Genomic DNA, 144,179 nt, shown 5'->3' with positions numbered 1-144,179 from the left:
CGTACAACGTGCAGCAGCGACGTCAGACTCAGTCTGAAACTGCATTCAGCTAGCAGCTTCTTTGAACAGCAGCACAGAGTGATGGAGGACGAATCCCGATGAAGAACTTAAAAAACCTCGCAGCAGCAGGAGGAAGCGGACCTCGGCTGGTGGGGGTTGGGGTCCCCCACCAGCAAAGGTACCCACGGCGGCGGGGGTGGGGGGGTGGGGGGGGGGGTCGGAAATGGTGGCGGCGGCGGCGGCTGGGGGGGGCTATAATGTGCCCCCTCACTCTGGCTTCGGCCCCCGCTACCGCCGACTTTCAGATATGCCCCTGGCGAGCAGTAAGCCCGTGTTGGGCTTACTGCCACTCCGTAAAAGGGTCTTTTAACCCTCAAGGGACAGAAATGTACTTATTATACCTGAATGTACACTGCTTTATTAGCTTTATTTATTTATGGTTCATTTGTATCCCACATTTTCCCACATGTGCAGGCACAATGTGGCTTACAGAAAAATTAGGAAAAATTACAAATTGAGAAAATACAGTTAAAGTTGACAAAGGATAGACAAGGGAAGCAGTAGCTAACAATAGGGAACTAAGCAGGATGGGGGAGTGCGGTGGGAATATTAATCAGCAGAGGAACTAGGGGAGTACGTTTTAACAAAGAAGTAAGTTTTCAGCCATTTTTTTTTGAAGAGGATGTGGTCCATTTGCGTTTTGAGGTGCTGCGGAACAGCGTTCCAGTATTTAGGGCTCCAGTAGCGGAATGAAGAGGTGAAAATCAGCTTGTATTTGACGCCCTTGCAGTTTGGGAAGTGTAGCTGGAGATATGACCGTGCTGCAGGCGTGGCATTCCTTGGTGGAAGATCAATCAAGTTGAGCATATGGTCTGGAGCAAGGCCATAGATGATTTTGTGGGTTAAGGAGCAGATTTTAAAAATAATATGTTCTTTTACAGGTAGCCAAGTGGTATATAAGAAATGAAAATACAATACTAATGATCCATGTGACCTTGGGCAGATAACTTTGTCTTAGGTACAAATTTAAGGGCCCTTTTACTAAGCTATGTTAGGCGGTAATGCACTCCTAACACAGCAAGAACAACAACAAAAAAAAATGCCTAATGTGGGACAGTCTAATGTGCTCTGCATTAATTTTGGGATGTGTATGCACTAACTGCACACACATTTTTTGTATTTTTTTGAGGGGGGTTTGCTGGGTGGAGAGTGGGCATTCATGCTCAAACTAGTTAGAACAGCTACATTATTGCATGCTAGCTGGTTAGCACATTTTGAAAAATGGCCACATGCTACAAACTCAGTATTGGATATCACCAGCAGATGGGTTTTCATATATGCAACTGCGACACTACATTTGGACTTTACCTTCTGAAACACGCACTGAGGACATGACTGAATGATTGGAGGAAACTTCCTTAATGAGCGGGCGATATTACACGATGAGGGTCTTTTTATTATAAGGTGTTGAGAGTAGATTTGCCAAAGTTGAATTTTCAGAAATGGGCCGCTGCTTGGGAAGCTGAGTTGGCTGTGGACCTTGAGGCAGATTTTCTGCAAAAATTGGTCTGCAAGCCATTGGTCAAGTTAACTTCTATGGTACATCTTGAGCAGCATTACAAATTTTTACTTAGGGCGTACATTTCACCCAAGCGCGCCTATCCTATAGGTATTGCACAACATAGTCAATGCCTCAAGTGCTTGGATTAAGAGGCTGCCATTGGACATATGATTTGGTCATGTCACACAGTTATGCAGTTTTGGTGAACAGTACAATTACCAAGTACAATGTATTTTTAAGTTCTGCTTGCTGCTACGGCCACAAGTTTTCTTATTTGATGACTATACAGGGCTACCTTCAAGCCAAATAAGATAAAGCAAACTCTGCTATTTGTTTTGTTTTTCTTGGCTTGCCGTGCAATTCTCTTACAATGGTTGAAAGACATTCTGCCAAATGTGACACAATGGTTGAACTTAGTATATGCCTTCATGATCTTGGAGCGTCATAATCAGGATGGGATCATCCTGGACATTGGAAACGATTTCAACAAGTTTGGGAACAATTTTGGACTGCCATGCCGCATAGAATGCATAGCTGGATATTGAACTGCTGATTGTTTCGTACAAACACCCATTGTCTATTTTAGTCTGGGCCTGGATAAGAGTACACCGCGTTTAGATGCATTATGTTGGGGGAGTTTGAGGAGAGGGGGTTTGGGGACGGGATACAGAAGGTTAGATACCATTTTCTGTTTCTGCAAGTTTTTATCTGTTGTAATTTTAATAAAGGTGATAAATATAAAAAAAAATGACCCCCATGCTAAATGGCAACATTGGCGCATAGCCATTAATAAAATGAAATAAAAAATTGGGGATTTTACGTATGCGGTAAAAATGGCCTTGGTGTATGGGAATGACCTGGTGTGCTAAGACCATTTTGTTACTGCAGCTTAGTAAAAGGACCCCTTAGGTTGTAAGCTTTCTGGGGGCAGGAGAATATCAACAATATTTTAATGTAACTTGCCTTGAGCTGTTACTGAAAAGGCATGAGTTCAATCTAAATAAATAAATAAAAACCAGGGTCATTGCTTTAAGTTTCACTCTTTGAACAACAGACAGCTAATGGAGCTCTACAAGAATTGATAAATGATCCGAAAATGGTAACCTGGCTGCCGTGTTCTGTATGAATTCAGCTGACTACTTTTCAGAGGCAGCCCTAAATATAACAAATTACAATAATCTAAGCATCATGATATAACAGTGTAAAGAGTCTGGGGGAAAATCCTTCTATGGAAAATATCCACAAAGCCTCTGTAACTGGCAAAGGTAATTGAAACATGATTTGATTATTGCTGAGATCTGCAAGTTCACTGTAAGGGCAAAATCAAATTTAGCTCCTAAACTACGCGTATGATCTGGGCCAGAGTTTCCAACTTAATCCATATGATGAATGGCATTGATACTCATAATTCTGCTTCAGATGTTGCCATGTGGCTTTGTACTATTACGGTAAGACAAAAAACTGTAAAATGCAGATCATTCCGACTCCTTTCTCTATCCCCTGCCAGCTTGAGTTGACAGCAACTCACTGGTTTTCTATGGCACAAGAGGAGGAAAAGGTTGCCAGATAGCTCTGGGTTATCAGCTACAAACTGAACAGTGCATTAACGGATTCTGCTGCCAATTGCTCTGAAGAAAATAGAACTTACAACTTCAGAGATACAACTGGGTAAAATTAGGCCTGGTCTCATGTCCTGTTGACGTGAGGTGAGCCATCTGGAACAAAACACAAAATGGTTTAAGGATAAATCTGTTCTTCTCATTGCATTAATGTGAGTGAACATTTAAGCCCTGGACTTTTTTTTTTTTGGGGGGGGGGGGGGGGGGGCTATAAACAAACTCCCTTTATTCAGGACAGCAAAACAGAATGCCTGTTCTACTTTGCAGGCAAAGGCAATAGCTGAATAACAAAATCTTCTTTACATAAAGGTAGTGGAGGTGTAGTCTGGAGGGCTGCTTCTTCTTCCTGTTCTGAGCCTCCCTGATTTTCCCCATCTCTTGGCTGCGTTCCCCAGTCACTAACTCTGTTAAGGTGTTTCAGTGAAGGACTGGGGTTGTCTTATACTGTAACATATTGAAACACTTCCCGGCTAATTAAACGGTCTCAACAACTTGTTTTATTTTCACACCACAGCAACAACAGGAAGTGAGGTATTCTACCAGGTACACCCTGCAGTTCCTTAAGAGATCATAGAGATGTATACAACTGCTAGCATGACCCATTACACCTCCCTTTCTTTAACTAACAATTTTCTATATATTTGGCTGGTCTTCATATGACTCAGTCAAAACAGGTTCTTGTGCTACTGTGATCTGTGGCAGTTCCACGGTTGGCTGTGGACCAGGTATTGGAGAATTCAAAGCTCCTGGATGTCTTATGTTTCTGGTTGGAATATTTTTTTTTAGCGTGTCAGGGTTATGTGATACTTGTTCAGTAGTAACAAAAGGTGCCCCCACCGCAGTAACACAATCCAGATCTTTCACTGCAACTGGAGACTCTCAACTCAGACAAATATGTCTGGACATTTGTCTTTGCTCTGAAAGCACATGTCCCATAAATTCCACAGACACGCAGTTGAGGTATAACTTTTCCTGATTTAAATAAATACATTTTTGTCTGCATCTGACTAAGATGGCTTCAAGGTTATGATCATGATTCACTTGGGCCTGCTTGATAGTATCTCCACAGCCATAGATTAATAGATCATGCATGATACATGTTACCCCTCTCAGGCTGGACAGTGCATTGTGAAGTCACCTCTGAAATTCTTCCAGTGCCACAGTTGTTCCAAAGGGAAGTCTGTGCTACCTATATTTCCCAAACAGATTCTTGAATGTAGTCAACTTGCTGTACTGCTCATCTAGGACCACATGCCAGAACCCACTCCTAGCATCCAGGCAGGAAAAAACCTTAGCATTGTGTAAATTTGGGAGAATATCCTCCAGGTGTAATGGTTTTGAAGGAAAGTCTGGTTGATCTTTCCATTAGGTTTTGTTACCACCAGCTATGCTGATATCCACTTCAATAGCTCCAGAATCCCATGATCCTCTAACTCTTGTAACTCTGCTTTGACTTTCTCCTTGAAAGTGACTGGCAAATGCCACAAAGGTATCTGTTCAGCACTGGTTGGATAGCAGGGTCTACTTCAACTGCTGGCTGAACATCGGGTGGTTAATGTTTGTTTCAGCAGCGCTGAGTGCGAATACCTGGTCGGTATTTAGGGAGAGCAGCTGCAATTGCTGACAAGTCTCAGCACCCAACAGGGCTGTCGGTGTCATCTCATGATATATAATTCTAATTTGTAGCTCTGATTGCCTTTAGGATTTATTAAGTTGGTTATAATCATCCCTGTCATTTGTAGCTCCGCGTTGTCATACATGTAGATATTAGTCATGGGATATTGTTGAGCATTTCCTGATCTGAGAGATTCTCTGGCTATCTCTTCTGGAAAGAGGTTTATCATGGCCCCTGTATCCAACTGGGACTTTGCCAACTTGCTTCCAACCTGTAAGTACATGTATCACTTCTTCAGTTTTTGTTTTTACCTCTTCTTAAGGCTAAAAGACTTTCTCTATCATCATTGTGATCAGTCAGTGAGTATATGTTAAGCTAGTTTTTGCAAGCACTGGCAGAGCTTACAGAGTTTCGTCCTCCTTTGCCTCATGACTACAGTAGTAGGAAGGAAGGAATACAGTCAGAATGTCCAAGTGAAGGGGGGGGGGGGGCAGGGCAGGGCAGGGCAGCAATGGCAGCCCTGGCGGTTAGAGCACCAGTTTTGCAATCCAGAGGTGGCTGGTTCAAATCCCACTGCTGCTCCTTCTGATCTTGGGCAAGTCACCTAACCCTCCATTGCCTCAGGTACAAACTTAGATTGTGAGCCCTCCTGGGACAGAGAAATATGCAGTGTACCTGAATGTAACTCACCTTGAGCTACTACTGAAAAAGGTGTGAGCAAAATCTAAATAAATCAATAGTACAAAAAATACATGTGGGAAAAATCCAGGTAAAGGCACACTAAGGCCACTTTTTACCGCAGCTTAGTAAAAGACCCCTTAGAAACTTACAGTTGTTGCAGAATACAGCAGCAAAGTTGATTTTTATTTTGCAGTTGATTGCAAACTCAGGCACAAATTTACAGCACTTTAAAACAGCCTGCATGATCTTGAAGATACTGCAAGGTACTGCTCCAGAGCATGTGACACAATTAGTTCAGGTCCCTATGTCTAAGAGATCTTCCCGTTTTAGAGATCTGCAGTGTTTGTGCTTCCCTCTGTTAAACTAAAAAAACAAAACAATAGAGGTCCAAAACTTCCACAAACAAACAGGATAAAGAAAACACAAAGGTGGAAGATGCCAAGAAACCAAAAATTACCACTTCTGAAACCACGGTAGTAGAAGCACCAAATGAACATTTATTGGGACCCTACATGGTGTCTATGTCCAAGGAACGCCCTGTAATCAGGCCAAGCAGACTGAATGAGGGAGGGGAAGCAACAGGAAGCTCCCTGACCCCAGCTAACTGCTGGAGGTACCTCCTGCATGTTGCTTCCTGTTGCTACCCCTCCTAGGGTTACCATACGTCCGGATTTACCCGGACATGTCCTCTTTTTGAGGACATGTCCGGGCGTCCGGACGGGTTTTGGCTGATGTGCGTGCGTGCGGCGGATCTCCCCTCCCCTTACGATCTTCCCTGGTGGTCTAGTAACTTCGGGGCAGGAAAGAGCCCCCCTCTTTCCTGCCCGGCGCGCTGCTCTGCATCCTGTATGCTGCCTGTGACGGTCTCGGCGAGATTCAAAATGGCCGCTGAGAATTGAAGTATTGCAAGGCCGCTTCAATTCTTGGTAGTCATTTTGAATCTCGCCGAGACGGTCACAGGCAGCATACAGGATGCAGAGCAGCGTGCCGGGCAGAAAAGAGGGGGCTCTTTCCTGCCCCGAAGTCACTAGACCACCAGGGAAGCTCGTGAGTAAGGGAAGAGGTGGTGACAGGGCTGGGGGGAGGGGAGGTGAGGTGAGGGGGTGACCAGGGGGAAGGGAAAATGCGACAGGGGGGGCGGGGCGAGGTGCGACAAGGGGTGGGGCAAGCTGCGGAAAGGGGTGAGGTGTGGAAAGGGGCGTGGAGAGGGCGTGAATGGGGCGGGGCATGAGCGGGGCAAGTGTCCTCTTTTTTTAAGGACAAAAAATGGTAACCCTAACCCTTCCCCCATGCAGTCTGCTTTGCCTGATTACAGGGAGTTCCTTGGACATAGACAAAGAATCAACAGAGAGTATCAAGCTGAAAATCCATCTGATAAAATACTCATATAGTAAATTTCAGTGGGAGATCAGAGTGAGAATGGGGCACAAAATTATCCAGACCCCCGATGAAGGCTGTTTAGCCAAAGCACGGTCCGTGTAGGGTCCCAATAAACTTTCATTTGGTGCTTCTACTACCGTGGTTTCAGAAGTGGTCATTTTTGATTTCTTGGCATCTTCCACCTTTGTGTTTTCTTTAACCTCTGTTAAACTATTCAGAATGAATGGGTTCTGGAGAGCTCATTCTTAGTTCAGGCATCTTACATTTGGAACAGTTTACCATTTTCCTATATGTCTTTTTGTTGACAATTAAAAACTTTTTTAATTTGGAAAATATTTGATTACCCAATATGAGAATTAAATGATGTAATTATGTTAACTAGGTATTATAAACACTGATAAGAATGATTTTAATTATTGTACCACTTCCTGGTTTGCTGCTGGTTCCTTTGTTTTGTGATCCACTGTGGATCCAAAAGGAAGTGAGCAGATTACAAGTATGAAGATGAATTAGATTAGAGAAATTTACCAGCATGTGACTCTTCAAGAAGAGGCCTGTGACTTCTCATAAGCTCCTGTTCCATGACATCTTTATTTGCTGGTCCTTCAAACGGCATCGTAACCTACAAAGACACCATATTATGCTTTCCAGATGCTAAAGAAGCTAAGCATATAGTTGCATTATGTTGTCACTGAAGACATATGATTGCTATAATCATGGACTGCCCTGACAAAAAGAGTAGAAGTTTTCATGGTCATAAATATCATCCTATATAATAATAATCCTATATAATTTGCACCTCCGTCTGGCTGCCTGGATTCTTAACATCTTTAACATCTGATGATGTCAGCCAGCCTCCAGGGTTAAAGGGGAGGGGAAGTAGATTTCGGTTTCTGAAGTTGAACAAGCAAAGGGGAGGGGAAGATAATAGGTTTAACAGAGCTGTTCTGATAATAGAGATGCTGAGAGCAAAGCTTTGATGGTGTCAGCATGGTCCGTTCCTGCTCTCAGCCATAGGCGCCAACTCTGTGGGTGTTGTGGGTGCTTGAGCACCCCCAATATTTCACCCACCAGAAGTTTGTTCCCTCCCTCCCTCTGAGTTCCAGGGTCGTCCCCCCCTCCGAGTTCCAGGGTCGTCATCCCTCCGAGTTCCAGGGTCGTCGTTTCTCCCTTCCTCCATCCCTCCCTTCAAGTTCCAGGCCCCCTCTCTCCGAATTTTAAAAGTCAACTTGACTTACCTCGTCGGGGTTACGGTGGCCGGCAAAAGCGTGCAGGCTTGGCGCTTACTTTAGTTTTCCCTTCTCTCTCAGCTCTGGTCCCGCCCTCATTTCCTGTTTCTGCAAGGGCGGGACCAGAGCTGAGAGAGAGAGAGAAGGGAAAACTAAAGTAAGTGCCGAGCCTGCACGCTTTTGCCGGCCTCCGTAACCCCGACGAGGTAAGTCAAGATGCTCTCAGCTACTGTATGAAGCTTCAAACCTTTGCTGCAAACTCTCTCTCTCTCTCTCTATCTCTCTGTCACTCTCTCTCTTTCTCTCTCTGTCTGTCTCTTTGTCTCTCTCTCTCTGTCTCTCTCTCTCTGTCACTCTCTCATTCTCTCTCCTAACGGTTCCCTTAAAAACATCATCACCATTACATGATAAACTTGCTAGCACCCGTTTCATTTGTTTGAGAAACGGGTCTTTTTTTTACTAGTTAGTTCAATAAAAGGTATCATCTGGACTTTGTTTGCTGAACTATGTCTGTGCAACTTGGCTGACTTTGACATGCCAGATAAGGTCAGCAGATGGCGACATTGCTCCATCTAATCTGTTTGAGAGTCCATCACAGGGCAATTTAGTCTGTTTTCATTCTGCATTAACATATCTCCTGATAAACTGTGCTGTGTGCACCTGCCAAGAGCTGAAAGTCTACAGTAGTTCTATAGAAATTCTGTGGCACCAACCTCAAGGACCTTCCCCTGCTATCTCCTCCATCACCTTTCTCCTATGCTCCTTGACTGATTTTTTTTCTTTTTCCACCCTTAGCAGCTGAAATAGTCTATGGGTGATTTTGATTTCCTGAAGTAATACAAGGTGAAATGAATGAGGGCAGGTCATCTTCATGCTTATAAGACTGCTGGGAATTTATTGTCTCTGATGTAATGGCAACAATCACTTTCAGATGTTAATAGGGTGAAAACAGTAATATTTAAGGTAGCTGGCTTTCATCGAATGCTTAAACAGTTTCCTTGTTTTTCTTCTGTGAAGCAAGCTCAGTTGAACTATTTTTTTTCTTGAAGTCTGTGGCAAGAGAGAGGTCTGGCTGGCTATGTTTGCTCATTCATTCTGGGTTTAGAATTTAACCCTTGTTTCTTCATTCTCCATTGTCCCTTAAAGCTTGGTTAGTGGACTAAAACAGCCCCTGGGACGTTGAGAATAGAAGCAAATGCATGTGGAGGGTAATTTTATAATGGACAACCTAGGCATCTATGTGTCTTTATTAAATACCACCACAAAAGCAGCAGAAATCATGGTTAAACTGTGGTTGTGTACATTTTTACCAGCTGAGGAGCTAGTGAATATCTTTCTGGCTGAAATAGATGCGTAGACTTAGGAGTAATGTTAGCAAATTCTTTTTCACAGAGGGTGGTCGATGCCTGGAATGCTTTCCCAAAGGAAGGTGGTAGAGGCAAAAACGGTGACAGAATTCAAAATAGCATGGGATGAACACAGAGGGTCTCTAATTAGAAAATGGATGGTATATAAAAACCTAAACTTAAATGGCTGCATGTGCGTGGATGTGTCAAGTGATGCTTAGATGGCGACTCCAGCTGTGCTGAACTAGGGCCGATGCTGGTCTGTGTCCTGTATATGACAATTTGGTTTAGGATGGGCTGGAGAGGGCTTCAACAGAAACTACAGTTCTGGGCAGACTTTTACAGTCTGTATCCCACAAATGACAAGACAGATAGGCTGGAGGGGGCTTTGACAGCAACTCCAGTTGTTGGAATGCAAGACCTTTGAAGTAAGAATGATTGAATATTTTGACACTCAACAGACAGGACTTAATAAAGATCTGGGTTTTCTAGCCCATTATAAACCATAAAGTTGTATTTCTCTGTTTATTTCTCTGTTTGTCACCCTCCTCTCACCTACCAACACCCATCCTGTTAGAATATCAATGAAATGCTTTGATGTCCCCATGCATACCCCCACCCTCCCACTCTGTCAAAGTAATGCTCTGATGTTTCTCTTATATATACTATCTGCTAACACATTTGCTTATTTCCGAACTAACGAAGAAGGGCAATCTTCGAAAGCTAATCAAGAAATGTATTAAGTTATGTCCAATAAAAAAGGTATCATCTTATTTTCTTTTCCATGTTTTATTTTGTTTGATTTCTATTGATAACCTTTAAGAGTGGACTAACACGGCTACCACACCTCTCTACTTAAGATGTTTTCATCAAAACATCTACAATTGGATTTGGACGTCACCTGGCCGGTTAAATGGCACTTAACTGGCTATCTGGCGATATCCAGCGGGGGGAGGGGGGCGGATAGATGGTTATCCCCTGCTGAATATTCCAGGAGATAGCCGACTGTATTGCATGATATAGCTGGTCATCTCCAAATAGCCAGTTTAGATCTGGTTATTATAAGCGGCAATATCGGGCTGCTTAAATAGGTAGTCTATCTTTGGCCGGTTTAAAGTTAACTGGCTATCTTCTAATTTAGACTGAGCCAGTTAATCTTATACCAGCTAAATGCCAGTCACCGGAAATAGCCTTGCATTGAATATCTGGGCTGACTGCTGACTGTGAGAGTTAGCTGGGCTCCATCCCGTGGTCTGAATATCATCCCCATGATCTTTATCTGCCACTGTTTTATGTAGACCCAATTCTGCAGATAAAGTACTGTTTCCCCCTTGAAATGACTTTGAAAATTAACCTCAAAGTATAAAACTCACCATTTTCACAAAGATATTTTACATTTCTTATGTTCATTCATCAAAGTCATTTCTTCTAGAATCACCATTTCATGAGAATTTGTCACTTTTTGCTTTTTCATATTAAAGATTTTTTTTTTTTAGAAAAAAGGAAAATGTAACATAATTACTCATGAACTGAAGATGATACCTTTTGTACAATGCTATGCTTTTGTTCTGTTTCTGCCATAAAACTGCCCCATAGTGGGTAAGTTCTGCCCCACAAGCCATGTTTCAGACACATCCCTGTAAATGAGTCTCCTTCTGTCCCCAGCCAGGGACCAAGTTGTAATGAGCAGTGTTTCTCAAGCTGATTCTAGAACACCACCTAGTCAGCTTGGTTTTAAACATATCCTTAGTGAATATACATGGGAGCAAGGTAAGCAGAACACTTTTTTTGGTTGAAGACGCTAAATAAGCCAATCTCCAGCCCCACCTTCAAGCTGATGCTGTGTTGTGCAAAATATCAGTGAGGCCATGGCCCCAGTGGTCCATCCCATTCTTCTGCCCATGCATGGGATAGATTTGCATACAAACCTACATATATTTATTGTGGATATCCTGAAAACTTGCACACCCAGCCAGTCAAGGTTTCAGGATATTCACAACAAATATGCCTGAGGTAGAGTTGCATGCACTGCCTCCTTGGTATGTAAATCTATCTCATGCATATTCAGTGTGGATATACTGAAAACCCAACTAGTCAGGTATGCCCCAAAGACTAGACTGAGAACCACTGTTCTAGGGTAGTTCGATGCCAAAATGATTATAATTTACATGTTTTGTTTGGTTTTCTTAAGGCATGGATTCAGTAGGCCTTGTGTGGGTCTGAATTACGATTATCACACGTTAGACAATCACCTCACGCACTTACCCCAACTAATTATAGCTGGAGCGCTCACGTCCCCGGATTTCTGACACTAATCAAACAAATAATACTTACTTCTCAGAAGAAAAATAAAAGAAAAGTTTATTCTGGAGACAGGTCAAATAAAATTAGTGGCTCAAGCAGGGGCTTATTATTGCAAGTCTGAAATACAGAAAAAGACCCTTTTTCTCAAGCCAGTTCACTGCCTTAGAAACAAAGAAGCTCCCCCTACATAGATTTCTCTCATTTTTATACAATTTGATTTAGTACATATTATATAATCAGGAAATTAATTACCATCTTAGCATATCCCACTAGCCAATCATCTTATGCCAACCACATTTGACTTCTATCCTATCAGTTGTCAGTTCAGAGAATAAATCAGCCTCTGAGGAAGTGGTAGTAAACATGCTGAGTAATTGCTCTTACTTTGGATGGTTTTGTTTTATTGTGTATTTGTATTTATCGAATATTGTCTTGCTTGGTATTTTAATTATGTATGTCTTATTGTGCCTCGCCTTGGGTAAACGAAACCTATAAGCCTGTTCTTGTGTGTGAGCCCTGCTCGACTAGCTGCTTGCTGGCTCCACTCCTGAGATCTGATCCTTGGTGAATCTTTTGTAAGGATTTTATTTGCACTCTGACTTGAACTTTACTAATTGGATTATGAGAGACAGAGAGGTGTTTGTAGGACTTGCTGATTTACATTTTCTGATTACTTTGATATCAGTCCATTGTCTAGCTCTTCACTCTGGGCATCCTGGGTTGTTTATCTGAATTCTCAATATATATTTTCCTGAATGGCTCTTACTCTTTTAATAATGGCTGATCCCTCAAAAAATTGATTAATTTTCAAAATTCTTTCATTTTTACAACAAAGAGTTATTTGTAGGGATGGGCAGGCTAATGTACTGCATGGAGTGGGGAGAGAGGGAAAAGGAGTTGGAAAATGATTGCAGGCTCTGTAGGGACCCCTGCAATCTCACTTTTGCAGTATTCAAAATGGAGGTGGCTTCACTTCCAGCCATTTATCAGTAGGGGCTTTGAAATATCTGGTATAAATGTCCAGAGGAGGTAGGAAAGAGAGGAAAAGATACTAGGATATTTACAAAATGATTCTCTGACAGACACTGGGTAAGAGCTAGTCAGGAAATGAATAAATGAGGAGGGGGGAGGAAGAATTTTGGGTAGGAGTATACTGCTGAAAGTCAGGAGGCATCATTTTGCAAAATGGTGCCACTGAGGCAGGAGTGAATGAGAATTTCTCATACCCCATGAAGAATCACCACTTTGGGAGTAAGCTAGGGGTTAGTGGGCCCAAGGATGTTTTATGACAGGAGACGGCATGAGCCTATCTGGTCCATTATCTGGGCTGAAGGCAGTGGGCAGAGCTTGCTGCCATATTGAGTGACCCCCAAATATTCGCAGATGCTACTGAAAACAATAGCAAACTTGTGATGTCTATATTCTTTTAGAAAACCTCCTTGGTTTTTGCATTCTTTCTGTTAGGAGGGGATGGGGGAGAGGGGTTGGGGGGTTTTCAAATGGTCTGTGAAGGGGGAGGGTTATATTCAAAGTGTTTTTTGTCAGTGCTCCAGAGCTTACTTTGTTATTTGCAGTGCTGTAGCGAGGGCTAATGACACCCAGGGCAGGTCGCCACTGCGCACCCCCCCCGGGTGTAGCACGGCGCGAACCCCCCGCTCTGCGGCGCACCCCCCCTCCGGAGCGAACCCCCCCAGACTGCATTCTTACCTGCGGGAGGGCCGATCCGCCCCGAGTGCACGTCACTTGGAGCTGCGTCGGCCCCGCTGGTTCCCTGCTCTCTCTGCCCTGGAACAGGAAGTAACCTGTTCCGGGGCAGAGGGAGCAGGGAACCAGCGGGGCGGGCACCCCCCGAGTGCGTGCACCCGGGGCGGACCGCCCCTCCCGCCCCCCTTCCTAAGCCATTGGTTATTTGCAGTGCTGTACTGTGAATTTCAGTGCCTTTATTTTTGCTTCTTATACATTAAAGATATTTCTATATGAAATCAATAGCAAATGCTTATGACTGCCTATGTGTGTTTTTTTATTTGACAGCTTTTTTAAAAATTTATTTGAAAGCTTACCATACATACATATTATGAAATAAAATTTAAAATCACTAAAATAGCATAAAAATTATTGTTGGTGATTCAGCTATAAAACGATTGTCCAGGAGAGACAAGCTTTGAATCGGATGACGTGCCACGCACTGAACTGGAGGTGAGAAGAAACAGGTAGGAAAGTGCTTAGGTGGCAGTACATGAAGGCAGTGTCTTGTCTAAAAAGTTAAAGATGTTTTCTTTTTCTTTTTAACCTATTCTTCATATTTGTGGAGGCAGGTATTTGGATTTTTCTTCTCAGTAACTGTTAGCCGATAGTTTGTTTAAAGTACACCAATATGGTGGCAAACGGGGGAGATGGCTTCAGCTTTTTGATATCATGCTGTCTCCTGTCATGAAACCTCCTTGGGTTGGCCTGTCTGGGTACCAGCACTGATGGTGCCTGAAAGCTATCTGGGTACAGCCAATATTTATTGTTGTACTTGCAGACTGATGCTCAGAACTCCTGCGGTAGAGCCAACAGCGCTGAAACTATACCTTTAGAACAGTGCAGAAAATTAGCATGCCAATGCTTAATGGAAATAGTATGTAAATTATATGCACACTATTAAAGCGAAAGCAAGGGGAGGGGGGAATGAGCTTGGTGCATGCACAGAAGCATTTTGTGGTAAGCCCAGGTCCTGTGTGCATGCACGAGGCAAAACCAGAACGTGAACCACATTTTGCCATCTGCTTTCTGTGCCTTTAAAAATAAGTTTTTCATTTTTTTTTTATGTGGAAAGCTTATATTTAAACATAGGAAATAAGTGCCAATGTGTGCTTTCATTTTCAGGTTTGCTCGGGCTTCCTTCAGCATCCAAACTGTATAAACCCGGCAGATTTTAGAGAATGAATCTTGAGAAATCCTCTCTTCAAACCCCGTAATGCCTGCTCTGAGCTGGTATTGTTTTACAGCGGTAAGGTGGCTTTGTTTTATGCGCTGTTCTCTGAGCGTTGAGAGGAATAGGAAATGACCTCATTAGCATCCACTTGACTACATTAGCATGCTATTTGCACTAATCTCCAGTGCGCTTGTTGTTTTCTGCACTAGAGCCTCTGTGCATTCTGCGCTCACTAATGAGGGTGCTGGTCTGACGCTAATGGCCTGTATTACCCACGTTTGCTTCTAAGCATCAGGGACCCTGATGGTTCGACATGCCTGGTTAACTACGTGGGTACTGGGACTGAATATTGCCAGTACCCACATAGGACTAGATTCTATATAACAAGCTTATAAAATTGTCACCAAAACAAAATAAACTTAGGTGTATTCTATAAAGTACTCTTAAATTTAGGTGTACTTTATAGGATAAGCCTAAATTTCTGCATGATTTATAGAATACACTGAGTGCCCGTTGGTGCAACTAAATTTAATCACAGGCACGTATGCCAAGTAAAACTTGGTGTAAATCCTGACGCTTAAATTAGGCGCAGACCAGCTGTATTCTATAACAATGTGCATAGATTTGAGAAACGCCCACAACTTGCCCATTCCACACGTGTGGCCACACCCCTTTTTGACTATGAAACTTAGAATTTATGCACATCATGTTATAGAATGTATTTAGAGAGTTGAGTGCATAAATTCTAATTAATGCCAATTAGTGTCAATAATTGCTTGTTAATTGGCAATTATCAGCACTGATTGGCTTGTTAACTAAGTTGTGTGTGCAAATCCAGAATATGACTGGTTTTACGTGTGCAACTTAAGTAGTGCTATATAGAATCTGGGGATAATCCCTGGCTCTGTAGGCATCTTTCCCTGGATCTCACCTTTGTTGGGCCTGAGACCTGGTTACAACATGAACCATCTTTTCTGAACCAATATGAATTCTGCAGCCTGAGGCCTGAACCATCTTTTCTGCATGAAAAACAACATGGATTCTGCATGTCTTTCCTAGCAAAGCTGTGCTAGTGACTTCATCCAAGGACAGGTTGTTTACTCACTTTAACAAGGAGAGAGCTTAACAGAGACAGAGTCTATGGTATCATCTATGAACCATGGAGGAAGATTTGGCACTGTGAGACTACTACTGATAAGGTGTTCTTGTTGGAAGCCCAAGGCCTGTCATTGTGATGACCATATGTAACCTGCTGGACAGGGGTTTATGGTTCTTGATAGGTCTTTTATAGTCACCTGGGGCCCAGAGGGTAAGGCTACTCCTGGATGACAGAGAGAGAGAGAGAGAGAGAGAGAGAGAGAGAGAGAGAGAGAGAGAGAGAGAGAAACAAAAGAGAAGAGAAGAAGATCTCATGGTGCATGCACCTCTCTCAGAGGAGGGAGAGTGAATTGCTGAAACACCTGTGAACTGTATCTGTGCTGAGTGCAGCACAAGACCAAACTCAGAAGCTGATTGCAGGCTTCCATTAGACTGAGTAACCCAGAACTGTAGACTAAAACCTGACAAAGGATGGGCTCACAGGGGAATTCTGTTATAGCCTTATGAACATTGATGCCTATCCAAAGGTGTAAGCCAAATCCTCCTGTTACCAATTGCTTGCCTACTCAAAAGTGTAGGCCAAATCCACCAACAATCTGTCTGCAGTCCACAATCCAGCCAAATAAGGTTAGTCTGGGGGGGGGGGGGGGCGAGAGAAATTTAGCTCTCTTTAATTGTGCTCCTCTGATGTCATGTCTTGTTTAGGTCCCACTCTTGCCTCAGGATGAGTTCCTGACCTTCAGAGCTTCCACCCCTCCTGGGGTCCTATACCATTCAGGGGACAGCAATATTCCTCCCAGGGCTCCCTTTTGGCTACCAGGGTCCTGTCCCACACCTTGGGGCCCAAAGTCCCTTGGTTGTCCACTTTTGCAAATGGTATGTAAATGAGCACAATACTTTCAGTTCTGGATGCTCTTTTATGCTCAGGAAACAGTAAAAACAACACTGGGATGGGTTAGTCTACTACTACTACTACTATTTGACATTTCTAAAGCGCTACTAGGGTTACGCAGCGCTGTACAATTTAACATAGAAGGACAGTCCCTGCTCAAGGAGCTTACAATCTAAAGGACAAATGTACAGTCAGTCAAATTGGGGCAGTCTAGATTTCCTGAACGGTATAAAGGTTAGGTGCCGAAAGCAACAACTATAGAGTACTAGGTCAATCTTTTCACTATTAGGGCTCCTGGAGTATGTTTAGGAATAAGCACTCTTAAAACTTCAAGCAACGCCAGCATTTTTGAAGTGTGGATATCTTGAAGCCTCTTTGGGGCATATGGTTTGGACATGCCCATTAAATCAAACATTTTGGGGCATGTATATTTCACTTTGTTGGCCAGATCTGTTTTGCGACTTTGGCTATGTTCCTGAGCCTTGAAAGTGGGGGCAAGAGCCTTACTGAAATGGGCAATTTTGATGAAACTGAAGGTTTTGTAGCTTTGGATTTCTCCAGACTTGCCCTCAGAACAATTACGGCAAAGATAATTCCTTTGCTTTTCATGGAGAGATATGGGAGCCTTTCTGGAATACTTTATCAAGGGCTCAAAGTCAGATTTTTGTGTTGAGGTACTGGCAGTTGGGTAGGGAGAAGGGTGGGGGGAGTTTGGGGATACTGTAAGGTTTAGTGAGTAAAGTGTCCTGTTCCTTGCAGTTGCCTGCTTGAAAAGGTGCTGTATTGGATATGATACGTTGGTTAGTATGCTATCCTTGTTTTGTACATGCTCAATTAAAAATTACTTCAAAATAAAAGTTGTCAGTTAAAATCATTACCCTACTTCAGCATAGAGAAGGTTTAAAGTTTTCAAACTTTCCCCCTATTTAGTCACTCTCACCGCTGCTGCCCTGGCCGACAAGCTGCCTGTGGAGGTAATGTAAGGTCATACAGAGTGCCATCCAGAGAAGAGCTTTAAAAGTAGGTGTAAAAAAGTGCACAATTTGAAAAACTACATAAATATACAAAATAAAATAGATCCAAGGATGAGAAAGCAGCTGCAGCAGCTCATGTTGGAGTCTAGCTAGTCCCACTGAAAGTTTTGCTCAATAAGCAAAGTGAACAAAAAAGGAAAGATTACAATCTCTCCACCTTTACCCACTAGCTAAAATGGGCCCCAAACTGCTATACAAACATTTCACTTTTCTGGTATTTATCCCAAATCCCCTACATAAGTCATGATATAAGAATGTACACAAAATGTTCCACTTCAGGACTCTGAAAATGGACACCTCATCGACCTTTGTACTGAACTGGTATCTCCTCAGTGCCAGCACCTCACAAAGCTGCTTCCTGGGTTTTGTTCATTAAAGATGTTGAAGTAATGTGTCCAAAGGTCAGCCTTGGGAAAAGGCACATTTAAACAGTTTTTACACCCATCAACATTTTCTATAAGAATAGAAGTTTACAGCACCGATTCCAGGGCGGGGAAAGGGAGGGGTGGGGGGGTTCACTGGACCCTGTGTCAGAATTTTACAAGTCCTTGTTTTTTTGCTCATGTCTTCTCTCCAGAAGATGTTGGCCATCAGCTGACAGAGCCGTCTGTCTCACTATCCTTTTCAAACTTCCTTTCCCCCTTCCTAGTAGCTTTCCTGGTCAGACTACAGCTGCCCAAGCAGGGTTCCCGATGGTCACCTTAAGCTTGTTAGTAGTGACTATACCCAAGTTGTCTGCCTGTAAGAGCTATCTGGAATACTATGAATGCTGACCTAGAAGTTAATTGGGCAATAGCCGATATTCAGACCAGTACGCGATTAACTCGGCACATAAAGTTAAGACAACTGTTTTGCTCTCCTAACTTTATGTGGTTACGTAGAGGGTTAGCAGACTGAAAATTGCCGCTAACTGCCTCAGTTTCCACTCATCTTTAATTCCATGGTATTTTAAGACTGTTATTACTTTTTTTTTCTGGTAGAATATTAAGATCTGACTTTACTAAACAAGTTACGTGGCCATGCGGTGAGAGTTTTCTTACCATGTGTGCCTGGGGTCTTTTTGCCCACTGCGATAAGAAGGACCCTGGCACGTGGGAAAATGGCCCCCACCACTAACACAGGGCCCTTTTTCCCTCAGCTTGGTAAAAAGATCCCTCATTGTATTTATGCTTGTATTTGGTCATTTTACTATTGTTATGCTGTTAACAAACTTGTAAGTTTTATGCTAAACTGTACCTGCTGTATACCACCTTGGGTGAATCTCTTCATAAAGGTGGTTAATAAATCCCAATAAATAAATAAATAAGTTTTGGATTTAGATATCAACATGCATTATGCTGTGACAAGAGCTTCAGCATTTTCAATTGTGGGGCCACTAGTGCCGTAGCGAGGGCAGCTGACACCCGGGGCTGGTCGCCGCTGCGCACCCCCCCGGGTGCAGCACGGCGCCCCCCCTCGGCGCGCCCCCCCCCCTCCGGCACGCACCCTCCCCTGGAGCGCGATCTTAGTTTAGAAGTGAGGGGCAGGCGGGAGGGCTGATCCGCCCCCGTGTCCACATCGCTGGGAGCTGTGTCAGCTCCATTGGTTCCTTGCTCTATCTGGAATTAACCTGCTCCGGGGCAGAGGGAGCAAGGAACCAACGGAGATGACACCCCCCCCCCCCAGCGGTGTGCACCCGGGGCGGACCGCCCCACCGCCCCCTTCCTACGCCACTGGGGGCCACTTATGTGGAATGCGTTACCCGGTCAGCTGTGCTTGAGTATTTTACAATTTAAGAAAATGTTAAAAACACAGCTTTTTGATCAGGCTTTTTTTTTGGCTTGAGAAGAATTGTATTCATGGAGAGAGTATATGGCAATATTACGATGGAAAATGTATATGACAGTATTTTCTGTCTGATGTTTGCGTATTTGGTTTTAATATATATACCTAATAAATGCCTTCCTTCTACTCTTTACTTCTTCCCTTAACTAATCTCTATACAACAATAATTGTACCTGACATCCAAGAATAATTGTGTTAACAAAACTATGTAAGCCACGTTGAGCCTGCAAATAGGTAGGAAAAAGGTGGGATACAAATGCAATAAATAAAATAAAATAAATAAATATGTATATTTTTATGGCAACCGCTTAGACTGTAAGTGGGTTAGAAATTTTAAAAATAAAGAAAGAAAACTCCATCCCTGGACCTCCCTCAAACTAGCTGGTTTCAGCATAGGTGGTTAAAGGCGATATTCAGCAGCAGAATTTGGTTAAGTACCGCTGAATGTCCCTGGATAGCCCCACATAAACTATTTAAATAACCAGGAGTGTGCAAAGCAGGGGCGTATCTGGACTCGGGCGGTAGAGGGGGCCAGAGCCAGTGGGAGGGGGCACATTTTAGCCCCTCCCCCGCCATTGCCAGCTAAACTACACAGTACGAAGGAATGGATCCTAAAGGCATCTTCTAGGATCCCTGTCCAGTAGTATAATCGCTATCATGCAGTACTATAATGGCCGACAAAAAGCAGAGATCTCACCTGCGCTGAGAATCAGAATCGCTAAAACGTGGAAGCAGAGTTAGAAGCAAATACTACATTCAGACATTTTACTTTCTTGTTATTTTTATCTTTTAACGGCGCTCTTTCTAAAATAAATGCAAATGAATATCACCGAGCTCCAAAACCCTAGTAACGTGATGAGCCCCGTGTCGGATGCAGCAGGGTCTGTAATGAAGTGGCTTAGCCCCAGTCCAAGTACCTCCAAGGATAAGCTCAAGCGGCAGACCGTATTTTGCAGAAAGAATATTTCCGTTGGTTACACTAGTGAATGGAACGTTCCCGCTCCCAGAGTTCAGCCGCATGGTAAAAGTGAAAGCAATTCCCGCGAGCTACAGAGAAGGGGATTGGGGGAAGGGGGTGGATTACCTCTCTCATCATTGTCAGAGTGAGACTGAACTAAATAAATCAAACTACTGGCAATTCCACGTTTCAAAGAAATATCATTGGAGCCAGGCCTTTGCTGGCGGGGGACCCAAACCCCCCCCCCCCCCCCCGCCAGCCGAGGTCCTCTCTTCCATTGCAGGCTGCAAGTTGCAAAGCTTCCTGTTCTTCTGAGTCTGACATCCTGCACGTACAACGCGCAGGACGTCAGACTCAGAAGAACAGGAAGCTTTGCAACTTGCAGGCAGCCTGCAATGGAAGAGAGGAGCTTGGCTGGCGGGGGGTTGGGGTCCCCCGCCAGCAAAGATCAGCGACAGGTTGGCGGCGGTAGGGGGGTCCAGGCCAAAATCTGCGGGGGCCCAGGCCCCTGTGGCCCCACGCAGATACGCCCCTGGTGCAAAGGCTGTCCTAAATTAAAGTGGTTTTTTTTTTATATGGATAGTGGTTGAATCACACTACCGTGTTTCCCTGAAAATAGGACATCCTCCGAAAATAAGACCTAGTAGAGGTCTTGCTGCAATTTGAAAATATAAGGCCCCCCGAAAATAAGACCTAGTAGGGGAGGCCTTATTTTTGGGGGAAACATCGGGGTCACCCCCCCACCTGAGATCGCCGGCTCCCCCCCTCGATCGGCGGCTCCCCCCGCCCTCAGTCGCTCCCGGAACTAACCTCTTAAACGCTTCCTTTCACCTTCGCACTCGCCGCAAGCAGCAGGGCAGGCCACTCCTTCCTTCCGTGTCCCGCCCTCGCCTGACGTTACGTTACGTCAGGCAAGGGCGGGACACAGAAGGAAGGAGTGGCCTGCCCTGCTGCGAGTGCGAAGATGAATGGTGAAAGGAAGCGTTTAAGAGGTTAGTTCCGGGAGCGACTGAGGGCGGGGGGAGCCGGCGATCAAGGGTGGGGGGCGACCTCAGGTGGGGGGGGGGCGACCCGATGTTTCCCCGAAAAATAAGGCCTCCCCTGAAAATAAGACCTAGTGGGTCTTGGGGAGCAAAAATTAATATGACAGTGTCTTATTTTCGGGAAAACACAGTATCTATCCATATAGCAGTTGTAGTTGTCAAATTATATGTTTGTTCAGTGCTGCTATTTAAAAAGAAATGCTGACCGTCAGGTTTAAATATTGATCTGTATATATCTCTAATGAGAGCAATTTCCAAAAACTACTTCAGTAAATGAGCTATTTGAAATTGCCCACTCTTCCTGTAGGTAAAACTATGCACTGATGGTTCTTTGCTTGGGTGTCCAAATCTATTGTTTTGTTTTGACTGTAGCTGTTCTTTATCACTCCCAGAAGGTTAAGAACATAAGACAGCAGTGTACTGAGGGAGGGGCAGTGGGGGCTGTCTACCCCGGGTGCACACTGCAGGGTGGGGGGTGCAGGGAACAGCCACGTGGCTGTCGGCTTCACTGTTTCCCTACTCCCTCTGATATTACTTCCTGTTTCAGGGCAGATGGGACAGAGAACTGGCGGAGTTGACAGCCGTGCAGTTGCTCCCAGCACCCCAGGAGGTAAGATCAATGCACCCGGGGAGGTGAGGGTGTTTGGAGGTGATGTGCCAGGGGGGAGGATGATGCTGCACCCGGGGGGAGGATGATGCTGCACCCAAGGGGGGTTGATGCTGCATCTGGGGGGGGGGGGGGGGGAAGGGGATGCACAGCGGTGATCCGTCCCGGGTGGCAGCCGATCAAGGAACACCACTGTAATAAGTTTTGCCATACTAGGACACACTGAAGGTCCATCAAGCCCAGTATCCTGTTTTCAACAGTGGCTAATCCAGTTCACAAGTACCTGGCAAGATCCCAGAACAGTAAAACAGATTTTATTCTGCTTATCCTAGAAATAAGGAGTAGATTTTCCCAAGTCCATCTTAATAATGGCTTATGGACTTTTAGGAAGTTAGGTTCCTCCCTAGGTGATCAGCCAGCTTGCCTAATGGTAAAGCCAGTTCTGCCGTCAGCACGGAGTGTGCAAGGACTTTTGTGAGAAAGACTTAAGGTCAGTGGACCAATCATCCCTGTACAGTGAAGTTTGCAAGTTTATTGAGATTTGATATTCCGCACCATTAGCAATCTTTCCGAGTGGTCAACAATACTATGAGAGGAGCTTGTCATATGCATCTTGAGATTTCCACTGATGAGATTAGCATAAACCAGTTTTTCAGTGTCTTAAAACAAGTAACATAATAGCTAAGCTCTGGTATGAGGGCAGTAAAATTCCCTCAAGTGTGAAAATGGTGTGACCTTGTTCAGAGAAAGTATTAGAGCTGGCTGCAAGCATACTGTGAATTGTTTTGCCATTAGCAGGGAACCCTCCCTGCTGGTTCTGAGGCATATAATAAGCCCATGATAAGGACTAATGGGGATGGTCTGCTGCCTAAAGCAGAGGGGGCAAGGTAGAGGCGTAAAATGATTAGACCTCAATTACTAAGCTTTTATCCCATGGACACAGGATCCAGCCCATTGTTTGATGCAAGTGGTTTTGAATAGATATGGGCCAGATTCTATGTTTCAACATTTTTATTGATGGAACCATAGAATTCACAAACAATAATTCCAGGTAGAACTATAACAATCGATACACGCTACATAGTTACTGATCATAGATGTGCCACCAAAAGTTTTACATTTTCCGCCCTCCACCCCTCCCCTCAACCCCACCCCCAACTAAGATAAAATGCACATCTTGATATAACCTCTTGTCTATTAAATGCAACAAGGTGCGATTCCCCATCTGTCCTACACCCCATTGGTAACATAACTTCATTGCACACAATTCAAACCAACAGAATCCAATACTCTCCAAGATGAACATAACAAATTCAAAAGCAAATCGCTTATCTCTATTCACACATGTCTAAACCACCCAATCCCACCCACCCACCCCCGTACCTTCTCCCCCCCCTCCCTGGTATGGAGTCAGATTCTATATAAGGCGCCTAAAAAAATCTACACGGTAAACATTTCTGCCTAAGCGTATTCTATAAGTGGTGCCTAGATTTAGGCGCAATATATAGAATATGCTAAAAACTATGTGCTTCCATTTACACCAATAAAAATGTATTGTAAATCCCTGCGTGTAGATTTACGTGCACTGTGCCATATTTTATTTATTTATTTGTTACATTTGTATCCCACATTTTCCCACCTACTTGCAGGTTCAATGTGGCTTACATGGTACCGTAAAGGCGATCGCCAATTCTGGTATGAACAAATACAAAGTGATGTAGTGGTAGAATAAAGTTCATGTGTAACAGACACATTAGGGAATCGCAGAAGGGAAGAGCTAATTTATGTCCAGTATGAGCTTTGTTTTCATTGTGTTGCAGTGATTCCGGCATTTAGGTTGGATCGGTAGGGTATGCCTTTTTGAACAGGTTAGTTTTTAGTGATTTCCGGAAGTTTAGGTGGCCATACGTTGTTGACAGGCTGTTAAAAAATACAAAGCTTCATTTTGAGAAATGGAGTCACTTACCTATATCTTTGATGGGCAGGATAAATTTATTTAAAATGATTATTTTTCCGCGGTGGCTCTATGCTCTCCAAGTTTTACCATTGCGCCTCTTGCGGAAGGACTTGCAATTGTTAAATAGATTGTGTAGGAAATTTTTATGGGAGGGAAGGAAATTGAAAATTCTATTACTACATGCATAAATTTGGGAATACCCATGGAATGCCCATTTCCCTGTCCATAGCCACGCCCCATTTGAACTAAGCACATTAGAATTTAGCTGCAGTTCATCAGAGAATACGCTTAGCGAGTTGTGCGTGTAAATTTGAATTATTGCCACTTACTGCTCATTATTGCTTGTTAAGTGCTGTTATCAATGTGTCAGGCTTCTCACGGAAACACTGGGTTTGTGAGCTCTTGGACCACTGCTGAGGAGCGGCAGTGGCAGGCAAAACCACCCCACACCAGAGACAAGGCAGAACAGGACTGGAACCCCAGACTGGAGTTGCAGCTGAGGCAAACAAGCTGGAAAAGGCAGAGCAGGAACAGCTAGACTTCACCTGCGCTTGACCGCCGTTCCCCAGGAGTTGAGCCCCTGGGTGCAGGCAGCTGGCAGGACTTATAGGACAGGGCAGGAACTGGAAACCAAGAGGATACACACAGGGTCTAGAATACACAAGGGAGGGTAGGCAGAATACTAGACTAGGACTCTCAGACAAACAATACCACACTAAGTAGAAAGCAGACAGGCTCCAGAACAAGGACTGAAACCTGCCAAGCAGCTACTAAGAAAGAAACACAGACAGGAAAGAGTCAGGACTGAAAGCTGCCATGCAGCCACTAAGAAAGAAACACAGACAACGAAGAACTAGGCAAGGAATACAGACCAGAAACAAGACTAGGAACTAAACAATAAAACCAAAGCTAAACTACACACAAACTAACTAGAACCAGACAAGGAACTCAGACTAGAAACTGGACTAGGCAGAAGTGCACAGAGCACACCAACATACCAGGGACCTTAGACGATGCAAAGGCAAAGACAGAACGTTTCCAGGTGGTTAATAAGCCCATCAGCAGCTGAAGCTCAGCTGCAGGAATCACAAGGCAACTATGGGTGCTGTTCAGGCACAAACAAGAAAAGCAAGTCTGGCAGCCCGGAAGATCCGGACTGGACTGGGCTAAAGTCTGGAACGGGTGACAGTCCATAGCAACCACTGGTTCTGGCCACCAGAGGGCGAGGTGAGCACAGACAAGGAAACAGTCACCATCGTGACACAATGCTTGTTAAGCCAATTAAGTTAAGTGCGTTGTTATAGAATATGCCTGGATTTCAGCATGGATCTCTTGGCGTGCTACATAGAATCCAGCAGATTATGGGTCTGGTTCACTAAGTAACTATTCTATAAGGGGCCCTTTCACTAAGACGCACCGAAAAGTGGCCTAAGCTGGTGTAGGTGCATGTTTTGCACACATGCAGGTCATTTTTTCAGCGCGCCTGGAAAAAAGGCATTTTTTTTGTAGCCAAAAAATGGACCTGCGGCAAAATTAAAATCAGTGAGTGCCTGTTTTTGGCCTGAGACCTTACCACCACCCATTGACTTAGCGGTAAGTTTTCACACACTAACCGGGCGATGCACATGCAAACTGCTGATTACCGCCGGGTGAGCGCCATGCAGTAGAATATAGAAAATATTTTCTACTGTGTCTTTTGGATGTGCGTGCAAAATAGAATTACCGCCCGGGGTACATGGTAGCCAGGCGGTAGTTCCAATTTGGCGCGCATTGGATGCGCATAGGTGCCTACGTGCCTTAGTAAAACTGCCCCTACAAGCACTATTCTATAAACCACTCTTAAAGTTAGGCATGGTTTATGAATAGCACTTATGCCCGGGAATCGCGGCAAACTTTAGACGCAGCCATGAGCATCCGCTGAAACATGGTACAAATGTATGCGCCTAAATAAGGCATGTATCCCCCTCATTCTATAATAATGCATGTAAAAGTTAGGAATGTCGCCATTCTGTCCGTGACCCTCCCATTTCTGCACCCCCTTTCTGAACTTGCGCTTAAAATTCAGGCACAGACCCCCGCATCTAAATTTACACACGTATATTTCAATTAAATCTAATGAGTGCTGATAATTGGGTGTTACAAGCCAATTATTGGTGCTAATTAGCTAGTTATTCAATTAAATTGCATGTGCAATTGGGCATGCATCCAAATTTGTTCACACAATTTTTGAGCAACTTTAATAGAATTCGGGACCTATGTCTATTAGGAAAAAAGGTTTAGTAAATCAGGCCATAGTTTGTTGGCTTTTTTTTTTTCTGTTGCTATTAACTACACCATTTACCTCAAAATAATCTTCATTCACCTTGGAAACAGCAGCAGCAGTTTGTGAGCAGGGAGATTATTCTTAGAGTTAATGATACTGCATTTGTTGCGAGGAGATACGATACAGACATTTAAATACATGAAAGATATTACTATACAAATCGATCTTTTTCAGAGACGCAAAAGTAGTTGAACTAGAAGAAAGAAGAGTGAAGACTGAAGGATATGCAGCTGACATCCCTTCTCCCCATCCCCTCTCAACATTCCTACTTCCTGTGTCCCCTTACTCTCTTCTGTCCTGTTTTCGTCCCCATATATATGGTTCTGCCGATAGTTGGTATATCAAGTTAGAAATAAACCTGAAAATAAACTTAGGACACAAACTGAGGTTGCAGAATGGTATACTTAGGAGTAACATCAGGATATACGTTTTCATGGAGAGGTTTGTAGATGCCTGGAATGCCCTCTCGGTGGAGGTGGTAGAGGCAAAAGCAGTGACAGAATTGCATAAGGGATAAACACAGAAAAGCCTACATATGAAGAGAATGGAATCAAAGCAAGTCTTAAATGACCATCACAATTTAAAGAGGATATAGAGGAGTGTAACCTGCATGGAGAGGCAGGTACAACTCAGACTAGATGGACTATACGTGTCTTCATCTTCTGTCATTTACTATGTGACTATGTTTTGAGGCCCATTTTCAAAAAATATAGACTTACAAAATTACATAGATTATTATGCAACTTTTTTTAAAGTCTAAGTGCTTTGAAAATAAGCACCTTTGTTATCCACCAAGGATGCTTTGTATTGAAAGACTATAAAATATTTTAAATAAATGAAATGATGTTGGACGGTACGTCTCCATCAGGAGGTTAATTTTTGTAGTTTTGAAGCCTTGAAATAGTAGGCCTTAGACCCTCCTGAAGAAACTTTAAGGGGTCAAGAACTTTTGTGCACGACAGAGAAGTGGGATTTGGGTATGATCATACAGTATGTGATGATCTTAAGGTGGCCAAACAGGTGGAAAAAGCAAGGGTGAAGATTGGAAGGATGCTTGGGTGCATAGGGAGAAGAATGGCCAGTAGGAAAAAGGAGGTGATGATGCCCCTGTATAAGTCTCTGGTGAGACCTCATTTAGAATATTGTATATAATTCTGGAGACTGCGCCTTCGAAAAGATATATCCAGGATGGAGCCAGTCTAGAGGGTGGCTACTAAAATGGTCAGTGGTCTTTGTCATAAAGCGTATGGGGATAGGCTTAAAGATCCCAGTTTGGAAGAAAGGCAGGAGAAGGGAAATATGATAGAGACATTATGCAGCATAAATGCATAAGAGGCAACTCTCTTTCAATTGAAAAGAAGCTCTGCAACGAGGGGGCATAGGATGAAGGTGAAAGGGGATAGACTAAGATGTAACCTGAGGAAATACTTCTTCACAGAAAAGGTGCTGAATTTGTGGAATGGCCTCCTGATGTAAGTGGTGGAGACAAAAACAGTATCTGAATTTAAGAGAGCTTGGAACAAGTACATAGGACCTCTAAGGGAGTGATAGGGAGAGTAGATGCCATGGATGGGCAGACTGGATATGCCACCTGGTCTTTATCTGCCTACATTTTCCTATGTTTCTATATCTGAGTGTGGAGGGTATTTGTTTGTGAGTTCTGTGGGAGGTAATGGGCCGGCTGAGTCAGGCACTGACTGATGTTGATTGGCTATACAAGGAATTTGTACTAGGCTGGAGGGAAACCAGTCTTAGAAAGCCACAACTCAAGATAATTGTTGCCCTTCAGGATTCCACAGAATATAGCAATGTAAACAAATTTACCGTACTGACCAAGGCAAATAAAGATGAGTCACTTGTTGGTAGAGTCCAAAGTGGCCAAGTAGTTACTATCAGAATTCAGTTACTCATGACAACTGTCAAACCACAGCAAGAGACACAACAGGTTTCAAGTGAGCATGAAATCTCTGCTTTTCTTCTTTCTCATCAAGGATTTCACCAGACAGCAAGACAGGACTCGTTTTCTCTGTTTAGTTTCATCCCAGCCATTTTGTGGAAAGCTCTCAGCAAATGAAGGAGTGGAGTATCGGGTTAGCCCAGACTTTAAGAAACAGAAAAGCAAAATAACCACCCATATACTAATCCCTAAGACAGGAGCCCAGTCCACATGGAGGAGAAATTTAGTGTTAAGAACATTGGCCTGAGAAGCAGCTCAAGTCTCACTGTGGTTCCTTGTGATCTTGGGCAAATTGCTTACCTCCACTGCATCAGGTATAAACTTAGAGGTCGATATTCAGAGCGATTTAAACAGCCAGGAGAGGCTCCTGGCCATTTAAATGGCTTGTCCAGGGCTAATCGGGTATATCAACGGCACTTAACCAGATAGTGCCGCTAAATATACCGGTTAGCACCGAAACTGTCTATTTTGTGGGCAGTCTGGGGGCGGAGTTGGCACCAGTGCCGATATCCAGTTAACCAGATAATAGGACCAAATGAAAACATCCTGTATTCACCTGTTTAACTTATCTGGTTGAGTGCTGTCCAGCTATGCATAACTGGATATTCAATGCCGATGCCCGGATATGGCCTGGCATTTAATATCCTGCGATACTGTAGATAGTGGTCAATAAGACGCTGACTGCTGCTGGCTGAATACTTGACCTCTTAGATCAGTGGTTCCCAAACCTGGTCCTGGAGGCACCCCAGCCAATCAGGTTTTCAGGATACCCACAATGAATATTCATGAGAGAGATCTGCAGGTAGTGGAGGCAGTGCATGCAAATCTCTCTCATGAGTATTCATCGTGGGTATCCTGAGAACCTGACTGGCTGGGGTTCCTCCAGGACCAGGTTTGGGAACCACTGCCTCAGATCATAAGCCCTCCAGGGACAAGGAAATACCTAGTATACCTGAATGTAACTCACCTTGAGTTACTAGTGAAAAAAGCGTGAGCAAAATCCCTTTCCCTTCAGCAGCAATTCAAAAATCCAGCCTACATTCAGGCAACCAAAACTACTTAGATTTGATGCAAAGTCTTTGTGGACTTTGCACATGTACCTTCCCTTTGAAAGTTGGTATAAGGTCCACAGATAAAATGCATCAATAGACATGTCCACTTACTTTTTGTTTGGGTACAATTTTGCTTTATAGTATGCTTATAATTTGAAAATACAATCTAAACACCAACCCTGATTGTATAAAGTTGTGCGCACCATTTTATTACTAAATGCACAAAATTGCACATGCAATTTATAGAATAAAGTCAGTTGCATGGGTAATGTAATAGATTAATTAGATGCTCATTGACCTTAACCAATGAAGTAGTGTTCATTAGCAGCTATGCACATAACTACCCTTAGTTGATATTTTATATGTTGCGTGCTGAAATTCCAAAGCGAGCAACTCCAACGGAGGCAGGGATCTGGGTCAGGGTTATGCCAGTCAGTTACGCATGCGGGTTATTGAATACTAGTATTTATACACCTAACTGCTTACAGTTAGGTGTGAGCATTTACACTAGCCATTGGCTGCTGTAAGTACTCATGCTTAAAGTTAGGCACATAAATGATGACTTTTGCTAGTATTCTATAACAACAATTTGTGCACAACTGCCATTATGGAATCCATGCTTAGCGCTCACCATCTTGGTGCCTAACTTTAGGCAGTCTATTGAGAATTACCCCCCTCCCCAGTGGCGTAGCCAGAGCTTACATTTTTGTGGGGCCTGAGGTTAACATATGTGGGCATTAGGCGGTGCAGATGTTGACACTGTCTCCATGTCTTCTCTTATTGGCCTCTGTTGCTGACTGGATTGGCCTGATTCTGAAGTGTGTGGGTGTGTTGGTGGGTGGGATGGCCTTCCCATGTCTGCTTGTAGCTTGGCCTGCTCCAAAGTGTGGGTGTGGGTGGGGGGGGGGGGGGGTGAATGGGTATGATCATTCCATGATGGGTGTGTTGGTGGGTGGGATGGCCTTCCCATGCCTGCTTGTAGCTTGGCCTGCTCCAAAGTGTGTGTATGTGGGGGGGGGGGGGGGGTGGTGGAAGGGTATGATCTTTCCATGATGGGTGTGTTGGTGGGTGGGTTGGCCTTCCCATGTCTGCTTGTAGCTTGGCCTGCTCCAAAGTGTGTGTGTGTGTGGGGGGGGGGGGGGGGGAAGGGTATGATCTTTCCATGATGGGTGTGTTGGTGGGTGGGTTGGCCTTCCCATGCCTGCTTGTAGCTTGGCCTGCTCCAAGGTGTGTGTGTGTGTGTGTGGGGGGGGGGGGGGGGGGTGGAAGGGTATGATCTTTCCATGATGGGTGTGTTGGTGGGTGGGTTGACCTTCCCATGCCTGCTTGTAGCTTGGCCTGTTCCAAAGTGTGTGTATAGGGGGTGGAAGGGTATGATCTTTCCATGCCTGCTCATATCTTGGCCTGCTCCTAGGTCTGTAGGTGTGTTGAGGTGGGGTGGGGGTAAAGGTATGGCCTTCCCATACCTGCTTGTAGCTTGACCTGCTCCAAAGTGTGTGTGTGTGTGTGTGTGTGGAGGGGGGGGGGGGGGTATGGTCTTCCCATGCCTGCTTGTAGCTTGGCCTGCTCCAAAGTGTGTGGATATGTTGGGGCCGGGGGGTGGGAGGTATGGCTTTCCCATGCCTGCTCATAGCTTGGCCTGCTCCAAAGTATGTGGATATGTTGGGGGAGGGGGTGGGAGGTATGGCCTTCCCAACCATGCCTGCTCATAGTTTGGCCTGCTCCTGTCTGTAGGTATGTTTTGGAGTGGGGGGGGGGGGGGGGGGGTTGAGGTATGGCCTTCCCATACCTGCTCGTAGCTTGGCCTGCTCCTAAGTGTATGGGTATGTTGGGGGGAGGAGGCAGGGCCTTCCTATGCCTGCTCATAGCTATGTCCTGCTACACATGCACTTTTCTGATTCTGCCCATAACACATCCCTGGAATGCCTCCGTGCATAGATTTGGCAGCATTTAGGGTTGACGGTTTTCAGACAGTTAATTTAATCAGGTAAACCAGTATTTACTTATATAAATGGTTTTAAAAATTGGCCTTAACTCAAAAGTTTTGTTTTGTGGGTACACTGCTCATCTAGATAGATACCAGGGGGTGGAGTTGAGTGTACAGGGAAGGGGATATAGACCAACATTTTGCTCCTGTGTAAAAAACTGTCCTAGTTTTGTCCCTACCATTTTCCCCACGGAAGATACTGGAAGACTTGTGTAAGCACATCTGGAGTAGTTTTTGTGCTGGAGCAAAATTATGACAAATGTTAGACAGAGACGTGGTCTTTCTGCTTTTGACCTTCTCACTCTAGTTTTATTTCAGTTTTGTTAGTAATATAAACTCACTTTGACTTGTCAGCTAGCCTGACTCTTTATCATTTTTACTGTCTTTTAAGGCTTCTCATTTTCTATTTATTAGCACATTTTTCTTTTTATTGATTGATATCCCAGAAGTTTTGGAAGAATTTGCTTTTAATGGTTGTTCTCGCTGTGCCATGTGTGTTAGGCAACCATGCATAGCTCTTTGTTGGCAGATCTGATCCTCTTTTCCCCACCCAGTCTGACCAGAGATGCCGGGTTCCCGGTTCCAGGCTGGGGATTTTGGGACGGTACTGGATTTCTGACTACCCCAGCTTGGTGTATTATAGGACTTGTAGCACTGATGTCAATGGGCAGGATCAGACACAATAAATCCCACCTTGCTTTATTTATGTATTTATTTGTTGCATTTATACGGTAGCAGGCTCAGTGCGGCTTACATAGTATGGAATTGCATAGTATCACAGAAAGAACACAGCTGTAGCAATAGGTATTATGTGGTTGTTAGGAAATAGGTTGAGATAGGTGAAATGGGCAGGGGATGTAGGGGTAGGAGAGGTAGGAATGGTGTAGAGTGGGTTCATAGTTAAGTCTGGTCATTTGGGTAGGCTTGTTTGAAGAGGTAAGTTTTTAGCAATGGAAGGGTAGATGGTCGCTAACTGTTCGAATGGGTCTTGGTAAGGCATTCCAGAGTTGGCTGCCTATAACGGAGAAGTTGGATGCATAATACGTTTTGTACTTGAGACCTTTGCAGTTGGGAAGGTGTAGATTGAGATATGTTCGAGAAGATTTTGACCCGTTTCCAGCTGGGAGTTCATAAATAGAAATTGAAGAAAAACTAAAATAAGATGGTACCTCTTTATTGGACTAACTTAATACATTTTGACTAGCTTCTGAAGACAATTCCTTCTTCTGTGAGTCACAAATGAGCAAAAGATAACAAATGTCAGAATATAGGTGATCAGAAGGTGACAAAGCAGTATAATTTTATGGTTTATTATGTGATCTTTTTAAGTCCTGTCTGGTAGGTGTAAAAAAATATCATCATTTTAACTTCAAAGGTCTTATATTCCTGGATTGTTTTAAAATGTCCTTTTAGTATTCTCATCACAAAGTCATTGATGCAGTGCTCTGGTCTTGCACAGAAGTGTCACCCTGGTTAGCATTGTGGTGTTTCATGTGATGCCTTTGTAAGCAGATGCTTGTCTTTAGCATCTGGCCTGTCTCTCCAGCAAAACATCTTTCTTCCCATTTTTTTGCTTTGAATATTATACACTACATTTGAAAACAAGCATGTGTACGATCCCCTTATGCCAGGGGCGTAGCCAGCCTTCCGTGGGAGAGGGGTCCGAGCCCGGGGGGAGGGGGCACATTTTAGCCCTCCCACCGGCGCCGCCCCCCCTCCCGCCGCGAACCCGCCGCCGCTGCAGCCTACCTTTACTTTTGCTGGCGGGGGATCCCACTCCCCGCCAGCCGAGAGCCGACGTCTTCTTCTTAGTCGCTTCCCGCTCTTCAATTTGTTTGCTGACGTCCTCCTGCACGTTGTACGTGCTGGACGTCAGACTCAGAGAACAGAACTGTTCTCTGAGTCTGATACGTGCAGGACGTCAGCAAACAAATTGAAGTGCAGGAAGGACTGAGAAGACGTCGGCTGGCGGGGAATGGGATCCCCCGCCAGCAAAAGTAAAGGTAGGCGGCGGCGGGGGCGGGTTCGCCGGGAGGGGGGGGTCCTGGGGTGAATCTGCGGGGGCCCCGGCCCCCTCAGGCCCCACGTAGCTACGCCACTGCCTTATGCTAAATGTTTTTTTTTTCCCCCATGATCCTGTGATATGTGCTAGCACAGATTGCAGCTTGGTATATTGCAGGGATGTGATCACCCTTCCATCTCTTCCTCATTTCTACCTTTTCCCATCAGATTGTCACTTGGATGCCTTTATGTTTCACTTAGGTATATATTGTAATATTTATTTATTTGGATTTTGCTCACACCTATTTCAGCAGTAGCTCAAGGTGAGTTACATTCAGGTACAGTGGGTATTCCCTTGTTGAGCTCACAAGCTAAAGGGTCCTTTTACTAAGCCGTGGTAAAATAAAAATGGCCTGCGGTAGTGTGGGCACGTGTTTTTGGCACATGCTGGGCCAGTTTTTACCGCATCTAGAAAAAAGGGCTTTTTTCAGTGGGCACTGCTGGATGTGAAGACTAGTGCTTTAACTACTAGGCCACTCCTCCACTCCACTCCACTATTTGTCATCTTTTGCTCATTTCTGACCTGAAGATGAAGGTATTGTCTTTGAAAACTAATCAAAAATGTATTAAGTTACTCCAATAAAAAAGGAATCATCTTATTTTCTTTCTATTTATTACCTTAAAAGTGAACTAACATGCTTCCACACCATTTTATCTAGGATATAAGTTCAAAACGGACTAGCCAAAAAGTGGAACTAGGTGACTTGCATCTCTGCTCTGACCATCAGACGTAACACCACATTCTATCTGGCCCAAGCATCTTGGCTTTCATCACTGCTTTAGCCATCATCACTTCTGCTGTTAGGAGATTACAAATGTATCCCAGTGCCTGATATCAATTTATTAATACTCAATATGAAAACTTGACTGTCCCATTTACAACTTCACAAAACCACTAACCAACTACAGTATGAAGCATCGGTGGTGATTCTTTTCACATTGGCTAACAACCTATGATTCACCTGATCTCATCATCAGTTCATAATGTTGGTACATAAATCGAGATCCCCTTCTGCCCCTCTCTTTCTTAACAGATATCTTATTCCCTATTCTCCTTTATGTTGCCTTAGACCTGCAGATAATAATCTACTTTCCTTACCACTGTCCTCTTCTCTTAACAGGACTCAAGATTATTCTTCTAGCTATTTATCAGGGACGTAGCCAGACATCCAACTTTGAGTGGGCCTGGACCCAAGATGGGTGGGCAGAAGAACCCCTCCCTGTCCCACAGGTGATTTGATCTCTCCTTGTCTCACCTGCATACCATCTGCTATTTACAAGGTATGCAGGAGGGACAGTTGTTGGGAGTTTTCAGCTGGTGGGGCTTGGGAATCCCTGCTAGCCACATCATAGGTGTGCTGCTACTGGTTGGGCCTGGGCCCACCCTTGGCTACCTCACTGATTTAGGTCCTAAACTCTGGAATGAGCTTCCATGTTAGATTCAGGACCAGCCCATCATTACATCTTTCAAACTGGCACTAAAAACTCACCTTTTCAGAATTGCATTTAACCCTCCTTCATAACCCTTCCCTTTTGTCCAATTTTTCTGATTTCCTCCCTCTTTTCTCTGTCTCCTCCCCTTGCTCCTTCTCACTCCACAGTGTTCCCCCCCACCCATTCCTTCTCCATTTTTCTTCTTTTTTTTGGTCTCTTCCATTTCTCTCTTTCTTCTATGCCCTAGTTTTGAATTTGTTTTTGTAAATCACATTGAAGCCTTGGCTAGGCCTCAATGCGTGCCCAAAACATGCGTCCACACTTCTGCAGGCCATTTTTTACCGCAGCTTAGAAAAAGGACCCCTAAACTAAGTGTGCCTTGAGCTTTTATACTTCCTGGCTCCACCCCTCTCATGTCATTTCCCCTTTGGGTGGAACTGTGAGTTTTAAGGTGGTTTTGACACTATGTGAGAGTATCTTTAAAGGGAAGTGGCAGCATCCTATAGATTCCTTCACAGTAGGATAATGGTGATGTTTGACTGAAGGTGATTTTTTATAATCTGCATAGATTTTTAGATATGTGGACTATAATTATTTTAAATAATAAATCTCTGCTTCCTCCTCTCCCCCTTACCCCCAAGCCCCTTTGTGCATTCTAATTCTTCCACTCTCACGGGGCCATAATTTGACTTTATATTTGGAGTGGCTTAATAAGACCTCCACCTGCTCTACTACCTACACACTCTTAGCCTATGCTCCTCACTTCTCCTTGATCCAGGCTTCTGTTTCATTCAGCTCCCCAGTAGGTTATATCTCACTTCTCCCTAGCCATCTTTTCTTCTTATGCAGGCTTGCTTCATCCATTCCTTTAGTTCTCTCCTTCTCCAGCAGGTAAGACTTCCCTTCATTGGTAGGCTCTGCTCCCCTCTCAATCTGTGATTTCCCTTCCCACACAGGCTTGAATCAGTTCTGTAAGCTACCCTCCTTGACTTTAGGCACATTCCTGTTTACTGGGACTGCTACCTCCCAAATCCTGGAGCCAGAGGCGTAGCTAAGTGGGTCGCTAGGGCAGCCGCTGCTTCACCAAAATGGACTTCCAATGGCGCCAGCATCTATTTTTCATGTGTTCTGTCATGTTTAAAATATGCGCCGGCACCGTCGACGGGCGGATCTCCACTCCCCCCGCACCCTCAACCTGGCTACATTACTGCCTGGAGCACTTCTCCCTGTACTTACAGATTCCAGGCCAGTAGCAGTCCCATGCCTGCAAAGTCCACAAAAGATACTCTGATCCCTGCTTGCCCTGAACCCTGTCAGTTATAAGGATGGGCTGTCATTTGCAACCACATTTTATTTATTTATTAATGTATTTATTAGGATTTATTTACCGCCTTTTTGAAAGAATTCACTCAAGGAGGTATACAGTAAATAGAAAATGTCAACGACAAATTCCATGTCGTTGCATGTCGTTAACAAATGGAAATAAGCAGAAAAATGCATTTTGTATTTATTCATTTTCTGATAATAGTGTGCACTCCGTAAACAGTTCACAGTATTTGTAAAGGGAGTGCACTCTGCAATAGTGTAGGCATTTATGAACCATGTAAAAACTACACTGGCTCCCAATCAAAGAACGCATAGCTTTCAAAATCTGCACTCTGGTTCACAAAATTATCTACGGTGAAGCCCCGGGATACATGACAGACTTGATCGACCTACCAACTAGAAATACATCCAAATCAACACGAACGTACCTAAATCTGCACTACCCAAGCTGCAAAGGACTCAAATACAAATCAACTTATGCATCCAGTTTCTCCTACATAAGCACACAACTGTGGAATGCATTACCAAAAGCCGTGCAAACTACATACGACCACCTAAACTTCCAGAAAAAACTAAAAACTAACCTGTTTAAACAGGCATACCCTACCAATCCAACATAAATGCCTGATCTCTGCAACACAACAAAACTAAAGTACGTAATGGACATAACACAACTCTTCCGTTGTACAATGCCCTAATGTGGCTGTGCCACATGAACTTTATCTTACCACAATATCACAAATGCCTCTCCGGTACTATGTAAGCCACATTGAGCCTACAAATAGGTGGGAAAATGTGGGATACAAATGTAACAAATAAAATAAATAAATAAATAAAACCATCATATATGCACAAATAGTGCATGCATGCACACACTATCGGGAAATGTATGCACAAATAGTGCATGCATGCACACACTATCGGGAAAGAGTGTGCACCTTTTGTAAACAGTGTACACTCATTTGAAAGAGCATGCGTTTTCAACAACATTGTTCCTGTGAAGGCATAAGGGGAAAACAAAAATGAACAAAACAAACATTCCTGAAAACAACATGGGAAGTTACACAAAATGAAAAATTTCCAGATGCCCATCTTTGTTCACCAAGGATCACAACTACATGTGGTGCATCCTTTGTCTCCACAGCTTGTTACTTTTTCACTTTTTTTTATCTTGGCAAATAAATATACTAGCAGTAAGGTACAGCTTTTTAAAATGAAATGCTTTTTTAAAACTGCTAAATATATTGGTGGGTACCGCTGAATCTAAACATAGCCGTCATGGTAACCAGCTCATCTCTTCAATACAGATCTTGCACATCCACCTGAAAATGCATCTTTCCATCTAAAGCTGATGAACCCCTATGTCTCTCCACAGGAGACCGAAACAAAGGAGTTCTGACTGTTTTAAACCAACTGAAGCAGTCCAGACACAGAAGCAACAAGGCAACATATTCACAGAAGAACACAGGAGCAATGCAGGTAGGAGGAAAAACAGAATCTTTATTTAAAACACACAGAAATTCATACAAAGAGACCAGAACAAGAATAGGGGTCGAGCAGCCCTGAAGGTGCTTTGTGTTCTTGATCCATGATAAATGAACTGATTCACTAAGGGGCCCTTTTACTAAGCCGCCGTAGGCTGTACGCACGTGCAGCGCACACCCAAATGAGACTACCACCAGGCCAATGCGCCCCCTGGCAATAACTTCAGATTTGGCGCGCACCCATAACACCGGGATGAATTATTTATTTATTTCCTCTCACACGCACCGCTAGATCAATGGGTGGTGTTAAGGGCTCAGGACAGTTTTGGGCGCGTGCTGGTTTCAGTTTTACTGCAGGCCCTTGTCCCAGCCCATTAAAAAAAAAAGCCCTTTTTTGCAGATGCGGTAAAACCTGGCCCAGTCCGCGCCCAATACATGCGCCTACACTACCGCAGCCCACTTTTTACCGTGACTTAGTAAAAAGAGACCCTAAGGGACATCTTTCCTAAAATATGGTAAACGTGTGTAATTACTGTGTGTTAATTGCCAAAATGAACATGTGATAACTGGAAAACCTCTGTGTTAACTGTTGGGGGTGTTCCTTGCATCTTCTCATTCAGTTATCACAAAAGAAACGTTTCGGTTGTGGGTTAATGGCACTGCAGATAATGGAATGCAGTTAGTTACACCTATTTGGAAAGACTTAACTGCACAGTTTTATCTACCACTTTAATAGGTAATTCATGGTAACTAAGGCCCTGATGCTCAGAAGCAAATACGGCAGCAAGAGGCCATTAGCACCAGATTAGCGCCCTCATTTGGTAGTACGGAATGTTCAGAGGGCTCCAGCGCAGGGAACAGGGTGCGCGCCAAAAGGATGGTGCAAACTGCATGCTAATAGCATTTAAATTAGGCCATTTCCTATTCCCTCCAATGCTTGAAAAGCGCCTGAACAAGGGTGTCCTTTACTGCTGGGAACCTATCGCCAGCTCCAAGCTGGCATTAGGCATCTGAAGAGGCTGAGAAGTGGAGGGACGAACAGGAAAAAGCGTGGAGCTACTTTCCCATTCCATCTTCTCTTTTTACCTGTGCCTATTTCTTTATTGTTCTATCTTGATCTCTGGTTCCAAGCTCTTAATCTCCTCTTATTCTCTTTCCCTCTCTCTTCTTGCCCATCTCCTCTCTGGTAAATAAGGGGAACCTGGAGACCTTTCAGAAGTTTCAAACCCTACAGAACAGTTAGTCGTGAAGAGTGGAAGCTGTCCTGATGCCTTTAGAGCTCTTGGCTCACCTTTTCTCTCTTGATGCAGGTGGAGGCAACTGGCAGCTCTTCCTCCTCCTGCCTTCCTCCCCCCTCTGATATTCTGGGCATGCGCTCAAGAGTACAACTCTGGAGCGTATGCGCCGGGCACCATCCTCCCCTTAACTTCCGAACAACTTCCTAATGCTCAGTGCTAAGAGCGTTCCTATATTTGCATCTCATTAGCATTGAGCATTAGGGAGTTGTTCTGATGCGCTGTTCTGGCACTATTTGTCTCGTGGCGTAGCCAGACCCAGTATTTTGGATGGGCCCAGATGGGCCCTTCCGTACCATGCCACCCCCCCGAGACCTAAAAGAGCCATAGGATTTTTTCACCTACCTCATCAACATCTCTCCTCCTCCGTGATGTCTCGGCATCTGCCTGCTTGTTGCTGAACCCAGTCCTTCCCCAATGTACCCTACAGGCGTCCCCAGTGCCTGCAGTGATCCAATATTGCTGCCTATGCTGGCCCCGCAGGCTTCCATTGACTGGATCCCGCAAGACAGGAAGCAGAAAGTGACATAAACGAGGGCGGGACCCAGCCAATGGATGCCTGTGGGGCTGGCGCAGGCAGCAATAATGGATCACTGCAGGCGCTGGGGACACCTATAAGGTATACTGGGGAGGGACGGGGTTCAATGATGGTAAGGCAGATCCTGGGGTGCTGCGGAGAAGATGTTGATGTGGGGTTCTGCCACTGGGTGGGCCTGAGCCAAGAATGGGTGGGCCTGTGCCCACCCAGGCCCACCGATAGCTATGCCTTTTGTCTAAATGTTCAGTACACTGCTGGAGGTTTGATCATTGGGCTTTAAATGTTATGGTGCAGTCCTCATCCATGCTTTACCCCATTCCACCTTAGCATGCAAGTTGCACATGCTCAGTTTCACTAAACCAAGCATGCACATGATGTGAGAGGAAGCAGGGCAGGCAATGCGCAGAGAACAGCGCTGGAGAAAGGCTTCAGCTGGCAGGGGTTGGAGATCCTCACCAGCCAAACCAGGGTCCTCAGATCCAATTTGGGGGGCCCAGGCCCCCAAGGCCCCCCATAGCTGGGATGGAAGACTGTGTGGAAGGGGGAAGGAAAGAAAGGGAGATATGTAGCACCCACCATGGGTGGGCAGGGGAGAAGAGAGAGGTTTCGAGCTCAGGGCTGAATTTACCAATGGGCAGCTGGGCCCCTTTATGCAGGGGCCCGGGGCAACTGCCCCTTTTGCCCATCGGTCAAAGCGGCCCTGAACCCAATACTAAATAAGGTGGATTCAGCCCCAGAAATCCCTGGCAGACTTGCAAGCTAGTCCTAGTGAACACAAATAAGAGTTGTTCATGTCCCACACAAAAAAAAATAAAAAACTCTAAGATGCACAGAAAAAGGTCACTTCACTTCTGTAACTAACTGACTTGAAATTAGAGAGGAGGTCTCATATAATGCAAACTCTATAAGTGCTTATTGTTTATTTTAAGCCTTGTTGGTGTTTTTCTTTTGCTTTTTACATTTTATTTACATTCAAGTTTCATTCAGTCAAGTCTTAACAGGACAAACCTGAGCTTTTAGACACTTTGAGGTGTTTTGGTACATTTCTGCTGTCTCATTTTAGAAAGAAAAAAAAAAAAATCAAACAGCGCATATCGTATCAAAGTATACTTAACTCTAAAATGTGCATTGGAGATTATAAGAGCCTGACTTATCAAAGCTTCTGTTTTCATGCAAGGTTTTCACCCAGTCCCAGAAAAAATGGGAGTGTGTTGTTGGATCAAGGGGTGTGAGAATAATCCCCTACCCTGAGAGGGCCCTTGCTTTCCACAAGGAGGGAGGGCTAGGAGGGAGTTGTGGGTTCCTGAATGTCCACAATTGTTTTAAAGGGGAAGGAACGAGGGCCCCAGAGAGCCTGTGGGAACTAACTAACATTTAACACCCTACCCCTGTTAGGTGATTGCAGCATCCTCAAGGTGGTACTAAATTAAATTTAGTGATTATGGCAGATCCTCAAGGACCACAAACCAGTCTGGTTTTCAAGATTTCCCTCTGAATATGCACAAAGTATATCTACATACAGTGAAGACAGTACATGCAAAATAAAGTATATGAATATATTCATCGAGGAAGTCCTGAAAACCAGACTGGTCTGCAGCACCGGAGAACCAGATTTGGGAACCCTTGAACGAGGTCAGCAGATAGCTTTTGAATTCATTATGACTCTATTTACATAATTTACATGTGCATTCCTGATTTAGCATGGGTTTTCTCCTATGGTAAATTGCTGGTACTAGCCTATTATTTACTGTATGTACTAAACCCAAAATTTTGCATGCGGTTATAGAATAGAGGTAGTTACTCGTACAATATGATTAACTAATTGCCATTAAATTAGTGGTAAATGCCAATAATTGGCATTAACAAGTACTAATTAGTACAAATTTGCCGACGCATGTGTAACAGACTTATGCCCCTATTCTATAAACAGTGCACCTAACTTCTCTCACGTGCAAATGTAAAGAGCACGCGAGCATGGGTGTGTCGGGGGCATTCTGATTATTCTTGTGGACTGTTGCATTTAGGTACCATCATTTATGCCAGCCACAGACACTGGATAAGTGGTCATGTCTAAATTTGGTGCGTAATGTGGACTTACGCTGGCATTCTATAACAGATTTAGTGCGCAACTCTGACCAGTTTTTTGGCATCTAACTTTTAGCGACCTATATAGAATTTACCCCTAATTGATGACAGGTAGAAATTCAGTCCCTTATTCTCTTTGGGAACACCCTTTGGTAAATGGACTCCTACTGCAAAGACTAATGGAGGAAATAGAAATGTTACAAAAATGAATTAGTCTAGTTCACTGCTGAGAATAAAGTAGTTTGCAAATCTGAGATATCTTGTGGTAGTGTACAGCTCTACACCACTACTGATGACAGTTTCTTTTTGAAACAGATTTGTAATACGTTAGAAGAAAAAAACAACTCAAATTCTACAGGGAAATAACATCACCAATACCATTCAGCTGTTACCAGGATCCCATAACATGCAGAAGCTGTTAACTAAAATGCAGGCGATACAAACAAGTCCAAAACATTAGAAAAAATAATATGGAGGAAATGAGTAACGGTCCATTGCAGAGACCAGATTGGGCATGCAACGTAGGGAAAAATCAAGAGACCTCCCCTTTATTTGCTTCCTAAGTTCACATCCCCAGGTGTGTTGCCTTTATTCAAGTTAGGTTGTGGTGGGGTCTTGGGTGTTACTTTGGCTGATGGGTTTGGAGACCTCTTGCCCTCTCTTGACTTTTGCAATCCAGGGGTGGCTTGTTTCTCAGTCTCTAGACCCCCTTCTAAAGGTTTTGGTGCTTCCTTGGTGACTGCAGGCTTCACAGCTTTATCATCTGAGCTCTTCTCTTTCTTGCTTGGTGTCCCTGCTTGGCTTTTCCCTTCCGTAACATTAACTGGGGGAACTAGTAATTCTTGCACAGTTAGGTCCACTTTTGCTGGATCTGTAGGTTGCGTTGTATCTTTCCATCTTCTGGCTCCAGATTTTGAATTATATTCATACGTTTTGCCAGTGACTAGGGAAAAAAGTGTAGATAAAGGCTTATGAGTTAATTTCATGCACAGTTTTCCCCAAATTCTGTAAATAGTGCCCAAAGTTAGATACACAGTTGGGGGTCAGCTACGTGCATAACATACGGGCCCTTTGACTAAGCTATGGTAAAAAGGGCCCTGCGCTAGTGGCAGTGGCCTTTTATGCGTTGAGGCTTATTTTACCGCAGCAGGTAAAAAGGCCAAAAAAAGACATGACCATGTGGAGGGGAGAACTTACCGTAGCAATGAAAGGTCCAAAAGTTTCCACAGAAATTCAACACAAGAGAGAAGCAAGTGGAAACACAGTTTCAAGAGATCAAGCCAGGATCAGGGTTGAGATGCTCCAAAAAAAACTTTATTGAGGACCCAACACGGTCCGTGTTTCGGTTTTTTTAAAAAACCTTCATCAGGGGTCTAAAAGATAACAATCAATCATATATATTGTTAAATAAAAACAAATTAAATCAAATACATTACAACAAATATAGAAATGTAAAAATACACCACATATAACAAACATAATGTATAAATAAAAAGAATTTTAAAAAATTTTTCTATTATGAATCAAATTCATTGATCGAAAGTGTCGACTGAATCCATATATATATTGTTACTATCAAATGGATGTCATAGGGAACAAATGGTAAATCAATTATAAGTAATTAATTTATGAGACAATTAGTAAATTGATTATATGTAATTAAACCAACATTATAAAACCGTTTCCAAAAATATTATGTATTAAAATAATTTGATTAAGTATAAATATGACCCATAATATAGTGTATAAATTATGTATGATATATAACAGAACTGGTGTCTATGAATGGAAGAACAAAAAATATATATAAATGTCATGAATTTAACAGAAGGCATTAATGTCATGTATTAAAGAAAAGGCAATGATATGCTGAATAAGAAAAGGCAATGATATGCTAAATGAGAGATGAATAACAGGTAAATAACAAAAAGTTTACAGCAGATATTATCTTAATGAGAAAAAGCAATGATATGCTGAATGAAAAATAAATAACAGGTAAGTAACAGAAGATTTATCTGCTGTAAATCTTCTGTTACTTACCTGTTATTTATTTTTCATTCAGCATATCATTGCTTTTTCTCATTAAGATAATATCTGCTGTAAACTTTTTGTTATTTACCTGTTATTCATCTCTCATTTAGCATATCATTGCCTTTTCTTATTCAGCATATCATTGCCTTTTCTTTAATACATGACATTAATGCCTTCTGTTAAATTCATGACATTTATATATATTTTTTGTTCTTCCATTCATAGACACCAGTTCTGTTATATATCATACATAATTTATACACTATATTATGGGTCATATTTATACTTAATCAAATTATTTTAATACATAATATTTTTGGAAACGGTTTTATAATGTTGGTTTAATTACATATAATCAATTTACTAATTGTCTCATAAATTAATTACTTATAATTGATTTACCATTTGTTCCCTATGACATCCATTTGATAGTAACAATATATATATGGATTCAGTCGACACTTTCGATCAATGAATTTGATTCATAATAGAAAAATTTTTTAAAATTCTTTTTATTTATACATTATGTTTGTTATATGTGGTGTATTTTTACATTTCTATATTTGTTGTAATGTATTTGATTTAATTTGTTTTTATTTAACAATATATATGATTGATTGTTATCTTTTAGACCCCTGATGAAGGTTTTTTAAAAAAACCGAAACACGGACCGTGGGGAGAACTTACCGCCACCCATTAAGGTAAGGGCTCCTGTGCTAACCTGGTGGTAACTGATTATCGCCGGGTAACTGCTGTGGTAAAAAATAGGGACCTATTTTCCCTAGCACAGGAAATGACATGTGCCAGGGGCGGAACTACCACCAGTGCCTGCGTTGGGCCAGTGGTAGTTCTGGATTTCCGTGCGGTAAGGCCTCGGTGGGCTTACCGCTGCTTATAAAAGGGCCCCATCATGAATTAATTAGCACTAAATTGGCAAAGTATTGGTGAGAAATCCCCGTCATTGGTGTTAAGCACTAATTGTTTGCAGTTGCAGACATAACAGACTATTCTATAAACAGTGCACCTAACTTCTCGTTGGTGAGGCCCCACTTGGAGTATTATGTTCAGTTTTGGAGGACTTATCTTACTAAGGATGTAAAAAGTGATGGAAATGGTAGGGGGTTTAGGCTGCAAGATATACACGGAGAGACTTACTGACCTGAATATGTATACCCTGTGTTGAAGTTTATAAACTTTACTCCATATATGGTTTAACAGGTGCCGTACCTCTATTGTCACTATAGATGCTATAGGAATGTCGAGGGGTACTTGATCAATTTAAAACCAGAAATCATTGTTATACTTACATTCCCAGCAGAGGAAAGGAGAAACGGGGTGATATGATATAGACGTTCAAATATTTGAATGGTATTAATCTGCAAACAAACCTTTTCCAGAGACGGGAAGGCGCTAGAACTAGAGGACATGAATTGAGGTTTCGGGGGGGGGGGGGGGGGGGGGGGGTGTCTCCAGTTGGTTTTTATTGTCCTTTTCACAGTGATAGATATTCATTTGCTCCATCATCAATCGATATATAGTTGAGCATTCATCGATTGACCCCTGAGGAAGGCTTTCTAAAGCCGAAACACAGACCATGTAGGGTCCAAATAAAGTTTTGTATGGAGCATCTTATCCTGGTGTTTGGACTGATTTCTTGGACCTGGTTCTTTTCCACCCCGTTTTTGCTGTGTTCTGTTTTTGTGGAGAGTGTGAACCCCATTTGTTTTTGCGGGTGTATTTACGCAGCATCATTTATGCCAGCCATAGAGATGGCATAAGTGGTCACGCCTAAAGTTTGGTGTATAACTGCGGCCTTATGCTAGTATTTGGCACACAACTCTGCCATTCTAAAATACTAGCTTAGTGCCCAGTGGTTTTTTTGTGCCTAACTTTTAGCAACTTGTATAGAATTTACCCCTTTATGTTTCCTCAATATTTTTCATTGAGTGAGCCTTATATACGATAGCTAGGATGTGCTGTGAGATTGTTTTTAGAGGGAGGCATTTGGCCAGTCCATTCTGTGGTGCCTATAGTTCTGACGACTAGGTCTTGGAATGGGAGTTTGCTAAGTTAAAAAGTACAAGATATAATAAGTTGTATGTTTTGGTCTAGACCTGTTTTATTAATGAATAAGCCACAAAAAGATGCCCTAAATGACCAGATGACAACTGGAGAGAATCAGGGATGACCTCCCCCAGTGGTCACTAACCCCCTCCCCCCTAAAAATATGATTAAAAACATTACTTAGTAGACTCTATGCCAGCCTCAGATGTTCTACTCAGGTCCATTAGAGTAGCATGAAGGTCCCTGGAGTAATCTATTGGTGGGTGCAGTGCACTGCAGACAGGTGGACCCAGGCCCATACCTCCCCATACCTGTTACACTTGTGGTAGAAACTGTGAGCCCTCCAAAACTCACCAGAAACCCACTATACCCAAATATAGATGTTCCCTTCACCCATAAGGGCTATCGTAGTGCTGTACAGTTGGGGGTAGTGGATTTTGGGGGGGCTCAGCAGACAAGATAAGGGAGCAATGGTGAGATGTGTACCTCTAAGTATTTATTTGACATCCACTGCAGTGCCCCCCTAGGGTGCCCTGTTGGTCTCCTGGGATATCTGTGTTGCCAGTCTACTAAGAATGCTGACTCCTCCTACACCCCAATGGCTTAATTTTGTGCATTTTTCACTTGGACTTTTTTTTTTCAAAAATGAACCAAATAGATAAACCGCAATCTAGCAAATAGCCTTTTTCGAAAAAAAAAGATAGACTTTTTCTGTTTTGAAAATGGCTATATTCCCTACTTGAATTTTGTACGTATTTAGCAAAACAACCAAAGATGAACTTAGACGTCATATAAAAAATGCCCCTCATGGCACTTCTTTGTTTTTGAAATATACGGACTTTTTCTGGGACACAAAATCTGGATTTTTTTCTGGTTTAGTTACACAGCATGTTTCCCTTTCTCACAGCATGTGGAGTTGGCTGGGGGGGGGGGGGGGGGGGGGAAGGGAGGTCCAATAGTAGAAGCTATCAAGCAATTGTAATACTGCACTGATTTGAACCAAAAGTACTGTTCTGTGACTTTTTATCTTTTCCTTTCTATAAATGGTGGAAGAAAGCGTTTGAAGAATGTGGTACTTTTGATCACAATAAATTCTCCAGTTTCTCCATTTAATGTCAGACTGGAGCTCTCAGACAGCAATTCAGGAAGTTGATTTGCATAATAAACAACAGTTGAGTCAATCTCTACAAAACAAGCCTCTGGTTAAGAAAAAGGTTTTGAATATTTCCTTCTCCAACCAGGGCTGAAGCAATGGTATTAGGTATCCTAATACCTACCCCCCCCCCCCCCCAGCATAAATGCCTTTGAAAACTGTCCCAGTTTCTTTGAGAAACTCATTTTGCTGTATGAATAAATTTAGAATTCTGATTTATGGGTTTTATTTATCGTTAATCCAAGAAGTAGGGAAGGGACATTAAGTAACCAATCCAAACAGGACTCCAGAAGTTAATGAAGAAAGAACTACTGCTACTACTAATCATTTCTATAGCGCTACTGGACGTACGAAGCACTGTACACTTGAACATGAAGAGACAGTCCCTTGTACACTTGAACATGAAGAGACAGTCCCTGCTCGACAGAGCTTAAATTCTAATTAGGACAGACAAACAGGGCAAACAAGAGATAAGGGAATATTAAAGTGAGGATGATAAAATAAGGGTCCTGAACAAGTGAATAAGGGTTAGGAGTTAAAAGCAGCATCAAAAAGTGGGCTTTTAGCTTAGATTTGAAGATGGCCAGAGATGGAGCTTGACGTACCGGCTCAGGAAGTCTATTCCAGGCATATGGTGCAGCAAGATAAAAGGAAGGGAGTCTGGAGTTAGCAGTGGAGGAGAAGGGTGCAGATAAGAGAGATTTACCCAGTGAACGGAGTTCCCGGGGAGGAGATGAGAGTGAAGAGGTACTGAGGAGCTGCAGAGTGAATGCACTTATAGGTCAATAAGAGGAGTTTGAATTGTATGCAGAAATGGATAGGAAGCCAGTGAAGTGACTTGAGGAGAGGGCTAATATGAGCATAACGACACTGGCGGAATATTAGTTGTGCAGCAGAATTTTGAACAGATTGAAGAGGAGAGAGATGGCTATGTGGGAGACCTGTGAGAAGCAAGTTGCAATAGTCTAAGCGAGAGGTGATAAGAGTGTGGATGAGAGTTCTGGTAGTGTGCTAAGAAAGGAAAGGGCAAATTTTGCTGATATTATAGAGAAAGAAACGACAGGTTTTAGCAGTCTGCTGAATATATGCAGAGAAGGAGAGGGAGGTCGAAGATGACCCCAAGGTTACGAGCTGATGAGACAGGAAGGATGAGAGTGTTATCCACAGAAATAGAGAATGGGGGAGGAGGAGAGGTTAGTTTAGGGAGAAAGGTAAGAAGCTCAGTCTTGGTCATGTTTAGTTTCAGATGGCGCTGAGACATCCAGGCAGCAATGTCAGACAGGCAGGCAGATACTTTGGCCTGCATTTTGGCTGAGATTTCTGGTGTGGAGAGGTAGATCTGGGTGTCATCAGCGTAAATATGATACTGAAAACCATGGGATGAGATCAGAGTACCAAGGGAAGAAGTATAGATGGAGAAAAGAAGAGGTCCCATGACAGATCCCTGAGGTACACTAACTGACAGTGGGATAGAAGCAGAGGAGGATCCACTAGAGTATACACTAAAGGTACGCTGGGAGAGATAAGAAGAAAACCAGGAAAGAACAGAGCTCTGAAATCCAAGTGAGGACAGCGTATCAAGGAGTAGGCTGTGATCAACAGTGTCAAAAGCAGCAGATAGATTGAGAAGGATGAGGATAGAATAGAGACCTTTGGATCTGGCCAGGAACAGATCATTGGAGACTTTAGCAAGCGCTGTTTTAGTTGAATGAAGGGGGCAAAAGCCAGATTGAAGTGGATCAAGAATAGCTTGAGATGAAAGAAAGTCAAGGCAATGGCGGTGAACAGCACGTTCAAGTACCTTGGATAGGAAAGGGAGGAGGGAGATGGGGTGATAGTTGGAAGGACAGGTAGGGTCCAATGAAGCTTTTTTAAGGAGTGGTGTGACTATGGCATGTTTGAAGGCATCAGGAACAGTCACAGTGGACAGTGAAAGATTGAGGATATGACAGATAAAAGGGGTGACAGTAGGAGAGATAGTGTTAAGTAGATGGGTGGGAATAGGATCAGAGGAACAGGTAGTTAATTTCGAGAAACTAAGAAAGAAGTGTTTATTGCCACAAAAAGGTTCAATGGACTTGACATTGTCCTGTGTTATGGCAGTAATATGCTTGCTTCATGAGTCAAAGTCTCTGTATAAACCACAACCTATCTCTTCAAAAAATTCTTTGGCTAAACACAAAGGTATTGCCGCCTCCTTCAACACTAGACCCTCAAAACTATATGAATAAATACCACCAGAACTCAATAATGAACACAAGAACCACCGCCACCTTTTTCTCTTCAAATCTGTCTCTTCAGAAACTATATAAACAACTACACGAATTATGGATGCCCTCTCCATATCATACAACACTATTGTGACTCCACCAAAATGTAAACTGTAAGCCACTTTGAACCAAAATTTATTTTAGTGGCATACAAGAATACATAAATAAATAACTAAATAAAAGCATTGTTCTCCCAAGAAAGATAAAGGTGGCACAAAGCCACTGTGATTTAAGATTCTGCAACCAGAATGTGAAACGCCATAAAGCCCACTTTCTTAAGCCATAGTGGCTTTCTGCCACTTTTATCTCTCTTGGGAGAACAACGCTTTTGGTTTATACAGACTGACTCCTGTAGCAGGCATATCACTGCCGAAACATGGGGCCATGTCGAGTCCATTGAACCTTTTTGTGGAATAAACATTTCCTTCTTCTTTAACCTCTGGAGTCCTGTTTGGATTGGTAACCTAATGTCCTTCCCTACACCTTGGATTAGTATTGTAGGGAATCCTTCCTTGATTCGTCAGGTGTTTTTATTTATTGTTGTCTTATGCTTTTGAAAGATGTTAATTGTGATGTGCTTTAGGATAATATTCTTTGGCTTGTTTACCACAGAAAATATTTCTGATCTTTCTCCCTGCAAATCCGTGAGTGGGTGTATTTGTGATTGTCGATGTTGTAGGTGATTATACATTAATTATATCATAACTGTGAATGACACTTCTTTGCATTCATTTATTTCATGGAAAAGAAGACAACACTGAAAGGAGCGTAGGTTCAATGCAAAGATCTCATGGCAGCCTGTGTGTTGACCTTTATTCCTCCATATTGAGGTGAGCTAAAACATCAAGAAGGTAATTTTATAATTGAGCACCTATTTCAAGCCTATTTTATAAAGAAACGTTGGTGCATACTTTTCTTTGTAAAACACTAGCATAAATGGTAAAAATGTGCCTTCATTTAAGGTGCAATCACTTACACATAGCCCTGTGGTTGATGGAAATGACTTTGCCTATATTTAGAATGAATATATCTAAATTATAATATTCTATACTTTATGGGCTAGATTCTATATATCGCACCTCGATTTCCACGAGGAAATCAAAGCGTATTCTATAAAGTACACTTTAATTTAGGGGTACCTTACAGAATGCTGTTCTGCGTGTCAAAAAGGTGTAAATCCGGACACTTAAATTAGAAGCGAAGCAGGTGTATTCTATAACAATGTGCATAGATTTTAGAAACGCCCATGACCTGCCCATTCCACTCCCATAATCATGGCCACTTTTCAACTATGCGACTTACACATGTACATTAACACACACATGGAAATGACTAAAATATTGACATTTACATGCATTGTTCTTGTGTAAAGCTACGTTCCAACTTATAGAATTACCCCCCCTCCTCGTACATTACTTTATTCAAACAGATCATTGGAATGAAGCTGCATTTTAATTGCTGTAAAGCCATCACTGTTTTTGTTCTCCATGCAGGAGGCATGGCAGTTCTGTTGAAAAGGAATTATGGATTTTAAATATTATATAGGTATTTTCAGGCCTGTTAAATTGTTAAACAGCCCAATACTATCTGTATAAATGTGACCTGGGATAAAGGCAGAAGTGGTCTAAAAAATTATCTGCATACTGCTAGCATGCTTACTACTCAATCTGCATAATATATGGATTAAGTTAGCGACCGGTGCCAGCATTTAACTTAAGCCGGTGACTGTGCCAGCTGAATATTGGCTTGATTGATCCTTGACATTCTGTCTTCCTATATATGATGACAATTCCAGCTCATGTTGTACAAGAAATATAGTTTAAATTCTTACTTGGATCTACAGCTTCTCCATCAAACACAGTGTTCAGCTTGGTCATTTCCTATCAAGAGAAACAAGAAATGACATGCAGTGATGTATCAGAAACTTTAACAATAAATCATTAGCTAGCAGACCTGTTTAGAATACTAGCCCAGCCAGCCAGGTTTTTAGGATATCCACAATGAATAATCATGAGATCAATTTGCATGCATTGAGGGGCATAACTGAACGAAAACGTCTATCTCCATGGGCGTTTATCTCCGAGAATGGGTCCGTGAAGGGGCGGACCGAACCGTATTTTCGAAAAAAATAGACTTCCATGTTTTATTCGACAATTTGTGAGCTGGGCGTTTTTGTTTTTCAGTGATAATGGAAAATGAAAGCGCCCAGCTCAAAAACGAATAAATCCAAGGCATTTGTTCGTGGGAGGGGCCAGGATTCATAGTGCACTGGTCCTCCTCACATGCCAGGACACCAACCGGGCACCCTAGGGGGCACTTTTACAAAAACAAAAAAAAAGGTAAAAGAGCTCCCAGGTGCATAGCACCCTTCCCTTGTGTGTTGAGCTCCCCACATCCCCCTCAAAACCCACTGCCCACAAGTCTACACCATTATTATAGCCCTAAGGGGTGAAGAGGGGCACCTACATGTGGGTACAGTGGGTTTGGGGGGTTGGACGACTAATAAGCATTAAGCAGCACAATTGTAACAGGTAGGGGGGGATGGGCCTGGGTCCACCTGCCTGAAGTCCACTGCACCCCCTAACAACTGCTCCAGGGACCTGCATACTGCTGCCAGGGAGGTGGGTATGACATTTGATGGTGAAAATAAAAAGTTGTGAAACATCATTTTTTGTGGTGGGAGGGGGTTAGTGACCACTGGGGGAGTCAGGGGAGGTCATCCCCGATTCCCTCTGGGGGTAATCTGGTCATTTAGGGCACTTTTTGGGGCCTTATTCGTGAAAAAACAGGTTCCAGGAAAAGTGCCCTAAATTCTAGCTACAAACGCATACGTTTTTTCCATTATTGGCGAAAGGCGCCCATCTCTCCTCGGCCGATAACCACGCCCCAGTTCCACCTTCGCCACGCCTCCAACACGCCCCCGTCAACTTTGTACGCTTCCGCGATGGAGTGCAGTTGAAAACGTCCAAAATCGCCTTTCCATTATACCGATTTATTCGTTTTTGTGAGTTAAACATCTGTCTCCCGATTTGGGTCGAAATCTAGGCGTTTTTCTCTTTCAATTATAAGCTGGATTGCCTCCTTAGTATACAAATATATCTCATGCATATTCATTGTGGATATCCTGAAAACCTGACTGGCTGGGGTTCCACAGGTCAGGTTAGGGAATCAGTGCTTTATAAATATAGAATTTGCCATTTTCGTTTTCAAGTCCTATACAAAACCATAAAGTCCTATATGAAACCATGTTCCTCAAGAATGCATTCCATTAGTGTCTACGCCACAGTACTCTCACCATCTTCTCTTGAATCTTGTATCATTTCCTAACTCAATGCTTTATTTAAATGCCAAGAACATTGTTCCTATTACCTTCACTCCCTTTGTTCCTTTCATGTATTGAAACATGCTAGCAGGCAAGCTATATTAGCAGGTCTTGCATGTCAATTTTGTGAGTATACAACTGTATAATAAATTGAGAAGCTGTTTGAATGAAAAGCCCTATAGAAAGCTACTCATTGTTCCCATACCCTTGCACTGACTTGTCTACTGCATATTTGCCTTTTATATATAACTAGGTAGTCCTTCATTGTAATGCAAACATTAAATAATAATAACAATGAAAAACAAATAAAGTTACCCTGGACACTCCACTTACATGGTGCGGTCAATTACATTTTAAGTAAACAACACATAGATCCTTTGAAACTCAGCTTAACAATATAGTTCAGGTTGGAAAGCAAGAGCTCTGTTTGGAAGTAAGTTACTTTTTTCTTGTCACGTTTAAAGATTTTCGGCAATAAACAAATCTGAGGTTAATTAGATCCTCAGTACAGGTCTACACAGTGCTGTGCATCAGCAATTGTGTATTAATTGGGGGAAACAACAGAAATATGGACGTAAATGGGAAGAAAACACACTGTAATGCTTTACATGAAAGAGGAGAAGGGGGTCATGTTCTTCAGATTAATGCTGCTGCTGAATAGCAATTTGGATAATATTGAATGAGGATTATATGGACATGCATCACAAGCCCCATCGCAGAAAGTACAGAAATCTCAAATGTTCCGTAAAGAAAACATGTTCCTCGTCTCTCAATATTTAACTTAAAGAAACAGGCCAATAAAAAGTACTTGGTTACAAATAATAATAATAATAAGACATTTACTGGGTACCTTTTACTTACCCAAACAATTTCTGATTTATCTTTTTTTTCTGCTTTCTATGGGATATAAAAATATGTATTTCAGTTACGGAAGGCAAACAGTATATTGTATGGAGATGTAGTTCTTACCTATACTGAGACATAAGCTACAGCAGCTGTTATCTTTCTAAGTGCAAATGTAAGAAAGGAAACAGCTAAAAGAACCAACCAATGGCTGACGAATAGAGGAGATTTATTAAAAAGGCAACTTTTAATGGTGAAGTGTGAGGCCAGTGTGAACTGCTTCAAAACCCATGTAAAAACACTCTTAAAAAAACAACAAAAAAAACCCCAAATGCTTTCACATGGGCTTTGAAGAGTATCCTTTTCTAAGGTATGTTACATGTCCCTATTACAAGGACCAAATGAGCCCCTGATGCAGGCAGTCCGCTGCCGAAATGGGCTTTTATTAACACATCTGGTTGGTAAGACAATACAAGACACTTCATCATTAACGGTTGCACTTTTAATAAATCTCCTTTATTTGTCAGCCACTGGTTGGTTCTTTTGGCTGCTTCATTTCTGACATTTGGACTTTTGCTGCAGCTTTTCTGTGCCTTTTCCTTTCCTGGATCTTTTTAAGTTTACATATCTATCTATCTATCTATCTATCTATCTATCTATCTATCTATCTATCTATCTATCTATCTATCTATCTATCTATCTATCTATCTTCAGAGGTGGCCTAATAAGCAGGAGATTCCCTTTCCTGGTTCAGAAACACGTCATTGCAAAGGTGATATTGTACCTCTAGTTGTCATATTGGCCCTCGAAAGTCTGAAGTCTTTGGAGGCTGCAATACCTTTATTTGGCAAAATGCTGAGAGTAGCGGCAGACTTTGGCAGTCAGATCCGCATCCTGAAGCAACTTGGGTTTACAGCCTAGCACAACATGATCCGTGTAGGCAGCAGATCTGTAGTTAGGATGCACATGAAAGCTAAGTTTAAGCTAATTTAAGTCAATTGCTATGTGTTCTGATGCCACACAGTGACAGCCTACTATAATGGCATCTGGGTGCCTGGATTCAGGTCTAGAATAGTAACGTAACCTGGCATCAGAGTGCCTAAAATTCAGGCACCCGCAGTTACACAAGCCATAGATCTGACATAACTGCGGGCACCTAAGCGCAGCAAGGATGTGCACATAACTTACATATTCTGTAAGTGGCAGCCCCACCCATTCCCCTTCCATGCTTTGCCCATGTGAACACCCCCTTATTTTTATGCACTATCCTACAGATTCTATATAGGTTGGCAAAAGTTGGGTGCAGATCCCTGCACAAACTAATTATTTATTTAGATTTTGGTCACACCTTTTTCAGTAGTAGCTCAAGGTGAGTTACATTCAAGTACACTGGATATTTCTCTGACCCAGGAGGGCTCACAATCTAAGTTTGTACCTGAGGCAAAGGAGGGTTAAGTGACTTGCCCAAGATCCCAAGGAGCAGCAGTGGGATTTGAACCAGTCACCTCTGGATTGCAAGACCGGTGCTCTAACCACTAGGACACTCCTCCACTTAGTCAATTAGGTGATAACACTCAATTACCGCCAATGAAGTGGTCTGCAAATTCCACTTTATTGACCCTCCTACTACACAGGAGGGCACATCTTGCCATTACACGAGGCAGTGCCTTTTTTGGTGTGCGTCTTATTTATGGAATAATCTGCCTCAAGATTTATGGATGGAAGTCTCGTTAAGTCAATTTAAATTGAAACTTAAGACCTACATTTGGATCTTCTGGCCAACCGGGACAGGCATTATCAGAGACCTGAATATTGATTCTAGGCTTGAGAGAGTGATTAGCATTGACTGTGCTTCTGGGTGTACAGGCTGATTGTGCTTTTCTTTCATTTAACGGTATTCTTTTCTATTTTCTGTTTTTTTTGGATTGTAAACCACAACTGGTCTACCAAATGTTGTAAACTATTACACTACTGGGGTTAAATTGCATTTAATTGGCACCTATTTGGATTTGCACATGCATCTGCCCTAGTTGCCATTCTATAACATCCATGCCTAAATTTCATAGCGTGCAACTTAAAAGGGGGCATGGCCATGGGAGGGGTAAGGGCAAGTAAGGGCCATTCCCTGAAATTAGGCGCAATGTTATACAATACTTTGATTTGTGCACCCAATTGCCATCAGTTGGGCGGGAAGATTTACATTAGGAATAAATCTCTAAGGACAGCCCCGTAAAGGGGCGGGGCAACCCATATTATCGAAACAAGATGGACGTCCATCTTTCGTTTTTTTCGGTGTGGGAGGTAGTTAGTGACCACTGGGGAAGTCAGGGGAGGTCATCCCCGATTCCCTCCAGTGGTCATCTGGTCAGTTCGGGCACCTTTTTGATGCTTGGTTGTGAAAAATAATGGACCAAGTAAAGTCGGCCAAATGCTCGTCAGGGATGCCCTTATTTTTTCCATTATCGGCTGAGGACACCCATCTGTTAACCACGCCCCGTCCCGCCTTCTGTACACTGCCGACACGTCCCCTTGAACTTTGGTCATCCCCGCGAAGGAAAGCAGTTGAGGACGCCCAAAATCGGCTTTCGATTATGCCGATTTGGGCGACCTTAGGAGAAGGGTGCCCATCTCCCGATTTGTGTCGGAAGATGGGCGCCCTTCTCCTTTGAAAATAAGCAGGTTAGTGTTCATTATTGCTTGTTAAGTGCTTTAAAGCCAAATAAGTTAGGCTTGTTGTTACAGAATACGCTTGGATTTTGGCACGGAATGCTAGGTGCCCTATATAGAGTCTGGGGGTTAGCGTGGATCTTAACGGTGCCCAACTTTGGGTGCCAATTACTGAACCTTGCCCTATGCCACTTATGTGCACCCTTATAGAATAGCGCTTAGCTGTTTTGCTGCCACTTACATGTGTAATGGTACAGTTACCCACAAAAGTGCATTTGTTCTGAATGCTTATGTGCTCATCCTAGTGCATGTTTCCAAAGAGCAGACACAGGGATCCAGATGTATTAAGGTCTTTTCCCAATTTGTTTCAATGGAAAAATGCGTAGTACAACTGGCCCCTAGAGATATAATTAGTGTGGATGAATAAAATAGAGCATGTGACATGTGAATGATATTTATTCAGAATTTGCAGCACTCCACATCGGGGTGTTTTACAATAAGCTATGTGCAGGTACCTACTCCGAATACCTTACAATTTAATGAGGCACCTCGTGTTGGGTAGATAAAATGAGCTGCTCAAGATCAGGGGTAGCTTGCCTATGAGGCAGGATGAGGTGGTTGACTAGGACGGCAGCTTCTGGGGAGCAGCAAAGAGCAGCTGCCGTGTCCTGACAGCCATAGCAAGTCAGAGCCATCTGCATGTACTGTTACTTGCAGGGATGGTGGGCAATTTCCAAAAATCCTATTTACCTAGGTAAATGACTAATAGAAATTATCTTTGTTAAATCTCTCTCTCTATATTTATATCTATGCGAAAAACAAAGTTTAATCTTTAAAAGTCTGATGTCCAATTATGTTTCCTTAGCGGATTGTCCTGGGATGATCATGACTGTTGGGTTTAATTATCAAAATCTTTGAGGGAGTAGGCTAGGGGGCCTGAAAATTGTGTTGGAGTCATCAGGCTGAATGTTTGTCTAGGATACCGAGTACCCTTCAGCAGATTTGCTGAAGATCAAACAGGGTTGGTACCTCAGTTTACTGGGTCCCAGACCATTATCCTAACCGTAAAGATGCCTCTTCTTTCATTTGCCCTGGCTCTTTAACAGAGCTTTGCAGAGAAAACACAGCATACAACATTAATAATCAGAAGCCATATCTGAGTCTCTGAAGCATGAAAACATTTTATATTGTATGATGGCTCTTCCATGGCAATAGTGCTGGGAGAAATCCAGAGTGATAGGACAAGAAAAGCTGGCTGGAGGAACAATCTATAACCACTAATAAATGCAGGGCAAAAGAGGGTAAGCTATCCTTAACATTTAATTTCCCAAATCCTGTTCTGCTTGTTATAAAGAAAGATGGTTACCTCAGACACTGATTATCTGCACAAGCAAGAAATGGAAAAGTTAAATAAGGTTTATGAAAAAACGGATACATACCTATGTTTTTGTTTTCAATTCTGCAATAATAAAAAAAAATTGTTAAAATACATTTGTGCATGATGTCGTGTACTTTGTGGTTCCTAACCAATTTAATTTTCTGTTCCCTGTCAACATCTAAAGTATCAGATTCTGCTACTACCCCTTTCAGTTCAAATGTATTTACAGTGCCCAGCAAAACTCTTCAATGCCTTGTACATTTTTAACATTCTGCTGTCTATAAATACGATTCAAAATACATTACTGTAGGAGTTTGTTTCACTGATCTATACAGCATATTCTGCACTTTCAAAATAGAAACACAGAAAAATGAATGCAGGTAAAGGCCATATGGTCTATCCAGTCCACCCAACCATGTCATCTACTATCCTTGACTCTCCCTTAGGTATTCTATGTACTTATCCCAAGCTTTCTTGAATTCAGATAGTCTTTGTCTCCAACACCTCCACCGTGAGGCCATTCACCACTCTTTCTGTGAAAGAATAATTCTAGAAGCATTCTAAAAGTAATTAGGAAAAAGAAACCAAAAAGTCTTGGTTACGTAAGTCTCCACACCTCTTGATTCAGTACATGGTGGAAGCCCCTTTTGCAACATTAACAGCCATGAGTCATTAGGGTAAGTGTCCACCACCTTTGCACAATAGGATGGTGCCATTTTGGTCACTCTTTTTGGCAGAATAGCTTGAGCTATTTACACGTTGACTGCGGATTGTCTGTGGACTGCAGTCTTCAAGTCTCGCCACATGTATTCTGTTGGATTCAGGTCTGGGTTGTGACTGGGCCACTCAAGGACATTCAATTTCTTCTTGCTCAGTCACTCCATTGTTGCTTTTGCTTTGAGCTTAAGACCATTGTCCTGCTGAAAACTGAATCTTGTCCCCTTATGGTAGACCAAAAGAAATGTTCATACAGGATCTATCTGTATTTTGCACCATCTATCTTTCTGTCAGTCTTCACAAGCCTCCCTTTCCCCACCGCCGCAAAGCAGCACTATACCATAATGTTACCAGCACCATGCTTTACTTTGGGGGTGGTTTTATCAGGGTGATGGGCTGTGTTTGTTTTATAGTAACATAGTAAATGATGGCAGATAAAGACCTGTATGGTCCATCCAGTCTGCCCAATAAGATAAACTCATTTTACATGGTATGTGATACTTTATATGTATACCCGAGTTTGATTTGTCCTTGCCATTCTCAGGGCACAGACCGTAGAAGTCTGCCCAGCTCTCTTCTTGTACTAAAAGTTCTGAAGCTAATGTCGAAGCCCCTTAAAATTTACACTCAAGCCCATCCATATCTATTCAGTCACGATCAGGGCATAGACTGTAGAAGTCTGCCCAGCACTGGTTCTGCTTCCCAATTACCGGTGTTGCCACCCAATCTCCACTAAGATTCTTTGAATTGTACTTTTTTAAATACAGAACCAACTCATGATAAGGGACATTATCTGGACATTAGCTTTCATTGCTACTAATTTATTATCACCATCTATAAAGATATCTGACATCTCATGGTCTCCATTACTTTGGTTGGACCATTTCAAGCTCCAGTTTACTCTAAATTGGAAACAGTTAAAATGTCAAAGTCTTAATCAAAACTAAAGAATAAATACTTCACTACAGGGTCAATTGATTCAAATCTTTTTGGTCTAAATTTCATTCATTACCACTAACAGATAATTTGGAAAACATTGATATTGGTTGGAGTGAATTTTGTAATACAACTTAGAATGAGATAGCGCCTAAACGCACAAAGATCAGGCCATCCCGAGAAAGTAATAATTGGTTTGTCTACAAACTACTTAATCTAAAGTGAAACTGTAGAAGATTAGAGAGAGAAAGTGGCAAAAGTCATTGGATCATAGTGTGAAAACAGAATGGAAATCTGTTTATAAGACTGCTTTGATCAAAGAGGAAAATGTGGTATTCTCGGATTATAGGTATTGATGTTTCTGATATAAAGGCTTTTTCTCAATTAATAATGAAACTAATCAACACAGTTTGACTAGCGTAGATGATACACAACCTCCTAGCGCAGTTGAATTAGCTCCTTTTTTTGAGATCAGAGCCGATTTTCTAAATTCTACACCATCTGAAAATTATGACATTTTAATTGATTCATCAGAAATTGCTTTAGACAGAATTTGGACAGACTTCATACCTGTTGATTAGTCTTTGTTCAATACACTTTTTTGTAAATATTCTAAATCATGTTGAATATTAGACTCTTTTCTTTCCTCTTTGATGGTTTCACCACTGCAAGATTTTGTTTTAGTTATTTTATTTAACTGGACCCAATATTTACTTAAACAGGGTTGTTTTGCCCAGTAGAATGGGTGAAATTGTCACTACACCTATTAAGAAGGATTAAAAAGATCCGAAAGGATTAGTATCCAACTACTGACCTGTTGTGTCTATACCTTTCTTTGTAAAACTTATAGGAGGTTTGGTTTGTTCCCAGTTAAACTTATGTTTGACAAAACATAACATTCTCCATTTTACTCAGTCTGGTTTTCGATCTTTACACAGTACTAAGACGGTAGTAATTTCTATTTGTGACACTGCCCATCAAATGAAATCTGTAAATGGCAGAGCTTTGTTACTTCAGTTTGAACTCTCATCTGCTTTTGATCTAATAGATTATGACGACCCTTTCTGAATTAAATCATATTGGTATAGATAGGAGAGTGTTGAACTGGTTTAGAGGCTTTTTGCTGTATTGTTCTTATAGGGTTAAGAGTAACGGAATTTTGTCAGATACTTGGAGTAATCCCTGTGGTGTCCCCCATGGTTCCCCTTTATCACCCAGTCCTATATAATAATTCTCACCTCCAACGTTCTAATGTGCCTGGGACCGTGGCTCCCTCGGAGGTGGTCTGCTAGGCAGTTTAGAATGCACCGATGTCAGTGATGTCACTGACAGATGATTCCAAGGCAAGGGAGGAGTAGGGAAACACGCGGACCGTGTTTCCCTACTCCTCCCCCTGCCTGAGAAACAGCTGTCAGTGCCCCCCCTCAGCGCAACACCCAAGCCCCTGCCCTGCAAAACTGCGAGCCAGGCAGGGGGAGGAGTAGGGAAACATGCTCCGCGTGTTTCCCTACTCCTCCCCCTGCCTACCAATCAGCTCTCAGTGCCCCCCCTCGGCGCATCACCCAAGACCCTCCCCCGGCGCATCACCAAAGCCCTTACCCCCCCTCTTGGGCACATCAACTCCCTCGCCACCCGCAGCCGCCAATACTAACGCTGTCCGGCCGCTGCTGCTTCTCCTGTGGAGCAGCAGCGGCCGGTACAAAAAAAGAAAAAAAGCCAAAAAAAGATTTTTAACCTGAAACGTGGCTCCATAGACAGCCATCTGGCATTGGCTGTTGTCACTGCAGCTGCTCCTCCTCTCCCCTCCACGTCACTGCCCCTGCAGGAAGACCCCGGAGGAGCATAGCGACGTCAGAGGGGAGAGGAGGAGCGGCTGCAGAGATGACAACCAATGCCAGATGGCTATCTATGGAGCCGTTTTTCAGGTTTAAAATCTTTTTTTGGCTTTTTTCTTTTTGTACCGGCCGCTGCTGCTCAACAGGAGACGCAGCAGTGGCCGGACAGCGTTAGTATTGGCGGCTGCGGGTGGCGAGGGGGTTGATGTGCCCGGGGGGGGGCAGGGGGTAAGGGCTTTGGTGATGCGCCGGGGGAGGGTCTTGGGTGATGCATCGAGGGGGGGGGGGGGTAGGGGCTTGGGTGCTGCGCCGAGGGGGGGCACTGAGAGCTGATTGGTAGGCAGGGGGAGGAGTAGGGAAACACGCGGAGCATGTTTCCCTACTCCTCCCCCTGCCTGGCTCGCAGTTTTGCAGGGCAGAGGCTTGGGTGTTGCGCTGGATTACTCTCTTGACCTGCTGCCTGCCTACTGACTTTGCCCGTACCTGGATTACTCTCTTGGCCTGCTGCCTGCCTACTGACTCTGCCCGTACCTGGATTACTCTCTTGACCTGCTGCCTGCCTACTGACTTTGCCCGTACCTGGATTACTCTCTTGACCTGCTGCCTGCCTACTGACTTTGCCCGTACCTGGATTACTCTCTTGGCCTGCTGCCTGCCTACTGACTCTGCCTGTACCAGGATCATTCTCTTGCCTGCTGCCTGTCTGGCCATCACGTTCATCACCCCGCTTCCTGCTCCATCTCGAAAGCCCTGCAGGCTGCCCGCACCTAGGGGCTCAACCTCTGGGGAATGGTGGTCAGCGCAGGTGAAACCCGGGGTTTTCCAGCCACCAAGCAGAACCTGGTCCGAGTACTGGGCTTGCCAGCGCTCTACTTAGTACAAGAACTCACAAGTCTGACATGTAATAAGTAATGTAATGTATTTGTGAATATTCAGCGGGAGATAGATGGTTATTTCCTGCTGAATATTCACGGTCAGCGCTTATCGGCTAACCAGTTATATTATGTAATATAACCAGCTATCTGCTAAAATTCAGTGCATCGCAAGCTAATTTGGTGGCCAAATTGGGCTACCGAAATAGTAAGCCTATCTTTGGCCGGATGCTGAATGTTGGCTTGGCAGCCCGGCCAAAAATAAACCGGATGCCAGTCACTGGAAATGGCCTGGCCTTGAATATCCAGTCTTGGAGCTAGCCTGGCTGCCTCCCGCTGACTCAATATCGGCCCCTTTATGCCTGAATTCTTTCAGCAGCTCGGTGTTTGGCATGTTTAGACCTTTGCTTCATAGAACAGAAGTCATTTGCTTATTCATTCAGGAATATTTGAATCATCTTAGCTACTATGGCTGGAACTTATTATGAGTTTTGTTCTGGCAATTCTTAGAACTAGAGTTAATTTGGGCCTGATGTAGAAAAGACTGTGAAAATTTAGGCAATCAAGGCTTTTTGTTTTGTTTTTTAAATTGCATTTTGAATATTTCAATAATTGTTCTTTCACATTGAAAGTGTAATGTTGTGTAGATCAGTGAAACAAATTCATACTTTAATGCATTTTAAACTGTATTTTTTGGATAGTAGAGTGTGAAAAATATACAAAGTTGTGAAAATGTTTGCAAAGTATTTCTGCAATACTTGTGAAGGACAATTCTATTATTAGGAATCTTTTTGTATACACATATTCACCAAAATGTAGCACTTACTTGCATAAGAGCCCTAAATGCTCTTCTATAAGGGCATATAAGTACTATAGCAGGCAAATGTAGGATCAGCAAATACAGTACATGGATGGAGTGTATGGGGACAGACTTCAAGATCTCAATATTTATACTTGGATGATAGGCGGGAGAGGGGAGATATGATAGAGACATTTAAATACCTCCGTGGCATACACAGGAGGCGAGTCTCTTTCAATTGAAAGGAAGCTCTGGAACGAGGGGGCATAGGATGAAGGTGAAAGGGGGTAGACTTAGAAATAATCAGAGGAAATACTTCACGAAAAGGGTGGTGAACTCATGGAACAGCCTCCTGGTGGAAGTAGTGGAGACAAAAACAGTATTCAAGAGAGCTTGGGACAAGGACCTAGGAGAGGAAAACGGTAACGGAATTCAAACATGCGTGGGATAAACATAAAGGAATCCTGCTCAGAAGGAAGGGATCCCCAGAAGCTTAGCCGGTGGTGGGAGGCAGGGCTGGTGGTTGGGAGGTGGGGATAGTGCTGGGCAGACTTATACAGTCTGTGCCAGAGCCGGTGGTGGGAGGCGGGGCTGGTGGTTGGGAGGTGGGGATAGTGCTGGGCAGACTTATACGGTCTGTGCCAGAGCCGGTGGTTGGGAGGTGGGGCTGGTGGTTGGGAGGCGGGGATAGTGCTGGGCAGACTTATACGGTCTGTGCCCTGAAAAAGACAGGTACAAATCAAGGTAAGGTATACACAAAAAATGGCACATGTGAGTTTATCTTGTTGGGCAGACTGGGTGGACCGTGCAGGTCTTTTTCTGCCGTCATCTACTATGTTACTATGTTACTATCTCTAAGGGAGAATAGATAGCATGGATGGGCAGACTGAATAGGCTATATGGTCTTTATCTGCCCACAGTTTTCTATGTTTCTATGGGCAGGAAATGGACGTGTCTTTCAGTTACTCATGCAACTTATAGAATACCTTAAGTTACGTGCACCCTAGTCGCAGTTAGAGGTCCTCAGTTATTCTAAAGCTGCTGTAATTACAGTGTCTAAATGTAAGGAGTGCTGATGCCAAGTTATATCAGTATTGTATAACAGAAGGTGGGTGCCCAGATGTCATTATGAAATAGGTGCTTCCGACACAGCATCAAGATGCTTACAAGGAGACGCTGCCTTATAGAATGTCCAACAAAGAGGTAATTCTATAACTTGGCACCTCAATTTAGATGCCACCCTTCCTCTACCTCCAGGAGTATGTACATAATAGCACATGTTGATAAGAAACATGCCCACTTTCACCTGCAATAATCAGTGAAGCACTTCCACGGGGAAAACACATTTTTAGGTACATAGTAGCAGATAAAGATCTGCATGATCCATCTGGTCTGCGAAACAGGTGGCCAGAGCCTTGCCTGCTACTGTGTGCAGGCTACACTCCTTCATAATTAAACACTGGCATCACAAATAGGGAAGAGTGGTTTTTGAGTTTTGGATTTATTATCAATACTTGAAGAACCCAGCAATCCTACAATGTTGCAAACTGACATTTTACTCGCTATCAACCCTCAGGTGAATGTGACACAAAAACACATTGGATTGGCCACTGTTGGAAACAGGATGCTAGGCTCGATGGACCTTTGGTCTTTCCCAGTATGGCAATACTTATGTACTTATGTACACACTTGCTCTTGACCTATCCCTGCCAGGTACTTGTGACCTGGATTGGCCACTGTTGGTCTGACCCAATATGGCAACACTAATGTTCTTATCCTCAGGTCACAGACTGTAGAAGTCTGCCCTGCACTGGTTCTACTTCCCCATCACTGGAGTTGCCATCAAAGTCCGTCCATAATAGGGAGACAGGCTGTAAAAGTCTGCCCTATTTTGCCATATTTGGGACATGGCTAGGCATTGCATTTCCAGGGATAATACCAGCAGAGGTCAGAAACTGCTGATTGCCGCCTGCTGAATATTGGGTCTTATGATCTGAGGCTGCATGGTAAAAGCCTATCCTACGACAGTGTCTGGGCACCCAGATTTGATTACAGAATATCAGCATAACCTGGCATCAGCACACTTTATATTTACACACCTGCACTTACACCAGTCATAGATCTGGCATAACTGCAGTCATATAAATGCGGCATAGACACGTGTAACTTACAGTATTCTTAAGTTACGTAAGTGGCAGCCATGCCCGTTCCCTGCACATGTTGATGTCCCCCTGGCATTTTTGCACTATGCCACTTACACACACCCTTATCCTCTGCAAACACTTTTGTGCTACAATTCTGTTATTCTGTGTGTGTTAGGGGTGTGTAGATACCAGTGATCAATTATAGAATTGCCCTTCACCTGTATAACTAAACCAGCTGATATTAAGCTGGTGACAGTCAGCATATTTGTAAACGCTGACAATCGCCGGCTAAATTAGCCCCAGATATTCAATGCCAAGCCACGTCCAGGCACCGGCATTGAATATGTGGCATTAATCGCACCAGCACTGGCTGCCGGAGCTAATGTGGGTCCTGACTGATATCCAGCCGGGACCTGAATAGACAGCTATGTGGGCCCTGGCTGAATATTTGCTGGCACTTGCATAACATTCAATATGGACCTTTAGCCTCTCCAATCCCCCTCCCACCCCCAAAACAGACCCCTCCTTCCGATCGCCCTCCCCCAAGCTCACAACATCAAGACCCCTCTTCCACCTCCCATCCCACCCCCCCCCCAGTCATGATAGGCCCCCCTGTGCCTGTCTCAGATCCCTGGTGGTCCAGTGGGGGCGATGGATGCCGAAGCGAACCCCACTCGCTCCTGCCTCTAGTGGCCTGCATCATTAAAATGGCTGTCGTGAGCTCTTGTGGCAGCCTTGTGGTACTGCATGGCTGGTGCTTAAAGAAATATGATCACTGCTGCAAATTGACCTGGCTTTTCTCACCTTTGTACTTCCTTTTTAAGCAGATGTGACTGCAAGAGTGAAGGAAGGCAGCATTTATACCTACAGAAAGAATGCTGTAGGCCCGGAATTCCCACAGTAGAGATCTCCAGGAGGTGTCAGGTGATTACTAGGTTAGCATCAATTAGTATCAATTAACTGAAGCGTAGCTGCCAGAAATGTTAGAATTATTATGAACAGGCTGCTAAGAAGCACTTTGTTAAGACTGAGAGAGAAAGGCATTAACGGCTACTGGGCCACACAGCAAATGTTCTGATCTGCTACTTACAAAGGTTCTTTATATGCTTTGGTTCTTGGTGGGCAGCGGATACATTTTGCTAAGCATTTTGCTAAGCGGTACAGAAGATATGCCAGTAATCCAGCCAGAAGAATGCTGCCTAGGGTGATGACGAATGGCACATACCAAGCTGATACAGAATAAGCATTTTCACGTTTTATCAGATACGTTATACTGGGCTGTGGGAAATAAAAAATATATTTTTACAAAATATAAGATGGATATTTACAGAAAACAAGTTTCATGTCTGTTAGCTGCCGAGGTATATGTGGTAACAGGCTGAATTAAGATATTGCTACTGCTGTACGATTCCTATCCATAAACCAATGGAGACGAATCCTGTAATTGTTCAAGGGGTTTCAACATCATCATAAACCATAAGACTCAACAAAATGTGATTTGTCTGTCATCAGAATCCTTTAGTAATAATGTCTTTGGACAGCTGTTCAGTAAAGGATACATAAATTCAAAGTGGCATAATTTCCATTACTGTAACTAATTAAGGGGGTATTTTACATAACTGCACTAACATTTTTAGCTCGCTCTAAAAAACAGCTGGTGGGCATCTCAGCGTTTACCGCCAGCTGATTTTTAGCGTGAGCTAAAAACATTAGTGCGACTTTGTAAAAGACCCCTTCAGTTCTTTCCATAGAAATAATATCAACAGGTCAGATTACAAACTTGGGGGGGGGGGGGGGGGGAATTAAGCATGACAACAGCAGGACCCGTATCTCCTGGGCCACAATGAGTGTCTTTGGAAGCCTATATTTGCATATTTGGCTGCACACTGGCCAATAGCAGTATAACATGCTAATTAGGGGTCCTTTTACTAAGGGACACTATAAATGGCCTGCCCTGGTGTAGGCGAGTGTATTGGACGCACGCGGGTCCATTTTTCTGCGCCTGGAAAAAAAAAGCCTTTTTTTTGTGGCTGAAAATGGACATGCGGCAAAGTTAAAAACCAGTGCATGTCCATTTTTGGCCTGAGACCTTACCGCCACCCATTGACTTAGCGGTAAGGTCTTATTCGTTAACCGAGCGGTAATCATCAGCGCGTGTACACTGCATACACTGCGTTTTGGATGCACATCACAAATAGAATTACCGCCCAGAGCACGCAGTAGCCATTTGGTAGTTCCAATTTAATATGCATTGGACGCACGTAGGCACCTACGTGTCTCAGTTAAAGGGTCCCTAGGACAGGTAAAATCACAGTGGGTCATTGTATGTACAAATTATCCCAATATTAAAATGAATTGTGTCATCTGAGTTTAACCTTAGTGTATTGACTCTAGTCAAACCAAAGAATCTGAAACTGTTACATATTTACTACTTATGCTACTACTACTACCTATCATTTCTATAGTGCTACTAAAGAGGGCAATTCACAGGTAATCAGAATATATCACGGTTATAAGTTTGATGTGGAGGGGCATTTTCGGAAGAAAGACTAAGTCGGAATTTGGACGTTTTACAAAGACGTCCAAATTCCGAGGTGGGGAGAAGCTCATTTTCGAAAAAGATGGATGTCCATCTTTTGTGTTCAAAAATACCATGGACGTCCTTGGATTTGGATGTTTTGCGATTTGGACGTCGTTGATTTTTGTCCATTTCGAAACAAAAAGACATCCAAGTTTAAAACATGCAAAATCAAGCCATTTGGACTTGGGAGGAGCCAGCATTTTTAGTAGACTGGTCCCCCTGACATGCCAGGACAGCAATCAGGCACCCTAGGGGACACTGCAGTGGACTTCATAAAATGCTCCCAGGCACACAGCTCCCATACCTTGTGTACTGAGTCCCCCAAACCCCCCCCCCCCCAAATCCACTACCCCCAACTGTACACCACTACCATAGCCCTTACGGGTGAAGGGGGCACCTATATGTGGGTACAGTGGGTTTCTGTTGGGTTTTGGAGGGCTCACAGTTTCCTGCACAAGTGTAACAGGTAGTGGGGGATGGGCCTGGGCTCACCTGTCTGAAGTGCGCTAAACTACTCCAGGGACCTGCATACTGCTGTCGTGGACCTGGATATGACATCTGAGACTGGCAAGTAATGTTCTTCACCACACCTTTTGGGAGTGGGATGGGGTTAGTGACCACTGAGAGAGTAAGGGGAGGTCATCCCTGATTCCCTCCAGTGGTCATCTGGTCATTTGGGGCACCTTTTTGTGCCTTATTCGTAATAAAACAGGTCCAGCTCAAAACGTCCAAGTTTTAGTGCTGGACGTTTTTGCTTTGTTCCATTATGGCTCAAAGACGTCCAAGTCTTAGGAACATCCAAGTCCCGCCTTGAACACGCCTCAGATACGTCCCCTTGAGATTTGGGCGTCCTTGCGACGGACTTCCGAGAAAGACATCCAAAATGCGGTTTTGATTATACCGATTTGGACGTTTCTGTGAGATGGACGTCCAAGTGCTGATTTATGTCACTTTTTGGACGTCCATCTCTTTCGAAAATGAGCCTGATAGGATATTTTCTGAATACTCACTTACTAGGGGAGGGGGAAGGGAGATTTGGATTTAATGGACACCTATTCAGGGGTTAGATTCAGGTACAGTAGGTATTTTCCTGTCCCTAGAGGGATTACAATATAAAGGAAAAATTCTATACAGTAGGCAGTAATATTTATGTACCAGTTATGAATGTAAATAAACACAATAGCAGCATGTGTGTGCATAAATGCACACAAATGTGTAATAACCACACAAACTATAGCTGCACAACACTATTGTAACTCCACCAAAATGTAAATTGTAAGCCACTTTGAACCTAAACTTATTTTTGGATAATAGCGGGATACAAGAATGCATAAATAAATAAATAAATGACAACAATGGTATAGAATCCAAAAACATACAAAACCAATCCCACTGCAATAATAAACCAAGGCATGTTTAAAAGGTAGGAAAAAGCCTCAGGAAAAAAATGGGTAGCCTTAACATAATGCTTTTGCTCCCTCTTTTCAATCACTGGCTTAAAAAAAACTTCTCTTATCTTTGTAAATACTTCAAACACATGCAGCAGAAAGATATGTGAAATAAAAAGGGGCACTTTTGATATGACATTGAAGTTGGACTATAACTAAACGTCCCAAATCCATATATTTTTTGTTACATTTGTACCCCGCGCTTTCCCACTCATGGCAGGCTCAATGTGGCTTACATAGGGCAATGGAGGGTTAAGTGACTTGCCCAGAGTCACAAGGAGCTGCCTGTGCCTGAAGTGGGAATCAAACTCAGTTCCTCAGGACCAAAGTCCACCACCCTAACCACTAGGCCACTCCTCCACTGTTGCTACTATTTGAGATTCTACATGGAATGTTGCTATTCCACTAGCAACATTCCATGTAGAAGTCGGCCCTTGCAGATCACCAATGTGGCCGCGCAGGCTTCTGCTTCTGTGAGTCTGACGTCCTGCACGTACGTGCAGGATGTCAGACTCACAGAAACAGAAGCCTGGGCAGCCTTCTACATGGAATAGCAACATTCCATGTAGAATCTCCAATAGTAGCAACATTCCATGTAGAATCTCCAATAGTATCTATTTTATTTTTGTTACATTTGTACCCCGCGCTTTCCCACTCATGGCAGGCTCAATGCGGCTTACATGGGGCAATGGAGGGTTAAGTGACTTGCCCAGAGTCACAAGGAGCTGCCTGTGCCTGAAGTGGGAATTGAACTCAGTTCCTCAGTTCCCCAGTCCACCACCCTAACCACTAGGCCACTCCTCCACTCCATATAGGAAATACGGCCATTTTTGAAACGTTTGTCTGGATAAATTGCCTGTCTGAATATCGTCTATGCTTTCAGTAGCTATAAGTGAGGATCAACAACGTGCAAACTTTTCTCTAGGTAAAACGATAGCGGGTTTGGGCCTGGGATGGTGCAGAAATAGTTCAGGAAAGGCAATTCCAAAACCACGGATGTTATTTTGCAGGGAAAAAGTACCCACAAGAAGAGCAAGTAGTTTTTCAGTAGGCAGTTTTGAAGGAAATTTATGTGTATGCTTTGTGTTTGAGAGCTGGTGCAAACTTTGCCAGTAAAAGTATCTGTGGCCTTTGCATCTAACCTCTGTATCTGTGTATACAAGTAACAAGAAGAGGACTGCTTCAGAAATCCTAGGATTTTGCACATGGGGAAAAATCACTCACCCCCCCCCCCCCCCACTTGCAGTGTTGGTCCTGCAAAAAAGACCAACTACTCTGGCACAGCTGTATGAGTTATTGATTGCAAGCATTGTGCACATATCTTGACCCGAATTGATTATTTGTTGCTTAATGTCTGGGAACAAAACTGAACATTCAGATCGAACATTTTAATTTTCTTCTAACTACAGTGGAAGTTGTATTGTGAAGTTAATTCTGTTATTAAAATGCAATCTTTTGCTTGAGTAAAATTCAACCAGTTCCTTGCGCATATGCTTTGAGTTTTACTGCCACCAAGTACCAATGGCATTGCAAATCTACAAGCAGTTCAGGCACAGGAAAATTGAAAATAAAAACATGACTTTGCATCTATTGAAGAACCCAAGTAAGATTTCGTATACCTCCTGCCTGCTCAGATAAGGAGGAGCCAGATGTTAGGAAGGGTTACGTGCAAAGCATATGTGTCAAAGAACACAGTGCCAAGACCCTCCCAGTCTTTGTTGATCAAAAAATCCATCAGTAAAACCTTGATTTTATTAAACAGACAGTGGTATTAAATAGGAAATCAATATACTCTGTTTTGAGGGAATGCTTTACCCTTGTTTTCATTTCTCTTGACCAGTTAACATTTACATGGATGATTCAGGTTAAAAAAAAAGGACTCTTTCAAGATTGAAACTGTGACAGTGCCTCTTAACGAGCCAGTAGTCTCTCCCAAGGGGTTTAGCATACCTCTTTGACACAACTGAACCCTAAGGGTTAACCATGGATAGGATGCAGGATGCTCTATCAAATGTCTACTGCACAGCAAAACATGGTCTTGCTGTCTGGTCACAAGAATCACTTTACATATTACTATAAAACCAATTGAGAGCTGACAGGTGGCTATTTGACAGTTCCTAACCTAGGTAAGCAGGACTGGCCTAATGGCCAGAGCAGTGGGCTGGAAACCAAAAGGCCACCTTGTGGCTTTGGGCAAGTCACTTAACCATCCATGCCTCAGAAGGTAATGGTAACTCACACCTAATATCATGCCAAGACAATCACAAGGGGGGGGGGGAGGGGAGGAAACTGCTGAGGAAGGTCACTTTCAGATCTGAGATTACTGTAAATGAACTACAGACATATCTGGCAGAGGTTGGTGAAAACGTTGACTGTTAACAATTTCAAGATTAATCCACAAACGTAGAAGACTGGAAACCACTGCTGAGAAAACAAAACTTATTTGATGTGCTGCATAATGTTTGCAAAGAAACACTTAGGAGATAGATCATGGGTGTGGAAGAAGGTTTTCATGGTCTGATGAGACCACAATGGAACTTTTTATTGCTAGTGTTAAGTGACAGGTCTGGCACAAAACAAACACAGCCCGCCACATTTGGACCTGCCTAGGTAAGTAGAATGGGAATTGCATCTGATCAAATCAAAGGATGTGTGCACGTCTCTTTGAAAGAACTTTGTCACTTGGTTCACATGTGCCTGTTGAGGAACCACTTTTAAAGGAAAAATCCCATTTGTGGCTGAATCTACAGTGGAGCCTAAGAAAATCCCAAAGAAATTTGAGGATTTCCTTGGATTACTGAATCCATATCAGACTTTTGCAGATCTGCTCTGGATCTAACCTAATGAGCTTTGCATTTCCCCAAGACCTGTTGGGAACGATCACATGAACTATACACCAGAATAGATGCAGCCAGTTTTTTTTTTTGTTACATTTGTATTCTGCACTTTCCCACTCATGGCAGGCTCAATGCAGCTTACACAGGGCAGTGAAGGGTTAAGTGACTTGCCCAGAGTCACAAGAAGCTGCCTGTGCCTGAAGTGGGAATCAAACTCAGTTCCGCAGGACCAGAGTCCACCACCCTAACCACTAGGCCACCCCTCCACTCCAGTTTGACCTGAATTTGTTTTTAACATCCCTAATCATTTGAAGCAACACTGGAAATGTGTTTTGCATTGTTTTCTGAATGAAACAATAGTGAACCTATTGATAAACAGTGCATGCAGCTGAGCAATAGTGCATTAATGTCTTAGCCTCCAACAGAAAAAAACCCCTAACTAAAATAACCACCACTACAGCAATATACATCAATAACATGTGAAACTGAACAAAATTATTATCTTTTGGCTCACACCCCCTTTCTAATCATTTCCTGACACATGTAACAGTGACAAGCTTATGGGAAAGAATCACCAACTCATTGCCTGATTTCTTGTCCAGCGCATCTTGCTTGGTTGCTTTGTCCCTCACTCTTTCCAGCTCAGTCACAGATCTCCAGTTCCATTTGCACTGGGTATATTCTAGTTGTTCGCAACATAGTGGAAACAAAATGTTTTGCAGACTTACTGTGGTCGTAGTGATCTGAGTAGTTAGGCCTGGGATGTAAACGTGGATGCTTAACGTCACTGTCCCTGTCTGTGTGACACGATTGGATTTTGGTGCACCCGCCATTAAATTGTCATCTGTTATGTATACCAGTAACTTATAGTCCCATATCGTGTTAGACCGAGCACGATAGCCAAAGGGAGATGCAAGAGTTAAACTTGTCACGTTGGATCCAGCATTTGGCGAGAAAGTGAACTGGTTGTTTATGTTCCCTAGAAAAATCAGAGCAAACAGGTGCAGTTTACTGAGCAGCATTTTACACAAGAGGGGGGCAATTCTTTTAAGGGCATTAAAAACACTCAGTGATGCTAGCACAGGCTCCCTTTTACCACAGCTTAGTAAAAGGACCCTTCAGCTAGTATTCTATAATGGCAAATTTGTGTGCCTATTTTTTTTTATAGAATATTAGTGTAAGTCAGCAATTAGGCACCTAACTGCCACAGACCACTTATGCTTGCTCTATGACAGGTGTAAATGGATGCCCTAAATGCAGCAGTTAGGAGCCTGACAAAATTCAATAAAGCGTGCATTGAAATAATCGGAATGCCCATGACCTGCCCATGTCTCTCCCAGTGGCATAGCCAACAGCCGAGTTAGGGCGGACCTGAAACTAAAGTGCAAAAACTGAGCATATGCAGGGGGGCCAGCAGCCGGTAGCGGCAGCTCCATGACACTGCCACCAAGCCGCCCAAGGTGTAGATACATTCAGCGGGAAGGAAGTCTTTAACTGGTGGGGTTTGGAGATCCCTGCCAGCCACAGCAAAGGAGTAGAAATTTTGGGTGGGCCTTAGTCCAAATTGGGTGGGCCCTGGCCCATCTGGTCCCACCTGTGACTCTGCCACTGGCCCCTCCCATGCGAATGCCCCCTTGGCAGTTACGCACTAGAACAAGTGGAAGGGCATTTTCAAAAAGGACATCCATCTCACCTGTATTTTTAAACAGGAAATAAGTCAAGATTTCCTGTTCGAAAATATGTGAGATGGATGTCCATAAACTGGAAACGTCCAGCATGAACATCTATTTTACAAAATAGAAATGTCGAAATTATGAATGGGGGAAAACAAGGGACATGGACATCTGTCTGGCAGTATTCTTTGAAAATGGCTGCACAGACATCCATGCAGAGCAGAGGGGCAGCCTAGTGATTATGTTATGTTACACCTTGCTGATATTCCGCAATACCCTATAAAGTTCAATGCAGATTACAAAATATTAAGACGTTGAATATAATAAATTCAAGAATTATAGCTTAGATAACAATACAAAATATAAAATCACAAGAATCGAAATTGAATGGAATAAATCCAGAATTACAATTTAAGTATATAACACTTCATATTGTTCAGATCAAGAATTTGTTAAAGAACCAAGGAAGTCAGGTTCAAATCCCACTTTAACTCTTTAATTTAATTTAATTGTGAGCCTTCTAGGAACAGAAAAATACCTACTGCTTCTGAGTATACACCGCTTCTATAGTCTTTAGGCTTGCAGGTGTCTAATATATTTAGGTACAGTAGGCATTTTTCTGTTTTTGGAATGCTCACAATTAAAAATGAGCAGAAGTGGGATTTGAACCCAGGTCCCTTGGATTATAGTCTATTGCATTAACCACTAGGATACTCCTCAGACATATGGCCTGTTTTGTTAAGAAGGCCTATAATACCCAAGAGCCTGGCATCTCCTTCTGGTTTCACTTTCAGGGGAGAGGGATGGGGACAGCAACCTCTGGGGGATTAAGGATGTGTCATGCTTTAATCCTTCTAGCAGACAGCTGCTCATTCAGAGCATCTTTCTATAACCTGGATGTGCCAAATACCAAGTCTATATAAGGACATCCTTCATTTTTAGACATGGATGTTTCCTCCGCTTCAGTAATCGCTGTTGTACATCCTGATTTCAGGCCCTCCTAATCCCATCCAAAACACGCCCAGAACACGCCTCCTTGCTATTTGCAGTCTTGGATGTCCCTATTCTGCCTTTGCAAAATCAGGATTTGGATGTTTTGAGAATGTTTTTCAGCATTTTGAGAAGTCTGTATACTTCGAAAATGAGTCCCTTATGTGCCAAGGTATAGAATAGTGCTTAAATACAGTTAGGCACCTAACTGCCATTTTACCCCTGTTTTCAGGGGTGTGCTGATAAATTTTTAACAACAGGCTCTTTCTCCGGACCTAGCCAGCTCTGCAGTTGGAAAGGCTAGGGGTGGCCGGGATGGGGGGGGGGAGCAACACTTGCCTCTCTCTCCTCCCTCCCTCCCTTCGTGCGGGCACACTAGGCATACCTTTACTGGCAGCCAATAAATGGACTGCCAGCACTCCCAACATCTTGCTCTGAGCAGCATGCTGAAACTTCTCACACATGCTGGAGAAGTCCCAGCCTGCAGTTCAGAGCTGGAAACAAGGAGTGGGGAGCAGCAGCAGTCTATTTACTTGGCTGGCAGGGCTCAGCATCCCCACCAGCAAAGTAAAAGAGAATTCAGCAGGGGGCCCAAGCCCACATTTTGGGAGCCAGTTGTTAAAGTAGCCATGGAGGGCCCTACTTTAACAACCGGCTCCCAAAATTCTTAAAAACTTAACAACCGGCTCTTGCGAGCCTGTGAGAGCCTCCTTCAGCACACCATTGCCTGTTTTGGTGTGTAACTTCTGTTCTAGAGTCTAAAGTTAGGTGCCTGATTGGCATCTAAAATTACATCTAAAAAACATAATTGCCTAAACAATTAAAAAAGGAATTTTAACAAAAGAAAAAAAAAAGTAACAAGAATGGTGAAGATATGATGCCAAAACTCAGTAGACACAAAACGTATACTAGTCAAAGCATGGTTCTCAAAGACTAAAGGATATCAATAAGGTTCAAGGATAAGCTTTTTCCGCATCATAAATTCATCATTCTTATATATTTATTAGGATTTATTTACTGCCTTTTTGAAAGAATTTACTCAAGGTGGTGTACATTAAGAATAGATCAAACATGAGCAATAGGCAATTATACCAGTAAAGATATTCAAATAGCAATACAAAGTATGGCATATTATATTACTTACAATGTCAACACAATACGCAATAGAACATTTTAATTGATAGTGAAGGGTAAAGCAAAGATGGAACATATAGATAGGTAAGAGAGTAAGAAGAGTTAGAAAGTAAGGTGACTGATTTAAAGAAAGTTGCACATGAGGTCAGAGAGATGGTTAAATATTATCTCAGCTAGGGTAGGAGTGGATAAACATTGGTTAGAGGCACATTTTTTTCTTTATTTATTTTTTTTAATTTTGTTAAATTTCCTTTTTTATTTGTTTAGGCAATTATGTACTATCTTTGGCCAAAGACAGCATCATACTTCACCCTTACTAATTTCTTCTTGGGTTTCACTTTTTACACTCTTTATGGTTTTTCGAGTTTCTGATCCTTTTTTCAGTCCTCCTTTATGCCTTCTGTTTGTCATTTGTTGTTTTCTGATGTATTTTATTCTTTTATGGGAACTAAGTCATTTTTCTAATATATAATTTTAGGTTCTGTATGTGATTTTGCACCTAAGGTGTGTGCACGTATCAGTGTATTATGAAGGTATGCATTATATTGTATTATTTCTTTCTTTCTTTCAACCAGCATTGTATTTTTGTTTATTTTATTTGTACAAGTTTGTTTTTAAAGACTCCTGAGGAAGGCGCGGACAGACTGACAGTGATCTGGGCCCCTGGGCAGTAAAGATTATTGGACCTCCTCTCTGCTGCCATCGCCCAGCCCCCTGTCGCTCCCACTTCCTGCCACACACCTTTGTTTCCAGCACCCCCCCTTGCATACTACAGTCTCCTCAGGCCTACCTTGAAGGGCCCTGGTAGTATAGTGACATCTTCAGAGGTAGGAAAAAATCCACTCTTTCTTGCCTGCTGCCGCTGCTCTATCCAGTGTCACTGCTTCTTCTTAATGGCTGCTGAGACTTCCTGCAGTAGTCTCGCAGATCTCAGCAGTCTTAGCAGCCATTTTGAAGACACAACAGTGCTGGGAAGGGCAGCAGCAGAGGGCAGGAAAGAGTGGGGCTCATTTCTGTCACAAAGAGGCCACTAGTCCACCAGGGCCCTTCAAAGTAGGCCCAAGGAGGGCCCACCGAGGCTTGGGGGGGGCTGTAGTATGTAGGGGAGGAGAAGTGGCACTGCACCCCCCAGATCCTCAGGCCCTCGGGCACTGCCTGGTTGCTCGTATGGTCAGTCCGCCCCTGGAGAAAGGCTTAGTAGCTGAAACACGGGCTGTGTTGGGTCTATTCTTTCATTTATACATCCACGATTTGAATAAAGGATTTCTTGTTTGCCATTCTGGTTCATTAGCATGGTCATTCCTACTCTTCTGTTTGGTTCTGTGTGTGGGATTGATTTGGTTCCTTGTGGTGTTTGTACAAAAGCATTAACACCTTCTGTCTTCCACTTCTCTATAGGGCCTAGCATCCTTCTGGCTACAGCCCCCGCCTTGTCACATTGTTTCGCTGCCTCAAGCTCCTCTGACACTATCACCCCAAGGTTGCTCTCCTGGTCTTTGCTTATCAGCCTCTCACCCCGCAGCAAATACCTCATGTGCATCACACTGTGCATTGAATTTTAACTGCTAAACATTAGACCATTCTTCCAATCTTTTTAGATTACTTCTCATGTTATCCTCTCCCTCTGGTGTGTCTACTCTTGCAAATCTTTGTGCCATCTGCAAAAAGGCAAACTTTCCCTTCTAACCCTTTGGCAATTCAACTCACAAATATGTTGAATAGAATCGGTCCCAGTACGATCCTTGGGACACTCCTCTACTTACCTTTCTTTCCTCCAAGTGAATTCAATTCGCCACCATTCTTTGTTGTTTGCCAGTCAACCAGTTTGCTACTTTGGATCATCGCCTTTTTCATATATTCCTTCATGTTAGTATTGAATTCCCCATTATTGTGGACTGAAGCTAAATGTTGTAATAATTTTTGTTTCCTTTATTTAAATCTTTGGGCTTAATGAATTGCCTTTTTTTTTCCTTTTGTTAGCTTTGCTATATGTTTGTTCTTGGTTATATATTATAAATGCATAAAAATAAAATACAAAAAAATACCCTTAGCACTCGGGAAAAACTCACACAAGGGTGTGCCGTCCACTTTTTGCCTCAGCATAGTAAAAGGGCCCCTTTGTGTGCAGTGGACTAAGGGTGTGTTTTTTGTGATATGTGTTAATGTTTTAATTTTAACATTTATTGGTGTATCTATTAGGGATATGCAGTAACCTGGTATTACTACTGTCACTAATCATTTCTATAGTGCTACTAGACATACGCAGTGCTGTACACATTATATGCAAGTACTTTCTCTGTCCCTAGAGGATTCACAATCTAAATTCTTCTACCTGGGGCAATGGAGGGTTAAGTGACTTGCCCAAGGTCAGAAGGATCTGCAGTGGGAACTGAACCCAGGTCGGCAGGATCAAAGCCGTTGTATCGCTCCATGGTGCGACCGCACCTGGAGTATTGTGTTCAGTACTGGTCTCCGTATCTCAAAAAAGATATAGTAGAATTGGAAAAGGTACAGCGAAGGGCGACGAAAATGATAGTGGGGATGGGACGACTTTCCTATGAAGAGAGGCTGAGAAGGCTAGGGCTTTTCAGCTTGGAGAAGAGACGGCTGAGGGGAGATATGATAGAAGTGTATAAAATAATGAGTGGAATGGATCGGGTGGATGTGAAGCGACTGTTCACGCTATCCAAAAATACTAGGACTAGAGGGCATGAGTTGAAGCTACAGTGTGGTAAATTTAAAATGAATCGGAGAAAATTTTTCTTCACCCAACGTGTAATTAGACTCTGGAATTCATTGCCGGAGAACGTGGTACGGGCGGTTAGCTTGACGGAGTTTAAAAAGGGGTTAGATAGATTCCTAAAGGACAAGTCCATAGACCGCTATTAAATGGACTGGAAAAATTCCTCATTTTTAGGTATAACTTGTCTGGAATGTTTTTACGTTTGGGGAGCGTGCCAGGTGCCCTTGACCTGGATTGGCCACTGTCGGTGACAGGATGCTGGGCTAGATGGACCTTTGGTCTTTCCCAGTATGGCACTACTTATGTACTTATGTACTTATGTACACTAACCATTAGGCCACTCCTCCTCCTGATATGATGTTATGATAAATGTTTTTGCTATTACTTGCTGGCGTATTTATTGTTATCGTTTTATTTTATTTGGGGGCCCTGTGGTAAGCACTAATGCGAGCATCTTAAAATGGTGTACTGAGGTATGGTAATGTTTGCATGTGTGCACAAACCACAAGCTAAAATATCTTTTTGACTTTTTAATGGACGGGACGTGTCTGGGGGGGGGGGGGGTGGCGAGTGGGCACATCTATATAAATCAGTTCCCTTTAGGCATCTAAATATAAGCAACTCTTTATAGAATTGCCCTTGTGTTGACTACCCTGGGATCACTATAGATAATAACCGACCCAGCCCCCCCGGTCTCTTTCTGGGTATAGTGATTTTATTTTTAGAATACAATTGGAAAATGTGGTTCAGGTATAAAATACAGTATAATGTTCTAGTAAAGAAGTACTGCAGCAATAAAATATTTAATTACTGTGACACAGAAAATGATTGCTTTACCTCAGCGATATTACCTTCTTATTTTATTGGGATATGTTTGCCAGTAATAGAGCAATAAAGAGAATTTGCACAAATGTAAGTTAATGGCACTAAAGTGGTAGTGAAGAGGAAAAGAACAAAATGATGATCTCAAGGTTTGCTCAAAGTGTTGCTTGCAGAACGTGTATCTGGTTCTCGGGGTATTGGCTGCATCTAACACAAAGTTGCAACCCTCCCTCCCCCCCCCCCCCCCCCCCACCAATTGTTGCATTTTTTTAATTTAATCCTACTAAGAAGTAAGAAAGCATAAATCCTTATGGGTCAATATTGAAACAGTAGGTATTGGATGGGACTGGGAGGGTGGGAAGCAGAGTGAAGGAGCAGGAGATGGATGGGACTGGGAGGGGTGGGAAGCAGAGGGAAGGAGCAAGAGATGGATGGGACTGGGAGGGGTGGGTGGGGAGCAGAGGGAAGGACCAGGAATTGGATTGGACTGGGAAAGGAGGTGAGCAGAGGGAAGGAACAGAAGATGGATGGGACTGCGAGGGGTGGGGAGCAGAGGGATGGACCAGGAGATGGATGGGATTTGGAGAGGTCAGGCACAGCAGAGGGAAGGAGCAAGAGATGGATGGGACGGAGGGATGGTGAGCAGAGGGAAGGAACAGAAGATGGATGGGACTGGGAGGGGTGGGGAGCAGAGGGAAGGAGCAAGAGATGGATGGGACTGGGAGGGGTGGGGTGGGGAGCAGAGGGAAGGACCAGGAATTGGATTGGACTGGACTGGGAAAGGAGGTCAGAGGGAAGGAGCAGGAGATGGATGGGACTGGGAGGGGTGGGAAGCAGAGGGAAGGAGCAAGAGATGGATGGGACTGGGAGGGGTGGTGAGCAGAGGGAAGGAGCAGGAGATGGATGGGACTGGGGGTGGGAAGCAGTGGGAAGGAGCAGGAGATGGATGGGACTGGGAGGGGTGGGAAGCAGAGGGAAGGAGCAGGAGATGGATGGGACTGGGAGGGTGGGAAGCAGTGGGAAGGAGCAGGAGATGGATGGGACTGGGAGGGGTGGGAAGCAGAGGGAAGGAGCAAGAGATGGATGGGAATGGGAGGGGTGGGTGGGGAGCAGAGGGAAGGACCAGGAATTGGATGGGACTGGGAGGGTGGGAAGCAGAGTGAAGGAGCAGGAGATGGATGGGACTGGGAGGGTGGGAAGCAGTGGGAAGGAGCAGGAGATGGATGGGACTGGGAGGGGTGGGAAGCAGAGGGAAGGAGTAAGAGATGGATGGGACTGGGAGGGGTGGGTGGGGAGCAGAGGGAAGGACCAGGAATTGGATTGGACTGGATTGGGAAAGGAGGTCAGAGGGAAGGAGCAGGAGATGGATGGGACTGGGAGGGGTGGTGAGCAGAGTGAAGGAGCAGGAGATGGATGGGACTGGGAGGGTGGGAAGCAGTGGGAAGGAGCAGGAGATGGATGGGACTGGGAGGGGTGGGAAGCAGAGGGAAGGAGCAGGAGATGGATGGGACTGGGAGGGTGGGAAGCAGTGGGAAGGAGCAGGAGATGGATGGGACTGGGAGGGGTGGGAAGCAGAGGGAAGGAGCAAGAGATGGATGGGACTGGGAGGGGTGGGTGGGGAGCAGAGGGAAGGACCAGGAATTGGATGGGACTGGGAGGGTGGGAAGCAGAGTGAAGGAGCAGGAGATGGATGGGACTGGGAGGGTGGGAAGCAGTGGGAAGGAGCAGGAGATGGATGGGACTGGGAGGGGTGGGAAGCAGAGGGAAGGAGCAAGAGATGGATGGGACTGGGAGGGGTGGGTGGGGAGCAGAGGGAAGGACCAGGAATTGGATTGGACTGGGAAAGGAGGTGAGCAGAGGGAAGGAACAGAAGATGGATGGGACTGCGAGGGGTGGGGAGCAGAGGGATGGACCAGGAGATGGATGGGATTTGGAGAGGTCAGGCACAGCAGAGGGAAGGAGCAAGAGATGGATGGGACGGAGGGATGGTGAGCAGAGGGAAGGAACAGAAGATGGATGGGACTGGGGGTGGGGAGCAGAGGGAAGGAGCAAGAGATGGATGGGACTGGGAGGGGTGGGTGGGGAGCAGAGGGAAGGACCAGGAATTGGATTGGACTGGGAAAGGAGGTGAGCAGAGGGAAGGAGCAGGAGATGGATGGGATTGGGAGGGGTGGGGAGCAGCGGGAAGGAGCAAGAGATGGTTGGGACTGGGAGGGGTGGGGAGCAGAGGGAAGGAGCAAGAGATGGATGGGACTGCGAGGGGTGGGGAGCAGAGGGATGGACCAGGAGATGGATGGGATTGGGAGAGGTCAGGCACAGCAGAGGGAAGGAGCAGAAGATGGATGGGACGGAGGGATGGTGAGCAGAGGGAAGGAACAGAAGATGGATGGGACTGGGAGGGGTGGGGAGCAGAGGGAAGGAGCAAGAGATGGATGGGACTGGGAGGGTGGGGAGCAGAGGGAAGCCTACTGGAAAGAAGACACTGCATAAAACAGAAGACACTGGGATCAAAGCGAATAGAAAAACTACATGATCAGACAACAAAGGTAAATAAAAGTTTATTTTATTCATAATTTATTAATTGAAATGTGACAGCTTTTTGAAATGTGCATCTGTGATATTTTGCCTGTAAATTTCATTTCCTTCCTCCATATTAGCATATTCATTTGCATATGTATATATGCAAATGATATGCTAATATGCTCCGCCCATTTTTTGCCCCCCCAAATGAAACAGTCAAACTACGCCTATGGAATGGTGAACCCTTGGACCGCAGTCAGGTTTGAGCTGCCTACCCAGCTCAGAGGTTAGGCAGGCCCCAACTGGCGGCAGGCGAGTCATGCCCTGGCTGAAGTAGGCTGGAGCAGAAGGAGGAGGATGTACTGGTGCGGTGCAAGAGGCTGCAGGGCTGAAACTGTAAACTGAAGATGTACTGGAGCTGAGACTGAGGCATAAATTGTGCTGGAGCTGGAGGCATGAGATGGGCTGGAACTGAAGACTGAAGCTTGCTGGAGCTGGAGACTGAGGCGTACTGGAATTGGAGACTGAAGACAAGGAGAGAGATGCGACAACTAGCTTCTGGAGAATATAGATGACCTGTTGCAAAAGTGAAGAGGAAGTGTCCCCCAGCACCTATAAGGTCTTTGGAACTCCCTGATGTCATCAAGGGTGTTCCCAGAAGGACAGTACCTGGCCCTTTAAAAGGGTCTCTTCATCCATGTGCCTGCATGCCTAGGGACGTCGGCACTGGCTGTAGAGAGGAGATGGTGTTTGAGATGCAGTGGCCCCAAGAGCTCAGGAGGCAGCAGAGACCTTGGGGCCACCCGACCTTCGATGCTGAGGAGAGCTGGGATGCGGGTAGGTATGGCTGATGCCGTGATGGTGTGCCAATATTGAGTGAGATGGAGCATGGTGTATCAACTCAGAAAAGTCTCTTCCAGGTGTATGGCACAGCAAGGTTGAAGGATGGAGTCTGGAGGTGGAGGTGGAAATGGTAGTGGTGGTGAAGGATACAGATAAGAGTGACTTACCTGATGAAGGGTGTAGGGAGAGATGAGGAGGAGAGGTACCGAGGAGCTGCAGAGTGAATGCACTTGTAAGTCAGCAAGAGGAATTTGAGTTGTCTACAGAAATGAATAAGGAGCCAAAAAAAAAATGACTTGAACAGAGGGGTTATATGAAGGTAGTGACATGGGTGTAAGATAAGTTGTGCAGAAGAAGTTTGAATAGATTGAAGGGGAGAGAGACAGTTTAGTGGGAGACCTGTGAGAAGCAAGTTGCAGAAAATTTAAGCATGACATGATAAGAGTGTGGCTAAAGGTTTTGGTAGTGTGCTCAGTAAGGAAGGGATGAATTTTGGTGATGTTATAGAGAAAGTAAGTCTTTCCAGTCTGTTGGATATGTGCAGAAAAAAAGAGAGGAGTCAAAGATAACCCCAAGATTATGAACTGAGGAGACAGGGAGGATGACAGTGTTATCCAGAGAATGGGGGAAGAGGAGTTGTAGGTTTAGGGAAAAGATAAGAAGCTGAGTGTTAGGCCATGTTCAGATTCAGATGGCAGTGGTACATCCAGGTAGCAATGTCAGACAAGGAGGCTGAGAGTTGGACCTGGATTCCTGGTGAAAGTTCTGGTGTGGAGAGGTAGCATAAAGGTAGTACTACTAACCATGGGAGGAGATCATGGCACCAAGAAAATAAGTATAGAGAGAGAGAAGAGAAGAGGTCCCAAGACAGAGCCCTGAAGTACACCAACTGATAGTGGGATACCAGAGGAGAAGGATCCATCAGAGCCTACATTAAAAGTGTGATGGGAGAGACAAGAAGAAAACCAACAAGAATACAGCCCAGATAATTATCTGGTTAGCAGGTTGAATATCACTACTTCGGATAACTTCTTTCTCTACTCAGGTGCCTGGAAGGATATTCAGTGTCACTGTCCATCTAGCACCGCTGAATACCGATGGACAGTACCACTGAGCACAAGTATCTGGCTAACGACCACTGTTATTTGGATATTTGCTTCTAAATATTTGACCATTAATTTTAATACCTGCCCATCCAAATCAGCATGTATGTGCTACTCTAAGAAACATCTAAGGGCCCAGTGCCATTAGAAACGGTAGATCCCTAACCAAAGATCTTAAATAGATCCTTATACAAAGAAACATAGAATATGGTGGCAGAAAAAAAAACACATATGACCTATCCAGTCTGCATATCCAAGCCAACTGTGATAGGAAGCAGGAGTGGCCTAGTGGTTAGGGTGGTGGACTGGGGAACTGAGGAACTGAGTTCAATTCCCACTTCAGGCACAGGCAGCTCCTTGTGACTCTGGGCAAGTCACTTAACCCTCCATTGCCCCATGTAAGCCGCATTGAGCCTGCCATGAGTGGGAAAGCGCGGGGTACAAATGTAACAAAAATAAAATAGATACTATTGGAGATTCTACATGGAATGTTGCTACTATTGGAGATTCTACATGGAATGTTGCTATTTCACCAGCAATTCCATGTAGAAGGCTGCGCAGGCTTCCGTTTCTGTGAGTCTGACGTCCTGCACGTACGTGCAGGACGTCAGACTCACAGAAGCAGAAGCCTGCACAGCCACATTGGTGATCTGCAAGGGCCGACTTCTACATGGAATGTTGCTAGTGGACTAGCAACATTCCATGTAGAATCTCAAATAGTAGCAACAGTGGAGGAGTGGCCTAGTGGTTAGGGTGGTGGACTTTGGTCCTGGGAAACTGAGTTCGAATCCCACTTCAGGCACAGGCAGCTCCTTGTGACTCTGGGCAAGTCACTTAACCCTCCATTGCCCCATGTAAGCTGCATTGAGCCTGCCATGAGTGGGAAAGCGCAGGGTACAAATGTAATAAAAAAAAAACTGCCCAGTCTCTGTAATCCCTTCATCTCTCTCAGGAATGCTCTATGCTTGTACCGTGCTTTCTTGCACTCAGATACCCTCCAATGAAAACTAAACCTTTTTCTGCTGTGTAATATTTCAGATGTATGCACAAGATATTTTATTATATTTGTAAATCATCTTAGCTCATGTATCAATTTGAGTAGTAAATAAATAGAAGCAACATCTACTTTCTGTTATTTGAAAATGCTACCACCAAGTCTTTCTTTCATTCAAATTCTTTTAGTCATCCCCTACATTTCTGTTTAATTCTAGGACTAACACTATTCAGAATAATGCCAGAAATAACCTCCAATGAAATGAAATCTCATTGGTTCAGCTGGTGTATGATACCATTTGTGACATCTGGTCACTCTGGACCAATCACATTCCGTGACATTCTGTGTATGCTAATATGGCTGCTCTCAGGTGTTGAGGGGAACTGTTTATAATATTTTTAAAATTATGCCCTATACAGTTTATTTTTGAGAGATATTTTTAGTATTGCTGTTCGCTGTATGTTTTTAAAGTACTGCACAAAACATAGTCAGTACTGCTTTCTTTAGAGAGCAAATCCTTACAGCCAAAAATGTCAATTATGCTAGAAACCGTGCAAAATGTTTAAAACATATCAGAATTATCTCTGATATATCCTGCACTCCTGCTCCTCCACAGGCTGTCAGAGAGTCTGATATGAAAATAACACTGCTTGTGAATCAAAGAACAACAGGGAAAATACTAGTAAAGATAATCAAGAAACTGCTCTTCCAATATATTTCCTCTCATGGGAATAGTGTCTTGGTCTTCACTACCGGTTTTTGAGAGCCATCAGATGGTCAGGTTTTTAGGACATCCCTAATGAATACACATAAGACAGTTTTCCCATTTATATGCAAATCTCTGTCATGCATATTCTATAGGGATATCCTGAAAACTTGACCTATTGGTGGCCCTTGAGGACTTGGAGTGAAGACCAAGAGAATAGTGACTGTGAAATACAGTGTAGCTGGCATTTCTTTTAAGATGGGTAAAAAAAAAATCATGAACGTTAATTATTGATCCAATGCTCTACCCACAAGTAGGTATTTAGAAGCTGGGTGGAATTTTGTAGAACAAAGCCCTCTGCTATATTGGAATTTTGTATTTCCTGCCCCCTTGTTGTCCGATTTCTTTTGTTGGCTATTCTACAAACCTTGCTGTCCAGGAGATAGATTCGATTATTATTGGTGTTTTGCATCATAAACGCCAATCACAATTTTTTTCATACTAATTAGCATTCTTTATAAAACCTGATACAATTTGGGGCTTTTTAATATATTTTTGTTCCATGTATATTAGGACTGAATAATGATAGCCAAGATGGAGAGCTTCTCTCATTTGATCTCCACCAACCATTCTCTAGATTTGCATACAAAAACACATTCCCACGGGATTAATGTATATTCTAATTGCATCTCACTGTTAATGCAGATATAAACTATGATGGTGGGTCTACAGGGGAGAATGCCCCACTTATTAAACTTAAAAGGAGCAAATTACCTGAGTTGAAGAAGTAGCGGAAAGACCTGGGATCAGAATCGCGGTCAGTGCATGTTAGCCTGAAGTTCTGAATGTTTGTACCAACAGCTTGGTCCACTGGGACGGACAGTGAATATGAATTAGGCTGACAGATTGGCTTTTCATCATTAACTTCTAAAACATTGACAGTTACCTGCAGAAGAAGAACTTAATTAGATAAAAGCAATCATCAAAGTTATTATTATGTTTTTCAGTTCTAGAAAATGATGCATATGTTTGATATTTTATGATTGTATTAAGAAGAGTCAGGTCTCGTTGCCTGTATACATTTTTATTTATAGTTTATGATTTATATTGCATTTGTACTGTACTTTTATTGTATGTAATCCACATTGAACTGGAGTCCTTCTATGAAAGAGTCTATAAACTCTAGACTAAAATATATAAAATTAAATTGGCACAATCAAGAAATCTTCTATGATATAAAACTACCATATTCATAAGTCTGATTTCATGCAGGGCCTCATTGTGACATAATTTTGCTGAAGAGTGAGTTTGAGACAACAATTTGTTACATGATTTTTTGAGCCCGCAATAGGTGGGAAAATGTAGGATACAAATGCAATAAAATAAATAAATAAAAATAGTATATTGTTAAGAATTTTATAGATTTAGCTCAGTTATGAGGGTTTTAACTATTCTAGTTTTATTTTTTGTAGATTAAGTTCCCCTGATCACGCCAGTTTAGTGGCAAAACATGGCCCATGTTGGGAACAGGGAATTTGGAAAATTCACTTGACACTTTACACCATTGAGAAGAAAAGGTGTTATAGTAGCCTCTATTTTAAATCAGCGTCCATGCACTGAGAAACGATTGGGGCGCTGCCTTTTGATTTTTTAAGAAGATTCACGGTTTTGCTCACACCTGCATCCAAGCTAAGTGGCTTTAAATTTTTGACAGCTTGTTATTAGAATAATTTCTGGCTGGGGGTAGGATGTGCAATGATGTGAAAACTGTGTATATATGCTTCTTACATCTATGAGGCACTTTAACACACCAAAAAACTGAGCACATTAATTAATTATTTTGAGAATCACATTTTTTAATTTTATTTTTTTTGGCACTTTTTGATTTTTCAGTAGTATGATTTCTGGATAAGTTATTAAACATAAGAATTGGAACCGATCTATCTCTGACACCTAGGGTTGGTTTAGTGTAATTTTACCCAAGACAGAATTCTTCACCTCAATTTTCTGTATATGCAAATAAAAGAATTCTTCACTGAAATGAACTGGAGTAAAGGAACATTCTAGAAGGACAAATGGTTTCTTGACTTATAAGCAGGGCTTTTTTTGAGGGGGGTACTTGGGGGTACTGAGTACTGGCACCTTTTCCATTGTCTGCTAAAATGGACCCATGGTCCCCAAGTTTTAATGAAAGAGCTCAGGCCCTACACACCAATTCTGCCTTGTCATAGATTCTGTGACTAGTTGCAGGGGGCCTGGCTAATGTGGGATGAGTCCCTCAGAGATCAACCTACCCCTGAAGGTTGGCCTGGTATTTGAGTACCGGCACCTTTATCACTAGAAAACACATTGCTTATAAGAATCCAGCAATAAAAGCTCTCAGGAATATTATTCCAAGGGGCAATAATGTGATAAAAATGCACTTTTATTTTGTAACAGGGTTCTGGTCAGTGGAATGATTTATCCACTCTGCAGCTGTCATGGAAGTAAAAGATAAGGGGCCCGGTAGGAAGAGGGAGGAAACCTAAAACCCTTGCCGGCCAAGTGGCTCAAAACAAATTCTTCACACTCCTCTTTCAAAAACTTAGTTCAGAATGTGGTGCTCTTTTTACTAAAACTTTATTGATGAATTTCCCCCCAAATCAGGGAATTTACAGCAAAAGAGAGAGGGTAAAAGTAAAATTAGTTTAAATCATCATTATTCAGACTGTTAGAACTGATCTCTTTTGTGCTTCCCTCGTATTCCTTTTTCGCTAATTTCTCCATCTGGTATACCTTGCCAGGTTACCTTACTAGTATGCTTTCCCATCTCTCACCCAACTGGTTCAACACTCACTTCTTCTTCCATTTCTCCTTGAGAAGAATGGGCTCTCCACCCTACTTCATAGGGCCTCTGAGAAGGCACTCAGTTATATCTTTCCCCCAAAAGACACTCATAGAAGCAAGATATTTCATAACAGTATACAGCACACTTTAACTGTTTCTCAAAGCCTCCTTCGCTCACAAGCACCTAGACAAAGTACCTCTCTGTATCTGGATTCTTTTCCAAAGATCCTAAAATACAGTCTCCCTTCCAAAACTGTACCTTGAGGTAAAGGTACAAAAAAAAAAATAGCAAAGTAACTTATAAAATTCCCTCCCAGTTGTGCGGGATACACCAGGGTTCGGTCTCGCTGAAAACAATATTCCTTAGACAGTTGAATGGGATTTACTTTCGTGAGTCCCAGCTTGGAGAAGAGATGGCTGAGGGGAGATATGATAGAGGTCTATAAAACAATGAGTGGAGTGGAATGGGTAGACGTGAATAGTTTGTTTACTTTTTCCAAAAATGCTAGGACTAGGGGGCATGTGATGAAGCTACAAAGTAGTAAATTAAATACAAATCGGAGAAAATTTTTCTTCCTCAACATGTAATTAAACTCTGGAATTCATTGCCAGAGAATGTGGTAAAGGTGGTTAGCTTAGCGGGGTTTATAAAGGGTCTGGACGGCTTCCTAAAGGAAAAGTCCATAGCCCATTATTAAATTGACGGGAAAATCCACTGCTTATTTCTGGGATAAGCAACAAAAAATGTATTGAGCTTTTCTGGGATCTTGTCAGGTATCTGTGACCTGGATTGGCCACTGTTGGAAACAGGATGCTAGGCTTGATGGACCTTTGGTCTGTCCCAGTGTGGCAATACATATGTTCTTATGTAAATTCTTAGGAAGGTTTTATTGTTAGGGTCCCACTGACTTCTTTTCGGCAACCAAATCTTTTCTACTACTGTGGATGTCCATACCTTCTCGATCCTCTGAGGATTGAACTTCTCTCAATTCTCCTCTTTATTGTTAGGCCTCATTGGCCTGGGGCACTTCTTTCCTTGTTCTAGGCCTAGCTAACCGTGGAGAAAAAGAAGACCCTTCCTGCTTCTTAGCCACAAACGCCAAACCCTTCATAGGCTCCAAAAACAGAGCCTATGTAGGTCACTCCAAAACCTAAACATAGGGAGCATGACTTACTTACACAGGCATTTAAGTCCAACCAGTGCTTTTTTTTCTAGGAAAAAAGTGCTGGTACTCATGCAGAGCCAACCTTAGGGAGAGGAGAGGGGAGACGGGGTAACCAGGGCTTTTTTTCCAGCCAGTATGATGTACATAACTATGTGGCCCAGAATAGCAGTACCTGGAAGGAGGCTGCCTCTGAAACTAAGGGTCACAGGTCCAAGGCTGGTGCACCAATTGAGAAAAAACAAAAAACAAGATGAGAGGTTTTGAGTGAGAAATGGGACACTTTTGGAAGGCAAGAAAAATTATGCTGATACTCCATACTACTGAGAAAAAAAATCCTTGAATTCAACCCCCTAACAACACACTGATCTGATAGAAGTTCAAAAGTTTCCTCATTCTTGACATTTGTTTCTGTCTAGAGGGGAAATAGAATCCACTAAGTTTTGGTCCCAAATTAAGCTACCTTTTATATCATCTAATGTAGAACCTGATATTTTACTTACTTGGTGGAATGATACTATAGTTAATACGTTGGATATCATAGCTCCACTACAAATGAAAAATTCTCCAAAGATTACAAAGTCCCCTTGGTACACTTCTCAGCTGTGTTCCTTAAAGAGGAACAGTAGATGATTAGAATGTCTTTGGAGACGATCAGATTTGTCCTCTGATAAACAGATATGGAAACAACATATAAATGAGTATAAATTTGAACTAGCTGTAGCAAGGAGTATTATTATTCTAATCTGATAGGGACCGGAATTACAGATCAAAAGGTGCTATTTAAATTGGTAAGGGAGCTGACAGGTACTTCAGGGTTGGTTAAACAAAATGAACAACCAATTGCTGATACCCTGGCTTTATATTTTCAAGATAAAATTACTTTACTGAGGCAATTTTATTGTGGGAATCCGCCACTGATTAAAATAATATAGCTCCTATAACAGATAATCCAACTCTAAAGATTTTTGGGGATAGGTACCAGTGTAAAAAACGTTTGGATAACTTCCTAAAAGAAAAGTCCATAAGCCATTATTCAGATGAACTTGAGGAATATCTACTGCTTATTTCTAGTATAAACAGCATAAAATATATTGTACTGTTTTGGGATCTTGCCAGGTACTTGTAACCTGGATTGACCACTGTGGGAAACAGGATGCTGGGCTTGATGGACCTTTCGGTCTGTGCCAGTATGGCAACACTTATGTTCTTATGTGGTACAAGTGTCAACAATGTTCAAGAAGTTTTCAAAACCTTCTTGTTTGTTAGATTCTTGTTCACATTACCTGTTTCATAATCTAACTATGGAGCTTTTTGTCAATTATTCTGTTAGTGATATTATCCTAACTCCTATATTGAAATCTGCAGATCTTGACTCTTCCTTACCAACTAGACATCAACCCGTCACAAGCATTCCATTGTTTACTAAATTAGTAGAGTCAGTGATTGCTAAACAATGTTCAAGTTATTTAGACGATTATCAAGTTTTGCTTCCCTCTCAGTTTGGGTTTTGTGCATTACACAGCACTGAGACATTGTTATTGACATTAGTGACAAAGGTCAGAACTCATTGGCAACAGGCATGGAGGTTATTTTGCTCCAATTTGACCTGTCGGCGGTGTTCGATATGGTCAATTATAAGTTGCTGCTTACTAGAATGGAGGAGTTAGGTATTACAGGGCTGGTACTGAACTGGTTTGAGAAATTTCTGGTCCAACGCAAATATGCAGTGAAAATGAAGAGGATTATGTCTAAAGTTTGGGCATCTGATTGTGATGTACCACAAGGGTCCCCACTGTTGCTTATTCTTTTTAACATTTTCATGAGCTCTCTAGGTTCTTTGTCTTTGGCCTCTGATGACACTATTTACTCTTATGCAGATGATATCTTTATATAGGTACCTTTACTGGGTAATAACCAACATACTTGGAGTAAAATTGCTAGAAGTATAGAGAACCTTAAAACCTGGGCTTTTTCCTGGATGCTGAAGTTAAATCCAAATAAAACTAAGGGTCTCTGTTTTACTAACCAAGGTAGATGTTTACCAGATGAAATCCATATAGGACAAAATGATAAACTGAAGGTTGAACGGTCATCAAGAGTATTGGGTGTTGTATTGGATGCAAATCCATCTTTTGAAGCAAGATTGATACTTTATTTAGGAAGGTCTTCCGGAAATTAAGACAACTATGCTCTGTGAGATCATACTTTCATCAACATCATTTTAGATCTTTAGTTCAAAGTTTTATCTTAGCTCAATTAGATTACTGTAACATTTTATAATTGGGAATATCAACAAAGCTAAGGAATCGTTTACAATTATTGCAAAATACAGCAGCTCATATGATATATAAGAAGAGCAAGTTTGAACATGTATTCCCTCTGTTGAAGGAATTACATTGGCTGCCATTACAGGCTCGAATACTTTTTAAAGTGTGTTGTCTAACGTATAAGATTTGGCACAGTCTAATACCCATTCAGGTATCTCAATTAGTCTTGAGTTCACCCAGATTAAGTTCTAGCCGATTGTTATATTGGATGGATCTTGTGAGTCTTATCATTTAAAGGCATTAAATTTAAAACAGACCTGGAAACCTCTTTTTTATAACAAGATCCCTGACTATGGAATGATTTACCTTTGGGCCTTAAAAGTCAATTTTCTTATTATTCGTTCTGAAAGGATTTGAAAACTTTTTTATTCGAGAAGTTTAGGAATTAAGGGCCCTGTTTACTAAGGTGCGCTAGTGTTTTTAGTACATGCTAAATGTTAGAGTCGTCCATATGTTCCTATGGGCAACAGCATTTTATCACATGCTAATCATTAGTGTGCACTAAAAACGTTAGCAAGCCCTTAGTGCAGTTTAGTAAACAGATCCCTAAGTTACTTTTGCTATTTTTATCTGAAAAACTGGCGCACTTCCATTTTGGGCCTGAGACCTTACTGCCATCCATTGACTTAGTGGTAAGGTCTTATGCATTAACCGAGTGGTAATCGACTGCATGCGTACAATGCCGATTACCGTCCAGTTAGCACCAGATGCCGGAAAATAAAATATATTTTCTGGCTTACGTAGTGGATGCAGTAGCCGGGCGGTAGTTCCGAATTGGTGCACGTTGGGCATGCATAGGCGCCTATGCGGCTTAGTAAAAGGGCCCCCTAGTGGGTTTTTTTTAAAGTTATGGGCGGGAATTGTCCTCCCTGGTGTGGTGGGAATTGGTTCAGTGGTAATTGTCCTAGGTGGGAATTGTGCAGATGGCAATTGGTGGGTGGGAACTGTCCAGCGGGAACTGACCTAGAACCAGGTTTACCACCTGCTGGCAAATGCATAACTTGCTTTGAATATCAGTCTCATAGTATTTTATTTGGCTTCTTACTATCCAGTACGGTCTGGTCTTATTTCCTCTGTCTCTGTGTTCAACATTTATATTAGCTTTTTGAAAACATAATGTCACATTACTTACTGATACCGTAGTAACTGCTGAACTTGAGTCAGTGGCCTGAACAGTTAAAATATGTTGTTTACATGTCTCATAGTCTAAAGTCTTGATAATTTGCAAATTCCCTGTATTTGGATCCATCCAAAATACGTTAGAGTAGCCCAAGGTACTACCTCCAGAGACAATGGAGTATGAAATTACATCGAATGGCCAGTCTGGATCTCTTGCGTAGACTTGTCCAATCTTGCTAGAAGCTAAACAGAAAAAAAAAACCCCCCAACAAAAACCCCAGAACAACGTTAGAAGCAAAGGTACAAAAGGAAGAACTGCCAGTATCATGAGTTCCAAAGAGAATTCAGGGCACCTTTGTTAATAGGGCAGGCAAGTTCCTATTTTTTAAGCTATTTTATAAGAAAACAGATTCCTGTGCGTCTTTAGAAAATTCTCAACGAACACAAACTACTACCTCAATACTTAAACCAAAAACTAACGAGTAGCAAATGCAAACTTAAGAAACTTTAAGAAGGAAAACGTCTCATAAATATAAAGGTAGCACCTTGTTCAGTGCCACCACATTTCAATCACGGGCAGAAAAAAAACCCTTCCAAGTTATTAAAACACAAAACTCAAAAACATTTAGGGCTCCTTTTACCAAGTGGTGGTAGGAAGGGCAGTGCGGTAGCATTGGCGCATGGATTTGCTGTGCGCTGAAGCCTCTTTTACTGCAGTGGGTAAAAAGCCAAAAAAGGAAATGGCTGTGCAGTAAGTAAACATTTGCTGTGCTACGATTACCAGGGGGAACCTTTACCCGTCTATTTAGGTGACGGTAAAGGCTCCCATGCTAAGGTTTCTGAACAAGTGAACAAGGGTTAGGAGTTAAAAGCAGCTGGATTGGCATGTGACAGAGTGGCGGTAGATCTACCACTGCTTCGTAAAAGGGCCCCTTAGTGCAATAAATATAACATAAAGTAGTGTTTCTGAATGAAACTAACATTTTAAATTCATTTCACTCAAGATTTAGGGCTCTGTTTACTAAGGTGCGCTAGCATTTTTAGTGCAAGCACAAAATTAGTGTGCGCTGTGTAGGCACCCATAGGAATATTGTGGGTGCCTACATAGTTAGCGCACCCTAATGGCTAGTGTGCAGTAAAAGCACTAATGCGCCTCTAGCGCGGCTTAGTAAACAGGGCCCTTAGGCCTGATTACGGCACTGGGATAGCCCTGATTGCCCTGGTTGATGATTTTTGTTCCTGTTGGTTTTGTTGGTCCTCTCAGAGACTTTTGACATCATTGATTGTGACATCTTGCTGGATCACCTGGCCAGATGGAGTATAGAGCGCTGGTTCTTTCTAGATCACAGAGGGCTTAACTGGAGGTTTCTGATTTAGCATTATAACCACTTGTTTATGGAATACCACAGAGGTCTATTCTTCATCTTATGCATTTCTATGAAACCAGTGGCGTTCATTGGTTGGCTGCCACCCAGGGTGGTTGCCACTGCGCAATCCCCCCTGGGTGCAGCATCTCCATCCCCCCTGGGTGCTGCACAACACCCCCCCCCCGGCGCATCACCTCCAAGCCCCTCCCCCCCGGTGCATTCTCCTTGCCTGCTGGGGTGCAGGGAGCAGCCGTGCGGCTGTCGACTCCGCCGGTTCCCTGCTCTCTCTGCTGTTACTTCCTGTTCCGGGGCAGAGGGAGCAGGGCAACCGTCAGAGCCGACAGCCACGTGTCTGCTCCCAGCACCCCTCCTACAGCGTGCACCCGGGGCGGACTGCCCCCACCACCCCGCCCTCGGTATGCCACTGTATGAAACTAGTGGGTGAGTTTACTAGACAATTTGCAGTGGGATGTGATCTTTATGGGATTTAATTGAACTTAATTTAAATCAATATTTTTATATCATACCATACCCAGCTTTGGGGATCTAGGTGGTAATACAATAGCAAATAAAAACATGTAACCTGATATTCAAATGCACTTATCCGGACAGAGGCACCTATTATTCTGAATCATCCATTGATTTTCAGCAGCGCTATTTGTTTTGTGCAGTGGAAAATCAGTACAGACCACCCCTGTCACTAACCTGGATAGCACTAAGATGGTGTGGGTAGAACATGGGCAAGGACAACATTTATTTTGATAGTACGATATTCAGCCTGCTAAGAGACCTTTTTATTAAAGTGCATTAGGGCTCCTTTTTCAAAGCGGCTGTTTCCGCACCACTACTCTGCCATGCACCAATCCAGCACTACCACCAGGATACAGCAGAAGCCTAGCAATCATGCCTGGCCCCACCATGCAGCATTTCCAGTGCTGACAAAATACATTTAGTCTTTTAGCACCAGGGGCTTACCCGACAGTAATTGGGCAGCCCGGTTGGCACAGGAGCCCTTATTGCCTCCTAAATAGGTAGCAGTGAGGGATCCCCAGGAAATGGCCATGTGGCAAGTGATTACCTTACTGCATGGCCATTTCCTTTTTTGTAAAATAAAACCCTTTCACCAGGCGGCGGTACAAGGGGACCTTGGCATGCGGCAAACCCATGTGCCGACACCACCTCAGGGCACCTTTGGCCACCGCTTGGTAAAGGGGGCCCTTAATGTTGCCTGTTAGCGGCATTAGCTATTTTTAAGAAAATATTTTTTGCAGGGGGCATGGAAGCATTATCCAACTAGCGTGTTCTGCATTGGAGGTGGTAAGAGCTCTTGCATTATTTTTTTTTAAGGTACCACATGCTAATACAAACATTAGCACATGATCTGCAAACACAAACTCTGTAAAAATAGGTCACAGTAAATCTGGGCTTCATGCAGCCTATTAAAAGGGTCCCTAAATAACCACCCAGATAAAGTTTTGACAGAAAAATGCTATCCTAACTGTATCTGGTTTGTTATCTAGATAGTGGTTGGAATATCGCTGCTATCTAGATAACGCCGGCGCTGCCCACTGCATCCTGATATTCAGTAAAAAAAGAAAGAGGTGGGGGAGGACCCATTCAGTTCCAAAACAAGGGTAAAGGAAAAAAAGAATTTATTAACATGAGCTGTATGGAAGACATTTGAGAATTATATATGTATATCACATATGTACATGATATATACCTATACCATGATCTGTTCCATGTATGTTACCATGTATGTATGTACCCTAACGCAATACCATTTGTAATTCTTTTTTTTTTTTTTATTTTATTTTTATAAACACAGTGCAGCAATGTGTGCTCGCAGGCACCTTAAACTGGCAAAATACAATTTTACTTAAAGACACAGAAATCGTAAGCTGACCCTTCCTTATTAATTAAACAATATTTTACCCGCAGAGTCCACACCCCACACTGTAGTTTCCATTTTTCCCCCCCCCTCTTCCTGTCCTGCTCTCTCAGAATCATTCTCCACTCTCGCCATCCTATCCCATTCCATTACCCAACAGTCATACCCCATTCACCCCCTCTCACCCTCCCCTTCCTCTACATCCCCTTGTAGAGATAACACTCTTAAACAGTCCGTCCACATGCTGTGATATTGTATATTAGCAAGCTTTGATGCGTTAGAGTAAATGCGGCACTCATTTTCCCCAAATGCTCTCATTTTAGCATACCATACCTCCACCGGAACACTCTCCGTGGAGGTCCAGAATTGTAATATCGTTTTCTTTATCAATAGGAGAGAGATATAAATGAATTTCCTGCATGATTTGGAAAGGCCCTGGGCAATGAGTATAGCTTGATCCCCCAATAACAAAGATGCATAATCCCATTCAATCTGCCTTTTTGTTACTTCTCTGATTACCTGAAATGCCTGATTCCACACAGAGAGAGACGGGCATTCTAGAAAAGAGTGTATGAGACTTCCCCATCCCTGCTTACATTTAGTACATTGGCCTTCCTCCCATAACCCCATGGCCATTCCCCTAGCCTTCGTAATGTATGCCCTTTGCAGTATCTTGTATTGCGTTTCCTGCAGATCTGCTACCTTTACCATGTCATAAATAGTGTGGAAGAACTTACTAAATTGTTTTGTGGTGTAGTTCATATTTAACTCTTTATTCCACTGGTCTGTCACTCTCTCCAACCCCCCCACGGGCCCATTCATAAGTAAGATTTTGTACCATGTGGAGAGGCTGTTTACCTTGAAAGGTGTTCGTAGCAGGATCTTATCTAGGGGCCCCCATTGCCACTTAACCCCATATGCCCCTACTAGTGAGGAAAAATAGTGGCGCACTTGAAGGTACTGTAGGAAGTGGTGATTGGGAATGTCCCACCTGTCTTTCAGTTGAGCAAAAGATTGTAGATGTTCCTGCCCCTGTTCCATAAGGTGACCCAGCATCACACAACCCTGATCCCTCCATTTATCAAACACAGAGTGTCGTATTCCTGCAGGAAAGTCCGCGTTGCCCACCATTCCCAAAAAGGGAGAGACCTCCGGTGCCCGGTTCTGGTGCTCTCTCCACCACTTCCACGCCCTCCGGAGGGGTTGCAAAAATGCCAGTCTCCCTGCTGTGTCATATACAGTGCTGGGTTTCATGTGTATTAAGTTTGTAAAAGACCATGGTGCACACCATCCTTCCAGCCCCTTGCCCGGCATAAACTTATATTGGCCCGTCATGCCTTCAAAAATGAGTCTCATAAGCGCTGCTATGTTGTACCAACGTAGCTCGGGTAGCGCCAATCCCCCCATATTCCTACTGAGGGATAACTTTTGATGCCCTATTCGAGCCCCCTTTCCCCGCCAGATAAAAGAGCGGATAATAGATCGATACAACCGTTCATCTCTCCTCAATATCCAAATCGGAGCCGCTTGTAGGGGATATAATATTTTTGGCAGAAGGACCATTTTGACTAAGGCTATCCTGCCCATTAGAGAAAGCGGCAAGTGCTTCCATCGGTCACAAAGCTTCCTTATATTTTCCAAGGAATCAACTACATTTTTTTTATAAAAGATTAATGCATTGACACTGAGATAAATTCCCAGGTAACGCATGGCTCCCCTAGCATACGGTATTGGTAATCCCGGCCGACCAGAAGCCTCGGAGCCTCCCGACAACGGGAGTAGTTCTGATTTGGCTCGATTTACTTGCAGACCCGATAACTTCCCAAAGTCCCCCACTATTGCAAGAACCCCAGGTAGATCTCTGGTCCCATTTGCCATATAGACTAATATGTCATCCGCGAATAGGTTTACTCTGAATTCTTGTGTGCCCACCCTTATCCCCTGTATGTGGTTGCTGTCCCTGATTTTTATGGCTAGCGGCTCTATAGCTAACAGAAAAAGAAGCGGCGACATTGGGCAACCCTGTCGAGTTCCCCTCTGTAAAGGGAAGCTCTCTGTAAGTGTACCATTGATCAGTAGCCTGGCCATTGGGGCAGTGTAGAGCGCTCTAATCCAAGAGATGTACGGCCCTATAATACCGAACCGGTTTAAGGTCCAGAATAGGTATTGCCACGAGATACTGTCAAACGCTTTTTCCATATCTAACCCCGCAATTACTGCCTGCCCTCCCTTACCTTTACACTCATGGACAGCTAAAAGAGCCCTCATAATGTTCATAGAGGCGTAGCGTCCTGGGACAAAGCCTACCTGATCCTCATGCACCAAACAGGGGACTATCCCATTCATGCGTTTAGCCAATATAGCTGCCAAAAGTTTATGTCTTGGTTAAGTAGTGATATGGGGCGGTATGAGCCCACCTGGGTCACATCCTTACCCGGCTTTGGTATTAATACTATGTGGGCCATATTATATTGTATAGGTAGCCCCTTTTCCACTATCCCGTTAAACCATGCTCCCATAGGGCCTGCTACCAGGTCTGCGATCATTCGATAGTACTCTGGGCCATAGCCGTCCGGCCCTGGCGCCTTAGTCAGTTGTAAAAATTTGATAGCTTGTCGGATCTCCTGCTCTGCAATGGGGCCATTTAAGGTCTGCAATTGCTCGGGCGTTATCGTAGAAAGGTGAATATCTCGAAAAAAACCCTCACAAGCCTCATGGTCGAAGTCTCGAGCCCCGTACAAGGAGCTATAATATTTCACAAATTGTTGTGTGATGTGCTGCTCTTTAGTGTACTCTCTACCAGCGTCATCTCTGATAGTGGTAATGATTTGCCGCTTGCGGTATGGTCGTACCAGGTTGGCTAACAATTTCCCCGCCTTATTTCCCCACTTGAATAACTTAAAACGTTGGAAGTATATGTCCCTCTGTGCTCTTTGTGTCAGGATGTTATCTATCTGGCGTCTGACCTCTGCCATTCGAGCCCGGTCTGAAGCGTTCATAGTACTCGTATGTGCCCGTCTTAATTTGTGGAACTCATTGGACAGCTGCAACAGATCTGCCTCTCTCCTCTTTTTCCTCCCTGCCGTGTATGCTATTATATGACCCCTCATCACTGCCTTTGAGGCCTCCCAATATGTGCCTGCGTCAACATCCCCTGTTTGGTTGTACGCTTGATAATCTAACCATTTGTCTCTTAAGTATTCCCGAAATTCCCTGTCATGATATAGTGAGGAAGGAAACCTCCACACTCGCTCCCTCGTCCCCTCTGTAAAGGATACCGTCATAGTGACCGCCGAGTGATCACTGAGTGCGCAGTCCACTATGTGGACATGAGAAGACCGGGAAAGCAACGAAGGAGTGGTAAGGAGGTAATCAATCCGGGAATAGGTATTATGGGGATGAGAATAAAAGGTGAATTCACTGTCATGTGGGTGCAAGAGCCGCCATAGATCCACTAGCCCCAATTCAGATGTTAAGAAGTTGATCCCCTTGCTATCCCAATTCCCACCTCTCAACCTCCGGGGCTTACTGTCTACTGTCTGATCAGCCACGAAATTAAAATCTCCCCCCATCACTATGTGGCAGTCTGGGAAAGGCGCCACCCTGGCCACTAAGTCTGCATAGAATCTTTGGGAATACACATTGGGCCCGTAAACATTGCACAGTAAGAAACTCTGGCCCCATAGGTCACCCAGAACTAGCACATATCGCCCTTCCTTGTCCGATATCACTTTGTGGGTGGTGAAAGGCAATTGTTTGTGTATTAAAATAGCCACCCCTCGCTGCCTGGAATTATAGGAGGCATATTCTACTTCCCCCACCCATCCCCTTCTAAGTTTTTGGTGTTCTTTTGCAGTTAAATGAGTTTCCTGAATAAATGCTATGTCTGTTCTCTCTTTTTTCAGCCACGAAAGTACCTTGGTTCTCTTAACCGGGGAATGCAACCCGTCCACATTAAGCGTGACCACTTTCAAATTAGCCATCATCACCACACATAAGGGCACTCTCCAAAGCCATACTAGCATCAATCCCGCCAGTCTCCCAGCTGGACCGGCAGGTTCCCACTCTCTGATTCTCTTGCATTACTCCATCTTCATTCTCTTCATCCTGTATCCTAATCTGTAGGATACGCTTTATGTGTGCTATCTTTACTCCCCCCTCCCCCGTGCCCTTCTCGTGCATACCCATACATCCACCACATGCATACATCCCCTCACCCACTCCCCCTCCCTTCCCCTCCCGCCCTCTGTCCCCTGCCCTCCCATCCCTCCCCTCCCCCCTCTTCCCCCCCTTCCTCTTCTTCTTCATCCTTCACCTTCCTAGAATCTTCTCAGCAGCTCCCCTTCCCCCGCCCGTCATAGATCTTAATTACTCAAATCCCCTCCCACCTGTGATAAAGTTACCTTCCCATTTCTGAACTTCCAGTAACATAAGGGAACCCCCAGTCAAATAACAACCCTTTCTATCCCCCAACTTCTCCCCGTTTAAATCTATAATTAGGAACTCAACCCAACAACAGTAGCAAACAAACCTATCAACAGCAAGAGTTCAAGTTCTTTATCCCTATGGTGCCTCAGGATCCTCAATATGTCACATCGTTTCTTGCAGAAATCTTTCTAGCTCTCATTGCTCTGGCTTTCTCACCCCTCTTGTGCTGCCGCGGTCATCTTGCGCAGAAACTCTTGAGCTTCCCCCACCTCCTGCACAAGGATTGTCTGTCCGCCTTGCCATATACGCAGTTTAGCAGGGTACATAAGCGCAAATCTCACTCCCTTCTTATGAAGTGCAGAGCACGTGGGCGCCATTGCTCTCCGTTGCGCTGCTACACGTGCAGAGTAATCGTTAAACAACAGCAGTCGATGATTCTCATAATCCACTCTTCCCTTCATTCGAAATGCTTTCATGATCCGTTCTTTTGAAAGCCAGTTGGTATAGTGGGCTATAGCAGTGCGCGGTCTGGTGTTAGTGTCTCCCTTGACCCCCATCCGATGGGCTCTGTCGCAACAGAAGGCGCTTGTAGCTTCCTCCAAACCCAGCGCTCGTGGTAACCAGGAGTCAAAAAACTGGTACAGCTCAGTGCCCGCTACCGCCTCAGGCAAGCCGATCACGCGGATATTATTCCGGCGACTACGATTCTCCTGCTCCTCAATCCTCTCTCTGAGTTCTCCCGCCTCTTTCTGCAACGCGGCAACCAGGTTCGCCGTGGCCCTCGCTTCCTCCTCGCCTGTTGTTATGCGCTGCTCCATCTCTTGGATTCGTTGAGTATGGGCGTCAAATTTTTCGTGGATTTCCTCCACTGCTGATTGCAACTTATTCAGTCTGTCAGCTAGTGCCGCCGATACTGATCTTGTGATTTCCTGCACCCATTCCGCGCTCTGCACTAGCGTCGGGGGCGGGAGCGAAGCTGGGTCTGGGCTCGGGGCCTTTTGCGGCGTCGCCATCTTGGCTTGATTCAGGGTCCGCGTTATCTTTGCTTTTCGTTGCCCTTTTGTGGGCATACCTCAGTCACCCGGCGTTCTCAAATGCGTCTGGGGGTACTTTCTGCACCTTGGTGAGCAGGTATCAGCGTTTATCCCGACCGGATCTATGTATTTTTTAGCAGTTTTTAGCAGGTTTCAGGGGAGCTGCTCAGATCCACGTCTTCCTAGGAAGCAGGCATCACGTGACCCCCCACCATTTGTAATTCTATTACCCGGAAATGGCAACCGCCATTACGGCAAATGTAAGCCACATTGGTGGGAAAATGTGGGATACAAATGCTACAAATAAATAAATAAAATTAAAGTCACAGCTTATTTTCCTGTCAGCATTAATGTTATTATAGACATCGTGGTTTGTGCAATTGACACATTGCTTCTATGAGACTGTGAAAATTGTTATTCATAATGAGCTGTACTGATTGTTTTGACTCCTGGAGCAGGCGATTCTGTGCTGAAATGCAGATCTGCTTCGAGTCTATTCAATTGTATTTTAAGGACTTATTAGTGAGAGTTGAGTCTATTCAATTGTACCTTAAGAAATGATTGAGAGTTTATCTGGAAGAAATTGTATTTTAAGTTCCTGTTAATAAATTCGTTTTTTGTACCTTTACCCTTGTGTTGGAATTGAATTGGTCCTCCCCCACCTCTTTCTTTTTTTATTGTGTTTTTTTTTTTTAATTGGGGGATCACCTTCTTCTCTTTTCAGTTTCTGATATTCAGTGTCACAGTGGGTCAAGCAGCAAAATAATTACAGTGCATTTTATATAATTTTCTCATTACTTACCTGGATTAAGTTCTGAAACATTAAACACATATGATGTGCTGTTGAAGACAGGTGGATACTCATCCACTTGTAAAGTTTTGACGTAAACATAGATTATTTCTAGAATAATATAAAATAAAGATAAATAATATAATATAAAATAAAGATATATAAAAATAAAATATATAAAAAAATATAAAATAAAGTAGCTCTGATTTGCTTTGCTTCAAAAAGTATTGTTAGTGAATTTGCAGTCCTTATGGTCAAATAATTAGCACCTTGTAAAACTAAAAAGAAAGGAGTATAAATTATTTACTGTCTGAATATCATTTTTATTCTCAAGTCCATCAAGATTAGAATTCAGTTCAAGTTGTACTCACTCATAGCCTAAGAACTGAGTCAAAAACTCCTTCTGTATTCATACATGAGGGGAAGGGGAGCATTCTGTATAGGTCGTCTAAATTTAGGCATTCAGTTTTGCATGATAATATTCAATAATTGGATGGGAAATTAAAGGGAATACCATGGGATCATATTTGGCTCACTTTTTTATAGGTTGATGAGGGGATGGTGAGTTACAGGCTTATTTTCGAAAGTGATCGTCGGCGATCTTCCGACATAAATCGGGAGATGGCCGGCGATCTCTCAAAAGCGGCGAAATCGGTATAATCGAAAGCTGCTTTTTTGACACCATTGCTGCTTTCCTGTCGCTGAGCTGGCAAAAGTCCACGGGGGCGTGTCAGCGGCGTAGCGAAGGCAGGACATGGGCGGGCATGGGCGTGGCTACCATATGGCCGGCTTTCGCAGATAATGGAAAAAAAGTGGCGTTAATCAGTATTTCGCTGGTTTTACTTGGTCCTTTTATTTTCACGACCAAGCCTCAAAAAGGTGCCCCAACTCACCAGATGACCACTGGAGGGAATGGGGGATGACCTCCCTATACTTCCCCAGTGGTCACCAACCCCCTCCCACACTAAAAAAATAAAAATCTTTTTTTGCCAGCCTGTATGCCAGCCTCAAATGTCATACCCAGATCCCTGACAGCAGTATGCAAGTCCCTGGAGCAGTTTTTAATGGGTGCAGTGCACTTCAGGCAGGCAGACCCACGTCCATCCCCCCCCACCTGTCCACCTGTTACACTTGTGGTGCTAAGTGTTGAGCCCTCCAAACCCCCCAAAACCCACTGTATGCACATGTAGGTGCCCCCCTTCACCCATAAGGTTTATGGTAATGGTGTAGAATTGTGGGGAGTGGGTTTGGGGGGATTTGGGGGGCTCAGCGCCTGGGAGCTATTTGTGTATTTTAAAAAATTTTTTAGAAGTGCCCCCTAGGGTGCCCGGTTGGTGTCCTGGCATGTGAGGGGGATCAGTGCACTACAAATGCTGGCTCCTCCCATGACAAAATGCCTTGGATTTCACCGGGTTTGAGATGGCCGGCATTTTTTTCCATTATCGCTGAAAAACAAAACCGGCGATCTCAAACCTGGCGAACTCTGGCATTTGGCTGGGCCAAACCGTATTATCAAAAGCAGTGCTTTTTTTGTAGAAAAAAAGGTGCCGGTACTCATTATGGGTGGGGTCACCACATATGGCTCCACCCCTATGATAGCCACACCCACATTAGCCACACCCCTTATACCAGCTATGGCGCATATAAACATACATCAATGAAAATATTATAGTAGTATAGAAGAAAAAATAATGTGATTTTTTTTCATTAGAAATAATTTCTGTAAGCTGTTATAGCTCCAGTATACCCAGTGCAAAGTAAGACAGCAGATGTAAGTTCTCAAATTGGACATATTTCAAACACTAAAATGAAAATAAAAAGATTTTTTCTACCTTTGTTGTCTGGTGACTGTTTTTCTTTCCATATTGGTCCCAGTCTCTGATTCTGCTGCTCTCTATCTGTTCCCTTAACTCCGTTTCCAGGGCTTCCTTTCCATTTATTTCTTTCCATTTATTTCTTTCCTTTCCATTTATTTCTTTCCGCCTTTCTCCTTTATTTTTTGTCCTACATCCGTAAGTAAAAGCTGGGTCCTCCGCAGACACCGTCCAGTGGATCCAGCTTCTGCCTATTTTCTTCATCTATGTGCAGATTTTCTCCTCTCTTCCTTTCTCCTCATCTCATCTCTCACTCTTCCCTTTCCTTCATCCATGTCCAGCATTTCTTCTCTCTCCCTTCCCTCTCCTCCATCCATGTCCTGAAATCCTCCTCTCACCTGCCCCCCTCCATCCACCCATGTCCAGGGATTCCCTTGGCTCCCCTGCCCCCCTCCAGCCATCCATACCCACCCCGCGATTCCCTTGGCTCCCCTGCCCTCCTCTCCAGCCATCCATACCCACCCTGCAATTCCCTTGGCTCCCCTGCCCCCCTCCAGCCATCCATACCCACCCAGTGATTCCCTTGGCTCCCCTGTCCCCCCCTCCAGCCATCTATACCCACCCCGTGATTCCCTTCGCTCCCCTGTCCCCCCTCCAGCCATCTATACCCACCCCGCGATTCCCTTCGCTCCCCTGTCCCCCCTCCAGCCATCCATACCCATCCCATGATTCCCTTTGCTCCCCTGCCCCCCTCCAGCCATCTATACCCACCCAGCGATATCCTTCGCTCCTCTGTCCCCCCTCCAGCCATCCATACCCATCCCGTGATTCCCTTCGCTCCCCTGCCCCCCTCCAGCCATCTATACCCACCCAGCGATATCCTTCGCTCCTCTGTCCCCCCTCCAGCCATCCATACCCATCCCGTGATTCCCTTTGCTCCCCTGCCCCCCTCCAGCCATCTATACCCACCCAGCGATATCCTTCGCTCCTCTGTCCCCCCTCCAGCCATCCATACCCATCCCGTGATTCCCTTTGCTCCCCTGCCCCCCATCCAGCTCTCCATACCCATCCCGTGATTCCCTTTGCTCCCCTGCCCCCCTCCAGCCATCTATACCCACCCAGCGATTCCCTTGGCTCCCCTGCCCCCCCTCCAGCCATCCATACCCATCCCGTGATTCCCTTCGCTCCCCTGCCCCCCCTCCAGCCATCCATACCTACCCCACAATTCCCTTCGTTCCCCTGCCCCCCCTCCAGCCATCCATACCCATCCAGTGATTCCCTTGGCTCCCCTGCCCCCCCTCCAGCCATCCATACTCATCCCGCGATTCCCTTCGCTCCCCTGCCCCCCAGCCATCCATCCCCACCCCGTGATTCCCTTCACCCCTTCCCCCCCAGCCATCCATCCCAACCCCGTGATTCCCTTTGCTCCCCTGCCCGGCATCTATACCCACTCTGCGATTCTCCTTGATCCCCTGCCTCCGTCGCAGCTGCCATAGTGAAAGGCCGTCAGCCTTCCCTTCATTTCATGTCAGTGTCCTGCCTTCTTCTGATGTCATTGCACGAGGGCGGGACACGACAGGAAATGAAGGGAAGGCTGACGGCCTTTCACTACGGCAGCTGTGACGGAGGCAGGGGAGCAAGGAGAATCGCGGAATGGGTATGGATGCCGGGCAGGGGAGCGAAGGGAATCGCGGGGTGGGTATGGATGGCTGGACGGGGGGCAGGGGAGCGAACGGAATCATGGAATGGCTGGAGGGGGAGGGCAGGGGAGAGGATGGGGGGGGGGGGGGGAAAGGTGCCGGTACGCCGTACCGTTGCGTACCGGCACAAAAAAAGCACTGATCACAAGAAAAGATGGCCGGCCATCTTTTTCAATAATACGGTTCCGGCCAGCTGTTGCGTCACCGCCAAAATAGATCACCGGCGCCGTTCGATTATGCCCCTCTTAGTTAATTACCAAGGGCCTCGTTTACAAAGCCATGTTACCGATTCTCGGTGCGGCAAATGAGAGGAAGCCCATTCAATTCCTATAGGCTTCCTCTCATTTGCCATGTAGGAACTGCTAGCATAGCTTTGTAAAAGAAGCCCCAGGTTTGCTAAGGGAAATTGTTATAAGGATCTGTGTTCAGCTGAAATTTCTACCAAGTAGGCCAGTTTTATGGTTAATACAACTTATCAATTCCCTTTATAATTTTATAAACAAATAATTTAGGGCCACTTTTACAAAGGTACACTAGCATTTTTAGTGTGCACTAACCATGTAGATGCCCATAGGAATATTATGGGCATCTACATGGTTAGCAAGTGCTAATTTTTAGTGCATGCTAAAAATGCTAGTGCACCTTTGTAAAAGACCGCCTTAGAGAACTCTCCACATAGAACCATTAGTATTCTCATTGTAAACTGGATCCCGATTAGCATAGGAGTCCTTACCATCTAATAAATGTTAATTTGTACAGTGCTGCGTAACCCTAGTAGCGCTCTAGAAATGTTAGGTAGTAGTAGTAGTAGCAGTAAGGGCTTCCACAGTAATGGCCACATGCTTATTGAAGAGATGGTCCAAAAGTACACAGAGTCAGGTACAATCTTTAATGAGAAAGGACCCGACACGGGCCGTGTTTCGGCGCCCAACTGCGCCTGTCTCAGGGGTCGAACTGCAATGGGCCTTGTCAAATTTTCTAGCCGACTACCAGATTACGTCCAATCGCTATTGTTGTTCTTCTGAGAAACAAACCGCCAAAAAACCCCAGATTGTACCATTGCTCCAGTTCTGGAGGCCCTTTTGTGCTTTTTTCGTGCCACATGCTAATTGAGAAATTAGCATGTAGCCATTACAGGAAAAAATACAAATGCAACCATTTTACTGCCATGCTAAAAGTGGCTACAGCGTGTGATAAACCCATGTGCTGCAAATAGCACCAGCCATTTTTGAACGCAGCTTAGTTAAAAGGGCCTTTATGTATGTAACCTGTAGCTTCCCTCGTCTTCTGAATTGGATGGAGGATCTGTACCACCTGAACAACAAACTCTTTATATCACCTAGATAATGGTAGATAAGAAGAAACAAATATAATGCTTACTTTTATAATATGGATAGGCAATGTCTTGGACCATTACTGTCAATGAGTATTGATTTCCAAGTGCTAGATTAACTGGGTCCTCAAAATTCAGATCTGCATTTACCTAGGTTAAAATCAAACATGTTTCCATGTGTTAATAGGGCTCTCTTTAGCCAAGTCATTAGACTAATGGAGTCACAGTTGGGCATGTAATGGAACGTGTTACCCATATCACGAGATCAAGAGCCAGATGCACAGAACTTCTCTTAATGCAGGCATCGGTCTTTCTACAGGTTTGGTTTTCAAAATATCAGTACAGAATATTGACAAGAGACACATCAACATATAAGAATTCTATCTAAATTGCAAATTTGGTTATCTTGAAAACCAGCCCTGTTTGTGGTTCATATTTTGGAGCCTGGTCTAAGTTGGAATCAGCGAGTCATACTTTTGCAGACCTCTGATTGAAATCAGAGCATGACCCCCATTTACACCCATTGAGCTAGATCACATATGACTGGGTAATAATCATGATTTGATCTATAAAAAGCGTTGGATAGAATGCATATGTAAGACTTAAAAATTGAATTTTTGTATTACATTAATTAAAACAGATTTGCATCTGGAATCTGAAAGCTGTTTCATAATCATTGTTAAAAAATGGGTGTGGGGTGAGGTAGGGGCTGTAAAGGGCCATAGAGGAGGAGGGTTACAGAGAGCTCGAGGTGATGGAAGACGGAGAGGAACATTCATAGACAATAATTGTTCTGACCTCTGACAGCCTTTCCTTGGTTGTGATGTGGCTCTGGGGTGAGTGTGACACTTTTTTCCTGTTATGCTCACTGCAGAGTCACATTAGCAATGCATTATGGTGGGTGTAGTTATAGGGCAATGTGATTCCACTAGCTTGTCTGTTTAGAACCGTCATATGATTGGTTATGTTGTTGCTAGTTGGTAGGCTCAGTTCCCATTGGTGGGTTTCCCCCCTGCTTACTGGGTCAGAGCGTCTCCTGTTTTATTCCCTCTAGTCATGAGGTAGCTGCCATTTTGTAAGACAGTTCAGAACCCTTTCTTGTGTTACCCTTGGTTAGTGCACTTAGTTTTTACCTTGAAGGTTGCTGAAAAAGGGCATTGTACACCATCCTGCCAGCTCTGAGCTACTGCTAATCTCAGTACCACGGAGACTCTGTGCCAGTGGGGCAGAACCTCTGATCTGCAGTTAACTGTGAGTAAACATTGTTATTCAAATAATGGACTTTTCAGAGAGATAATGAGGCTTATTTTCAAAGCACTTAGCCTCCCAAAGTTCCATAGAAACATATGGAACTTAGCCTCCCAAAGTGCTTTGAAAATATGCCTCAGAGTCTCCAGATGTGAACTGGTGTGCCAAGGTTATACGGCGGGATATAAGACTTATAGCAACAAGTCTTAGAGGCCTGCACAATAATAAAGTTAGCACTTCTTTTCCCATGGAGTGTCTATGTTCTACCAGCTCTAATATGCAATGAATTTGGATGTATCACCTTGCACACAGACCACAAAAGTGACACCCCCAGCTCTTGCTATAAAGGGTGTGCCAATATTTTGATGACAAGAACCTACACAAATGACCAGATAATGGCATATATGCATGTATGTGTGTACACTCATCTGTAAATGCTAATATTCTGAGTACATGCTATTGTATAAACAGGTGCCTAAGTGATGGACATACACATGGGCAGAGTCTGGGTGGGGGGGGGGGGAGGCACATCTAGGCACAAGTTTTAACATCTGTTCTACAGCTGGTGTAAGTGTGCTTAAAATATAGGTGTGTATGTTACTTGTTATGTTAGTTTTCTATAAAAGAAAATAGGCCCCTAATTTTCTTTCTAGAGCAGGCTCCATATAGGCACCTTCTAGGTGCCTAAAAATAGACACCCCTTTACAGAATTGCTTTTGTAATTATTGTAGCTTCAAGATAAAACATAAAAACGAACAAGCAAACGAACCAACCAACCACTATTCTTCCCGAGCCAGGTGATTCCAGTTTAAATCGCTGATTTTCTCCAAGACCAGACAACCCAGTGAAGTTGAACTGACTATACTGGTGTTCCACATCAATGTCGTTGCAGTTCCCTGCCAAATCCAGAAGAAGCCTACCATTCAATTCATTTTCGGGCACTGTAACGCTATAGAGAACACATTAATACCTTAGATTACTCAAACGCTCTCACTCCAGGTACAATTTTTAACCCCAGTGGGCCAATATTCAGCAGGTGTCTATCTGAGTAGTCATCTGGATAGATTATGCAGATAAATTTAGCCAGATGTTCAGTGGGCTTAAGCAGACAGCCAACCACTGAATGTAACCAGATAAAATTAACTGGATAAACTTATTCAGTTAACTTTTGGACAGTTATTTGAGTGGACTACTTATCTGGTTACATTTAGTCAGATTGCACTGATATTTGGCATTATCTGGCTAGACTAAAGCCACAGTCCTGGAAAGCCTCGGGTGCTGCCTCAAGGTAAGTGGATGAATTTTATCCGGTTGATCAGTTGGCTGGACAAAATTTAACCAGTCTCCTTGGTGGGATTTTTGAAGTCAAAGATTTGTGCTGGTAACTTCTGAAGTTATCAGAAGAAACCTTTTGAGTATCAAAACCCTTGATGTTTACATCCAAATACAGGGCTTCAAACCAATGAAACAGTTACCTCCTGACATTAGAGGGGTATATTCTCAGTGTGCAGCTATACCCCCACTACCACAACTTTATACAGCAATAATATTAATTTGCTCTACACATTTTAAATTAAAAATGTCCAATGTTAGAAAGGACATATAAATGGGACTTCAGATATCCAGGTTGGGATATCTTAAGTTCTGCTAATATGTTAGAACAGGATCTACCAGTGTAGAGCCTGCTCAAAAATATAGAGAAAAATGGACGTCTATGTGCTGGTTACATGCATCATGAACATCTATTTTAGAAACATGGATGTCTATTTATCAACGAGGTAAAATAGGAACATGACCGTCTCTGTGGCAGCACATGAACGTTTATGTTATGAAAGGGCAGCATCAATGTTCATGTGATGGGAACATAAACTTCTATGCCAGTCAGTTTAGAAACGTAGATGTCAATGTTCCAGACACTGTCACAAAGCCCAGTGTCCCTCTCACTATCGGAGGTACATCAACCACTTGGGGATTAAAGAGGTAAACTCCCCTAATCCCTACAGTGGGGAACTGCTCGATAGGAGCACTTTCCTGACATCTAGATGTTCTGGACATCTAGATGCCCATCTTTCTAGATGTAGACATTCATTCCCTTTCTGAAATGGGATATAAACATCTATGTCTTGAGTCCTGTCATAACATGCTCAGTTCTTCACTTTTAAACATCTATATATCAGCTCTGTAATATTGGGATTTAGACATTCAAGCACTTTGGATGTCTAAATGCCAGTTTATGGACACCTAAAACATAAATAGCACTTCTAAAATACACACCCTTAGGTAATGAGTAATCTTCAGTCCCAGATTTTGTCACTATTAGTGTTCTGAAGAAGAAAGTGAGTAGGGCCAGAACTGAGGCTTGGAAAAATAAAACAAAACAAAACAAAAAAACAAAACCCCTGAAAAACTGTAAATATTCTGCATGGTGGAATTAATTTAAGATTTGTACCAGAGCTGTACTGAATAGCATATTTTACTATTCAGCTGAATACGAATAATGAAAGATATTATTCGGCTGAATACAAATACTGAATACGAATAATGGACATTGAGCTTTAACACAACAAATAATAAAAGAAGCAACATGAAATTAGAGATCAAGAGTTTATTTCAGTAGGATTTAGCACAGCAGAGCCCCGGATTATTTGCATTCATATTTAAATCACTATTCGACCGAATCAAATTGCATACGAATATTCAGTACAGCCCTAATTTATACTAAATTTAAGGTTTGTTCAAAAAATCCACAAAAAAATGCTGTAAATCATTTTGTATTCACAGTGTAGACACAATGTCATGTTTCTTAAAGCACTAGTTTGGTCTAAGTCAATCTTTTAGCATAGAAAACTACATAGGTAAGAAGAAGGGCATATAGCACTTGGGCCCAAGCCTTAAATCTGTTTTCCTGTTTTGTAACACGTCAATGTGGTTTAATATAGTCAAAGTAATTAAACATACCTGAAGGCATACTTGGTACAAACTGGTGGGTTATCATTGATATCTTGAATCATGATTGTTAGTAGAAGTCTGTCAGATGGATCAACATAGAGACTGTCTTGCACAACAATTATCAACGTAATGTTAGGATCTTGCCTGAATGGGCTAGTGTCCCGGTCGATTATATTTCGAATCTGAATCACACCTGTGACTAATGGAAAAACAAGGAAAATCTTTTCTTAGACAATGAGGAATCAGCTGGCTGCAGGACCTGCAGTACTTGGCATTGTTTATGTAAAGCCCTTGGGCTTCTGCTAGAGCAGCCATTCCCAACTTAGTCCTTGGGATACATCGGGTTTTCACGACATCCACAAAATATTCAGGGATTCGTTTTAGCATCTACATTATTCAACATATTCTTGGCACCCCTCCTAACACTGCTTCAATCACTAGACTTTACAGTGTATGTCTAGTGACGTTCAGGTTCTGTATATCATCAAGCCCTCTGACCCTCTGCAGATCATTGATATAAATCACAAGTTATCTTACATCACATCCTGGCTTACAGATAATAGGCTTGCTCTGAATCCCAATAAGTCTTAGGCTATTGTTTTTACTGATTATTCTGACAAGACCATTGCACACCCATGCTCCTTTGCTCAGTCCCAGTTCCATTAGTTGATAGTACTAAGATTTTAGGAGTAATCATTGATAACTCCCTAACATTCTCTTCACAAATCTCAGCAGTAATCAAACGTTCATTCCACAAGCTCAGATTGATTTGTTCTTTAAGATCAGTACTACAACCTTCAGCATTAAATATTCTTTAGTGATCAGCCAACTCGACTATTGCAATGCTCTCTACAAAGGAATCAAGGTCAAGAAACTTAAACGTCTTCAAATAATACAGAATACAGTTATCAAACTTATCACTGGGCACAGGAAATGCAACCATGTTACAACGCTACTGAAGGAAATCCACTGGTTACCAATCATACATCACATCACATATAAAATACTCCTCTTAGTACATAAAATTATGATTTCTGGTGAACCCCTATCTCTCACCTGATATCTAACTCCATACTGCCCATCTAGAACATTTAGATCATCACAACTAAACCGACTCATCGTTCCCTCTTTCAGAGAAATCATTTATGATACCACAAGATGATCCATCTTTTCGGTTCTGGGTTCGGAGCTCTGGAATCTGTTACCACAACAATTCAGACTTGAAACACCCAACAAAAATTAAAGAATGAATTAAAAACATTTCTTTTTTACTGATGCTTACAAATGCTAGTGGGGTGTGACTGGTGTGAACCTGGACTACACAGTTGTCCCTATAGAAACATAGAAACATGATGGCAGATAAAGGCCATATGACCCATCCAGTCTGCCCATCCTCTGTAACCCCCAATTCTACCTGCTCCTAAGGAATCCCACATGCTTATCCCATGCCTTTTTAAATTCTGGAACAGTCCTAGACTCCACCACCTCCATCGGGAGGCCATTCCATGCCTCCACCACCCTTTCTGTGAAATAATACTTCCTTAGGTTACTCCTAAGCCTATTCCCTCTTAACTTTGTCATATGCCCCTCATTCAAAGGCTCTCTTCCTGTACATAAATGACCTTGAGATATTTAAACATTTCTATCACTCCTCCTCTCTCCCTCCTCTCTTCCAGTGTATACATGTTGAGGTTCATAAGCCTGTCCCTATAATCTTTGCATTCAAGACCGTTTACTAATTTCGTAGCCGCCCTCTGGACCGACTCCATCCTGTTTATATCTTTCCATAGGTGTGGTCTCCAGAACTGCATGCAGTACTCCAAATGGGGCCTCACTAGAGACTTATACAATGGCACTATCACCTCCTTTTTCCTGCTGGTCATGCCTCTTTTTAAGTACCCAAGCATCCTTCTGGCTTTGGCCGTCGCTTTTTCTACCTGTTTGAAAGCTTTAAGATCATCAGACACAATCACCCCCAAGTCCCCCTATACTGTAACGTTCCCTCGGATTTTTGCGATCCAAGTGCATGACCCTGCATTTTTTGGGATTAAACCTTAGTTGCCAAATATTGGTCCATTCCTCTAGCTTCGCTAGGTCTTTCCTCATGTCATTCACACCCTCCAGGGTGTCCACTCTGTTGCAGAGTTTAGTATCATCTGCAAAGAGACAAACCTTACCAGACAGCCCCTCCGCAATATCGCTCACAAAGACGTTAAAAAGAGCCGGCCCTAGGACCGATCCCTGCGGTACTCCACTGACGACATCCTTTTCTTCAGAGCAAGCTCCATTTACCACTACCCTCTGTCTCCTACCATTCAACCAATTTTTAACCCAATCCGTTACTCTAGGTCCCATACCGAGGGCACTCAATTTATTTATAAGTCACCTATGCGGAACCGTGTCAAAGGTTTTGCTGAAATCCAAGTATACCACATCAAGCACCCCTTCCACATCCAACTGTTTGGTCACCCAGTCAAAGAAGACAGTCAGATTCATCTAACACAACCTGCCACTAGTGAAGCCATGCTGCCTCAGGTCCCACATTCCATGTAGTTCAAGAAAACTCACAATCCTCCTCTTTAGAAGCGTTTCTATTAGTTTACTCACCACCGAGGTCAGACTGACAGGTCTGTAATTCCCAACCTCCTCCTTACTTTCACTCTTGTGCAAAGGAACCACATCCGCCCTTCTCCAGTCCACCGGGATCACTCCAGTTTCTAAGGAAGCATTGAAGAGGTCCGTCAGCGGAGCCGACAGAACTTCTCCGAGATCCTTAAGCACCCTTGGGTGTATCCCATCAGGCCCCATTACTCTGTCTACTTTTAGTTTGGCGAGCTCCTCATGAACACAGTCCTCCGTAAATGGGTCTTGGTCTACCATACATCTATCCCCTTTAGCCTTTGTTTTCTGCAGCCCTACCCCCCCGGTCTTTCATTCGTGAACACAGAGCTGAAATAATTGTTAAGCAGTTCAGGTTTACCCTTATCATCTTCCACATATTTCTCTCCTTCAGCTTTGAGCCTCACAATGCTATTATGGCACTTCCTCTTGTCACTTACATATCTGAAAAAGGTCTTGTCCCCTAATTTTAACGTATTTGCTATCTTTTCCTCTATTTGCCGCTTCGCTTTCCTGATAGCTTTTCCAGCTTCTCTTCGCTTATTTAGGTATTCATGTATTTCCCTCCCCCTTCTCTAGTACTCAAATTGTATTTTCCTCCATCTCTACCTCTGAAGTCATTTTCTTTCTTCATCTCTCCCCTTCTATTTTAGATTGTACACTGCTCAGACATTTACTTGATGAATGGGATAGAAAGTTCTCAATAACTTGAGGTTGAGAGGTGGTAGATTTAGGAGTAATGTTAGGAAATTCTTTTTCATGTAGAGGGTGGTTGATGCCTAGAATGTTCTCCCAAGGGAGGTAGAGACAAAAACGGTGACGGAGTTCAAAAAGGTGTGGGATGAACACAAAGGATCTCTAATTGGAAAATGGATGGTATAACCCCCTCCCAAACTTAAATGGCTGCATGTGTGTGAATATTACTACTACTACTTATCATTTCTAAAGTGCTGATAGACGTACGCAGCGCTGTACACTTGAACATGAAGTGACAGTCCCTGCTCGACAGAGCTTACAATCTAATTAGGACAGACAGAGAGAACAAACAAGAGATAAGGGAATATTAAAGTGAGGATGATAAAATAAGGGTTCTGAACAAAGTGAATAAGGGTTAGGAGTTAAAAGCAGCATCAAAAAGGTGGGCTTTTAGCTTAGATTTGAAGATGGCCAGAGATGGAGCTTGACGTACCGGCTCAGGAAGTCTATTCCAGGCATATGGTGCAGCAAGATAAAAGGAATGGAGTGTGGAGTTAGCAGTGAAGGAGAAAGGTGCAGATAAGAGAGATTTACCCAGTGAACGGAGTTCCCAGGGAGGAATGTAGGGAGAGATGAGAGTAGAGAGGTACTGAGGAGCTGCAGAGTGAATGCACTTATAGGTCAATAAGAGGAGTTTGAACTGTATGCGGAAACGGATAGGAAGCCAGTGAAGTGACTTGAGGAGAGGGCTAATATGAGCATAACGACACTGGCAGAATATTAGTCATGCAGCAGAATTTTGAACAGATTGAAGAGGAGAGAGATGGCTAAGTGGAAGACCTGTGAGAAGCAAGTTGCAATAGTCTAAGCGAGAGGTCATAAGAGTGTGGATGAGGGTTCTGGTAATGTGCTCAGAAAGGAAAGGGCTAATTTTGCTGATATTATAGAGAAAGAAATGACAGGTTTTTGCAGTCTGCTGAATATGTGCAGAGAAGGAGAGGGAGGAGTCGAAGATGACCCCAAGGTTACGAGCTGATGAGACAGGAAGGATGAGTGTGTTATCCGCAGAAATAGAGAAAGGGGGAGGAGGAGAGGTTGGCTTAGGGGGAAAGATGAGAAGCTCAGTCTTGGTCATGTTTAGTTTCAGATGGTGCTGAGACATCCAGGCAGCAATGTCAGACAGGCAGGCTGATACTTTGGCCTGGATTCCTGCTGAGGTTTCTGGTGTGGAGAGGTAGATCTGGGAGTCATCAGTGTAAAGATGATACTGAAAACCATGGGATGAGATCAGAGTATCAAGGGAAGAAGTATAGATGGAGAAAAGAAGAGGTCCCAGGACAGATCCCTGAGGTACACCAACTGACAGTGGGATAGAAGTAGAGGAGGATCCACTAGAGTATACGCTAAAGGTACGCTGGGAGAGATAAGAAGAAAACCAGGAAAGAACAGAGCCCTGAAATCCAAGTGAGGACAGCTTATAAAGGAGTAGGCTGTGATCAACAGTGTCAAAAGCAGCAGATAGATTGAGAAGGATGAGGATAGAATAGAGACCTTTGGATCTGGCCAGGAACAGATCATTGGAGACTTTAGCAAGGGCTGTTTCAGTTGAATGAAGGGGGCGAAAGCCAGATTGAAGTGGATCAAGAATAGCTTGAGATGAAAGAAAGTCAAGGCAACGGCGGTGATCAGCATGTTCAAGTATCTTGGATAGGAAAGGGAGGAGGGAGATGGGGCGATAGTTGGAAGGACAGGTAGGGTCCAGTGAAGGTTTTTTAAGGAGTGATGTGACTACGGCATGTTTGAAGGCATCAGGAACAGTCGCAGTGTACAGTGAAAGATTGAGGATATGACAGATAAAAGGGATGACAGTAGGAGAGATAGTGTTAAGTAGATGGCTGGGAGTAGGATCAGAGGAACAGGTAGTTGGTTTCGAGGAGGAAATAAGATGTGTAGTTTCCTCTTCAGTGATTTTGGAAAAGGAAGAAAAAGAGGCAGGGGTTGGAGGGTTGAGAGAATAGACTAAGGGAAGGAGAGGTGGAGGTGACCTGGTTGAGAATTCAAGTTTAATCTTGTGAATCTTATCATGAAAGAACTCAGCCAGAGTCTGGGGGGAAAGTGAAGGAGGGGTTGGAGGTGAAGGCACTTTGAGGAGAGAGTTCAGTGTGGCAAAGAGATGTCGAGGGTTTGAACCAAGAGAATTTGTCAACTGGATGTAATAGTCCTGTTTGGCAAGTAAAAGAGCAGACTGGAAGGAGGTGAGCAAGAATTTGAAATGTATGAAGTCAGCATTGGCACAGGATTTCAGCCAAAGGCGTTCGGCAGAGCGGGCACAGGAACATAAGTAGCGGATTCTAGAGGTCAGCCAAGGCTGGGGTTTGGTACGTTTTACAGAACGGGGAATGGGAGGAGCAAGAGTATCCAGAGCAGAGGAGAGAATAGTATTATAGGAAGAGACAGCCTCATTGACAGACTTGGTTGACATAGTGGTAGAGAAGAGATTAGAAACATTGGAGGACAGAGTAGAAGGGTTAATAGCCTGAAGATTCCTAAATGTATTGGTTAAGATTGGACGGGACTGGGGAGGAGGGTGTTTAAGTGTGAAAGTTATCAGATGATGGTCAGAGAGGGGAAGAGTTGAGGCACAGAAACTGGAAAGTGAGCAGTTTGAGGAGAGGATAAGATCAAGACAGTGGCCATTCTGGTGAGTGGGGGCAGTGGAGCACAGTTGAAGATTGAAAGAGGATGTTAAAGCAAGAAACTGTGAAGCATAAGAGTCAGAGGGATCATTAGCATGAATGTTAAAATCCCCAAGAATGAGGGAAGGAGATGAAGGTTCAAGAAAGAAGGAAAGCCAATCATCAAAGTCAGTGAGAAAGGAAGAAAGGGACTTATCAGGGGGTCGATAAATGACTGCTACTCAGAGAGGCAGAGGAGCAAATAGACGGATGGAGTGGACTTCGAAGGAAGAAAAACAGTGAGACTGAGGTAGAAGAAGAGGTTGAAAACTACAAGAGGGTGAAAGTAGTAGCCCGACACCATCTCCGCGGCCAACCGGGTGAGGAGTATGGGAGAAAAGATAATCTCCATGGCATAGGGCTGCGACTGAAGCAGAGTCTTCAGGGTAAAGCCAAGTTTCAGTTAGGGCAAGCAGATGGAGAGTACGAGAGATAAAGAGGTCATGGATGTAGGAAAGTTTGTTACAGACAGAGCAGGCATTCCACAGAGCACAAGAGAAAGTCAGGGAAGGAGGGGGGAGGAGAGGAACAGAAATTAGATTGGTGATATCACGGTGTGACCTGCACAAATAGGATGAGAGCTGATGTGGAGGACCAAGATTGGGATTAATGTCCCCAGCGGAGAGCAGGAGAAGGAGCAAGAGAAGACGGAGAAGAGTAGGAGAGGTACGACGACAGCGATGAAGGCGAGATGTACTCAGATAGAAAGGAGATGGATGAATGGAAGGAAGGAGATGTTCAAGTTTGAGAGCTGAGAAAAAGGAAGAGGAAAAAAGAGATGGTGAGATGATGAATACAGAGGGTGGACAATGTGTTCCTGCAGTGTACAGTGGTTTAAGATGGAGAAACAAATTAGGAAGGGACAGTACCAAGAAGAAAAAGTGTACTGGAGCCATAAGTAGTAACTGGGAGAAAAGTAAATGTAAAGAGAAAAATGCCCCGGCATGCGGCACCTAGAGTGGAGGCCCTGAGTGGATCGGAGTGGACCTGGAAGTCACCCCGGATACAGCTGTGAGGAAATGCAGAAGGGCTGCAAGTCCTCCACAGCACCTGGTGGGAGTGCTGGCCACCTAGAGCGGAGGCCCTGAGTGGATCGGAGTGGGCCTGGGAGTCACCCCGGAGAAGGCAGGATATGCAGATGAGCTGCAAGTCCTTCACAGCACCTGAAAGGCAGCCGGTGGTAGAGCTGGGCACCTCTCAGCTGAGGAAAGGCTTACCTGGGGTTAGGCCGAAGCCAGCATTCCTCCCCCTGAGGGTCGCCTCAGGGGGAGTTGTGCTTAGATGGCAACTCCAGCTGTGAAGAACTAAGGCCAGTGCTGGGCAGACTTGTACAGTCTGTGTCCTGTGTATGGCAATCTGGTTTAGGATTGGGTTGGAGAGGGTTTCAACAGTAACTTTGGTAGCTGGAACATGAGGACAGGGCCAGGCAAACTTTTATGGTCTGTGCTCCACAAATGAGAAGATGGATTTGGATACGCCGGAGTGAGCTTTGATGGCAACTCCAGTAGTTGGAACATAAGGACATCGCTGGACAGATTTCTATGGTCTATGTCCCAGAAATGGCAAAGAAAGACCATGATCAAGTATCTTATATCACATTCATTGTTGGTTTAATTATGAATTGATAATGAGTGTGACTGTTGGGCAGACTGGATGGACTGTCCAGGTCTTTATCAGCCATCATTTACTATGTTACTATGTAATATTCAGGTGGCTAACCAGATAACTATCCTGATAAAGTTAGGATAACAAGAAGGCCATCCTAGCTTTATTCAAGTTCTTCTCTGGATAGTGGTGTTGTTTATGGCTGAATCCAGATATTTGGTTCTGGTCACTATCCTGATGGCAGTGCTGAACATTTCCACTTAATTCAGACACAGGAACTGGGGTTATGTTAGATATTGCCTTGATTTATATGGTGAGGCCCCTGCTCCCCAATCTTAGACATGTTTAAGGCAAGTTCATAAAAATACAAAATGAGGTATCAGTGATATATTCGCCTTACACTGATTGATTGTGAAGTAGTTAGTTGGCGTATTGAAACTGTAGAACAGGGTGCTTATAATACCATCAGCATCTGGGTCCACAGCTGTCACATTGGCAATGACAGTCCCCGGCTTTTCTTCCTCAATAATATGGTAGAATAACACTTTTGGTCTAGAAGACACAAAGCCATGTGAACAAAAGATACATGGACACCTAGATTCCATATTCACAACATGAAGGCTATGTCTTGATAAACAAATCACATGTATTTTTCTTAGGCACAGAAAACGCGGCTCTTGCCATACTCCTTAGGTATTTCATAGCACAATCATTACCTTTTATTTTGTATTCAGAAAAGACTACATAGATTTATCTGCTTTGAAAAAAAATCACTAATGGGGTTTCTAATATAAACATGTAACGTGATAGTGTATCTAGAGAAGACAGAGGTGGAGTTATGATTACATGGGTCCTTTGCAGGCTAGAGCAGCATGGCCCTCTGATAATGTCTTCCAAGGGAGTGTCTCCAATGACTCAGTCAATAAAATCCTGCACAATTCCCATTCTGATTGGGAACCATGCAGGCTTGAGTTTATTTATTTGAATTTAGGTCACACCTTTTCATGTATAACTCATGGTGAGTTATTTTGACCCCAGAAGGCATATAATCCAGGTTTATACCTAAGGCAATAGAAGGCAAAGAGGGGCATAATCGAATGGGGTGCCCAAGTTTTCCTGAGGGCGTCCTCGCAGGACGTCCCCACGTAGGGGCTGGGAAGCCCGTATTATTGAAACAAGATGGACACCCATCTTTCGTTTCGATAATACGGTTGGGGATGCCCAGATCTTGAAATTTAGGTCATCCTTAGAGTTGGTCGTCCCTAGACTTGGTCATTTCTGATTTTCGGCGATAATGGAAACCAAGGACGCCCATCTCAGAAACAACCAAATACAAGCCCTTTGGTCGTGGGAGGAGCCAGCATTCGTAGTGCCGTGGTTCCCCTGACATGCCAGGACACCAACTGGGCACCCTAGGGGGCACTGCAGTGGACTTCATAAAATGCTCCCAGGTACATAGTTCCCTTACCTTGTGTGCTGAGCCCCCCGACCACTCCCCCCCAAAAAACCACTACCCCCAACTGTACACCACTACCATAGCCCTTATGGGTGAAGGGGGCACCTACATGTGGGTACAGTGGGTTTCTGGTGTGTTTTGGAGGGCTCACATTTACCACCACAAGTGTAACAGATAGGGGGCGATGGGCCTGGGTCCACTTGCCTGAAGTGCATTGCACCCACTAAAACTGCTCCAGGGACCTGAATACTGCTGTGATGGACCTGAGTATGACATTTGAGGCTGGCATAGAGGCTGGGACAAAATATTTTTAAAGACGTTTTTTGAGGGTAGGAGGGGGTTAGTGACCACTGGGGGAGTAAGGGAGGTCATCCCCGATTCTCTCCGATGGTCATCTGGTCAGTTTGGGCACCTTTTGCCTTGGTCGTAAGAAAAACAGGACCAGGTAAAGTCGTCCAAATGCTCGTCAGGGATGCCCTTTTTTTTCCATTATGGGTTGAGGACGCCCATGTGTTAGACACACCCAAGTCCCGCTTTCGCTACGCCTCCGACACGCCCCCGTGAACTTTGGTCGTCCCTGCGATGGAAAGCAGTTGGGGACACCCAAAATCAGCTTTCCATTTTACCGATTTGGGCGAACCTGTGAGAAGGACGCCCATCTTGCGATTTGTGTCGAAAGATGGGTGTCCTTCTCTTTCGAAAATAAGCCTGATAAGCGAAGTACTACTACTACTACTACTACTACTACTATTAAACATTTCTATAGCACTACTAGACTTATGCAGTGCTGTACAAATTAACATGAAAAGACAGTCCCTGCTCAACATAAGTACACATGCCTCTTACAGAAAGGACATCTGAGTAGTAATGCAAGTAGGTAGAAGCTCTCCACAGAGAGCAATGTTAACGTGGTTTAAAGTAAGTTGAAAAAGTATTAATGAGCTGCTTTGCATGCATTTGCATGTGATACAACTCATTTACCATTCTTGACAACAATTCTTTTATTGTACATCAATTATAATGCTAATGTGTGTGTTACCTTTGATCTGTTAATATATTATTAATGAGTCTTAGATACAAAATTAGGCATTTGACTTGTATTATGGTTACTGCTCAAAGCTAATGTAATTTATATACTCAAAATACCAACCTTCTTTCTTGTTTGAATGCTAATTTGCATACTTGGATATGTTTGTTCACTTTAAAGGAGAGAGGTTTTGGCTTCCAAAAGATAATGAAAAATGAAAATATATAAAGGATGGCACAAAATAGCGGCTATCCCCCAATATTGAGCTGGCAGTGGTCAGTGTTTTTTTAAACGCTGATCATCACTGGCTAAATTATTCCCCAAAATTCAGTGCCAGGCCATGTCCGGGAACCAGCACTGAATATTGGCAGATAATTTGGGGCAGGCAGGCTGCCAGAGCTTATGCGGGCCTGGCCGATATTCAGCAGGGGCTGCATAACTCTTATACAGCCCCTGCTGAATATCAGGCCGGGCCACATAACTTTTTTATTGTTTTTCTTTAAAAAAAAAAAAAAAGAAGTCCCTGATCCCCATCTCGCTCCACTGCCAATGTCCCTTCCTTCCCTCCCCCAGTCCGCATTAAGACCCTGACCCCTCAAGAGCCACCAACCACCTACATCCCTGGTGGTCCAGTGGGGTCATTGGGGGCAGGAGCGCAGCCCCCTTGCTCCTGCCCCTTGTGGCACTTCTGTAAAATGGTTGCCACAACCTGCAGCCATTTACTGAGATGCTGCAAGGGACAGAAATGAGAGGGCTGCGCTCCTGCCCCCAACGACCCTGCTGGACCACCAGGGATGTAGGTAAGCCCGGGGGCTTACTTTCATGGTTAGGGGTGGGGGGTCTTGCAGGGAGAGGGTCTTAATGTGGACTGGGGGAGGGAAGAAGGGAAAGAGGGGACATTGGCAGGGGGGGGGGGTAGGGGATTGGGGACTTTTTTCATGAAAAAAAGTTATGCAAGTGCCACTCTGATATTCAGAGCCAGCACCCACATAGCTAAGTGACAAGAACCGTCCTAAATGAAGATACTTAGCTATGTGGGTACCGGCACTGAATATTGCCAGCACCTGCATAACCTGGGTTCTTCCTCAGTGCCGACCCCAGTGCTGTCCCAGACCTGCCTACTTTTTGTTTGGGCAGTCTCAGGGGATACCCAGCAGCACTGTCCAGTTAGTGCCGCTGAATATCCCTGGTTAGGCGGCGGGAAGCTATTTAAGTGGGCAGGAGAGGATCTTGCCCGCTTAAATCAATTTGAATATCGCCCTCTATGTGTTTAGTGGCTGCTGATATTCAGTGACATTAACCAGCACTTCACAAGCATTTAACTGTCCAAGAGGCTCTCCTGCCTGGTTAAATCATTTTGAATATCACCCCTAAAACTTTAAATTTTACATAGAAGTGTAAAGTTTTTTTATGCCAATGACGTGATTCACCCCAAGTGTAGCAGAGGTTGCAGTGACGAGGGATCGACAGCTTTTTCCTTCTAGTCTTCTAAGTAGTTGGTGCGTTGAAGCACTGTACACACATTTTTTTGTATAGTGGAGTTGTTTGATTGTTTGACTAATCAGATAGTGCCATGGTGGTCGGTACTAATATTCAACAGCACTAGTTGGTTAAGAGCCGCTGAGTATTAGGGGACAGCCAGTGTGATTTAACTAGGCAGGAGCTTCTCCTGTCTAGTTAAGGGCCCTTTTACTAAGCCGTGTAGGCGCCTACGTGCATTCAACATGCGCCAATTTCATTTTTTATGCGTGTCCGATACGCATGTCGGAAAATATTTTTAATTTTCCAACAAGCGGCGCTAACCATATGGTAACAGGCATTCTACGTGCACTGACAATTACTGCCCGGTTAACACATGCAACCTTACCACTAAGTCAATGGGTGGTGGGTAAGGTCTCAGACCCAAAATGGATGTGCGCCAATTTTTATTTTGCCATACATCCATTTTTGGCCAAAAAAAAGGCGTGCTGAAAGATGGATCTGTGTGCGTCCAATACATGCGCCTACACTAGTGCAGGTCATTTTTCAGCGCACCTTAGTAAAAGGACCCCTAAATCATTTTGAATATTGAACCCTATATTTTCTACTGATAATTTTGTTTTGTCCTTCAACAGTGGGAGGAGTCTGCCATTTCTCAGTATGCCCATGAAAGACATAACAGCATGAAATGGGAAACCAATTTTTTAAAACAGCATTCACAAAACACACATTGCAAAATATTTCAGAAATAAATATATCAGATGATTAATGAATTAACCTACACAGAAACTTCTAGTACACATTTTTCACTTACCCTACAAAATAAGGAGGTTCGTCATCAATATTGACAATTTGGATTATCAGTGTTCCTTTCACAGACAATCCTTGAGGATCCTCCACTGTGACTATCAGGAAATAACTGGTAAAGAAATTGGAACGTGGGTTACATTACATTATTTATTTCACAGCTGCTAATTCTGAATTGGAAAAAAGTGCTAGAAATTCAGTTCTTACGTATGTGGATCTTTCTCATAATCAAAGATCTTGGTGGAAGCAATAGATCTACGTGGAGATACAATGAATGGAGCAGCTGTCGTAGAGTTTATAGAATACTAAAATAAAAATATTTATGGTTAGTAAGTCCAAGCTTCTCCTACTAACCTACAAATGCACTCAATCTGCAGCCCCTCATTACCTCTCTAGCCTTATCTCCCCTTACACTCCTACCCGTAACCTCCGCTCACAGGACAAATCCCTCCTCTCTGTACCCTTCTCCATCACCGCCAATTCCAGGCTCCGCCCTTTCTGCCTCGCCTCTCCCTATGCTTGGAATAAACTTCCTGAGCCCATACGCCAAGCCCCCTCCCTGCCCGTCTTCAAATCCTTGCTCAAAGCCCACCTCTTCAATGTCGCCTTCGGCACCTAACCATTCTACCTCTATTCAGGAAATGTAGACTGCCCCAATTTGATTGTCTGCACATTTTGTCCATTAGATTGTAAGCTCCTTTGAGCAGGGACTGTCCTTCTTTGTTAAACTGTACAGCGCTGCGTAACCCTAGTAGCGATTTAGAAGTGTTAAGTAGTAGTAGTAGTAGAAGTAGTAGTAGTAGTAGTTTCTCTTTGCTTACGCTAATGTTTCCTGCAATACAATGAATGCCTTGGGGTCAATTTTCTAAAGCGTAGTCAGGATTTACACTATATAGTAGGGAGCTTAATGGTGATTTTGTCCTTTGTGGAGGTCCTTTCAGAGTATGGTTGAAAACAACATAAGGGGCAAATTTAAATTTTAAAGATGTATTCTAACATCTTCAACTTTTCTCCTTGATTTAAGTATTGCATGTGTTGGATTTGTGCATTGCCTTGAACTGTGAACTTCCAAGTCCTCAAATATTGTGGAATGGAATGTACAGAGTTTAAGCAATGTTTCAAGCTATTACCTTCATATAATAACATTGCATTAAAAATCAGCATTAGAATTTTAATACAGTTTTTTCACTCTCTATTTTTTTTTTTTTACTTTACTTCTGGTGTAAAAATATGTAAAAATCAGCAAAGCAAAAATTTCCATTAAAATGAAAGTAAACTGGAAGTAATTCTAGACAGTGTCAGAGGGGGCTATAAGAGTATCCCTGAGGTAGGCACTTAGCCGAAACATGGTGCCGTGTCAGGTCCTCCAAGGAATAAAGTGTTATATTTTTATCTATTCATCCTCCTGTGTTTCTTCTGGAAGGACTTTGCTGGCTACACTACTTTTCTTCTTTTGGTGTTTGTGCATGTGTGTCACGTCTGTGGCCGTGACCACCCTCATACTTACCCTGTTTCTGGGAGTCAGTGGCTGTGCTGGCTTTTGCTTGTCTCTGTGTCTGTCTCTGTCTTAGTTTCTCTCTGGCTCTGTGTGCTGATTGCACTACTGAACCTCACCTGTGTGGGCTTTGCCTCTTCCAAGATGGCTGCCGCCTCTTCGTCTCTGCCAGTATCCAAGATGGCTTCCGCTGTTCCTTCCTATGGGATGACTGCTTTGTGTGTCAAGCCTCTGTTTGGTTGCAAGGTGATTGCTGCACCTGTGGCTCTGGTGTTGATGAGCTTTATTAGTGACTTGGAGACTACAGTCCTGGCCTTTGCATTGCCTTTCCCTCCGCAGTGCTTTAGGTCCCGAGGTTAGTGTGCTGTTAGCACCATTTGCTCTGTGGGTTTTCAGCCCTTCTGTGTCTTTTGCCTTGTGGGTTTCCAGCCCTTCTGTGTTATTTGCTCTGTGGGTCTCCTACCCTTCTGTGGGTTTTCTGCCCTTCTGTGTTTATCGCTTGTGGGTTTCCAGCCCTTCTGTGTTTATTGCTCATCTAAAGGTCCTGGTGTATAGAGTGCTCTGTACACAGTTTCAGTGTTTGCTCTGTGTGTGTTTCTTTGTTTGACTAGTTAGCTTAGGCACCGTCTGGCTTGTAGCCTGTGCCTAGCTCTGCTAGTTCTCTGTGTTTGTTTCCAGTGCATGATTAGTTAGGTTCTCTGTGTTTGTTTCCAGTGCATGATTAGTTAGTGCTAGTTCTCTGTGTTTGTTCCTGGTGTTAGACTAGCCAGCTTAGGCACCGTCTGTTTGTTAGCTTGTGTACAGCTTTCCTAGTTCTCTGAGTTTGCTCTGTGTTTGTTCCTAGTGTTAGACTAGCCAGCTTAGGCACCGTCTGTTTGTTAGCTTGTGTACAGCTTTCCTAGTTCTCTGAGTTTGCTCTGTGTTTGTTCCTAGTGTATGACTTGGTAGCTTGGGCACAGCTTTGCATTGTCAGCCTGTGTACAGCTTTCCTGTGTTTTGCTTTATGTATGTTTCGTGTGTATGACTGGTTTGCTTGGGCATAGCTTTCCTACTAGCTTGTACAGTTGACTAGTCTTCTTGTGTTTAGCCTGCTGGTTTTCCGTGTGTGTTTCTTTTGCTTCTGGAGCTTCTGCCCTTGTTCTATCTGTTGCCAGTTCTCCTTGATACTGAGGCTCCAGCCGTAGTTTTGTTCCTTGTCCTGACCATTGCTTTGAATCTGCCTGCTGCCGGAACCCAGACATTTTCTGCCTTGCCTTCGCCTAGGTGCCAGGGGGCACTCCTGGATCTTCATTCCTGCTGTTCCTGTAAGCCCTACCGGCTGCCAGAACCTGAGGGCTCAACCCGAGGGGGAAGGCAGTCAAGTGTAGGTGAAGCCTAGGTCCAGGGTGTTCCAGTTCCGCGGGTTCCGCTCCAGTGTGTTCCAGTCCAGCGGGTTTCACTCCTGTATGTTCCTGTCCAGTGGGGCCACTCCAGTGTGTCCAGTCCAGCGGGCCCCACTCCAGTGCGCACCCGTCCGGTGCGTTCCAGTTCCGAGTGTTCCGGTGTAGAACTCCAGTCCGGAGTTCCGGTCCAGTCTTGTCTCATCTCTACCTTGTGGGTGATCTTGCCTGCCACTGCCGCTCCACGGTAGTGGTCCAAGGACTCACTAAACCAGTGCTCCCGGGGAAGAAGCCTGACAGTGTGTCAAGGTCCTCGTGCACGCGACAATGTGGAGGGGCATAATCGAAAAGGGCGCCCAAGTTTTCCTAAGGACGTCCTCGCAGGACGTCCCAGCGAAGGGCCGGGAAACCTGCATTATCGAAACAAGATGGGCGGCCATCTTTTGTTTTGATAATATGGTCGGGGACGCCCAAATCTCAACATTTAGGTCGACCTTAGAGATGGTCATCCTTAGAGATGGTCGTCCCCGGTTTTCGGCGATAATGGAAACCGAGGATGCCCATCTCGGAAACTACCAAATCCAAGCCCTTTGGTCATGGGAGGATCCAGCATTCGTAGTGCACTGGTCCCCCTGACATGCCAGGACACAGGCCAGGCACCCTAGGAGGCACTGCAGTGGACTTCAGAAAAAGCTCCCAGGTGCATAGCTCCCTTACCTTGGGTGCTGAGCCCCCCAAACCCCACTACCCACAACTGTACAACACTACCATAGCCCTAAAGGGTGAAGGGGGGCACCTAATGTGGGTACAGTGGGTTTCTGGTGGGTTTTGAAGAGCTGGGTCTGCCTGCCTGAAGTGCACTGCACCCACTAAAACTGCTCCAGGGACCTGCATACTGCTGGCATAGAGGCTGGTAAAAAATATTTAAAAAGTTTATTTTTGAGGGTGGGAGGGGGTTAGTGACCACTGGGGGAGTAAGGGGAGGTCATTCCCTGACTCCCTCCTGTGGTCATCTGGTCAGTTTGGGCACCTTTTTGAGGCGTGGTCACAAGAAAAAATGGACCAAGTAAAGTCGGCCAAGTGCTCGTCAGGGACGCCCTTCTTTTTTCCATTATTGGCCGAGGACACCCATGTGTTAAGCATGCCCCAGTTCCACCTTCGCTACGCTTCCAACATGCTCTCGTGAACTTTGGTCATCCCCGCGATGGAAAGCAGTTGAGGACGCCCAAAATCGGCTTTCGATTATGCTGATTTGGGCGACCCTGTGAGAAGGGTGCCCATCTCCCGATTTGTGTCGAAAGATGGGCACCCTTCTCTTTTGAAAATAAGCCTGATAGTGTTTCACAGTCCTCTGCCTCTGCAGTTCCTTTCTCATATTTACCAATACTCATTAAAACCCTGGCCATTGAATTTTGTGCAATTTTTAAAGCTTTAAGTTAAGAATTAGATAAGCCAAGCAGTAAACCATTGCAGTAACCCAACATGGCATTACAAAGCTCCGAGGGGCCCTTTTATAGAGCGGCAGTAAGCCCAATGTGGCTGCTGGTGGTAGTCCCACCCCGAGAGCATGCCATTTCCAGGGGAAAAAGAAAACCCCTGGAAATGGCTTGCACGGCGTTAACCCGGCAATAATCGGGCATTGCCATGTGCTGCCCAGTTACCACCGGGTTAGCGTGAGAGCCCTTATCATTGCCTCATTGGATGGTAGTAAGGGCTCCCCACTGCATGGCCACGTGGTAAGAGTTATCTCACGGTGTGGCTATTTTTTGTGGCTCTTACTGGCTGCGGTAGTTTGGTAAAAGGGAAAGGGAAATTGGACTTGATATACCACCTTTCTGAGGTTTTTGCAACTACATTCAAAGCGGTTTACATATATTCAGGTACTTATTTTGTACCAGGGGCAATGGAGGGTTAAGTGACTTGCCCACAGTCACAAGGAGCTGCAGTGGGAATCGAACCCAGTTCCCCAGGATCAAAGTCCGCTGCACGAACCACTAGGCTACTCCTCCACTAAAAGGACTAAAAGGACCCTGAATTACTGAGGTGAAATTTGAAGGAGTGAACAGTTTTTTTTGAATGCCTTAACGATCACAGTTAAAAAACCCACATCCTTCACAATCTTATTCGTGTGCCAGAATCAACAATCACACCCAAATGGTGTTATAGAACAGGCACTCTGCTGCATTGGGGCATCTACATTTAGGTACTTCCACCTTGGTGTTTAAGTGTCAATTAGCACTCTGATAATGGGCTGAATTCAGTAAGTGGTGCTCAAAATTTGGTGCTGAAAAAAACGTAAGCACTGATCGGTATTCTATAAAGGCATTCTGGGATGGGCACGCTTTATAGAATAGCATGTAGCACTGGGGTCTACACTCAACTTTGGGCATGAGGATTTATACCAACTGAAACCAGGTGGAAATCCCAGCATGCAAGTTGGGCACAGATCCACACTATACTATAACACGCCCCGGCTGCCCAACTTCCGTCGTTACACCCCCTTTGCAGATATACATGGAAACAAACACAGGTGCTATTCAATAAATGGGCTTTGTAAGTGTGTTTTCACTATTTTGCCTATTTGCGGATGATACTAAGATTTGTAACACAGTAGACACCCCGGAGGGAGTGGAAAACATAAAAAAGGATCTGAAAAAGCTAGAAGAATGGTCTAAGGTTTGGCAATTAAAATTCAATGCGAAGAAATGCAAAATGATGCACTTAGGGAGTAGAAATCCAAGAGAGGCGTATGTGTTAGGCGGTGAGAGTCTGCTAGGTACAGATGAGGAGAGGGATCTTGGGGTGATAGTATCTGAGGATCTGAAGGCGATGAAACAGTGTGACAAGGCGGTGGCCGTAGCTAGAAGGTTACTAGGCTGTATAGAGAGAGGTGTGACCAGCAGAAGAAAAGAGGTGTTGATGCCCCTGTACAAGTCTTGGTGAGGCCCCACCTGGAGTATTGTGTTCAGTTTTGGAGGCCGTATCTTGCTAAGGATGTAAAAAGAATTGAAGCGGTGCAAAGAAAAGCTACGAGGATGGTATGGGATTTGCATTACAAGACGTATGAGGAGAGACTTGCGGACCTGAACATGTATACCCTGGAGGAAAGGAGGAACAGGGGTGATATGATACAGACTTTCAAATATTTGAAAGGTATTAATCCGCAAACAAACCTTTTCCGGAGATGTGAAGGCGGTAGAACGAGAGGGCATGAAATGAGATTGAAGGGGGGCAGACTCAAGAAGAATGTCAGGAAGTATTTTTTCATGGAGAGGGTGGTGGATGCTTGGAATGCCCTCCCGCGGGAGGTGGTGGAGATGAAAACGGTAACGGACTTCAAACATGCGTGGGATAAACATAGAGGAATCCTGTGCAGAAGGAAGGGATCCTCAGGAGCTTAGCCTAGAATGGGTGGCAGAGCTGGTGGTTGGGAGGCAGGGCTAGTGCTGGGCAGACATATACGGTCTGTGCTGGGGCTGGTGGTTGGGAGGCGGGACTAGTGCTGGGCAGACTTATACGGTCTGTGCCGGGGCTGGTGGTTGGGCGGCGGGGATAGTGCTGGGCAGACTTATACGGTCTGTGCCAGAGCCGGTGGTGGGAGGCAGGGATAGTGCTGGACAGACTTATACGGTCTGTGCCAGAACTGGTGGTTGGGAGGTGGGGTTGGTGGTTGGGAGGCGGGGATAGGGCTGGCCAGACTTATACGGTCTGTGCACTGAAGAGGACAGTACAAATAAAAAAGTAGCACATATGAATTTATCTTCTTGGGCAGACTGGATGGACCGTGCAGGTCTTTTTCTGCTGTCATCTACTATGTTACTATGTTACTATATGGATCTGCCATTTCTGCCCCATTTCAATGCATTTGCATCTGTTAAAGCAGTTTTCCAAGCTGAAAATTCAGCACAAAAGTAACGCCTAACGTTAAGCGCCATATATAGAATTTCTCTGAATGTGTGTGCATTAAAACCCAGGGTACAGCTACAATTTTCCCCAATATCAACAATATTTATGCACAGTATAGCATTCCAGCCAAGTATGCACACGCTACTCCATGTGCCAATACAATTTTGTTTGTGGGCAAAATATATTGCTTCTGCGAGTACATGTGTGTATGTTTCGGCGAGTTCTCCCACGTTAGGACACATTTTTAATGCGTGACTATTTGGTTACTACATTTGAAAACAAAAAACTTTTTTTAAAGCTTGCGTTAGGAGATAGTACTCCTATCTTTAGGGCGTGGTTCTACTGCATGGTTATTACATTGGCCTCTTAGTAAGAACACTGCAACTTCAGTCTGGATACAAAATGGCAAAATAAACAAAGATGGTAACACTATCCTAATAGTAAGCATAATCTTTTACCAAACTGCGGTAGCTACAAAGTTATTTATACATGAAATGCAATGGAATACTTTTATTAGCTAGCAAGTCTTGAGTTTAGGTAACACTTAGGTCTGACTCTTGTAGACAAGACATTATGTTAGAAAATCTGTAGAGACGTCAGTGGAAGAAAAGTAAATGTCAAGTTTGGCAAGCTGCTGCAGCTACCTCGTACTTAAGAGTCATTATGATTCATTTCACTATTAAAACCCACTACAATGTTAAAGTGAGCATCTCTTGTTAATAGAAAATTGTTACTCTCAGCTCATTACAATACAATGAGAATCCAATTTGTTGAAATAGACCCAGGAGTCTTAAATAGGCCTGGAATTCATTCTTTGGCACAAACAATCAGTTTCTTGCAGCTTTTTCCTTTTTCAAAACACATTTATTAAAAGGGCACAGAATTGCTTTACTTCGCCGCTCTCTCTTGTGTTTCGAATCCACCAACGACCCAAAGTTGGCTCTTTCACAGAACTGCCACCTAATGCCAAGTCGTGACTGACACTTTTTACATCTCCCTTCTCTAATGATACAGTATTCAAGGCAAATCCTGGAAAGGATACTTAGGTTGTTTTAGAATAGCTGCGGAGTGGAGGAGTAGCCTATGCTTAGAGCAGTGGGCTGGAAACCAGAAGGCTCAGGGTCAAATCCCACAGCAGCACTGGTGTCCTTGGACAAGTCACTTAATTCTCTACTGCCTTGGGTCTTATGCTGGATGGATTCTGGCAGCAATTCCAGTCTAGGCCATTTCCTCCACTATGTTGGGCAGGAGCAACATACTGGTGCTTCACACTGTGCTAGAGAAAGCAATAGGAAACCATTCCTATATCATGTCAAGAACAGCATTGGGGGGGGGGGGGGGGGGGGGGGTGGAGTGGTCCTTCAATTTGTGGTTGCCAGGAGTTGCTTTGATTTGAAGGCACTTCTAGATCTGCAGAACAGATACACAGTATCTACATTTGCAAATAGTAGGGCTGCACATTTAACTCTATTCATACATTAGAATAAAATTAGTGCTTGTGTGGTGGTCCTTCTCCCCCTCACCCCTGTGGGTCTAGCCTTTGTCCCTACCTCTTTTTCTCTCCATGGTCCTCCAAGCTTGTTGTCTTCACTGGCAGAGATTAAACCAGGTTGCCTCTGGCCGGCCTTGGTATCCTTCTCTCTGACACAGCTTCCTGTTGTCGCATGGGCAGGAGGATGCAGAAAGAAGGCCCTTAAGCTGTCTGGAAGCAGCCTAGCTTAATTGCTGTCACTGGCAGCAAAGATAGCAAGTTTGGAGATTACGAATGGAGATGGAGGTAGGGAGAGATACTGGATCTGCACGGAGCATGGAGAGGAGAGAGATAGAGAGACAGGACTGGGGAGGGGGAGGGAGAAGAAACAGTGGGACAGACACTGGGCCCATGGATGGAGGTAGGTAGGGAGGAAGAGAGTGAGATATACCAGACTGTGGGATGAGGAGGGACAGGGGAGGAGTGAGAGATGTTGAAATGGGGGATGGAAGAAAGAAAGAGGGGAGATGCTGGACATGAATGGAGGGGAGGGGAAGGAAAGAAAGAGGAAATGCACATGGATGGAGGAGAAGGGAAGGAAGATGCTGCATATGGATGGAAGAGAGAGGGAGAGAATGCTCATAGATGGGAGGAAGAAAAGAAACAAGGGAGGAAATGCTGCATATAGATAGAGGGAAGGGGAGGGAGAAAGTGCTCACAGATGGAAGGAAGGAAAGAAAGAAAGAAGGAAGGAAGGAAGGAAGGGAGGAAACGTTGCATATAGAGGGGAAGGGAAGAGAGAAGGGAGAAAATGTTGCACATGGACTGAAGGGAAGAGAAAAGAAATGGTAAATGGCCAGGAGGTCCAGAAACAGAGCTCAGAGAACAAGCACAGGGAAATAGAACCAAAGACTGGGAACAAGACAATTAGATGCATAAAATCACCAGAAAACAAAGGTTAAAAAATTGATTTTATTTTCAGTCTAATGAATGAAATATGTCAGCGTTGAGCATTTACATCTGCTATATTTATATTTTGCAAAGGGATGGTTTATATGGTTATTCATGTGATTAAAAATTATAATGCTGTGTCGCCATTTTTCTGACCTTCGATATCTTGCTGGATGGTTTTCGTTCTCTTCATAGTGAGTTTTTTTTTTGGAAGACTGAAGTGTTATTAACCTGTGTAATAGTGTTTTATGGCCCCGTGTAGTAAGCGCTTTTCTCATAGATACAAAATGGGAGAAAACCTTTAGTAAGCAGGCCCCTTAGTTTTTTCACTTTTTTTTTTTTTTTTTGCAGAGCGCATTCCCCTGATGCAGCTTATGTGAAACAGGGACCCTTGTCAGGAATCTGCCAAGCTCATTTGATGATACCTCTAGCCAACCTCTTCTGAGTGGGATGCCTCAAAAGTTAAGTGCCAGCGTATATTTAATATTTTTGTGACATTGAGTAGTGTTTAAAATGTGCTGAGTGTCTATAATTTGCATTTTGAATTTGGAATGGAGCTTTTCTGACCTATGATGGTGATTTTTGTTAAGGGTTTAATGTCTCTAATACATTGTATGATTCACTAAGATCTTTTTCTCAAAACAAAACAAAACAAAAAACACCTACTGTTTTGCTTAGGGCATCTGAGTGTTAAATTTCTTTGTTACAGACTGGGTTATGGTATTGGTTATTTCTTTATCCCTTCTGTTCCTATTTGTTTTGTTTTTTTTTTATTTATGCCATCCTTTTCAATGTGTTTCCTTGGATAGCTGTCTCTGCTGCTTGGAAGATTGCATCAGCCCCAAGCATAGCATTATGCATGACTTTGAATCTGATATCTATTCTGGTTGCATGCTAAGAGCAATATCCCCTCAGATGCAAACTGCCTTTGCAGAATGCAATTTGAAGGAGAATGGACAAGGCAATTTTTAGTCGTATACTTAAAAGCTTGGAGGGAGCTGGGGCCAAAATATGTGAAATTGGTGGTGAGGCCATAGATCATAACATGGTTAGTTGAAAAGGGAAATGTGACCCTATCCATGTTGAAGGTTGCTCATCTTGCAGGTGCAAGATCTTGTGCATTCGTGGTTGTGAGCCTGAGATTATGGAAGTTTGTGCTGCTGGACCAGGGTTTTGCAGAGGAAGTTTTAGATTGTAGAAAGAAGTTGGATACGTATGATCAATAGGTTTTATTTTGGGGGTTTTAATTATTTTGTGTGCATTTTTTGTGCTTTGCTTCTGTTTTAAATTAATATATTTTATGTTATGCTGTGATCTGCTGAGGACTGAGAATCTGCAGCATAGAAATGCTTTACAATAAAATATACTTTTACAGGTGCTGACACAGAAATTTACCAAACTGTGGTAAGAAGTGGCCTTAGCGTATCCTTACATGGGTCATTCCTGCATGCTAAGGTCATTTTTACCGCTGGGGTAAAATGGCCGATTTTTCTATTTTCTCTATTAACTAGCCGTTAAGCCCATAACAACGGGCGAGTTTTTTGTTTTCCTATGGCCTCCCCCCGTCCACCAACCCTGCTCTCTCCCCTGCCCTCCCCCCATGTCCAGCAACCCTCCTCTCCCCCCTCCCATCTGCTCCATCCACCCGTGTCCATCAACTGTTCTCTCCCCTACCCTCCATCCTTGGGCTCCCATCCATGTCCACCCATCTCCTATGTGTACCGCCATTGTGACCTCCTCTGCTCTGCCATCCCCTCCGCCGCCATTTTACCCCCCCGCCACCGCCACCTTTGACCCCCCCGGCGTCGCCCCCCCTCTTTCCGCCGTTGTCATGTCCTCCTTCAGCTGCTTTCGTTACCTCCCGTGGTTCCTCCTGTCGTGTCGTCAGTTCTCCTCCATTGCTGCATCCGTTTCCCTCAGTTCCGCCCCCTCCTTCCCTCCCTGCTCCCTCCTCCTCCGATTTCCACACCCATGTCCAAGCCCTCCTCCCTATTGGGCTGTACTGCTGGTGGAAGCGGGGCTTGGACTTCTGCACTCTCAACATTCGGTCTGTACTGCGCATTTGTGGGTGAGTCGGTCACTTGTCATTTATATGTTTGATAGCCACACCCCAAATTTTCCATTAGAGTGTGACCATTAGCATGTGCGCCCCTATCGCTAAGCATGTGTTAATCAGTTAGCAGTGGCGTACCAAGGGGGGGGGGCGGTGGGGGTGGGTTACTTCCTGTTCCGGGTCAGAGGGAGCTGCAGGCTGCAGCGAACGTGCCAACTCAGCCAACGCTGAGCAGGCGCGCGCTGCGGCACCCCCCACAGCGGCGTGCACCCGGGGGGGGGTTTCTTTCGCCGGGGGGGGGGTGCTTTGGCGGGGGGGGGGGGCCGCCCCGGGTGTCCGCCCCCCTAGGAACGCCACTGTCAGTTAGTACATGGCAATGCAGCTGCCCTAACAGATTAGTGCTAAACACCCCATCTCTCTGTCCCCACATGCACATCCATAAATGACTGCAGGATGCCTCAGCACCTCCCGCAGTACACCATTTTTTCTGCAGTAAGCACACATCAGTGCTTAACACAGCTTAGTAAAGGGACCCCTTAGTATGCAAATTGTCCCTCTGAGAGCAGGATTAAAGAACGGGGTTAGGTTATGTTTTTTTTTAAATTTTGCAATCCTTGCTTGTTCTTTGCTCCTGCTCCAAAGGTACAAAGTAGGCCGTGCTTTTATTTGGAAATGATTTTTGCTGAGTTATTTCGTTTCATCTTCAAAATGAAACAGAAAAAAAAAAAAATGAAAATAAGAACGGCACAATCCTCCACAGACCTGAATTTTCAGAAGAATTCCACACAGAGTCACCTTTTATAATTATACTGCTCTCCCAAGGGTACAGTGTACTAATGGGACACAAGCCCCGGGGCTGTTTAAATTTTGCTCTCTGCTATGACTAGAATACTGATGTCTGTTGTCTGTTCTCTGCTGAATCACACATCAGCCCCAGTCACAGTATCATGCATAACTTTGAATTAGGTGGCAGTCCTGGCTGCATGCCAAAACAGATATTGGCTCAGGTACATATTGCCTTTCCATAATGCAATTAGAAAGAGAAAGATAGGACTAGACTCCAGGTGCCTGCAGGACAGCCCTAAGCCTCCCACTCCAACTGTTCGCACACAACATTCTGCTGTATTGCATGCTCCACTAAATCCTTTGCATGAAAACAAATGTAATTGATTGCATTACCAGTATGTAACTGAGTGACTGTTTTAGTAGAGGCCAATAAAAAATCTTGCATAACAGGGACGGACCATCTGCCAAAAACCACAGTGAAACAATAGTGAAGACAATTAGATGAATCTCAAAAACTTTTCTATGGAATAGGAGTAAGGGCCAGTTTTCTGTTGCTGGAGGGCGGTACTGCCTTTGGGAGGGGGAGCATGATTAGAATTATAGGATGCAGTCAGTCTAAAGAGTGGCTACCAAGATGGTCAGTTGTCTTCCTCATATAGTAGAACCACAGGCTTTTGATTTATTCTTTTAATTATTCAAACTTACGTTGAGGTTATCTAGTGGATCTTCCCGATCACATATCCGATCTTCTGGATCACATGCCTGAATCATGTAAATATCTCCAGCTTTTTCTCCTTCTATGATGTATATCGTTATAGCTGCAAACAGTCAAGGATAGAAACTTTTAAATATTAGCTAATCATTAGGACAGTAACTTCCAAAGGCATTGCTGTGAGGAAACCAGTGCTTTAGGTGTCTGTTACAAAAATGTAACAGCGTGAGGAGTGGCCTAGTGGTTAGGGTGGTGGACTTTGGTCCTGAGGAACTGAGTTTGAGTCCCACTTCAGGCACAGGCAGCTTCCTTGTGACTCTGGGCAAGTTACTTAACCCTCCATTGCCACATTGAGCCTGCCATGAGTGGGAAAGCACGGGGTACAAATGTAACAAAAAAAAAAATCATACTGGGACAGACTGATGGCCCATCTAGCCCACTATCCTGCTTCCAGCAGTGGCCAATCCAGTACCTGGCAGAATCCCAAACAGGGTCAATCCCAGGAACAGCAGAGGCTGTCCAATTTTTTCCTCAATAGCAGACTATGGACTTTTCCTCCAGGAACCTGTCCAACTCTTTTTAAAACCCAGATATGCTAACTGCTGTTAACACATCCTCTGGTAATGAGTTCTAGAGCTTAACTACTCTTTAAAAAGTATTTCATCCTTTTCATTTTAAAGAGTAATGGTTTTCATACCTGTTCCGGGAGACCACCAGCCTATTGGGATTTCAGGGTATCTCTAATGAATATGCATTACAATATACATAGGCTATATACTCTTCAATTATCAACAAATATTCATATTCAATTCCCTATTTTTTGTTGACTCACACACTCTCATATCTGTAAATCATTTATTTGGACTTTTTCCATATACAAACCCCTGTACTATATCCCTTCCACAATATAGAAAATACAATCCCACATATAATACCTAAAACACTTTCTGTTCGGCAAGAGTCCTTCAGATAAAGGTTTAAAGTCCAGAACACATTCTATCACTATTTTATTGTCCTTCTGCTTAAACAGTGTGATGACAAAAAGTCCTTACATATTCAGGAGTAAAAAAAACCTCCCCATTCAAATTAATAGCAACAGTCTCTGATAATCCTGCAGTAAGGACAATAGTTGTCTTCTTGAAATTTATTCCTCTAATGCCATTTTGGTAAAATCCCGACCATTCTGTTGGACTCAAGCTTCATGTCTCACTTGATAATTCATAATCTGGCATTCCAATTGCTATATGCTCGCTGTAGTCTCTAGTGCTGATATAAATGCGGTCTCAACAGGCCATGTTTCACTATATGCTTCATCAGGAGACCTTACTACAAAAAAAATGCATAATTTACATTAAGATTTGCTAGGTCAATGCCTATCAATAGTCACATTTAAAACATCTAAACCCTCATAATCAGCAGTGTTCTGAGCTTTAGACTTTTATCAGGAGGACAGCAACAGGTATCACTGTTGTTCGTCATTTTATTTTCTATTTGGGTTGGTCCTGGATTTTTTTTTTTATTTGTACCCCGCGCTTTCCCACTCATGGCAGGCTCAATGCGGCTTACATATTGTATACAGGATTCTCTTTACTCCCTTAGGAAATGTTTTTAATAGCACCTTTAAAAAAGATGTACAAGTGTTAAGGCATATGAACAAGAATGGCCAAGCTGGGTCAAACCAATGGTCAATGTAGGATAGAATCCTGTCTCCAACAGTGGCCCAAGAGTTCTTAGTAACACCCATCAGAACTAAACCTGAGCTTATCTGTGTGTTCCCTGAAAATTTGTAAGCAGGTAGGCTCAGCAATCAAAGAGTCATGTTGAAGGAAAGAATACAGATGGTCGAGTACATAGTTTAAAATCATCACTTTGATCTATAAATCGTTATATGGATTAAATTCTGTGGGAGTTGGAGAATTATTGAAGTTTCCATCTTATGGTCTTAAACTCTGTTTTACTAGGACTTTTTGCCTAGGTTTTCCAACATTTAAAGATGTACGGTATAAGACTATTCAAGATAGTTTATTTTCAGTCTGGGGAGCTAGACTCTGGAATTCATTGCCTAAGGCTTTAACACAAATGAATTTCAGTTTTAGAAATTTAAACAAATTTATATATACTAGTAAAACAGGCCCGTTTCTGACACGAAATGAAATGGGCGCTAGCAAGGTTTTCCTCGGAGTGTGTATGTTTGAGAGAGAGAGAGAGAGAGAGAGAGAGAGAGAGAGAGAGAGTGTGTGTGTGAGAAAGACAGTGTGTGTGTTTGTGTGTGTGTGTGAGAGAGAGAGAGAGATAGAGTGTGTGAGAGAGAGTGTTTGTGAGAGACAGATAGTAAGTGTGTGTGTGTGTGGGGGGCTCCGAGTTCCATGACCCCCTCCTTCCCTCCCTCTCCTCCCCTCCGAGTTCCAGGCCCCCCTTCTGTACAAGGTGCAGGCCCCGCCCTCTCCTCTCCTCCCTCCCCCTCTCTCCTCCCCTCCGAATTCTTGGCCCCCCCTTCCCTCCGAGTTCCATGCCCCCCTCCCTCTCCTCCCTAGCGTGTTCCATGCCCCCCTTTCCTTGGAGTGTGTATGTTTGAGAGAGAGTGTGTGGGTGAGAGATGGAGTGTGTATGTGAGAGAGAATGAATGAGAGAGAGAGACAGACAGTGTGTGTGTGTTTGTGTCAGAGAGAGAGAGAGAGAGAGAGAGTGAGAGAGCGTGTATGTGAGAGACAGAGAGTGAGTGTGTGTGTATGAGAAAGTGAAGCCTTCAAGCATTCGTGCGCTCTGTAAGGCTCCATCTCCTCAATTGACGACACGTAGTTCTGTAACCTTGAAGGAATGCTTCAAGGCTTGAAGGCTTCACTTTCTCGGCTTCAGAATGTTGGAGGTGCGTTTTATTATATAGGATGAGTCTTAATAAGCTAAGGGTATTTGTTTTGAGAAACTAGAAAGAAGTATATTTTAAAGGTCTGCTTATTTATTTTTTGTTGAAATTTCCTCTTGAAGAGAAGAGTTTTATTGTTAGATTGTACACTGCCTTGAAGTCCATTATGGTTAATTGAGCGGTATATAAGACAAATAGTATCAGGCGAGTTCCCACTTGGACAGTTCCCACCAGACAGTTCCCACCCACCAATTCCCCCTGAGACAATTCCCACCAAGGACTTTTCGCCCCCGGTAATTTCCCACCCTCCCTTGCTGTTTTTTTTTTTACTGACCATAACTTCTTTCTTGTATTGGGTTGCATAATTCCTTGAGGTGCTTTTTTTTAACGGCGTCTGGAACAAGGAGGTTAGAGCAGCATACTGATGTACACAGAGGACGTATAATAACAATAACTTTTCTTAGGTAGAATAGTAATTTGTTGTAAATCGTAATCAGTGTGACATTTTGAGGGGCTGAATTAGGTTTCTATTTAATTATTTATGTAGGTACTTATTTATGACATTTAGATCCTGGATTAAACATGAATTAGGTTGAACCTTGTTTGGGTGTGTGTATGTGGGGGGCATAGGTTGAGTAGTAATCTACTATAATAAAATGCTCCTCCAACGTTCTGAAGCTGACTCCATGGCTTCAGTGAAGGGTTCGTAACATTCATAACTTCATAACATTTGTAAGTCTGTCACATCTCTCTCTGCCCCGCCCTCGCGTCAAAACGTGATGACATTGAGGGCGGAACAGTGAGAGTGAAGGCAATGGTGCACAGTTGCGATGTCGAGAGACTTATCAGAGGGAACTGTATGGGAAGAAGAGAGGAGCGTCAGCAGAAGGGGTCATTTTCTGTGAGTGAAAGCAACGGTGCACAGACGCAATGTCTAGGAACCTATCAGAAGGAAGTGTATGGGAAGAAGGGAGAAGTGTCAGGAGAAGGGGTCATTTTCTGTGAGTGAAGGCAATGGTGCACGGTTGCCAGGCAATGGTAAGCGACGTCGAGGGAACTATCAGAGGGAAGTGTATGGGAAGAAGGGAGGAGCGTCAGGAGAAGGGGTCATTTTCCATTTAAAACATTAATCATGGAAAGTCATCACCTTGCTAGCGCCCGTTTCATTTCTTTGAGAAACGGGCCTTTTTTTACTAGTTTTTATAAATCGTAATTCGTGTGTCACTTTGAGGGACTGAATTAGGTTCAAACTTAGTTTGGGTGTGTGTGTGGGACAATGAATTTCAGTTTGTATTTATCTATTTATTTACTTATTTATGACATTTAGATCCCGGATTAAACAAGAATTAGATTGAAACCTAGTTTGGGGGGTGTGGGAGGCATTGCCCCCCCCCCCCCCACATGAACTGCATGTGTGGAAGGGGAACGGGATGTGTAAAAGATAATGTTGTGTGTGTGTGTGGGGGGGGGAGGGGGATGATGGGGTACTGCCCCCCCCCAAACAATCTGGAAGAGAAAAGGGATGGAGATTACTTGCCTTGTGTGTTTTATATTTTGGGGGTTATGGGTGGGAATTGTCCTTCCCGGTGTGGTGGGAATTGGTTCAGTGGGAATTGTCCTAGGTGGGAACTGACCTGGAATCAAGACAAATACAGCACAGCATAGAAGGAGAAGGGGTTAATGTAAGAAAAATACAAGGAAAGAAAGAAAAATGAATCAGGAGACTGAAGTGATGAAGGAGGAGAAGCAGAATAACTTTGCTTTGTTAACAGCAATTTCCAGAAAGGGTGATGCTCTCAAGTCGTATCCCAGACACTAAAGCCTTACATTGGAATGCCATGTTGTCCACAAAGAAAGGCGGCTCATTGACATTGATCAGCTGCACTGTCAGTGTTTGAAGATTGGTGGCTCCTGTTGTATCTGTTGCAAATATCTGCAAATCGAAGCTGTTTGGCATAGTTTCATAATCCAGCACAGGATCCCCAGTGTAAACAACCTGAATAACAAGTTACATACATTAGCTTGCTAACATTATGCAATGAAACTGGTACTGTCCCAACTCCTAGTAGAAGAAGAATTACATTAATGCTGATCAGATTAAATCACTGGTTGCAAATGCATGAACTTCTTTCTTTCTCCAGCATATTCTCCATTATCTAGTTGATCCACAGATTGAAATCTGACAACTATTGCCATTTAACGTACATTAGGGTCGTTTTACTAAAGCTTACTGCATGCTAACGGTTTTAGCACACGCTAAAAGCTAAGATGCCCATAGGTATGAATAGGTTTCTTAGCATTTGGTGCACACTAATTCCATTAATGCACTCTAAGTTTTAGTAAAAGGGCACCATTGTTTGGCAAAAATCATGCACTATGCCTTTAACGCATGTTAATAACTATCACTGATCTAACTGGCTAAATTTACTTAGTTAAATTCCACTAAGTGAATAAATGTTTTCGGCCACATTCTGGATGGGCCAGGGGATGGTGGTTAGATGTGTCAGTGCTAACTGTCAATTTGGCTTGCCATATGTAGGTATTGCAAAAGCTGTCCATCCTTCCCCCATCCCTCTTTTTTGAATATAAATTGTGAATAAAAAACAACCCAGCCTCTGAGGCACCTTTATCTCCCTCCCAAATATAATTGGAAAAAATTGATGTCTCCCATTTTGCATCCTTGCAACCTCATACCAGTGCCCTTCTTTTCTTGGGCATGTAAAAATGACCCAGACGTCTGTGCGATGGGATTCTCTCCCTCCCATTAATCTTTTCCCCCCTCATTGAGGAGGAAATTCTATAAAGAGGTGCCTAGTGTTAGACAGCAAGTACGTGCATAAATGTTGGTAATGTAGGGCCCCTATTTACTAAGCTGAGGCAAAAAGCAGCCTTAACGTACCCTTACATGGGTCTTTCCCATGCGCTAAGGCCATTTTTTACTGCAGGGGTAAAATAGCAGATTTTCAGATTTTTACACAAACGACCACACTAATTTTCCCATTATTTATTTATTTATTTGCAAAAAACTTTCTATACTGCTGTAGCTCACAGGCAGAACAGAGTGTTATACAGGCGAACATAGAAAACAGGAAAGGAACTCCTATGAAGAAAGACTAAGGAGGCTAGGGCTTTTCAGTTTGGAGAAGAGATAGCTGAGGGGAGACATGATAGAGGCATATAAAATAATGAGTGGAGTGGAACAGGTGGATGTGAAGCGTCTGTTCATGCTTTCCAAAAATACTAGGACTAGGGGGCATGCGATGAAACTACAGTGTAGTAAATTTAAAACAAATCGGAGAAAATGTTTCTTCACCCAACGCATAATTAAACTCTGGAATTCATTGCCTGAGAACGTGGTGAAGGCGGTTAGCTTAGCAGAGTTTAAAAAGGGGTTAGATGGTTTCCTAAAGGACAAGTCCATAAACCACTACTAAATGGACTTGGGAAAAATCCACAATTCCAGGAATAACATGTATAGAATGTTTGTACGTTTGGGAAGCTTGCCAGGTGCCCTTGGCCTGAATTGGCCGCTGTCGTGGACAGGATGCTGGGCTCAATGGACCCTTGGTCTTTTCCCAGTGTGGCATTACTTATGTACTTATCAATATAAAGGAAAGCAAGGTAGTTAAAAGACAGGTAAAGCTAAAAGAAAGCAAAATAAACACACACACACACACACACACATACACACACACACACATACACAAAAAGGAGGGTTAAGGGGTAATATTGATAGTTTCAATCAGACTGTTTCTCCAAAATCTAATCGGAAAAGTCAGGTTTTCAGTTAAGTTTTAAAGTCCTTGAATGAGGAATTGCTTCGGAGAGAGGGGGGAAGATTATTCCAAGAGTGAGGAGCAAGGAAGAAGAATGCGCTGTGACGCGTTGATTCTAAGTGTGCATGTTTTGGACTGGGCAGGACTAAACGATGATCGTTTACAGAATAAAGGGTTCCGAAGGGGCAGTAAGGAATAGTTAAACAGGAAAAGTAGTTGGGAATACCAAGCCTACAGGCTTTAAAGGTGAGAATGGCAATTTTATAAGTAATCCTTTGTTCAACGGGGAGCCAATGAAATTGTTTCAGCGAGGATGAAATATAATCAGAGTGATGGGCACGGTAGAGTAATGTAATAATTGTGCTCTGGAGCAATTGATATTGCGTGAGCCCTACCATCACCTATTCTGTAGGCAGTAGGGACTTGCTAATTGGTCAGTGTGTGGCAATATCGATGCACTAACTGACTTGCACAGACAGGCACACTCTCTGCCCCAGACATGTCTCCTGTGCTAACACATATGGCAAAATTATAGTACGATGCCTCAGTGTGCCCCAAGGTACACCATTTTTTTGCTGTGGTAAGCATGTGTTAATGCTTACCATGATGATATTAAGGATATATTCTGAAAATGATAGGACCCCCCAGCTCAGAAGGGAATATCAAGAGCTAAGCATTAAAAATGTGAAATTGAGATAATTTTAAGACAGAGCAGGACAGATGCATTTAAGCTAGTTGCAGTTTGCTGACACTTCCTGAATTAACAGTTTCAGCAAGCTTAAGTAATGAATGTTTTGTTCAGATGCTAGAAAGTGTCACTAAGAACATGCACGTTTGGAAGGGAATAGGGAAGTGAAAGTGAAATATGCAGATGTCTGAGCATGCAGATGTATTATAGAATAATGTATGTTAGTTCCGTATTCCTATAAATGTTAATGATCTTTACCGGAATGATAATGATCTTTACCAAAATAGCTAGCAGCTGTCTGACCTTTGCTCTCTAGAATGCTTATAGAAGTTGAATATAATCTTCAACCAATGAGCATCTATATCTTGTACCATCTATTCCATGTAGCCAATCATATATATTGTATACCTGCTGACTCTGGCCCCATGACTTAATGCATTCCTTTAGTCAATAAAATGGAGGAAAGAGCCGGAAGGAGTTGAGACAGTTCTGGGTGGCCTCACTGTCATTATGTGAGACCCTCTGTTCTCTCTCCCAAAAGCATTTGATCTATATTTTTTATTTATTAGTGGTGTACATGTGGATTTCTTTCACTTGGCCTCTTAGCATTGAGAATAAAGAGCCAGGTATGCACCTGTTCTGGTAGGGATC

The 144,179-nt window shown here is 43.6% G+C and overlaps 1 protein-coding gene across 1 annotated transcript; it reads right to left on the bottom strand.

Annotated features, from left to right (window-relative positions):
* Nucleotides 1–42,155: 42,155 nt before the first annotated feature.
* CDHR3 (cadherin related family member 3) lies at nucleotides 42,156–141,260 on the bottom strand. Its single transcript, XM_030216752.1, has 16 exons — nucleotides 141,171–141,260; nucleotides 140,892–141,060; nucleotides 136,195–136,307; nucleotides 123,656–123,753; nucleotides 123,456–123,560; nucleotides 119,080–119,231; nucleotides 111,034–111,223; nucleotides 108,853–109,024; nucleotides 106,875–106,977; nucleotides 101,993–102,091; nucleotides 92,484–92,713; nucleotides 85,807–85,978; nucleotides 72,233–72,483; nucleotides 65,729–65,916; nucleotides 57,397–57,416; nucleotides 42,156–42,550 (listed from the first exon to the last, which is right to left on the bottom strand). The coding sequence occupies exons 1-16, from the start codon at nucleotides 141,258–141,260 to the stop codon at nucleotides 42,156–42,158; spliced, it is 2,547 nt and encodes an 848-aa protein (XP_030072612.1).
* Between the last annotated feature and the right edge of the window lie 2,919 nt (nucleotides 141,261–144,179).

The sequence above is a fragment of the Microcaecilia unicolor genome, chromosome 10 (genome assembly GCF_901765095.1).
Source record: "Microcaecilia unicolor chromosome 10, aMicUni1.1, whole genome shotgun sequence".
NCBI classification, from domain to species: domain Eukaryota; kingdom Metazoa; phylum Chordata; class Amphibia; order Gymnophiona; family Siphonopidae; genus Microcaecilia; species Microcaecilia unicolor.
This window is presented reverse-complemented; position numbering and strand designations above follow the sequence as displayed.

Excerpts from the sequence above, each read along its gene's own strand:
- CDHR3 (XM_030216752.1), bottom strand. The coding sequence starts at position 141,260 with ATGGCAATAGTTGTCAGATTTCAATCTGTGGATCAACTAGATAATGGA. Across the intron at positions 136,308-140,891 it reads GGACAACATGGCATTCCAAT|CTATAACGATATACATCATA; the intron begins GTAAGGCTTTAG and ends GACTGTTTGCAG. Across the intron at positions 92,714-101,992 it reads TGTTTCAGAACTTAATCCAG|CTTCTAGCAAGATTGGACAA; the intron begins GTAAGTAATGAG and ends TTTTCTGTTTAG.